General features: G+C 37.1%; 3 protein-coding genes across 3 annotated transcripts; 1 reads left to right on the top strand and 2 right to left on the bottom strand.

The window, feature by feature from the left end:
* The first annotated feature begins 76,699 nt into the window (after positions 1–76,699).
* Positions 76,700–97,695, top strand: LOC104214790 (MAP3K epsilon protein kinase 1-like). The gene is made up of 24 exons (XM_009764536.2): positions 76,700–77,063; positions 78,114–78,248; positions 80,324–80,344; positions 80,500–80,573; positions 80,661–80,751; positions 80,833–80,916; positions 81,465–81,566; positions 83,316–83,447; positions 83,620–83,691; positions 84,160–84,263; positions 84,613–84,703; positions 84,778–85,167; positions 85,978–86,304; positions 86,407–86,451; positions 89,012–89,191; positions 89,304–89,387; positions 89,889–89,980; positions 90,062–90,145; positions 92,487–93,283; positions 93,454–93,842; positions 93,950–94,084; positions 95,221–95,627; positions 96,430–96,544; positions 97,192–97,695. The coding sequence occupies exons 1-24, from the start codon at positions 77,004–77,006 to the stop codon at positions 97,366–97,368; spliced, it is 4,188 nt and encodes a 1,395-aa protein (XP_009762838.1). The 5' UTR covers positions 76,700–77,003; the 3' UTR covers positions 97,369–97,695.
* A 723-nt stretch (positions 97,696–98,418) lies between these two features.
* LOC104214871 (eukaryotic initiation factor 4A-3) lies at positions 98,419–106,142 on the bottom strand. Its single transcript, XM_009764619.2, has 8 exons — positions 105,711–106,142; positions 103,214–103,454; positions 103,016–103,096; positions 102,250–102,357; positions 101,999–102,118; positions 101,021–101,188; positions 99,579–99,665; positions 98,419–98,776 (listed from the first exon to the last, which is right to left on the bottom strand). Exons 1-8 carry the CDS (start codon positions 106,019–106,021, stop codon positions 98,663–98,665), a joined length of 1,230 nt encoding a protein of 409 aa, XP_009762921.1. The 5' UTR covers positions 106,022–106,142; the 3' UTR covers positions 98,419–98,662.
* A 5,721-nt stretch (positions 106,143–111,863) lies between these two features.
* Positions 111,864–115,160, bottom strand: LOC104214946 (DNA-directed RNA polymerases II, IV and V subunit 6A-like). The gene is given in 7 exon segments (XM_070171558.1): positions 111,864–112,173; positions 112,262–112,329; positions 112,477–112,528; positions 112,618–112,724; positions 112,727–112,792; positions 112,889–112,922; positions 115,065–115,160. Coding segments are annotated over 7 exon segments (429 nt in total). The 5' UTR covers positions 115,097–115,160; the 3' UTR covers positions 111,864–112,103.
* Positions 115,161–144,179: the final 29,019 nt, after the last annotated feature.

Genomic DNA, 144,179 nt, shown 5'->3' with positions numbered 1-144,179 from the left:
GGTCCAATTGGGTTTCAGACTGGGTCAATTAGGGGGGGTCAATTTGGCTATGACTGAAATAAAAATGGGCCAGAAATTTAAATATCCAGTTTTTTCCTTTTTATTTTATAAAAAATAGTAAAATAATTTTGAAAGTAAATTAAGAGTACTGGATCAGTTAATAATATATAAATATTGATTTAAAAATGTTGGAACCAATTTTATAATTATAAAAATGCTATTAAATCTTAAAGTAGGCTAGAATTGCAATTATATGCAATTTAGCTTTAAAAATACCAAATAAATTTGTAAAAATATGTAAAAATTAAATTAACTATATTTTGGTATAAATATGGTAAATAAAACAAATTATCCACCAAAATGATAATTTTGGGAATAATTATTGGTTTTTATACTGTTGAAATGAGCAATAAATTGATTTTAAAAATCTTTAAAAATTGGAAAAAAATACTAAAATACTTGGGCATGCTTATATATGCGTACATATATTATTTTGAAAGTATTTTGTATATGTGAAAAATATACAGGGAAAAATTGGGTATCAACAGCTGCCCCTCTTTACCCGAGAAGGATGAAAGAGTTGTCAGGTAAAGATATGATGGTCAATTTTGACCGAACGAGATGGTTTGAAGAATTTAACTATGCTCTGGTTCCTGAGCTTTTAGGTATCCCTGGTCTTATAGGAATCGGGTCATATGTAGTTCAGTATCCATCGGCGGAATATGCTGACGGAGGTTTTACAAGAACGGACGCGGTATTCAGGTCAGTAAGGATAGTTAAGGTCTAATCCGGGCTGCGGGAACTGGAGCGGGATCGCTCCTGCTGAGACGATCGTTAATAGCCGGTTTACCTGCAAATGAGCAATATGAACATATATTGTGCATAATTTTAAACGTGATGCAAGTTCCGTTGGACCATGAATGTTGTCTTTGGACGGTTAAGATGATGTGCTCAGACCATGATGTCCTGGGCCATGAAGTGTATAATAAAGGATTCGCAGGCCATGAAATGATGCTCTCGGGCTATGAAGATGATGCCTCCGAGCTATGATGCCTTTGAATAATGATATGCAAAAGATAAAATGGGGTCCTCAGGCCATGGCATGGCGTTCTCGGGCTATGAAAATAGCGCCTCCGAATAATGATGCCTTCGGACAATTTGGCGATCTTTCAGCCCATGAGATGCAGAAGGAGGTGATCTTTCAGCCAATGCAAAAAATGTAAATGCGATGGCGGTATTTCAGCCGATGCAAGATGTAAACAGAAAGTGGCGATATTTCAGCCATGCAAAAATGTAAACGAGGTGGCGGTATTTCAGTCGATGCAAGATAGAAAGTGGCAATATTTCAGCCATGCAAGATGTAGATGAAGGTGGCGATCTTTCAGCCATGCGAGACATAAATAAAGTGGCGATATTTCAGCCATGCAGGTAGAGACAGGGCTTAGTCTCGAAAGGCAGAATGGTAACCTTATGCGATGCAGCGAAATGCAGATGGAGGTAGAGCTTAACCTCGGAAGGCAGAATGGTAGCCTTATGGAATGCGGAGAATGCAGATGGAGACAGAGCTTAGTCTCGGAAGGCAGAATGGTAGCCTTATGCAATGCGGCAAAATGCAGATGGAGGTAGAGCTTAACCTCGGAAGGCAGAATGGTAGCCTCATGCAATGCAGGAAATGCAGATGGAGGTGGAGCTTAACCTCTGAAGGCAGAATGGTAGCCTTATGCAATGCAAAGAATGCAGATGGAGACAAAGTTTAGTCTCTGAAGGTAGAATGGTAGCCTTATGCATTGCAAAGAATGCAGATGGAGACAGAGCTTAGTCTCGGAAGTCAGAATGGTAGCCTTATGCAAGAAATAAAAGGTAGGTGGCAGTAGATTTTTCTTAGCTGATATCTGATTTCAATATTGTGGTTGTTGGGGATATTGTGTGCGTATAGCAACTATGAGTAGGTGACGGTTCTGATAGTTGTATTCCTGATCAATATGAGTGTATAGTATATTCGAAGATTTTCCAACTCAGGTGCCTGCATCCAAAGAAAAATCGTGAGTTTTGTAAAGGGGAAAGGTTAATTCGTATCCCCGCTGACTTTGCTTGACATGCTCGGCTCTGTTTCGGTGATACTGTGCATATCATTGGGGTAGCATTGCTAAACAAAGCAATTTTGGTAACAGACATGCATGATTTAGTAAAAGCATAATATAAGTACATAATTAAGAATAATTTTCTTTAGATGAACCGATGACTGCGACGTGGTTCAAAATATTGCAACTTCACTTGGTCCGAAATTTTGAGGGTTCTCTTCAAAATTCTGCCCCAGTTTACTGGGCGGCTGCTCCTGACGGCTGTTAATGATAAATGGCTGGAATCGACTTCGGAATTTTGAGGGTCCTCCTCAAAATTCTGCCTCAGTTTCCAATAGTGGGGAAAATGGAAATTTTATTGAATTGTGACTGAACCCATAGGGATACCTACGTATCCCCTCTTAAATGGGAACCAGGTCAGGCGTAGTTCAAATTACATCATAAAAGAAAGCATAAAGGTTACACATAGTATCGTTTGACTGCATATGAGTTGATCGCCTTTGGCCAAACTTCTCCATCCATTTTTGCAAGTATGAGGGCTCCTCCTGTCAGAACCCGGTGAACCATGTACGGACCCTGCTAGTTGGGAGAGAATTTCCCTTTGGCTTCCTCTTGATGCGGAAAAATTTTCTTTAACACCAGTTGCCTCGATGGAAATTGTCTCGGCTTGACTCTTTTGTTGAAGGCTCTAGACATTCTGTTCTGATAGAGCTGACCGTGGCAAACTGTATTCATTCTCCTTCCATCTATAAAAGCTAGTTGCTCGTAACGACTCTTCACCCATTCTGCGTCGTCGGGCTCTGCTTCCTGTATGATCCTTAAGGAAGGAATTTCTACCTAAGCGGGTATGACTGCTTCTGTACCATATACCAACATGTAGGGAGTTGCCCCAGTTGATGTGTGGACTATGGTACGGTATCCCAATAAAGCAAATGAGAGCTTCTCATGCCACTGCTTATGCTTCTCTATCATTTTCCTTAGTATCTTCTTGATATTCTTGTTGGCAGCTTCTACAGCTCTGTTCATCTGAGGTCTATAAGTTGTAGAATTCTTGTGTTTGATCTTGAAGGCTTCACACGTGGATTTCATCAAATCATTGTTGAGGTTGGAACCATTATCAGTAATGGTTGATTTTGGGATCCCGAATCGACAAATGATGCGGTCACGGACAAAGTCTGCCACAATTTTCTTAGTCACTGCTTTGTATGATGCTACTTCAACCCATTTGGTGAAATAATCAATTGCCACTAGAATGAACTTGTTCCCGTTTGATGCAGTGGGCTCGATAGGTCCGATGACATCCATTCCCCAAGCGGCGAACGACCACGGCGAGCTTGTTGCATTAAGCTCATTTGGGGGCACATTTATCATGTTTGCATGTATCTGACAGCGATGGCACTTTCGGACATACTGGACGTAGTCTGTTTCCATAGTCATCCAAAAATAACCAGCCCGGAGTATCTTTTTGGCTAAGACAAAACCGTTCATATGTGGACCGCAGGACCCAGCATGGATTTCCTCTAGTAGCCTGGATGCTTCCCTTGCGTCGACATACCTTAATAATCCCAAATCAGGAGTCCTCCTATATAGGATTCCTCCGATGTGGAAGAAATTGTTAGATAACCTCTGAAGTGTGCGCTTCTGAGTGGTGTTGGCAAGCTTTAGGTATTCTCCTTTTGCCAGGTATTCCTTAATATCATGAAACCAAGGTTTTCCGTCCTCTTCTTCCTCAACATGAGCACAGTAGGCTGGTTGATCATGAATCTTCACCGGAATAGGATCGATGAAGTTCTTATCTGGATGTTGTATCATAGAGGATAGGGTAGGCAATGCATCGGCAAACTCATTCTGGACTATGGGAACATGCTGGAATTCTGTCTTTGTGAATCTCTTTCTCAACTCCTGTACATGATACAGATAAGGGAGTATCTTGGAGTTCTTGGTTGCCAGTTCTTCTCGGACCTGATGTATAAGCAAGTCTAAATCCCAGATTACTAGCAACTCTTGGATGTTCATGTCAATGGCCATCTTGAGTCCCAAGATGCAGGCTTTGTACTCGGTCATGTTGTTGGTGCACGGGAACCTGAGTTTGGCAGACACCGGATAATGCTGACCGGTTTCTGATACTAGAACTGCTCCTATGCCAACTTCTTTGAAATTTGCTGCTCTGTCGAAAAACATTCTCCAACCATCATAGGATTCTGCAATGTCTTCTCCTATGAAGGATACCTCCTCATCAGGAAAATATGTCTGTAAGTATTCGTATTCTCCGTCCATGGGATTCTCGGCAAGATGATCTGCCAAAGCCTGTCCCTTGATCGCTTTCTGAGTCACGTAGACAATGTCGATTTCACTCAGCAGAATTTGTCACTTGGATAGCTTGCCAGTGGGCATGGGCATCTGAAAGATGTATTTCAACAGATCCATCTTTGATATGAGATACGTAATATAGGCATGGAAATAGTGCCTTAACGTCTGAGCTACCCAAGTCAGAGCACAACAGGTGCATTCCAACAGAGAATATCGGGCCTCGTATGGGGTAAACTTCTTGCTGAGATAATAGATGGCCTGCTCCTTCCTTCCCGTTTCATCATGTTGTCCCAGAACACAACTGAATGCTCTATCCAATACTGCAAGGTAGAGCAATAAAGGTCTGCCCGGCTCGGGCGGGACCAAGACTGGCGGTGTGGACAGGTACTCCTTGATTCTGTCGAAGGCTTTTTAACAGTCATCAGTTCATTTGGCAGTTGCGTCCTTCTTCAACATCTTAAAGATTGGCTCACAGATGATAGTAGATTGAGCTATGAACCGGCTGATGTAGTTGAGTCTTCCCAAGAAACTCATTACGTCCTTCTTGTTCTTTGGTGGTGGCAACTCTTGAATGGCTTTGACCTTTGACGAATCCAGTTCTATTCCTCGGCGACTCACAATGAACCCAAGTAGTTTTCCGGTAGGAACCCCGAATGCACATTTTGTGGGATTCAGCTTCAAATTGTACCTTATTAGTCTATTGAAGAACTTCCTCAAATCTTTCATGTGATCAGTGGCTTTCTTGGACTTGATGATGATGTCATCTACATATACCTCGATCTCCTTGTGTATAATATCATGGAAAATGGTAGTCATGGCCCTCATATAGGTGGCCCCAGCATTCTTTAATCCAAACGGCATCATCTTGTAACAATACATTCCCCACGGTGTAATGAAGGTCATTTTCTCAGCATCTTCTTCATCCATCCAGATCTGAGATACCCAGCAAAACAATCAACAAACGACTGCAGCTTGTGCTTGGCGTAGTTGTTAATTAGAATGTGTATGTTTGGCAAGGGGAAGTTGTCTTTGGGACTGGCCCAGTTGAGGTCCCGTAGTCTACACAGACTCTAACCTTCCCGTCTTTCTTTGGTACTGGCACGATATTGGCTAACCATGTTGGATACTCTACTACTCTGAGAACCTTAGCTTTGACTTCCTTTGTGACTTCTTCCTTGATTTTCAAACTCATGTCAGGCTTGAACTTCCTAAGCTTCTGCTTTACCGGTGGGCATGTCGGATCAGTTGGCAGCTTGTGCACCACAATAGATATACTCAAACTAGTCATGTCGTCACACGACCAGGCGAATATGTCCTCATATTCCTTCAGAAATTCTATGTATTCTTCCTTTTTTGCCGGTGACAAATGAACGATGATCCGAGTTTCTTTGATATTTTCTGCATCTCTCAGGTTAACAATCTCGGTCTCGTCCAGGTTGGACTTAGGTTTGTTCTCAAAATCCTCAACCTCTTTAACAACCTCTTCTGGTATATCATCTTCCTTTGAGTTCGTTTGTCGCGTTGTCTCGTTACATGTCACAGTCGTTGGTTCATCAAGATAAGTAATAGTAATACTGTAAATAAAGTAAATGAGAGAAAGTAATAAGAGTAAGATTCATAAGAAAAAATCGAAATGCTTTGAAAAATTCCATAACTGTTTTGAACATTGAAGATCTTATTGCGAAATTAAAAGGCAAAAGGAAAGTCAACTAGTAAAAAATGAAAAAATAGTGCATGATGCTTGTTCAGCCTTACTACCCCGAGGCTTTTCGGGCTCTGGTGGTTCTGATGGACCAATTGTTGAGGCGCGCTCCTCGGCTCACAGCTTGTATGGAAGGGCCTTCCTCCCCCTCCTCCTCGAAAATAACACAGCAATCCATGTCATCCTCTTCCACAAACAAATCCCTTATCGCTGCCAGTCCTTCCTCTTCTTTTGACCCTTATATAACATTAGCTGGCTGGAAAATCTGCTCTAAGCGAGGTATCAGGTGCTCTAGTGGATAATAAGGCCCGCGCCATGGTGGCGACCATTCATTGAACTCTTTCCAGGTGTACTCGTATCCCAGACCGAAGGTGGTACCCTGTTTCTTCAGCTTGACAGGCTCAGCGATCCCTTGTAGGTTCTTGCCAAGTCCTTTGCCTGGCTCATATCTGCACGAGTTCAATATGCTTTCAATTTTGTTGTCCCACTATTTATCTTTGTCAACGGAGTTGACTCGCTCGATGTGGTGATAGGTTTCTCCGCCTATCTTCCTTCTTCTTCCGATCGCTGGGATAATCTGGCGACCGTATATGGGATTGCTACCATCGGTGCGAATGATCACCTCTTGGTGATTCCACTCAAATTTCACTGCCTGATGTAGGGTTGATGTTATAGCTCCAGCGGCATAAATCCATGGTCATCCCAAGAGCAAGTTGTAAGATGCTGGCAAGTCTATTACTTGAAAGTCGACATCAAACCAAGTAGGCCCTATTTGTAAACACAGGCTAATTTCCCCAATAGTGGACCTTTTGGAACCGTTGAAGGCTTTGACGTTAATGGCCCCATCTTTGATCTCATGCATCCATTTCCCTAATGTTCTGAGTGTTACCAGCGGACAAATATTGAGGCTGGATCCTCCATCGATCAGGACCCTAGTGATAAAATAATTCTCGCATTGCACGGTGATGTGCAACACCTTGTTGTGGCTCAGCCCTTCTGGTGGCAACTTATCTTCATGAAAAGTGATTTTGTGACTCTCCAATACCTGTCCCACCATATTTGCCATTTCTCCTCTGGTGATGTTGCTTGGTATATACGCCTCACTCAGCACCTTCAATAAGGCATTCTTATGTGTGTCAGAGCTTTGTAGCAGAGCTAAGATAGAGATATGGCCTGGCGTTTTGTTCAACTGATTAATGACTGAATACTCTTTGGCCTGTATCTTCCTCTAGAGGTCGTCGGGCCCAGCTTCAGTGATGGCTAGCCGTCTAGATGCCTGCTTACTCGACTCAGCCAAGTGTATTGGAGTATAAACCCTATCGGTCCTTGTCATACCCTGTGTCGCAACTACTTCTCCGAACTTGGTTTTCCCTTTCCTTCTTGCCTCGGCTGTGTAATCCCATGGTATGGCTTTTATGTGGAACGGTGTTATGGCTGTCATTGCTACCGGAATGGGCACCCTTGCTTTGGAAGGTAATACAGCAACCTCAAATGGTACAGGTGCCTTTAGGGACCCAAACTCGACCTCAATTGGTGTTAGCGTCTTTGTAGAGGCTGGTGCTTCAAACTCAAGTGGTATAGACATATTCACCTCGGCGTCCCCAGAAGGTTAAATCTGGACCACAATCGGGTTAAGGGTGACTGTTGATTTCTTTGGCTCGTTAGAGCCTTGTTGGTAGCATGCAAAGCTTCAAGGTTTGTGACCATGCCACTTTTGATACCTTCCTCGATCCTCTCCCACAGCTTGATGATATCGGAAAATTTCTGGCTTTCAATCAGCATCAACCTTTCGTAGTACTGTGGGTCTTGAGCTCGGACGAAAATCCTGTTCATTTGTTCTTATTCTAAAGCCGGTCTGACCTTAGCAGCCTCTGATATCCATCGAGTGGCATACTCGCGGAAAGTTTCTGTGGGTTTCTTCTTTAGGTTCTGTATGTAGAACACATATGGCACATTCTCCGTGTTGAACCTGAACATTTCCATAAAATCGGACGCCATACTTACCCAATTTGACCACTTCTTCGGGTCTTGGATAATGTACCAAGACAGAGCATCTCCTTTCAGACTTCTCATAAAAAGCTTCATGCAAATCTTTTCATCCTTCCCTACTCCAACCAGCTTGTCGCAGTATGTTCTTAAATGGACTCTAGGATCCCCTGTACCATCAAACATTTCGAACTTAGGAGGTTTGTACCCCTCGGGCAGTTCGACATCTGGTTGTATGCAGGGGTCTTCGTAGTTCAATCCCTCGATTCCCTTGCTTCCTTCAAAACCCTGAACTCGGCTAGTCAACTTCTTGAGTTCTGCGGCCAGGTTCCTGATAAGGGCATCTTTATCATCAAACTCGAGTGTGCTCGAGATAGGTTAGGTGGAGGGTAGCATGGTTTCCACATAGATGGGGGTGTTGTGGTGAGGGTGGAGATGATCATTTGCGGAGTTCAGTGGTTCAGGGATGAGTAGCGGGGTGTTGTTGGAAGTGTGTCAAGTGTCACAGTGGTGATAGGGAGCGGGATGGTTTTTTGGTTTTGGGATGTTTTGTGGAGGTGTGGGGTTTTGAGTGTTAGGAAAGTTGACATCTGGGGTGGTGAGGGAAAATGACAAGCTTGCCAAATTCTGGACTTGATCAAGTTCCTCCTGAAATTTCAGCAGTTTCTGCTCGATTTGGGATGCACCTTCTTTGGAGATATGAGTACCCTGAGTGATTTCTACCTGTTCAACCAAGTTTTCCTTACTGATGTTGCTCAAATCTTCCATTTTTTCCTTGTTCCTGTTTCTGACGGGACTAGGGGGAGGAGTGGGAGGAGGGCCCTTGGATCTTGTGGAGTATGATGACAATGCCAGAGTGCACGAACTAACCTTTGGGGAGGGGAATAAACAAAAGTAAAAACAAAAAGGTAGCAAGTTAGTGCAGACTATAAGGAAAAGATGTTGCGATATTTAAACACATAGTGAGAGAATATAAACCGCGTCCTAATTTGGGAGCCTTGTTGTGCCCAAGGTAGGCCTAGCGACAAGTTGATTTGGAGAACTTATAATGCTAAATGCCTCATTTTATTGATAAAAATAAGACGAGCCCTAAAAAACGACACGAAAATAGCAGAAGATAAAATGCCACTACTGGCTGTTGGCCTTATTACATTTCATAAAGTAAAAGAAAACTCCTATCTATTTGGTCCTAGAAGGACCTTCCTCAGGTTGAATGCTCTCATTAATCAAATCTTCCAGCTCGCGTAGGTTCACCAGTAGAAATGCCTTTGTCATGTGTTCTCCTTCATTTCCTTCAGTGTTCTAGCAGTCGGTGACTCTCTTCCTCACTTTCCCTTCCAATTCCAGCAGACTGTACTCCAGATATTCCAACTTTTCGCTAGCTTTGGCGGCCCTCTCTTTCCACTCGTTGATTTGGTCATTTGATGGAAGACTCCTCCACCAGTCCAGCAAGAGTGAGGGTGTGATAACCATACCGAAGTTGGGGACCTCGTGCCTCATGTTTCTGCAAGACAAAAGGGTTAGGCCCTTACCCCCGCCGGACTCAACTATTTAACTATCAATAATTGGCATAAGCAACATTTAGTTCTCCAAATAAATGCACAAAATGTGGTAATGTCCGTTTGGGTTCCAAGGAAACCTAGTGGACTTTGGACAAGGCTATCTTAAAGAGTCATTATGTGGACAACATAACTGACTCAGCTAGGTTTTGATAGTGATGCATGCACAATTAAACATAGTAGGGTTTTTGTGGGGTATTAGACTAGTACCCTTGAGCGGACAACTCAAGAGGTAAAGGCACGGAACCGTCAACTACACCGTTGATCGACTGGTTTTACCGCAAATACGCCTTTGCCAAATTTAGGGGGTAATAATATCGGAAGGGCGCAACCAATCATTATAAGCGTTGCTATGGTATTTTGTTTGGCACGAGTGGATATGATATTGAATATGCAGTTACAATAATTAAATAAATTGTCATGTATTTGCATATTCATAAGGTAATAATTACAATAATTGCTCAAAATTACAATAGTATTAAAGGAAAGCGGTAAAAGAAAGCATTAAGAGAAGTAAAGAGAAGAAACGAAGAGCCAAGTCAGTTTTCAAAGTAGGAGAGCAAAATAAATACTTAAAGGCATTAAAGATATTCAAAGAATCATAAAGTCACAAATAGCATGAAATGTTAAAAGCCTTAAAGAAATCCCCAGCAGAGTCATCACGCTGTCGCGCCCCCTTTTTCTCGCGAAATCAGGTTTATGACATTTGGGAGGACAGCTCATTCCCTTTTGTGAATTGGGTTTTTTATTTGAAGAGTCGCCACCTAATGATTAAGTGCATTAGGACACTAGGAAGAATTTGTTTAGAAAAACCAGAGTTTGGGCAAGGGCTAGAAATTATCTCGAGGGGAAGGTGTTAGGCACCCCTCAAGATCCACTAGTGTGGTTCCCGGCCATGCTACAATTGTGACTTAAGTACAAACAATAAATAAGAAATTAAGGGTTTCAAATATGAGGGGTTGTCACGTTGTGATTGCAAATAAGTTAAAGTTTGAAGAAACAAGGAAGTTGAAATTTGAGAAAAAGGAGTTTGAAATTTTGAAAGTAATAAAATAAACAAGTAAAGGGAAAGGGGGTCCTAGGTTTATAAATAATATGGATCACATCAATGCAATACCTGGTAATCACTCCTCAAAAGAGGGGTAACACGTGGTATTAGCGCACCGGTCATCATATCCATATCTACCCTTTCCCACCCCGTTGAGGTATTTAAACGCGGAATGGTTTCATTACTTATTACATGCTAGTACCTGGCCCAATCCTATCAGTCCCGGAGGCATTTGGGACTACTAGTCCTAAAGGGAAGGGAGATTTGGGTTTTGTATGGTTTAAAAGGATAAAATTCTAAAGCGACAAACAAAAACACATAAGGCAGATATGGGAAACATATAACAATTTAAGAGGCTCAGAAGGGCCTCCTCACTTAAAGACAAATTGTTTAGCATGTCTTGCAGATACTAGTTATGGTCCGAATTAAACTTAAACGTTAAGGAGGCAGACTGGTCTATTACACATTTCAGATAAGAAACCGGAATCAGACCTACCTGCTGGTTGGAATTAACAGAGTCTGATTCAATTAGCTAATTTTACCTTATAGCTTACCTAAGTGAAACCTACAGGCATGACATCTAATAATGCAGAAGTGTACTGATTTTACAAGAATAAGGCCTGTTGATTATAGAAAACATAAGTTCTGCAGACATTGAGTAACGTTACTACTGATTTTGGACTTGTAAACAATTCAGATCAGTTGGTTACTCCTATAAACATGCTTTCTACGCGTTATTGAGTTAACATTTACGAAAATGCAGAAATCCTATAGGGTTGGTGTTTAAACGCTGATTTTTATTATTTAAGCCTATAAATGTGTTTGCCTAGTGATAGATGCATATGAAGAATTTAGGAAACTCTATAGACATGTTCTCTATGTGATAGGAAGAAATGCAGAAACCTATAGACATGGTATCTATGTATGAAATGCAGAAGCTATAGACATGGTATCTATGTATGAAATGCAGAGGCTATAGACATGGTATCTACGTATGAAATGCAGAACCTATAGACAGGATTTCTATATGAAATACAGAACCTGTAGGCATGGTTTCTATATGAAAACGTAGAAGTGTAGGACTTGAAAACATGATTTCTATATGTAAAATGTAGAAGTGAAAACAGGACATGATTGCAGCAGTAAATATCTATGAACATGATATCTACCTTTATGCATGTGTGAGTGACCTTCCCTTTTTCACTAAAACCCCATAAGTTATTACAAATTATTATAGCCCAGAATGAATAAAGAAAAGTAAAATAAAATTACATCAGAAAGCTAAAAATCCCAACCAAGGAGAGCCTGATTCAGACTTCTGTCTGAAGCATGAAGTAAACCAACTCCAAAGATCAAATTTCCAAAACCTTTCTCCTATTCGGGATGTGTCAAAGTTCCCTATGTGTCTCAAGTTGACTCCGAGAGTGCTTACACCCAAATATATTGCAGGATTGGATTATAGTGCAGTATGGAAGGGCCAGCCCTCAAATGTCCAAGTTCAGAGGGAGCTCAAGGTCCCAAAGCAAGGCTCATAGGAGGGGGCAGAACTTAGAATCTAAGAGAGAGTGCAAGTGTATAGAGGGGATTTTGGGGGAAGCCAAGACAAGATGGTGGTCATACCCAGCAATTGGAAGTGTTGGCACACCCCAACCAGCCTATTAGCCACATTGTTTGGGAGTTAGGATCCATTAAAGGATCAAGTCCAGACATGAGAAACAATTTGGATGCTGCCATGCTTTGAACTTTAACTCAAACACATAGAAGGGAATAAGGGTATGGGGAATTCACACAACAACAGATGCAAAGGGACAGCATATTCAATACAGAACATAAAAAGCAAAGTAGACATGATTGTTGAAACTGTAAAGCAAACACATAGGAATGAAGCTGAAAGTTAAACTAGAACATACCAGTTTCAGGGAAATAAGAAGAGAAGAGCAGTAGTAAAGCCAAATTGCAAACACAGCTAGAAGATTTCAGAAGAGAGTAGAGTGTTGAATTGAGAATGTAGGAGTATTGAAATTGAAAGTGTTCAACAAGTGTTGTCAGAGTATTGAACTCAAGGTCTTAAAGAGTATTGAATTAGAAGTGTGTAAAAGTGCAGAAGGGTCGTGCCCTTTATAGTGCAGAAAGCAAGTAAGAAAAGGTAAGAAAATAGTTTCGAAATCAATCACATAAGGTCTCCCTTCAATTAAAGGATTCTGATTTCAAATGGGCAAGATAATTAAAGAAAGAGTTTGATCAAAATCTTTGTCAAAGTAACACAAGAAGGGTAAATACATAGAAGTGATTTAAGGCAAAAGTCCAGTGGTACATGGTTTGTGCAAATAAGGAAAGGAGATCACTCAACAGCCAGTGAAATCAAAATTATAGGCTTTGTTCGAATGAACCAAGTCAGGAAAAATGAGGAAAGGGTTTTACTTAAGGAAATTCAGTAACAATCAATCAAACCTTATTAAGAGGAATTCTGAATCAATCACAAGTTGACAAAACCTTTTGAAGGCAAAATTCCTCCTATATAAAGCATAATATATATCGAACAAGAAAGAACTATCATGCGAAAAAGCCTAGTATAGAACAGTTTCGGGTCATAACAAAGAGGCTCAAATCCAGTACATAGACTCAAAATGAGTTTGAGAGTGTCCAGGGTCCCAAATAGAACCCTAGTCCAAAACACAAGATCAAACTCACCAAAAAAAACCCAAATCCCAGGGTTTTCAACTCGAGTCAGATACAGAGAAGAGAAGAAAAATAACTGAAACAGGCTCAGAGGTCTCTTTCAGGGATTCATGTGAAAACAAACAGATAAAATAGTAGGTTCAAGGCAAATAGAATGAAGAACTGATTTAAAGCATAAAGAACATGTTTTACCTTGGAACTTAGACAAGTTTCAGAAGAGAAACGAGATAGTATAGCACTTAAGAGAATAGTAGAGGAAACATGTTTAACAAAGAACTCAAACAAATCGAGATGAAGACAAATAAAGACCTAAAAGCTTAGAAGAAAATACGGTAAAGGAACATAGGGGTAAACGAACACATAAGATAAACATGTGAAAGTATGATATAGAAACCAGTAGAAGAAAGAATGGAGCACAATAGAAGGACATGCAAAATAAGGCAAACATAAGAACACAGGAGAAGGACATGCGAGGTAGACAAGAGAACATAAAAACATAACATAGACAAATTCACACAAAGAGAAGAAGAAGAGGAGTCAGAAAACATTTTAAAACCTTTTTAGAGACCCTAAATCGAAGAGAAGTAATTTTTGAAAGAAAATTAGGGAATACGTTTAAGAACTCAAGTAGAGCACAAACATAGCATAGATATAAGAAAACAACCAAATAAAAACCTTGAATAGCTTAGGGTTTTAGAGAAACTCTAGAAATGAGAAAGGCTTGGAAGAAGGTCCAATCTTGAGTCACAGTGGTCAGAAATAGGCTTCTGATGCATACATATGTTATTTTGAAAGTATTTTGTATATATAAAATATATACAGGGAAAAAATTGGGTATCAACACATGGTAAATTTATTCAGCTATTGGTTGGCTTCTAGAACAACTCTGGGCACGTTCGAGGACGAACGTGTGTATAAGTGGGGGAGGATGTAACGATCCGACCGGTTATTTTGAGCTTTTGCACTTTGATAGCCAATTCTCGGGCATGACTTGCCCCGTGTGATGTATTATGACTGATGTAGATCGTTGGTTTTGGTTTTCCGGAAAATCGGAATGAATTTGAAAGAACAATCTCAGATGGAAACTTTGAATTTGAAAGGTGTGACCAAGAGTTGACTTATTTATATATGAGCTCATAATGGAATTTTCATGATCTGGTTAGCTTCGTTGGGTGATTTATGACTTAGGAGTGTGATCAGAATTGGTTTTGGAGGTCCGGTGTAAAATTAGGCTTGAATTGGCGAAGTTAGTATTTTGGCGATTTTCGGTTGATAGGCAAGATTTTGATCCGAGGGTCGGAATGGAATTACGAGAGTTGTTGTAGCTTCGTTATGTCATTTGTGATGTGTGTGAAAAGTTTCAAGTCATTCGAAGGTGGTATGGCTAGGTTTTTGATTGAAAGTGTATTTTGGAAGTTTTAGAAAAATTAGGCTTGAATTCGATGTGAATTGGTGGATTTGGTGTTGTTTGAGGTATTTTGATGATTGGAACAAGTTTAAACGAGGTTTTAGGATGTGTTTGTGACTTTGGTTGAGGTCCCGGGGGGCCTCGGGTGAGTTTCGGATGGTCAATCGGACCATTTTGGAGTTTGGGAAATTGCAGAAAATACAGGTTCAGTGTTGCTGAGATTTATCTTTTCGCATTCGCGAGGGGGTCATCGCGTTCATGAAGAAGGAATTGTGGAAGGCCAGGTTTAAGCCTTCGCATTCGCGAGTGGAGCTTCTCATTCACGGAGGGTTGGCAGGTTGGGCATCGCATTCGCGAGAGGGTACTCGTGATCGCGTAGTGTAATTTGAGATCAAGGCCTTTTTGTTCATCGCGTTCGTGTAAGGGGTTCGCGTTCGCGAAGGTATAGGAGGAAGAAGCATCACGTTCACAATGGGTGAGTCACGTTTGCGAAGAGGAAAAGTTGGTCAATGCGAAGTTGTGCTTCGTGAACGCGAGAGGTTGACCGCGTTCGCGAAGTAGGGGGAACAAACCTGGGCAGAAAGTTTTTAAGTTATTTCATCCGCAATCTTGGGGCTCATTTACCCCATTGTTGATCATTTTGAGAGCTTCTTGGTGGAGATTAAAGAGGGATTCAAAGGGAATCGATTGGAGGTAAGATTTTTGAACTTAAAACTCGTTTCTATTGTGAAATCTACCTAGAAATTCATGGAAACTTAAGTTAAAAGTGGAAGAACTAGGGCTTGGGATTTTGAATCTTTGATTGGGGAATTGGAGGACCATTTGGGGTCGGATTTGAGAACTTTTGATATGTATGAACTCGTGGGAGGATAAAAACCCGTTGATGTGAAAATTTCTGAGTTTTGAGAAATGGGTCCAGGGCTCGGGTTTTGCTAATTTTGGAATTTTTGATTGTTTTCGCTTGGGCTTTTCTCCCTTAGCATATTGTGATGTATTTGTTCTGATTGTGGATATATTCGACGCGCGTGGAGGTCAATTTGAGGGGCAAAGGCGTCACGAGCTAGGGATTTCGCCGGTTCGGGGTGAGTAATGATTGTAAATAATGTCCTGAGGGTTTGAAACCCCGGATTGCACATCGTAGTGCTATATTGAGGTGAGACATGCGTTTGATGATGAGCGTGGGGTCGTTTACTATTGGGGATTGTGACTTGGTCCGTTCCGATTGATGATTTTACCGCGTATTTGACTGAAACTTGTTTGTTATCATCATGATTTGGGCTTATTGCCATATTTGGGCTTCGTGCTAACTATTTGAACCCTCCGGGGAATTTTATCACTGTTTTGACTTATTATTTGAACTCAGTCCTGTTGGTATCTACTGTTTTACAAACTCAGCCACTTTTATTCATATTTGAAACTTAAATGATATTTCTAAATGATGTTTTGGGCTAAGAACTACTGTTTTGCTAATGCCCGAGGGGCTTGTGATGATTTTCGGACTGAGTAAGGCCGAGGGCCATATGTGAGGATATGCTAAGTGATATGAGGTCGAGGGCCTGGATACTTTTATGCGCCACGAGGTGGCTTGATATAGCGCTTGGGCCGTAAGGGGCCCCTCCGGAGTCTGCACCCTCACAGTGAGTGCGGGTACCTATCATGATCTGAGAGTGAGCCCGAGGGGCTGATATTGTTCTGAGAGTAAACCCGAGGGGCTGATATTGTTCTGAGAGTGAGCCCGAGGGGCTGGTACTGTTCTGAGAGATTGCCCGAGGGGCAAACCTTTACGTGTTCATCTTTCATATTTACTTGTCATTTTACCTGTTATACTGTGGTATCTGTGCCCGAGGGGCGGATTTTCTGTGCTTATCTGCACTAACGGTTTTGCATTCATTTGCGTAACTGTTAAAAAGTCATTTTCAGAAAAGTTTTAAACTGAGCTAAGATGTTTCTAAAGATTTCACATCTTCATTGTTTTTTCTCAAAGGGTTATACGCTGCTTCTATAAAGCATATTGATTTGCTTTGCGTGATTTCTTACTGCTCAGTTGTTATTTACCTTTATTACTCACTGAGTTAGAGTACTCACTTTACTCCCTGCACCTTGTGTTCAGATGCAGGTATTTATACACCCGGTAGCGGGTTTTGGCTGATCGGAGGCAGGGTTATCGGAGTTTAGCGAGGTGGCTGTCAGCGTTTGCAGCATTGCTTTTCTCCCTTTTTGTTCATCAGTCCTGTTTTATATATTTCAAACCTTGTAGTTGTATTTAAATTCTAATAGATGCTCGTGACTTGTGATACCCCAGTATCGGGTTGTGTTTTGGGTTGTTTTCCGCACATTATAAAAATCATTTGCTTAGTTTGTGGTTATCTATTCATACTTAAACTGTTTATTAATATTTAACTATTTTGAAAGGTGAAATGGGTTAGTTGGCTGGCCATGTCTTCACGAGAGGCACCATCACGACCGGATCGGGGTTTGGGTCGTGACAGTCTCGTTGTGTAGTATTACTTATGTAGATTCATGTGTTGTACAAGGTTTCCCTTTCTGGTTCAGTTTGGAATTTATTGATTGTAAAGGTTTGCGTAGTTTGAATTATTAATTTGACTGTTCACATTAAGTTTTTGGTACTGATATGGTGGGATTGGGTTGCATGCTGCAATAGGTGAAATAACGGTGGATTGATATGGTGAATTTGTATTGATACGGTGGGATCGGGTTGCACGCCGCAACAAGTGGAATAAGGGTGGATTGATACAATGAAATAAGGGTGAATTATGATACTAATATTATTATATGGTGGGATATGGTTGTGCGCCGCAACATACATACATTATTTCTATTTGTTGAGTTGTGTTGGTTTTCAGTATTCTCGTTTGAAATGCTAAGGATTGGTAATTCTGGACGACGCTGGCTTACTTCTTAAAGGTGTAGTTATTATTTTCAGTTGACTATTTTATCATGTTTCGTATTTCCATTTTCTGTCGTTATTATATACTGCATACAGGTTGTAGTGTAGGTGACATGTCGCCTCGTCACTTACAGAGTACATTGGGTCGGTTGTACTCATACTATACTCTGCACTTCTTGTGCAGATTTTGGAGTCGGTCCCAGTAGTAGTTATCAGTGAGTCCGGATTGGACAGCATACAGAGACTTGAGGTACACGACACAAACCAACAAAATGAAAAGGAACCGTTAATCCATGGAATTAACTCCTCTATTATCACTACTAATAATAATATTACTTGCATAGAAGAAGATGTCCTAGAATACATGTCCTACAAGAACTTCTTGGTTGAACAATTGCCCAATAAAAACCAATACGTGCCTAGCACTATTACTACCCCAAATCCCTTTAAAATCTCATCTCCCACAAGCAACCAAAGCATGCAAATAGATTCAATCATTACCAACCTACCTATTTTTACTACTCAAACCCTTTCCCCTTCCACCAACTTATCCCCTAAGGTTAATATAAATCACTACTCCGGTAATAATAATGCCAAGAATATCCATATCCCAAAGTAGAAGATTCCGACTAGTTCAAATTCTAAGGCACCAAGGAGCACACACAATGGCCAATCCACCATCAAACTTGAACAATCAAACAGGAAACCAACAATCTTCTTCATTTAACCACCACTACCTCAAGACCACCAACCACTGTCATGGATAGAGCAAGCTCTAATGGCCCATGCAATTTCATTCAATATGATCTTGGATGGCCAGGAGACAGTAATCATTCTGCAAAACTCACACTTCTTGGACCAACTAGTATCCGAGGGGATGCATATGGCCATGATCAACTACCTCAACTATGTTTGGTTGAACAACATTCTCCATCCTCTAGCCCCTACAATGAATGCAAATCAAGCCCAAACAATGAGGAACCAATGGAACCTACCTCCACACTTCAATCCTCTACAGCCACAGAACATGACAATCGACCTACCTTCCCACCAGAGGAGATATCAAACCTAAACCCAATCTTCATGCCTTGGGAAACATCTCCTCACCATGCCCAGAACCAAGCCTATGCACTACCACTAGTAACAATGCACCACCTCAAGTACACAATCCCAATGTAATAGAACGAGAAGGCCATCAAGTGGGGAATGCAGAAGAGATGAATTTGCTAAGATCAGAGGAAATAATAGAATTTTCAAGCCTAAACGAAGTAAAGGTATATCTCTTCAGGAAAATGCAAGAGAAGAGATACATTCCCAGTTACCCACCGGCTCTTTACAAATGCTCAATGGATATCATGCCACCACAAGATCCAACAGTGGGGATCCATGCAATGATGTTTGTTCCTTCACTGAGGAGGAACCCAATACTCCATGCAAGAACAGAAAATGGCTCAATCAACAACAATGCACCGATAATGTATCGACCAACTAATATAATTATCAGAAACATACGAGGTGGTAACAATGATAACTTTTGTGTAAATTTTAAGAAAATGGTTGATACTCATAAACCATGCATGGTGGCACTGTTGGAAACTCATATGGAAATTCATATGTCTTTCTTAAATGACTTTGCACTTTCTGAAATGATTGAGGTCCCAACTGAGGGACAAGCTAGTGGAATGGTTATCTTGTGGGATTCTAGTATTGTGAAGGCATACAACTTTGTCAGGAGGAACCAAGAAATCCACGCTACTGTCGAGGTAATCCCTACTCAACTTACTTGTCTATTTTCCTCTATCTATGCTAGTATTAAACTAGAAAAAAGATTCATAATAATTATAAGGTTCCATGGCTATTAGGAGGCGACTTTAATGACACTTGTAATGTGAAGGATAAATTTGGTGGGAACCCCATCAATCCTAGACATAATAACTCATTATGAAATAGTATTAATAATTGTAACCTTATGGATTTAGGATACAAGAGATGCAAATATACATGGTCTAATAATATAAAAAAATATAGAGGTTTAATTATGGAAAGGCTTGATAGAATTTTTGTTAATAATGATTGGTTGTCTTTATTTCCTAAGGCACTGGTTATACACCTCCCTAAGACTCATTCAGACCATAATCCCTTATTAATACAACTCACCCCAAGAAATGTTAATTATAGTGGTAAACTCTTTAGTATTTGGTATAGACACCCTGACTTTATTAATATTGTGAAGCAATGTTGGACTAGCAACAACCTTATTAGTGCATATAAAACCTTTAAAAAGATAGTTATCAAGTGGAAAATGATACATTAGGAGACATTTTCAAAAAGAAAAAAAGGTTATTAGCTCGCCTAAATGGGATTCAATCTTCTCCATCATACCAGATGAGTTTTTTCTTACAAGAATTAGAATCTCAACTACAACTTGAGTACAATAATATTCTTAAAATGGAATAAGATTTTTGGAAACTACGCTCTAGAATTTTCTGGCTTAATGATGGTGATGCCAACACACGTTTTTATCACATTATGTCCTCTAACCGTAAACATCGTAATGCTATTATGTATTTCACTAATGATAGTGGTAAATGGATTTCAGACCTTAAGTTAATCCTAGATCATACCCTCAATTACTTTCAAAACGCCTTTAAAACTTCAAAATCCATCACATAGAGAAGTACCATCCTTAAAGACCCTACAAGCCATAACACTGTAGATTTAACTAGCTTTGATATGCCCCTATCTAACAATAAAATTACTAAGACTATTTTTTTCTTTAAATCTTTTAAAGCCGCTGGTCCAGATGGTGTTCATCCCTTTTTCTATAAAAAATATTGGCACATTATTGGTGATTCTATTATTAATTATTATAATGTGTTCAAACCCGAAACCTTGCCTATTGGTACTAATAAAATCTTTATATACCTCATACCAAAATTTTCTAACGCAAACAATCTCAAAAATTTTAGGCTTATCGGTCTTTGTAATACTTCTTATAAAATTATTACCAAAATTATTGCCAATAGACTTAAGCCATTCCTCATATATCTCATTAGCCCCCTCCAATCCAGCTTCATTAAGAATATAAGAGATAGTGACAACGCTATTATTATCCAGGAAATTATGAATAATCTCCGGAGTTCTAAGAATTCAAATTTTGACATGTTTATTAAGATAGACCTGAAAAAGGCATTTGACAGACTAGAATAGTCTTTTGTCTATAGAACTTTGAGATATTTCAATATTCCTCCAAAAATAACCAAATTAATCATGCATTGTATTAGTACTGGTTCTATGGGAATCTTAGTAAATGGTTCCAGAACTAATTTCTTTAGTCCTAGTCGGGGTATTCGCCATGGGGACACTATATCTCTTTATATATTTATCCTTTGCCTTGAATTATCCTCAAAGCTGATAAATCATCAAGAAGATATATTGTGTTGGGACCCTATCAAAACGAACCATAAGGACCCCTCCTTCTCTCATGTTCTATATGCAGATAACATAACCCTAATGGGAAAGGCTAACAAAAAACTGGTCAATGCATAAAATCATGTACGAACCTTTTCTGTCAAGAATCTGGTCTTTCCATAAATTACTTAAAATCCAAAATCATTGTCTTAGAAAATTGCCCCTTAGCAATTACTTCTTATTTCACAAACCTTTTTGGAATAAGATTAAGTCGTGATTTCGAAAAATATCTTTGTTTCCCAATTCTAAATCACAATCCAAAACCTAAAGATTTTCGATTTGTATTAGACAAATTGCGTAATAGACTGTCTAACTGGAAATGTTCCTACCTAAACAAGGCTGGAAGAACAACATTGGCCACAAGTACCTTAAGCGCTATTCTTACCCATTCAATGCAATATACTTTACTCCTCGTAAAAATCCTTAAACAACATGATAAAATCCAAAGAGATTTCATTTGGGGATCTACCAACTCCTCTAGAAAATTATACCTCGTTAATTGGCGAACGATCACAAAGGATAAAGTTGAAGGTGGTCTTGGTATACACTCAGCTCCATCCAAAAGCCTCACCTGGAGACTCTTGCAAAATTCTGCTACCCCTTGGGCACAACTTATTTCTCTAAAATATGCCAGGAAAAAGTATATTCTTAAGACGTCTTTCATTTGGAAAGCTATTCTTAAAGGATGAAAAGTTTGTAATGAAGGCACATTATGGCATCCCTGCATTGGCTCCAAAATTAATATTTGGTCCTCCAAATGGATATACAACTCCAACACTCTTAGAAACTCGATATATGGTCCTCTTAGTAAGATTGACCAAAACCGTTCCATTAAAAATCTTATTAAGCAAGGCAAATGGCATGTCTATAATATTTCTTTTGAATTGCCCTCCACGATTACTAAAAATATAGATTTAACGCCTTTACCTAATAATGTCCAAAATAAAGACATTATGAGTTAGGGCCCAAATGCTAATGGATTATTTACTACTAAGTCATGTTACAAGCTCTTGAATTCTAATAGCACTCCGAACACCATCTTCACCTAGATTTGGTACCTCTACTGCGCCAACAAAATCAAATATTTCCTTTGGCAATGCATGCATAACTGTATTCCTTGTCGAGCCTTGTTAGCACGAATTGACATTAATATCGATGACACCTGCACGGTTTGTAAAGAAAATGTGGAAGATATCCAACATATTTTTATATACTGCTCAGCTACTATGCGCTTCTGGAACAATATGGGAATCCCTACTCAGCCTATCGAGAATAATACTCACTAGCTGATCAACCTAAAAGACAAATTCATTCAGAATAGTAACCACTCACCAATCTACAAGTTGGAAAATCATTTTTCCTTTCTCTTTGGAACATTTGGAAAAATATGAATAATAACAACTTCAAAATCTTATACTTTGATCTTTATACCCCAAAAGTTATTCAACAAGCATGGAAATATAAATTCTTTACTGAAAAAATCCCTTTCAAAGTTCATAAGATCAAGATAAGATTAAGTGGGAAAAACCACTGGCTAGTACAGTGAAACTAAACATAGATGGTGCTTTCTCAATAACCAAATTGAAAGTAGGACTAGGTGGAGTATTCAGAAATAGTAATGGAGACTAAATCGTTAGATTTCAAAAATCATGCCATGTAGTATCAGCCATGCAAGCTGAACTACTAGCTTTACAAGAAGGTTTAAAGATTGCAAAAGATATGAATTTTCCCAAAATAGAGATTGAAACAGACTCAACGGAAATAATTAATCTCTTATATAAAAACAACCAAATTTTATCTAACACTATATTTAAATGCAGGTTGTTAATGCACCAACTGAAGCTCCCAACTTTAAGACATAACTTCAGAGAAGGAAATGAAGCAGCGCACCTCCTGTCTATGGAAGTTGTTAAAGACTTTATTCCAACTAAATATTTTTACCATGGTTGTCCTCCCATTTTTTGTTGATCTTCAATTAAACAGGGACAAGCAAGGAATTTGTAATAGTACTAAGTATCTTTCTTCTACTGTTTGTAATAGCCTTGCTAAGTTGGGAAATGGTAATGTCCTCAGGGACTATGTAATTTTTTGTTTAGCAATATAATCTCTGTATTTCCTTTAAAAAAAGATAACTAATAAGCGATCAAATGGAGATCACTTAGACAATAATAAATAATACATGAGCAATTTTTAAATAACGCATTAACTAATTTTGCCTGGTAAAAACACACTATCAAATAGAATGAAAAAGAAAGTATAAATATAAGAGGCAGAAAGAAAATTTTACAACTTTTTGCGTCTCTGTGAAACATTTATCATATTTCACATTCGTTTAGAAATATTTTCTTTGAAGTCTCTTTTCTTTACCCTTACATTCGTTCTCTTCTGACATAAGAAATGAATTCCACCATTCTTCTACCTCTTCTTATCTTAAAGTAGTGGAACCAAAAGAAGAAAGTAATGTTTGTTTTTTATAAGGATTCAAATGAAATAATCTGATTGTTTTTTTATGAATGTCTTTAAAATTAGAATAAGTAATTAACTATCGTATGTAATTAGATTCAAGCTAAGAGTACAAGAAAAGCACTTAATTTGCCTGAATGATGCAGCAATTATGTTTGCTTCTAAAAGAAAAAATTCATATTATATATCTTTTACCTGATTGTTTTTGGTAAATTTACTTTGCCCGTAACTTGTATTTCATTTCATTTTCTTTATGTCCATTAACTTGATACTTTTTCATAATTAAATAAGAAAAAAAGAAGATAATTTCAATGATTGATGAAGTAGTAAAAATAAATAACAAATAAAAAATAAAGTTTATATGAAGAAATTCAAACATCGTGTCAGTAATCATCATACTATACTAAAAGTATGAACACCCTAAGTTAGATGTTGATTTATAAATTTACCCATCAAAAGCTAACTGACAGTTTTGCCCTTCAATCAATCCTACTCCTATACAAATTTTTGTACGAAAATGTAACTTACATTCCAATAAATAAAAAGGGTGAAGATATTGAAAAATTGTAGCAGTTAATCACAATGATAATGGTGGTTAGACTCTTCAATTACCTGTCGTTACTGTGCTCTTCAAAAATCAAAATAGAATTTTAAATTAGTTATAAAGACACTTGAACAAGTATTTATCAAGTGCAAGTTATCTGAAATTATAAGCAAATGAAGAGACTATCGTTACTATCTCACCTTTAGTTGAATGAGCAGTAATTACCAAGAGGCAAGAGTCATATTCGTGCTCTTTCTTTGTATGTTGTTATGTACATACTATTATGCTTAATTTACCGATATATAGTGAAGAATCTTGAGATATATACTTATTCAAGTTTTGGATATACAAAGAAATCTAACAAATAGCGGTTCATATTCTTCACAATTTTAGATCCTTTATACACCAATATCAACTTTCGGGGTACTCTTTACTCTTTTCTCTCACTTTATATTTTGATGTCTTTATCTGTATATTGTTAGAAATTACCGTGTCTTCTAGAGACTTCTAGTGTGGCCCACATATAAGGTAATAAATTATTTACCTTGTCCCCCAAAGAAAATAATATATCAGATAATATTCTGTAGTTATGCATATATGGTAGTATCTTTGATGGAAAGAAATTACCATATATTAAAAGTCCCTAGGGTAATTATAACTTATGGAGAAGTCCCTGTCACACCTCCTTTTTCACCCGCGCCACCGCAAAGGGGCGCAGAGGGAGTTTTTCCAATTAAAGGACAATCGAAATGGGATTTATTATTTAATTCAGAGTCGCCACTTGGGAGATTTATGGTGTCCCAAGTCACCGGTTGAATCCTGAATCGAGGAAAAGATTAACTCTGTTTAACAGTATGCGCACCAGAAATCCGGATAAGGAATTCTGTTAATATGGGAGAAGGTGTTAGGCATTCCCGAGTTCTGTGGTTCTAGCACGGTCGCTCAACTGTCATATTCGGCTTAATTATCTGATTATTACACAATTATGAACCTATGTGCAAATTTTAACTGTTTACCGCTTTTGTTATTATTTATTCAAATAATTGCAACGTCGTGAGAATGCATCTCGAATTGCGCCACATAAATGTACCCGCAATTTTCGATACGTTCCAACTTCGTTGAGATTTGGATTTGGGTCACATAAATGTGCACCCGAGTTTAGGAAGATAACATTATTAAATACGCGCCTAAAGACTAACGCGTTGTTATTTTGAGAAAAGTCGTAAAGTTCGCTATGCGGCCTGTCTCAAAATCTAAGCATTTGAAATAAATGTCCGTTGAGGGCCCCGCAGTTTGTGTATTCTTGTTTGTCGAGGCTCATCTCATTCATTTTTTTTTAAAGGAATTTGCAACGTCATGGAAATGCATCTCGAACCACGTCACAATCAATGTACCCGTGATTAGCGACACATTTCGACTTCGTTGAGATTTGAATTTGGGTCACATAAATGTGCACCCGAGTTTAAGAAAGTAAATTATTAAAAGTACGCGCCTAACAGTGACTAACGCGTTATTACTTTGGGAAAAAAGGCCGTGAAATTCGCTAAACATGCCGATCCCGAGTTCTAAGTAATTAATATATATACAATCGTGAGGTCCCCGCAATCGGTGAGTTTTACTAGGCGAGGCTCATCTCGTTTATTTTGAAAAGACAATCCTAAAGTGACTACATTTTTTTCTATTCTTATTTATCTTTAAAAGAAAAAAAATCCTACTCAATCAACTTAATTCACAAAGTCCGGTACAATACAATTTGTTATAACTGGGGTTCATGGGCGCATGAATTCAAATCATTCAATAGTCCGTGTAAGGAATCAATACAAACGCCAGCTTGGGCCCAAATGTGAGCCCAATTAAACAACGGCTGAGGGCAGGGCCCCAAGTCAAAACATCAGTTACATGAATAAAACGCGAATATTACTCCTACTCATTCTACTGTTCGTTATTTACATATAGGAAGTGGCTTATATCATGCATCAAGTCCAATTGGGTTTAACACTACCTTTACTAAAGTTCAATCCGGGCAACCAGTACCCTTAATTTGAATTACATGTTCCTGCTTCAAAACTAGTGAGACATTACCAATTGTTTTGAAAAATCTGTGATTACTTAACAGCAAAACAACACAATCAGAAATGCTAAAATCATAATTGACGCCTACGACTGGTGTTATCTAACAATGTTAGTCACATTTACAATCTTCTCTTCTTTTCAATTGATGCAGTGATAGCTGAATTATCAAATGGTGTGAAAGCTAAATACTCAGAACTAATAGAACCTAATCTAACAACTATAGCTTCTGATTGGTTTTAACAGTCCATTAAGCTCGTTCCTAACTTCACAGATGCACACATGTAGTAGTATAACTATGTTTTTTAACAACAGGAGAAAACTCATACAACTTAATTTCAGTCCAACTATTATAGACTAACAGGGATCTATATCCTCAGTAGAATTTAAACACACAACTCAAAAGAGGTTAAATCATAAACAAGCTTCGCTTCTTCATATAGCATTATTTCTGCACATTTTTCAGCCTACAGTCATTTGAAGGATGCAATAGTGTACCTGGTATTGACAATACAAGAAGAGGAAGAAGAGGGTCAGCAGCAGCAGTAGTAGCAAACAGAAGTTGCAACAGCAGTGCAGCAACAAATAACCAGCAGCTATAAACCTCCCCAAGTATAGAGCAGAAGTAAAAGGAAGAAAGTTCTAGCTATTTCAGATCCTAAATGAGGCAATGAAAATAGTAGCTATTCTTTTTCAGGTCCCCCAAGCTCTCCAAAAATCAAATCTCTTTCTTCAGTCCTAATTCTCCTCTCTTATACAGACCTGCCCCCTCTTTTTAACTTAACTACCCGACCCCCTTCCCCACTAAAAATCTGCATTTTTCCACTTAAAACCCACTAAGGAAAGCTTTTTCCTTATTTTCAGCCCCCCATTCCCTCTTGTTCCCCATTACCATATTAATTTAAAGACATTAATATCCCACTAACAAAACACTAACATTAAAATATTATTCAAAATGTTCCATTCCCAAATCACCCCTGAAACCCCTTTAATATTATTGCCCCAATACAATCCATTCATCTGCATTAATACCTTTAACTCTAAAAAAAATTCAAACTAACAATTATCTAAAACTAATTCTGATTAACAGCTATAACCAACTTACTGACAACTAGATGACTAAGGTTGAATTCCAATTGAAACAAATGAACTGAATTTAAATCACAGCACGGAACTCAACAGAATCATTAAAACTAAAACTGAAATTAAATCAAAATCAATCATGAATGCAGGGATTCTAAGTGTCCACATATCAGCACACACAACAACCATTTGACGAACTTATTGGTCTACAAACAAGAACGAATTAATCGACGAAAACTAATTACTGACTGCCAACAACAATTGACAGCAATCACTCAGAAATAGACAATCAGGCAATTCAAGCAGCATTGACAAGAACCGGGATTTACAATAAGACTTAACTAATCGACGAAACTTATTTGAATCGATTACACAACCTATATTTATTCACAACAACGAGCAGAAACAAATTCGACCAAATAAAAGGGTCTGAGGGAGAAGAACAGAACAATTGACAAAAATTAACAAAATTAATATAACAATACTAGACAAATAAACAGACGTTTAAAACATCAAAAATAGAATAAAAGGAAAGGAGGAAAAATACCTTAAACGGAACAGAGAACAGACGGACTTGAATCGACTCGGATTTGAACTTTTTGAGGTCAAACGGACCTTAATCGAGCGTTCTCAACTGAGAACACTTCGACTAAGGTCAATTAAACACCCAAATCCCCTTAAACTTCGGACAGAAACCAGTTTTGGTTTTCTAGGGTTCTTACGTTTTGATTTGGGGTTCGAGTGTTTCTAGCCAGATTCGAACCAAACCAACGGTGGTTTGGTCATGAGGGGGGTCAAGGGGTGCCAAGGTGTGAGTTCAGGGCAGATTGGGGTAGGTCCAGGTTTTGCTCGAATCTTCAAATGAAGATTCGAGACATTTGAGGATGATTCGAAACAAACGAGTATTGGATCTGTGTTGAGGGTGGTTAAGAGGTTTAGGGGTGTTATTTTGGTGGTCATCGGAGCCGGCGCCGCTGGGTTTACGGTGAAGGGATGGGGTGGCAGCTATTAGGGTTCCTCGTCTCTGAAAGAGACGAGGTTTGGGAGAGAATGAGAGGGAGGGCTTGGTTTGGGGGCGGGGTTCGTTTGGACCCCTTATATACGTACGTGGGGATTGGATCCAAGTCGTTCGATCTGATGAGATCAACGGCCTGGATTGATCATTTAAGTGCAACGACATCGCTTCGTTTACCCTTGAGACCGGATCGGTCTTGGATGGGAACGGGTCGGGTGACGGAGGAGTTGATCTGGACCGTTGATCAAGTGAGATCAACGACCCAGATTGAGAGTGACAAAAACGATGTCATTCGGATTAGTCGCAGGTGGACTGGATTTGGGGCGGGTATGGGCTGGTTTTTGGCCAGGTTTGGCTGTAAGGATTTGGGCTTGGCCAAATTGGCCCAACTAAATTTTCCTCTTCTTATTTTTTTTTTCAATTTTTCTTTCAACAATAAAACTAAAAATCCTAATTAAAATATAAAATTGGCAATTAACTAAAAATATTGACACTTAATAATAACTATCACACGAAATTAAACATCAGTAACGATAAAAATCACACAATTCGGACATTAAATGCAAAAGATGCAAAGTACATATTTTTTTGTGATTTTCCCATTTTGTAAAACAAATTTGTTAATTCCTAAATTGTAAAATTAAATCCTAAATGCACATGCAACACATATTTTTTGTATTTTTCTTAATTAAAGAAGAAATAAACATGCACAGACAAAAATACAAATAAATCACAAACAACACCAAACCATTTTATTTTGAATTTTTGGGAGTAGTTCTCATAGGGCAAAAATCACGTGCTCACAGTCCCTAGGGCTAAAGTATTTGCCTAAGAGTCCCTTGCCTACCTATAAATACACATGTGACTCTATCAGTCTGGTATCCTACGATAGGCACAGGCTAGAAGGCTCTCTAGGTTTTCTGCTAAAGGTTTCAAAGACGATTCCCTTCAACGCTTGAACAACAATGGCTGAAGGTATGTTTCTTAATTAATTTCTGCTGCGTTGGCTCTGTGTTTGTATTCAAATGTCAACATGTGGTATTAGAGCCTATCTTTAGCCGGTTGTTCAGTATTTTAAAATGACTCATATTTGATTTGGAGTTGTGATCTAAAATCGTATAATAAAAAGGAATTGATAAACTCATTAACAAGAAGCTTCGACAGTGCCCTTATGTTCGGTTATGAATTCTATATTAATTTTTTATTTGACCTTTGTATTGATACTACTGTGTCATGGACAATTTGAATGTGATTGTTTGAATTCTATGAAACACTTGGTCGAATATGAAGTAACGAATCCTACCGTGTCAGTTCTGGATCTCGAATTGTTCAATGTATTTGATGTGATTCTAGAATAACTTTAGACAATCTATCTTTGGTAATAGATTTTGTTAGTTTATGGTTCCAAAAGAATTCTCCATGTTATTCAGCAGTTAATTGGCAATAAATGGGTCTTCTAGCAAAACTAATTGTCAATAGATGTTTAAATTGATTAATATAGTTCAAGACTTTGTGAAATATTTGTATGCAATAATAGTACTATTGATTTCCAATATTTGTATGCAATAATAGTACTATTGATTTCCTTTCTCTCACTTAAAGCTTTTATAAAGTAATTATCTTCATCTGGTATCATCTCCGTTCATAACACCATCTTTGTATATGCAATTATGATCTATAATTGAATTATGATTAAAAGCTACTGTATTGCAAGAAATTGCAACTATTTGTTTTACTTCCGTTGAAATTGTTCTTATAATATCAAGATTAACTATAAGAGTTAATTTTTTTTACGGGCTATAGAAGATTGGTTCCCATTTAATCTGTGTGCCTATTTTGATTTGAAATCAATCAATATTCTATATATTTTGATTGTTTGAACAAATCATTGTAAGATGTCATTACAAATTTTCTTTTGTATTATGTATTTAGGAGTAGCCACATCATCTTGAGTACTTGATATAAAAGAAATTAAGTTGTTTAATCACATAAAGTTTAGTGATTAAAATTAATATTATAATGACATCTATTTTGTTCGATTATCTTATTAAAATGTTAAACCCGACCCTACAGGGAGGTAACCATTTTGGTGAGATTAATTGGAATGAGATAGTAAACCTACAAGTTGAAATTTATCTTATGCCCACAGGTACAGATTAATTTCTATGTGTCTTGGTTTACTAGCCTAATAAAGTAAAGTAATCTCTATGCATGGGTTGCAACCTCTGCCCACAGGAAGGTCTAGAATTTACTAGGAATCGGTATTTTACGCGATTCACCTTGATGGACTGTACTTCATAGCTTATGCATGTTTATCCTTGTTTTGTAGTCTTTACCACTTTTCCTACCACTATTTTTAATGAGAATGCTCGAATTTCAATGCTTTCTGGTGACAATTATGCTGGATGGAAGGAGAAAGTCCTTCTCACTTTAGGGTGCTCGTATCTAGATCTGGCACTCCGTGTGGATGAACCACTTATTCCCACGGAATCAAGTACGCCAGCTGCTAAGGCTAATTATGAGCGGTGGAAGTGATCTAATCGCTTAAGTTTAATGCTCATAAAATCTCAGATAAGCAAAAGCATTAGGAGTTCTATCCCTAATAGTGATAAGGTCAAAGCTTACATGAAGGCAATTGATGAACAATTCGTAAGCTCTGACAAGGCATTGGCCAGCACCCTTATGAAGAGGCTCTCAAGTATGACTTTTGACAGAAGTCGTACAGTGCGTGAGCACATTATGGAGATGAGAGAAATTGTTTCTAAACTCAAGTCCCTTGAGGTGGATATGTTTGAACCATTTCTTGTGCATTTTTATTCTCAACTCCCTTCTTGCGGAATATGGTCCGTTCAAGATTTCTTACAACACACATAAGGATAAATGGTCAATCAATGAACTTTTGACCATGTGTGTTCAAGAAGAAGAGAGGTTGAAGCATGAGATACCTAAAAGTGTTAATATGGTGACTCATGGTAAGAGAAATACAAAGAAGGGCAAAAGTGTTCCCATGAAGAAGAAAAGCACCTTCGACAAAGATACTTGCCGTTTCTGTAAGAAGAAGGGACACTAGAAGAAGGATTGCCTGAAATACAAGAAATGGCTTGAGAAGAAAGGTAATTTTACCTTGGTATGTTATGAATCTAATTTTACTAAAGTTTCTGATAATACATGGTGGATTGATTATGGTGCTACAATTCACATTGCTAAAATCATGCATGGCTTTCTAACTCAAAGGAAGCCGATAGGAAGTGAACAATACGTCTATTCTGGCAATAGGACACATTCATGTGTGGAAGGCGTGGGGACTTATAGGCTCATTTTGAAGGATGGTTTTCACTTAGATTTAGAAAATACTTTTTATGTTCCAGAATATTCTAGAAGTTTAATTTCTCTTTCAATACTATCGATTAGCGGATATGATTTGAATTTTCATTATCCTTCTATGAAACTTTTGAAAAATAATAAAGTTATTGGTTTTGGAAATTTATATAAACTTGAGCTAGACCCCACATTTGAATGCAATGTTTTAACTTTGCATGATAAAGAAATTGGCACTAAGCGATGTATTATCAATGAGAACTCATCTAGTCTTTGGCACAAGAGATTGGGGCACATCTCTATTGATAAAGTCAAAAGGTTGGTTAATCATGGAGTTCTAAAAGCTCTTGATTTTTCTGACTTTGGGACTTATGTGGACTACATAAAGTGTAATCAGACCAACAAATCAACTAAAGGTGCCAAAAGGAGTTCTCAATTACTTGAGATCATACATACAGACATATGTGGACCTTTTCCTACCCCTTGCTTGAATAGCGAGAGATGTTTTATCTCATTTATTGATGACTATTCAAGATACATGTATCTCTATTTTCTGTTTAACAAATCAGAAGCACTTGATGCTTTTAAAGTTTACAAAACAGAAGTAGAGAAACAAACTGGTGCTCAGATCAAAATTGTAAGATCTGATAGGGGTGGAGAATATTATGGTAGGTACACATATAAGGGACAAGTTAAGGATCCATTTGCTGAGTTCCTCGAAAGTGAAGGTATAATTGCTCAATATAGCATGCCAGGAACACCACAACAAAATGGTGTGGCAGAAAGAAGGAACCGGACATTAATGGACATAGTAAGAAGCATGATTAGCAGATTAAGTTTACCTTTATCCTTATGGAGTGAAGCCTTAAAAATCGTTGTGTATATTTTAAATAGGGTTCCATCCAAGGTTGTCCCCAAGACACCATTTGAGTTATGGAAAGGATTGAAACCTAGTTTAAACCATTTACACATTTGGGGATGTCCAACTGAAGTGAGGGTTTATAACCCACAACTGAAGAAGTTGGATGAAAGAACAATAAGCAGTTATTTTATAGGCTATGCGGTTAACTCTAAGGGATTTAGGTTTTATTGTCCTTCTCATTCTCCTAAAATTGTTGAAGCTAGAAACGCTAAATTTCTTGAAGAGCATGAAGAGAGTGGGAGTGGTTTGACTCAAAGGGTGGAATTGAAAGAAATAAGGGAACCACCTGTAGTACCTTTATATATTGGGAACTTGAATGTTGCTCAGAAAAATTCTCATGAATTATCTGAACAACAACAAGTTCAAGAGACACCACCACTTGAGGAGCCACATGAAGATCAACCCGCTTTACCTTAACCCACTGAAGAAGTGTCTGAACCAGTGGGACTGAGAAAATCCTCAAGAATTCAAAAATTAGCAATTTCTAGCGACTATATTGTATATCTCCAAGAGTCTGATTATGATATTGGACTAAAAGATGATCCATGCTCGTTTTTACAATCCATGAGTGGATAAAACTCCACACTTTGGTATGATGCCATGAAAGAAGAGTTATAATCTATGGCTAAAAATAAAGTCTGGGATCTCGTCGAATTACCAAAGGGATCCTCTACCATAGGTTCCAAGTGGGTCTTTAAAACTAAAAGAGACTCATCTGGTAATATCGAATGATATAAATCCAGACTTGTAGCCAAGGGTTTTACTCAAAGGGAAGACGTTGATTACCATGAAACCTTCTCTCCAGTATCACAGAAGGATTCATTGAGAATAATCATGGCATTAGTAGCTCATTTTGATTTAGAGTTACATCAAATGAATGTGAAAACAACTTTCCTGAATGGAGATCTTAAAGAGGAGGTATACATGCGTCAGCCTGAAGAATTTTGTGATAAGGATAAAAGTCACCTTGTTTGCAAGTTGAATAAATCCATTTATGGGCTAAAACAGGCTTCCCGCCAATGGTATATTAAATTTCATAATGTTGTTTCTTCATTTGGATTTACGGAGAATATCATTGATCAGTGTATATACCTTAAGATAAGTGGGAGCAAATATATTTTTCTAGTCCTATATGTGGATGATATTTTACTTGCAAGTAGTGACTTGGGATTGTTGCACGAGACTAAATAATTCCTTATCCAGAATTTTGAGATGAAGGATATGGGTGAAGCCTCTTATGTCATTAGCATAGAGATTCACAGAGACAGATCCCAAAAATTACTTGGACTGTCTCAAAAGGCCTACATTGAAAGAATTCTGGAAAGATTAGGGATGAAGAATTGTCCACCTATAACAGCACCCATAATTAAAGGTGACAAATTCTCATTGAATCAATGTCCACAAAATACATTTGAAAAGGAGCAAATGAAAGACATTCCCTATGCTTCGCTTGTTGGGAGCCTTATGTATACACAGGTCTGTACTAGACCTGATATTGCTTTTGCGGTAGGAATGCTTGGCAGATATCAAAGTAACCCTAGTCTTGACCATTGGAAAGTTGGTAAAAGGGTCTTGAGATATTTGCAAGGAACCAAGGATTTTAAGCTCACATACAAATATTCTGACTCATTAGAGGTGATTGGATATTCAGACTCTGATCTGGGTGGATGCAAAGACACTGTTAAATCTACTTCAGGATAAATTTTCCTTCTTGCTGGAGGTGTTGTGTCTTGGAGAAGTGTCAAGAAGACCATTGTTACAACATCCACAATGGAAGCTGAATTTATATCATGCTATGAAGCTACATCACATGCGTTATGGTTGAAAAACTTTATTTACGGCCTTAGGATTGTCGATTCCATTTCAAGGCCATTGAGAATCTTTTGTGACAATTCAGTTGCAGTATTCTTTTCTAAGAATAATAAAAGTGGCAGCCGAAGCAAGCACATCGACATAAAGTACTTGATGGTTAAAGACTACATGAAGAAGAAAGATGTGAATTTTGAGCATATTAGTACTACTTTGATGATTGCTGATCCTATGACTAAAGGTCTGCCGGCAAATATTTTCAAGGATCATGTAACCAATATGGGGCTTAGTAGCTCAATTTAGTCTTGTTTTGCTCTCTAATAGTTTGTCTAGACATTATGTTTATTTTGATATACATGACAGTGCACACTTTTGGTTTTTCATGTATGATCATTGGATCAATAAAGTTGGACTCTGAATGACATATATTAAGTTCATTCATAAAGTTGTTAGACACTTTGTTAGAATATATTGTGCATTGTAATACATGGAAGGAAGTGTTTGTCTAAAAGCATGACTGTCATGATTTGTGTAATAATATATTCTAGTTAAAGTTATTATTGCATAACTTTTAGTTGAGTGATAAAGTTTGTGGCCATATTATATGTTTATCTCTAATAAATAATTATCTGATTTTAATATGTGGTCCAAGTGGGAGAATGTTAGAAATTACCGTCTCTTCTAGAGACTTCTAGTGTGGCCCACATATTGTTGTGCCCCCTTTTTCCTCGTGGAGTTCGGATTTGTGACATTTGGGAGGACAACTCGTTCCTTTTCGGGAATTGGGTTTGAATTGAAGAGTCGCCACCTAATGATTAAAGTGCATTAGGACACTAGGAGGGGTTTATTTTGAGTAACCAGAGATTGGATAAGGGCTTGAAATTATCCCAAGGGGAAGGTGTTAGGCACCCCTTAGGATCCACTAGTGTGGTTCCCGGCCAAACTATTGTTGTGACTTAAGTGCAAATAACACATAGGCAAATAAAAGCTTCAAATAAGAGGGGATTTTCACGTAATGGTTACAAATAAACAAAAGTAAGAAAAAGGAACTAAAAGAGTTGATTTTCTTAAAAGAAATGGTTTAAAAAGATTTAAAAGAAACAAAGAAAACAAAGAAAATGGGGGGTCCTAGGTTTATTAATAATATGGATCACCCCACACAACATCCGGTAATCACTCCTCAGTGAGGGGCTACATGTGATGTTATCGTGTGGTCATCATATCCATATCTACCCTTTCCCACCCCGTTGAGGTATTAAAGCGCAGAATGGTCTCGCTTACTTATTGCATGCTATTACCCGTCCCCATTTTATCAGCCCCGGAGGCATTTGGGACTACTAATCCTAAAGAGAGGAGGTATTGGGCTTATTTGTGGTTTCAAAAGGTAAAATGCTAAGGCGACAATCAAAACACGTATGGCAAGTATAAGGAAGCATATAAACAAATGAAAAAGCTCAAACTGACCTCCTTAAATAAAAAAACATATAGTTTAGCATGTCTTACACATACTGATTGGGTCTGATTAAACTTAAAAGTTGGGGCAGACTAATTTATTGCATATTTCAGATAAGAAGCCTGAATCAGGCCTGCCTGTTGGTTGTAGTTAATAAAATCTTATTCAGTTTATAAACTGTCCTATGGCTTGCTTAAGTGTTAGACGAAACCTATAAGCATGATATCTACTGATTTCAGAAAAGGTGAAGTATACTAATTTTAGAAAAGGTTGTCAGTTATTTAGGAAAGACGAGTTTTGACAAAAGATCATAAATTCTGTAGACATTAGACATTGTTGTTACTGGTTTTAGACTTATAAGCGAGTGAAACGTTTTAGACTTAGTTGATAGTTCCTATAGGCATGCTTTCTATGCGTTGCTGATTTTAAAAAAAAAACTTTTGGACATAATAAGAATGCAGAAACCCTATAGTCATGACATCTAATTGTAGTTGATTTTCAGAACCTATAGATATGTTCTCTACATGCATATGCAGAAGTCCTGATATCTACATGAAAGTACAGGGTCCCTATAGTCATGGTATTTAAATGAGAATGCTGAAGTTCCTATAGACATGGTAACTAAATGAGAATGCAGAAAATCTTATAGACATGGCGACTAAATGAGAATGCAGAAATCTTATAGGCATGGTAGCTATATAAAAAATGCAGAAATCTTATAGACATGGTAGCTATATGAAAAAAATGCAGAAACCTTATAGGCGTGGTAGCTATATGAAAAATGCATAAATCTTATAGGCAAGTTATCTACCCTTTTTTTACATGCATAGTTACCCTTCCCTTTTCACTAACCATCCCCAAAAGTTATTACAAGTTATTATAGTCCAAATAAAATAAAGAAAAATACATCAGAAATTGAAAATTACAACCAAGGAGAGCCTGATTCAGACTTCATGTCTGAAGTATGAAGTAGACCAACTCCAAAGATCATGTTTCAAAGCCTTTCTCCCACTTGGGTGTGTCAGAGTTCCCTAAGAGTTTCATAAGAACTCTGGGCATTGCTTACACCCAAATGTATCACCATATTAAGCCAAAGTGCAGTGTGGAAGGACAAGCCCTCAGGTGTCCAAGTTCAGAGGGAACTCAAGGTCCCAAGGCAAGGCTCACAAGAAGAGGGCAGAACTTAGGAACTAAGAGAGAGTGTAAGTGCAGAATTATGAAAAGAGGAAAGGGAAAAGGAAACAACATACATGGGGATATAGGGAATGGGGAGTTGCAAGAGGTAAAAAGCAGGTTAGTGGGCATAACCCAACAATGGGAGATGCCGGCACACCCATAAGTCTACTGGAACACATTATTTAGAGGTTAGGATCCCTTAAGGGATCAAGTTCAATCCATAGACAATAACTTGTATATTACCATGTCTTAAATTGTAACTCAAAGAACATAAAGGGAAATAGGGAATAGGGATTCATAGCAGAAACAAGCAAAAGGGAATCAACATGCTAGTTTAAGTATTTAACTCTGCGGAAATAGTAAAGTAGACGTAGATGCAGAAAGCTGTAAGTAAACACATTGTGGGGATGCTAAAATTTGAAATTAGAACATACCAGTTTCAAAAAAACAAGTAGAAAAATGCAGTAGTCTGGTAAAACCTCAGTGCAAACTAGAAGAGAGAGTTCTATTATGTGAGTAAGTGTTCAGAAGAGATTGTGAATTGTGTCGTCTGTAGTGTGTGTTTGTGAAAAGGGTCGTGCCCTTTATAGTGTAAAAATCAAGTAGAAATAAGGTAAGAAATAATTGAAGAGCTGATTGTCAATCAATTACACAAGACTCCCTTTAGTTAAGGGATTCAGATTCAAATGGGTATAAACCAATTAAGGAAAGAAATTAATCAACCACTTTGTGCAAAGAAGGCAATTAGGGGTGAATACATAAAATTTGTTTAAGGATAGGGTTTTTGAAATACACGGTTTGTACAAATAAGGTAAGAAGATCAATTAACAACCAGTAAATCAAAAGAGTTTGAGATTTTGCATGAATGAACCGAGTCAAAAGATGGGAAGGGTTTTTTTTAACTTAAGGGAAATCAGCAAACAATGGAAAGGGAATCAATTAGACCCATATTTAGAGGGAAGTAGGAACTAATCACAAATTCAAAAGCTACTTTAAAGGGAAGTCTATCATATATAAGGAGCATACGAACATGTTAAGCGTGAAGGAGGACTGTAGTGTCATTGTAAAGTCAGTAGAAAATCCAGTATAGAAAAGTTTAGCAAAAGGTCAGAGTTATATGAAAGCAAGGAATGGGTCTGAAAGAGTTAGGGGTTTTGAAATAAACCCTAAGTTCAATCAAATCACATAATCAGCTTGGCGGAACCCCCAAATTCTATGATTTCCACATTGAATCAAGTACAGAGATGAGAAGGCAAGTAGTTGAAACAGGCTCAAACGTTTCAGAGTTAAAACCTCTTGCATGCTTCTTTCATCAACAGAAACTCATGAGAAAAGCATGATAACAAAGTAACATGCGGAACACAGTAGAAGCATTCAAAATAAAAACACTGATAGGAACAGTAAAAGAAATATGCTAAAGAGATTTTTCAGAAGAAACTTAAACAGGGCTTAATAGAAGGAAAATAAGGAAACTTAAGAACTTAGCAGGAAAATACAGTAGGAGAAACATGCTGGAATATAGTAGAAGACAAAAAATATAAGAACACAGTAGAAAAGCATATGAGAGCATAGTATGGAAAACATGGTAGAAGAACATACAAGCATGGAGTATATAAAACTCAGTAAAAGAACATACAAGAACGGAGTGTAAAAACTCAGTAGAAGAACATACAAGGTAGAAGAAAACATAAGAACACAGTAGAGGCAAATAAACACATAAGACAAAGGAGAGAAAGTCAGAGAAACACTTAAACATTTTCAGAAAAACCTAGATCGGAAAAGAAGCGGTTTGAAAGTAATTTTTGAAAGAAAAGTTAGGGAAATCATTTGAAAACTAAAGAAGAGCACAGATACACAACGAATGTAAGGAAATTGGAGAAAACCTCAAAGGTTTAGGGTTTCAAAAGAACCCTAGAAGTGAGATAGGCTTTGAGAGGTCACCGATCTAAGTCGGAGAGGTTGGAATCAGGCTCAAACCAACATGGTACGCCGGAGTAAAGCCGGAGATGGCCATGGAACCTTGAATCGACAGAGGTCTGGGTGCAAACCTTCAAGGTCAGTCCTCCAATCTTCAGGTATCAGGCGCGTGGGAGCAAGAGAAAGTGAGTATAAGACTCTCATAGCCTGAGAAACCATGGATTCCTGTGGGTTTCAAGGTGGAGGTAGTGGTAAGAGGAGGTTAGGGTTTGGGAATGTTCGAGAGAGTTTGAAAGTTCAGAGGTGGATGGTAGGTGAGAAATGAGAAGGTTAGGGTGGTCGTTTGGGTTAAAAAAGGTAAGAGTGAATAGGGGTTGTTGATCTCAAAGATCAACGGCCAGGATGAGAGGGGTTTGGGTCGGGTAGGATTTAATCGGGTCAGGGGCGGGTTTAAATTAAAATTGGGTTGGGGAATTGAGATTGGGAATTGGGTTCATTTGGGGCTCAAATAAGGCTAAAATTGAAATAAACGGGGCTAACATTTGAATAGCCATTTTTCCCTTATTTATTTTATAAAAATAGTAAAATAATTTTTGGAAATAAATTAAAGGTACTAAAATGATTAATAATACGTAATTATCAAATTAAAAATACTGGAGTCAATTTTATAATTATAAACATAATTAAATCTTAAAATAGGCTAAAATTGCAATTATATGCAATTTAACTTTAAAATGCTAAATAAATCCGTAAAAAATGTGCAAAAAATTAAATTAGCTATATTTTTGTATAAATATGAGAATTCAATAAAATAGTTACCAAAAATGATAATTTGGGAAATAATTATTGGTTGTTTTTTTATAAAATAAGGTGATAAATTGATTTCAAAATCTTTTAAAAATTGGAAAAATAATAAAACACTTGGTCATGCTTATACATGCATACATCTGCTATTTTGAAAGTATTTTGCATATGAAAAATATATAGGGAAAAAATTGGGTATCAACAACTGCCCCTCTTTACCCAGGAAGGATGAAAGAGTTATCGGGTAAAGATATGATGGCCAATTTTGACCGAACGGAATGGTTTGAAGAATTTGACCGAGATCTAGCTCCTGATTTGGCTACATATCCCTGATCTTACAGGAATCAGGCCATATGTAGTCCAGGATCCGTCGGCGGAATATGCCGATAGAGATTTTCCAAGACGGACGCGATGTTTGGGTTGGGCTAAATGGTTAAAGTCTAATAGGGTTGCGGGAACTGGAGCGGGATTTCTCCTGCTGAGATGGTCGTTGCTCGCTGGTTTACCTGCAAATGAACTATATGTTGTGCGGAAATTTAAACATGATGCAAGTTACCGTCGGATCATGAATTGTTGTCTTTGGACGGTTAGGATGACGTCCTGGGCCATCAAGCGTATGATAAGGATTTGCAGGCCATGAAATGGTTCTCTCGGGCTATGAGAATGATGCCTCCGAACTATGATGCCTTTGAATAATGATATGCAAAAGATAAGATGGGTCCTCAGGCCATGGCATGGCGTTCTCGGGCTATAAAAATGGTGCCTCCGAACAATGACGCCTTCAGATGATTTGGCGATCTTTCAGCCTATGAGGTGCAGTAGTGGCAATCTTTCAGCCAGTGCAAATGTAAATAAGGTGGCGATCTTTCATCCAATGCAAATGTAAATAAGGTGGCGATCTTTTAGCCATGCAAGATATAAATAAAGTGGCGATCTTTCAGCCGATGCAAGCTATGAATGCAGTGGCGATCTTTCAGCCGATGCAAGATGTAAATAAAATGGCGATCTTTTAGCCATGCAAGATGGAGGTAGAGTTTAACCTCGGAAGGCAGAATGGTAGCCTTATGCAATGTAGATATGCAGATGGAGGTAGAGCTTAACCTTAGAAGGCAAAATGGCAGCCTTATGCAATGCAGATGGAGGTAGAGCTTAACCTCGGAAGGCACAATGGTAGCCTTATGAAATGCAGAGAATGCAGATGGAGGTAGAGCTTAACCTCGGAAGGCAGAATGGTAGCCTTATGCAATACAGAGAATGCAGATGGAGGTAGAACTTAACCTTGGAAGGCAGAATGGTAGCCTTATGCAATGCAGAGAATGCAGATGGAGGTAGAGCTTAACCTCGGAAGGCAGAATGGTAGCCTTATGCAGGAAGTAAAAATGGCAAATGGCAATAGAGTTTTCTTAGCTGATAGCTTGATAGCTGATCGCGATGTTGTGGCTGCTGGGGATATTGTGTGTGGATAGCAACTGTGAATGGGTGCAATGGCTCTGAGAGTTGTATTCCTGAACTTTGTGAGTGAGCGTATAGCATATTTGATGATTTTGCAACTCAAGTGCCTTCATCCAAAGAAAAATCGTGAGTTTGTAAAGGGGGAAAGGTTAGTTCGTATCTCCGCTGGCTTTGCTTGACCTGCTCGGCTTTGATCTGGTGATATTGTACATATCATTGGGGTAGCGTTGCTAAAAAGAGCGATTTCAGAAATACACATACGTGATTTTAGAAAAATATAAATGCATAATTAAGGATAATTTTCTTTAGATGAACCAATGACTGCGACGTGGTCTAAGACATTGCATCCTTTCTTGTTACAGAATTTTAAGGGTCCTCCTCAAAATTCTGCCCCGGTTTACTGGATTACTGCTTCTGACAGCTGCTCGCGGCGAATGGCTGAAATCACTTCGGAATTTTGAGGGTCCTCCTCAAAATTCTACCCCAGTTTCCAATAGCGGGGGAAATGAAAATTTTATTGAATTGTGACCAAACCCAAAAGGCTGCCTACGTATCCCCTCTTAAATGGGAATCAAGTCAGGCGTAGTTCAAATTACATCATAAAAGAAAGCATAAAGGTGACACATAGTATCGCTTGACTGCGTCTGAATTGATCGGCTTTGGCCAGACTTCTCCGTCTATTTCTGCAAGTGTGAGGGCTCCTCCTGTTAGAACCCGGTGAACCATGTACGGACCCTGCCAGTTGGGAGAGAATTTCTTTTTGGCTTCATCTTGATGCGGAAAAATTTTCTTTAACACCAGCTGCCATGGTGTGAATTGTCTTGGCTTGACTCTTTTGTTGAAGGCTCTGGACATTCTATTCTGATAGAGCTGACCGTGGCAAACTGCATTCATTCTCTTTCCATCTATAAGATCTAATTGCTCGTAACGACTCTTCACCCATTCTGCGTCGTCGAGCTCTACTTCCTGTATGATCCTTAAGGAAGGAATTTCTACCTCAGCGGGAATGACTGCCTCTGTACCATAGACCAACATATAGGGGGTTGCTCTTGTCGATGTGTGGACTGTGGTGCGGTATCCTAGTAAAGCAAACGATAGCTTCTCATGCCACTGCTTATGCTTCTCTATCATTTTCCTTAGTATCTTCTTGATATTCTTGTTGGCAGCCTCTACGGCTCCGTTCATCTGAGGTCTGTAAGCTGTAGAATTCTTGTGTTTGATTTTGAAGGTTTTACACACGGATTTCATCAAATCACTGTTGATGTTGGAGCCATTATCAGTAATGATTGACTCTAGAATCCCGAACCGACATATGATACGGTCGCGGACGAAATCCGCCATGACTTTCTTAGTCACTGCCCTGTAAGATGCTGCTTCAACCCATTTGGTGAAATAATCAATTGCTACTAGGATAAACCTGTGTCCGTTTGATGCGGCGGGTTCGATTGGTCCGATAACATCCATTCCCCAAGCGGCGAACGGCCACGGCGAGCTTGTTGCATTAAGCTTATTTAGAGGCACCTTTATCATGTCTGCATGTATCTGGCAGCGGTGGCACTTTCGAACATACTGGATGCAGTCTGTTTCCATAGTTATCCAAAAGTAACCAGCTCGGAGTATTTTCTTTGCTAAAACAAAGCCATTCATATGTGGACCGCAGGTCCCTGCATGAATTTCCTCTAATAGTTTGGATGTTTCATTTGCGTCGACACACCTTAGCAATCCTAAGTCAGGAGTCCTCCTATATAGGATTCCTCCGCTGTGAAAGAAATTGTTGGACAACCTCCGAAGTGTGCGTTTCTGAGTAGGATCTGCAAGTTCTGGGTATTCTCCTTTCGTCAAATATTCCTTGATATTATGAAACCAAGGCTTTCCGTCTGCTTCTTCCTCAATATGAGCACATTAAGCGGGCTGATCATAGATCTTTACCGGAATGGGATCAATGAAATTTTTGTCTAGATGTTGTATCATGGATGATAGGGTAGCCAGTGCATCGACGAATTCATTCTGGACCTTGGGAACATGCTGGAATTTTGTCTTTGTGAACCTCTTTCTCAACTCCTGTACATGATGCAGATAGGGGAGTATCTTGGCGTTCTTGGTCGCCCATTCTTCTCTGACCTGATGTATAAGCAAGTCTGAATCCCCAATTACTAACAACTCTTGGATGTTCATGTCAATGGACATTTTGAGCCCTAAGATACAGGCTTCGTACTTGGCCATGTTGTTGGTGCACGGGAACCTGAGCTTGGCAGATACTGGATAATGCTGACCGGTTTCTTATACTAGGACCGCTCCTATGCCAACTCCTTTGAAATTTGTTTCTCCATTGAAAAATATTCTCCAACCATCATAGGATTATGCAATGTCTTCTCCTATGAATGATACCTCTTCATCAGGAAAATATGTTTTCAGGGGTTCGTATTCTCCGTCCACAGGATTTTCAGCAAGGTGATCTGCTAGTGCATGTCCTTTGATTGTTTTCTAAGTTACGTAGACAATGTCAAATTCACTTAACAGGATTTTCCACTTGGCCAGCTTACCAGTGGGCATGAGCTTCTGAAAGATGTACTTCAAGGGATCCATTCTTGATATGAGATATGTAGTATAGGCATAGAAGTAGTGCCTCAACTTCTGAGCTACCCAAGTCAAAGCACAACAGGTGCGCTCTAACAGAGAATACTGAGCCTCGTACAGGGTGAACTTCTTACTAAGGTAATAGATGGACTGCTCCTTCCTTCCTGTTTCATCACGCTTCCCAGAACACAACCGAACGCTCCATCCAATACTGCAAGGTAGAGTAATAGAGGTTTACCCGGCTCAGGCGGAACTAAGATTGGTGGTGTTGATAGGTATTCCTTGATTTTGTCGAAAACTTTTTGGCAATCATCAGTCCATGTGGTAGCGGCGTCCTTCTTCAACATCTTAAAGACCGGCTCATAGATGACCGTAGATTGTGCTATGAATCGGCTGATGTAGTTAAGTCTTCCCAAGAAGCTCATTACGTCCTTCTTGTTCTTTGGCGGTGGCAGTTCTTGAATAGCTTTGACCTTAGATGGATCCAGTTCTATCCCTCGGCGACTCACAGTGAACCCAAGTAGTTTTCCGGCAGAAACCCCAAATGCACATTTTGCGGGATTCAGTTTCAGGTTGTATCTTCTCAGTCTATTGAAGAACTTCCTCAAATCTTCCATGTGGTTAGTGGCTTTCTTGGACTTTATGATGACATCATCTACATACACCTCAATCTACTTATGTATTATATCATGGAAGATTGTAGTCATGGCCCTCATGTAGGTGGCCCCTGCATTCTTTAACCCGAATGGCATCATCTTGTAGCAGTACATCCCCCAGGGCGTAATGAAAGCCATTTTCTCAGCATCTTCTTCGTCCATCCAGATCTGATGATATCCAGCGAAGCAATCTACAAATGAATGCAACTCATGCTTGGCGCAATTGTCGATCAGGATGTGTATGTTCGGCAAGGGGAAGTCGTCCTTTGGACTGGCCCGATTGAGATCCCGGTAGTAGATAGACTCTGACCTTCCCATCCTTTTTCAGCACCGGCACAATATTGGCTAACCACGTCGAATATTCTACTACCCTGAGGACCTTAGCTTTGACCTGCTTAGCGACTCATTCCTTGATTTTCAGACCATATCGGGTTTAAACTTTCTGAGATTCTGTTTTATCGGTGGATATGTCGGATCAGTTGGCAGTGTATGGGCTACAATAGATGTGCTCAAACCATTCATGTCATCATATGACCAGGCGAATATGTCCTCATAGTCCTTCAAAAATTCTATGTATTCCTCCTTTTTCTGACGGTAACAAATGAACGTTGATCCGAGTTTCTTTGATATTTTCTGCATCTCCTAGGTTAACAATCTCGGTCTCATCCAGGTTGGACTTAGGTCTGTTCTCAAAATTTTCAACCTCTTTAACAATCTCATCTGGTATATCATCTTCCTTTGAATCTATGTCCGTTTGTTTTGTTGTCTCGTTGCACGTCACAGCCATTGGTTCATCAAGATAGGTAATAGTAATGTTGTATAAGTAAAGTAATGAGAGAAAATAATAAGAGTAAGATTTGTAAGGAAACCGAAATGCTTTGATAAATTTCATAACTGTTTTGACATTGGAAGATCTTATTGCGAAAATTTCAAAAATGCGAAAGGAAAATCAACTAGTAAAAATAAAAGATAGTGCATGATGCTTTGTTCAGCCTTGCTACCCCGAGGCTTTCTGAGCTCTGGTAGTTCTGATGACCCAATTGTTGAGGCATGCTCCTCGGTTTATGGCCTGTATGGAAGGGCCTTCCTCCCCCTCCTCCTCGAAAATGACATAACAATCCATGTCATCTTCTTCTAGGAACAAATTCTTCACTATTGCCAGTGTTTCCTCTTCTTTCGACCCATAGATAACATCGGCCGGCTAGAAAGTCTACTCCAAATGTGGTATTGGCTGCTCCAGCAGGTAGTATGGGTCGTGCCATGGTGGCGACCAGTTGTTGAATTCCTTCCAAGTATACTTGTATCCCAGACCGAAAGTGGTGCCATGTTTCTTCAGTTTGATCGACTTGGCAATTCCTTGGAGGTTCTTGCCAAGTCCCTTGTCAGGCTCATATCCGCTCCAGTTCAATATACATTCAATTTTTTTGTCCCACCATTTGTCTTTGTCAACGGCGTTGACTCGCTCAATGTGGTGATCGGTTTCCCCGTTTATCTTTATCCTTCCTCCAATCGTTGGGATGGTTTGGCAACTGTATATGGGATTGCTACCGTCACCGTGAATGATCACCTCTTGGTGGTTCCACTCAAATTTCACTGCCTAATGTAGTGTTGACACTACGGCCCTAGCGGCATAAATCCACGGCCGTCCCAACAGCAAATTGTAAGATGTCGGCACGTCTATAACTTGAAAATCAACATCGAACCAAGTAGGCCCCATTTGCAAACAAATGCCGATTTCCCAAATGGTGGATCTTTGGGAATCGTCGAAAGCTTTAACGTTGATGGCCCAGTCCTTGATCTCATACAAACCTTTTCCCGATGTTCTGAGTGTTACCAACGGACAAATATTAAGGCTGGACCCTCCATCAATCAGGACCCTAGTGATAAATGATATTCGCATTATACGGTGATATGCAACGCTTTGTTGTGACTCAACCCTTCTGGTGGCAGCTCATCTTCATGAAAAGTGATCTTGTGACTTCCAATACCTACCCTACTGTCACACCTCCTTCTTCCGCCCCCGCGAGGGGTGAAAGGAGTTTTTCCAATTAAAGGACAATCGAAACAGGATTTATTTATTTATTTCAGAGTCACCACTTGGAAGATTTAGGGTGTCCCAAGTCACCAATTTTAATCCCGAATCGAGGAAAAGAATGACTCTGTATTACAGTCCGCGAACCAGAAATCCGGATAAGGAATTCTGCTAACCCGGGAGAAGGTATTAGGCATTCCCGAATTCCTGTGAACATCTCTTCTTGTTCAGTATTTTTGACTGGCTTGCCAATTTCTGTTGGGAGGTCAAAATGGGGAGTGAATGAATGGATTTCGGAAGCTTTGAAAGTGGGCTCCGGGGGGTAGTATTGATTATCCTGGGCCTGGAATATTGGCTCACTAGGAGATTTGTGGAATGTAGCTGGGGGAGGTGCCACGAAGACAGGAGTTACTGGTGGAGGAGGGTATGGAATTGTTTTAGGAGGTGGAGACTGCGGTGTATGAGAGGTGGTACCTCGGTAATGTTGGTAGATGGGGAAACTCGGGGATAGTTCAGTGGCAGGACTATCCTGAGTTTGGGCTAGTGATGGGGTGGAGGCAGGGTTAGCTGGGTAAGATGGGGGCGATTGCCCTGTGGACCAGGCCCGATACATCTCAGCCATTTGTTGCTTAAGTTTAAGCATCTCTTCTTTCATTTTACCGACGTCCATCTTCTCTATCTCAATACCTGTGTCGACATCCGGGATAGACATGCTTTCGGGTATCAGTCCTTTTGATCTGGTGTGATAATGATAATATGCTAGTATACTCCTAGAAAAACTAACTGCTTGAGTTCTGAAAATGAACAAACTTGTTAGTTTTGAGAGTTTAACACATATATAATTACACGTAGAGATGCAATGTTCCTAGACAAATAACCCTTTTCTATTATGCATTTGCTCGGCTGCTTGTGTCATTCCAGCTTTTCTTGATCTTTCTTTTTATTGTCACTCACTCTTTATTTTATTCCTTTTTGTGATTGTGGTCGAATCTTAAGAGATTGCCTACGTATCATGCCCCCGCATGAATCAGACCTTGCGTAGTTCGGACGTAAAGCAATTGTCAACACTCTTATTTATTCTTGAAATAATACAAAGATGGACATTACATTTGGAAAACATTATAAAAAAAATGGTTTAAAACTCGACACAAACCCAAATCAAACAAAAGACATAACTCTTAACAGTTGTGAACATGCTCCATTCCCCACTTTTGTTTTTTAATCATTGGATCATCTGCTCACGGTGGGGCTTGACCCGGATGACCTCCCAGCGTACGATACATTCTTTCTAACTCCATTGCCAGATGACGGGCAAAAATAGGTGCATGCTCTATAAACCTTTCATGATCCATCCATTGGCAGTTCACATAACTTTGAGAGGTGTAAACCGCCAAATCATGGATTTGTGCCCTGAAATCTTGGAGACGTTGGTCTTGGTTCTGCGGTTGCTGTTGGCGAGTGGTGGCTATATCTCTTATATGGTCTTCGCGATCTAGGGCTGACTCTAATTGAGCTCAGAGTCTGGCCTGATCGACTCTTGCCTATGCTCTTTCTCTGTCGATGTCCGCGTGCTGATGTTCCCTATTGTACCTTCTCGCTTCTTCCAATTGTGCATGGAGTTGGGCTTCTGAATGTATCCAACGGTTTTTCTCTTTCTTGAATTGTGCCCTGTCTTCTTCGGCTTGCATTACTTGGCGTTCCTTTTTAGACTTGGCCTCCTCGTTTAATTGTATGATTCTTTCTTTAGCTTGGCCTAGCGCCTTTTCGGTTTTTGCCAAAATGGAATCATAATCTTGCATTTTTTCCAAAAGATTGGCGATGGTTTTTTGATCTTTCCAACTTCTCATTGGTGTTTCAGAAGCTTTCTTCATTTTTTGAAATTGAGCGTGAAGATTTTTATTTTCACAAGCCAGACTCTTCTTTTCACCTTCTGCTTCTTGTGCTTGTAAGTCTTTCTCCAAATTGAGGTTCCTCAGATTTTCCTTTAAGGCATGAATAGTTGCTTTGTATCCTTTTTCCTTTTCTCCCCAAATCAATCGTTCTTGGATTTTATCGTTAAAAGTTTGAACATGGGGTTTTTTTATAGGCCTTCTTAGATCGGGTTCTGGTGCATCATCCACTCGGGATCGTTTCTCAAACCACCTTGCATATCCTGGATTTATCTCGCCCTTTGTAGTGTCTGGAACTTGAGTATCATCTTTCAAGTATCGACATCCGTTCCACATTTGCTGAATTAAAGCCTCGGGAAGAGTGGCTTCGGGGTGTAACTAGATTACTTGGATACTCAAATCTTCATCATCTGGCACCACTTGGTATCTCCCTAGTTGTCTTAGAACTCTCTGTGGCCCATATGGCTGGACGCTTCTCAATCCCAATAGCAGCAAATAACTATTCAAGGTTGACATGTGTATCACTTCCCTTACCGGGAGCCATCCCAAAGTCCACTCAATTTGACTTGCCGTTAAAGATCTTAGATGAGATACCCAGGCTTCCACCCCTTCTGGAGACTTATAATCTTTTATTCTTTCTTCATAACTCTCGATGAAATTATCATTGCTTGGACCATACTGCATGAACTTGGGGTAATGTTGGAGATGTTCAATCATCCACATTTGCAACAGAATTTTGCACCCTTCGAAGACCTTTGCCCCTGATTTACATAAAGTCAACGCCCGATAAATGTCTGAGAGAATGATCGGGGCAAGGGTGTGATTTTCCTTGGTAGTAAGGACTTGTATGACTTTTGCTGTGCGAATATCAATTGTTCGTTCTTTGTTTGGGAAGACCATGATTCCCAGAAAAGCCACCATGAAAGCGAAGCGACGGTGAATCTGCCAGGTGTCTTTGTTCTGTTTGTTAGTAAGGCCCTTCTCATGAATTTCAAATCCGTCTGGCTTTCCGAACCTTGAATATAGGAAGTTGAAAGAACAACACCCGTTGACAACATTGCTTTTTCTGATTTGATTACTGATGTTCAGGAGCCCAAAGAATCGATGCACTGAGGGAGCTTTTGGGAATATAAGACTTTGGTTTCTTAAATCTCCGTCAAAACCGGCATATCCAGCTATCTCTTCTAATGTAGGAGTAAGCTCGAAATCAGAGAAGCGAAAGACATTGTGAACAGGGTCCCAAAAAGTTACTAACGCCGCAATCAAATCATCACGCGGTTTGACTTTCATAATATCTGTGAGAGTTCCCAAATGCTTAATGACCCATTTCTGACCATCTTCTCCTAACTCATGCCACCACATCTGAAGCCGAAATAGAAACTCATCTGCATTTGCGAATGGTGGGTTTTGGGTGGTGCTCATTTTGTATCTGCGATTAATTTTAACAAAATCAAGACTCATTTGGAAAACAGACACTCATAAAAAAATCATTTTTTTTATTCAACACTTCTTTCTTTTCGAAATTTGAAACTATTTTGGGAATTTTCTAAAACAACCCATTTTATTTCTCGGCTCTCATAATGATTTTTTTTTCAATTAAGTTGGTCAACATGCAAATCCGAGGCAAATGAATGCATAAGTAGCAAGTAGGATGCATCAGGATGGTCTTTTCACTTCGGGTTCACCTGTCCTAGACAGACCCAACCCCTGTGTTGAGTCTCCAAGGTCAAATGTACATGATGCAAATAGACGTTCCTACTAGGGATCCGGTACGAGGCTGAGTTATTCTAAGTGAAAAACCTGAGGCAGATTGTTCTAGACCTGGCTTACCCAAACGGACAGTTTGAGCCGAAATGGGGGCAACGTACCGGGAGCACGAAAGTCTACCCGGCCTAGTTACTTGTCCCAACTTCGTCTTATTTGGTATGACCTTTAACAGAAAGGTGGGTCACGCGCACGTGTGCACCATAAATTCAGAAGACTCAGAAAGAAGGAGGGTTTCGTAGCAGTTTTATGTACATAATTCAGATAATATTAAAGCGGTAAAAAGCAACATTTAGCACATTAAGCATGAACATGTAAAAATCAGATAATAAATAAAGCCAACTATAATAGTTATTTTAAGCTCGAATTCTTGAACCCTGAACCAGAGATTCTGGGTTCGGTCCCCGGCAGAGTTGCCAGAGCTGTCACACCTCCTTCTTCCGCCCCCGCGAGGGGTGAAAGAAGTTTTTCCAATTAAAGGACAATCGAAATAGGATTTATTTATTTATTTCAAAGTCGCCACTTGGAAGATTTAGGGTGTCCCAAGTCACCAATTTTAATCCCGAATCGAGGAAAAGAATGACTCTGTATTACAGTCTGCGAACCAGAAATCCGGATAAGGAATTTTGTTAACCCGGGAGAAGGTATTAGGCATTCCCGAATTCCGTGGTTTTAGTACGGTCGCTCAACTGTCATATTTGGCTCATTTATTTGATTTTTTAATTAAGAACTTATATGCACACTTAGCTTTTAAAACCGCTTTTATCATTATTCTCCTTATTATTTTATACAAGATTGCAACGTTGTGAAAACGCATCTCGAACCACGCCACAACCAGTGCACACGTGATTTGTTGACGCATTTTGACTTCGTCAAGATCGTGATTTGGGTTACATAAATGCACGCCCGTATTTAAGAAAATAACCTTATTAAATATGCGCCAAAATACTACGCATTATGATACTATTAGGTAGGACTGTGAAATTTACTAAATCGCCCATCTCGGAATCTAGGTATTTTATTATTATTTTTTTAAAAAAAATAAATAAGATTGGAGGACTGCAAATTTTGAATTGTTTTTATTTATTTATTTTTTAGCGAAATTCTCCCTTATTTTATGAATACCCTTTAATGACTACATTTTTTATTATTACTAAGTTTGTCTATAATTATAAAATCAATCTCTACATACTTAAAAGTAACATATTAATGACTAGTTTAAAACAAATATTAACGGAAAGAAATATTACCAAAATTATAATTATAAATACAACATGGAATTGTCAAAATAAAAACAATTATCCCATAGTCGGATTAAAAAAATCATATTGTTAGATGACTTGAGCTTATTGAAATTAATTATTTATAAATACTGAAAATTGGAGAAAATCTTGATTACTAAACCATATTTCTAAAATTTAAATAATTTAACCTTAACTAACCTTGTTTTAATTCAAATCATGTCCTAATACTTGATTCGCAAAATTAATTCATGTTTTAACTGAATTTAACTACATGATTCTGATTAACTTATCGTTGACGAAAAACCTTATGAATAAGGAACTTAGTTAATTTTTGCCAAACTGATTCAATAACGCCATTTTTACGTTATTTCTTCTATTTTTTGTTATTAAACAGTTTTAATTAATAATCAAGCTTAAATATATTTCCTAATAATCTGGTTAAGGCGTTATTTAATATGTCGCTATAATATGCCTAGTTATGCCAAATGACAGTGATTTACAGAATAATAATACATGAATAACCTAAATACAATACAAAAAATTAAATTAAACTAAATTAAAAATTTAACACTCCATTCTTCATTTCAGCTTACAAAATGCCAAAATTACAGTTGTGTACCTGATATTGTCAATATAAGAAGAAGAAAGTCAGCAACGTAATACGTAACACAGCAACAGCAACAATAACCAGCAATAACCAGTCAACGAAAACCCCAGTGAAAGATTTGAAAATTCAAAATAAAATCTAGGAATGCCGAAAATAACGGACAGAAACCAAGGGAAATTTTCAGATTTGAAAGGCTAATTAATGTTCAACCCTTTATTTCTAAACCTGTACATCAGAATATTTATCAGGTGTGTACTACTCTCTCTTCTAATTTCCAACTCTTTTTTTTCTTGTATATTTTTTCTTTCTTTTCTTTTCTTGAAAGTTTCAATGTTTTTCGGAATAAATATTCAGCTTTTTTTTTCCTCTCTCTATATCTGTCTGTCTGTTCAAAATCTGATTCAAGATTTTTATTTATATCTCCTCCCAAAACCCTTTAATCAATTTAATAAATCAACCACTTTCTCCTACCAAACTCATTATCTTCCCACTCATCCCCATTCCATTAAACAAATATATCAACCCCACCCCATTATATCTTGTCCCCCATGCTTATCATAAACAATTACCATATTCCCCTCCACTACATTTTGTCTTGTCCCCCATTTATATTAAACAACTATATCACCCACACCCCATTACATTTTGTCTCCCATGCTTAATTACTTTAATATTATCTTAATTTTAATGGAAAAAACATTCAAAATAAATAATTATTCAAAAATTAAATTCCAAAAATACCCCTCTGCCCTTACCGAAATTACCAAACTACCCCTGAACGTACTGCAAATTACCAAACTACCCCCATCAGCTATAAACACTTCACTTAATCAATTTCAACCAAAATATAGCAAATATGGCCAATTTCTAACAATGTTCATCAACAAATTCAAACTAAATGATGAACAACAAAGAAACAACTAAAATTATCTTGATTGAACAACATCTTTAACAACAAACAAACCTACTTTCAGATTCAACACCAACAAACATGTATATTCAGATTTCTAAATTCAATAATCATTTGAACTTAAAATTAAATCTAACAACATTACAACCAACAATTTCTATATTAAAACTAAACAAGATCATGAAGCAAGCTGAAGAAATAATCATAAATGATAAACAATAAACAAGAAATCAAACTATACAAATTTCGGATTCAAAATCAAACAAACAAAGTATGAACATGAATGAAAAGATTCAACAACAATAACAAACTTTATTCAAACTTCGAATTAAACTTAAACAAAACAAATAAACATATTCAGATTACTAATCTTCAAATAATCAATTAATCTTTCTTAAATTAAATCCAACCAAAATTATAACAAAGATATATGATCCAAAAATTAAAACCAAAACATAACTTCACATTAAATTACTAAATTAAAAACGAACTTCAAACAAAATGAACACAAATTAAATCTATATTTAAACAACAAACAACGGATTCAAGCGATTTAAACTAAATCTAACAATATTGAACTTAAACTAACAATTCCCTTTTTTTACAAAATAAATAAAATTAACATGAAATAGAATGAAAAACAATTAATTAAATTTTCATTTGAATCTGAGAACTAAACCAACAAAACACATGAACAAACTAAAAATAATAACAAAACGATGAACAACGAACAAAATAAGAATCAAACATTTAACGATTTTAACTTCGAGAAATATAAAAACGAAATATGGACAAAAAATAAAACTCAAAAACCAACTAACCGGAAATGAAACGACGAACAACGACCGATCAACGATGAACTCGTACAGACTGGGCTGAAGCAGCAGCGATGGGGTTTGTTTGGCTGCAACGAAGAAGAAAGCAGAAGCAACTACGTGAGCAGCAGCAGCAGCACGGCGCGGCAGCAGCAGTGGCGTAGAGCTGAGGAAGAAGGCAGCAGTCGCGCAGCGGCGCAGCAACGGCAGTTGAAGCAGCTCGACGCAGCACCAGCATGGTGAAGTGAAGCAGCAGCACGAAGAGAAGAGACGCAGCAACAGTTGCTCGGCAACGTCGTAATGTAGCAGCAAACGCAGCCATGGGTGGTCGGAGAAGATGGAGTTCGTTGGAGTTGCTGGTCGTCGACTGTGGAGCTGGACGTCGACGAAAAACTGGTGGTCGTCTGGCTGTGTCGACAACGAGGAACGCAGCAGCAGTGGTGGAGCGACGTTTGGTCGGGAAAGATAAAGCAAAAGCAATGTCCGCCATGGACGAGCTTGATGAAGAAGATGAGACAGCAGCCATGGCTGCTCGGAGGCGATGACGAGGTGTGTATGTGTGTGCGTGGTGAAGGCGTGAGGACGGGCAGCCATGGATGGGGTGTTTGGGATTTATTGAGAAGAAGAAGAGAAGGTGGGGGGGCGGATGGTTAGCTTTTAGGGTTTTTTTTTGTTTTGTTTTGTGTTATTTTATGAAATGTAAGATAATAGGGGTGTTGGGTTATGGACTGGGTCGACCCGGTTAGTTCAATATTGTTAGATTTAGTTTAAATCGCTTGAATCCGTTGTTTGTTGTTTAAATATAGATTTAATTTGTGTTCATTTTGTTTGAAGTTCGTTTTTAATTTAGTAATTTAATGTGAAGTTATGTTTTGGTTTTAATTTTTGGATCATATATCTTTGTTATAATTTTGGTTGGATTTAATTTAAGAAAGATGAATTGATTATTTGAAGATTAGTAATCTGAATATGTTTATTTGTTTTGTTTAAGTTTAATTCGAAGTTTGAATAAAGTTTGTTATTGTTGTTGAATCTTTTCATTCATCTTCATACTTTGTTTGTTTGATCTTGAATCCGAAATTTGTATAGTTTGATTTCTTGTTTATTGTTTATCATTTATGATTATTTCTTCAGCTTGCTTCATGATCTTGTTTAGTTTTAATATAGAAATTGTTGGTTGTAATGTTGTTAGATTTAATTTTAAGTTCAAATGATTATTGAATTTAGAAATCTGAATATACATGTTTGTTGGTGTTGAATCTGAAAGTAGGTTTGTTTGTTGTTAAAGATGTTGTTCAATCAAGATAATTTTAGTTGTTTCTTTGTTGTTCATCATTTAGTTTGAATTTGTTGATGAACATTGTTAGAAATTGGCCATATTTGCTATATTTTGGTTGAAATTGATTAAGTGAAGTGTTTATAGCTGATGGGGGTAGTTTGGTAATTTGCAGTACATTCAGGGGTAGTTTGGTAATTTCGGTAAGGGCAGAGGGGTATTTTTGGAATTTAATTTCTGAATAATTATTTATTTTGAATGTTCTTTCCATTAAAATTAAGATAATATTAAAGTAATTAAGCATGGGGGACAAAATGTAATGGGGTGTGGGTGACATAGTTGTTTAATATAAATGGGGGACAAGACAAAATGTAGTGAAGGGGAATATGGTAATTGTTTATGATAAGTATGGGGGACAAGATATAATGGGGTGGGTTGATATATTTGTTTAATGGAATGGGGTTGAGTGAGAAGATAATGGGTTTGGTAGGAGAAAGTGGTTTATTTATTAAATTGATTAAAGGGTTTTGGGAGGGGATATAAATAAAAATCTTGAATCAGATTTTGAACAGACAGACAGATAGAGAGAGGAAAAGAAAAAGTTGAATATTTATTCCGAAAAATATTGAAACTTTCAAGAAAAGAAAAGAAAGAAAAAATATACAAGAAAAAAAAGAGTTGGAAATTAGAAGAGAGAGTAGTACACACCTGATAAATATTCTGATATACAGGTTTAGAAATAAAGGGTTGAACATTAATTAGCCTTTCAAATCTGAAAATTTCCCTTGGTTTCTGTCCGTTATTTTCGGCATTCCTGGATTTTATTTTGAATTTTACAAAATAAATAAAATTAACATGAAATAAACTGAAAAACAATTAATTAAATTTTCATTTGAATCTGAGAACTAAACCAACAAAACACATGAACAAACTAAAAATAATAACAAAACGATGAACAACGAACAAAATAAGAATCAAACATTTAACGATTTTAACTTCGAGAAATATAAAAACGAAATATGGACAAAAAATAAAACTCAAAAACCAACTAACCGGAAATGAAACGACGAACAACGACCGATCGACGATGAACTCGTACGGACTGGACTGAAGCAGCAACGATGGGGTTTGTTTGGCTGCAACGAAGAAGAAAGCAGAAGCAGCTACGTAAGCAGCAGCAGCACGACGCGACAGCGGCAGTGGCGCATAGCTGAGGAAGAAGGCAGCAGTCGCGCAGCGGGCGCAGCAACGGCAGCTCGACGCAGCACCGGCATGGTGAAGTGAAGCAGCAGCACGAAGAGAAGAGACGCAGCAACAACTGCTCGGCAACGCCGTAATGCAGCAGCAAACGCAGCCATGGGTGGTCGGAGAAGATGGAGTTCGTTGGAGCTGCTGGTCGTCGACTGTGGAGCTGGACGTCGACGAAAAACTGGTGGTCGTCCAGCTGTGTCAACGACGAGGAACGCAGCAGCAGTGGTGGAGCGACGTTTGGTCGGGGAAGATAAAGCAAAAGCAATGTCCGCCATGGACGAGCTTGATGAAGAAGATGAGACAGCAGCCATGGCTGCTCGGAGACGACGACGAGGTGTGTATGTGTGTGCGTGGTGAAGGCGTGAGGAAGGGCAGCCATGGATGGGTTGTTTGGGATTTTTTGAGAAGAAGAGAAGGTGGGGGGGGGGGGCGGATGGTTAGTTTTTAGGTTTTTTTTTTGTGTGTGTGTGTTGTTTTATGAAATGTAAGATAATAGGGGTGTTGGGTTATGGACTGGGTCGACCCGGTTTAAAATGGATCGGGTCATGGGGAAGGTTGGGCATTTGTTTGGGCCTGGGTTGAAATTTTGAAGAAGTGGCCCAATCCGACTTTCTTTATATTTTTTGCTCTCTTTTCTTCTTTTATTTTTTCTAAAACTAAATTCTAAAACTCCTTAAATTATTATTAAGAACTAAATTAAGTTATAAAAGTGCAAATTAACTCCCAATAACAATTAACACATAATTAAGTATTAATTAAGCATAAAATTGTACATTTGGACATTAAATGCTAAAAATGCAAAAGATGCCTATTTTTGTAATTTTTAAATTTTTGTAAAACAAACTTAATTACTAACAATTATAGGATTAAATCCTAAATGCAAATGCGACATATTTTTTGTATTTTTTATTAATTTAACAAATAAACATGCACAGACAAAAATAAAAATACTTATACAAACATACCACAAAATACAAAAATTGTATACAAAGGAAAATTGTTTTATTTTGAATTTTTTGGGAGTGATTCTCATATAGGACAAAAATCACGTGCTCGCAGCTGCCCCTCTTTGTCCGAAAACACGAAGGGTTTTCGTGCAAAGATAAAGTGAGCGAATACGAGCGATTTTTGCCCGTTCGAGTACTCCGTGTGAAGCATTTTTTGAAAGATTTGACCGAACCTTTGCTTCAGAGGTTTCCTACATATCCTGGGCTAAACAGGAATTAGGTCAATATAGTTTGGGAAGATTTGGTAGCTGGGATTACCATGGGACTGCAATATTACTGCTGTTGCATGCTACTTTTACTGTTTGCTGACCTCCTTATTACACCATGCTTACAAAAATAAGAAGCTAGACTAAGCTAGAAATTACAGAATCTTATCTGTCTTCCCCTTGCTCTGGTTGCCTTGCTTTTTGTCGGCTTGTGTTTCCTCTGGTGCCTTTCTACCAAGATTTTTGGCCCTTTGCTTTTCTGAATACCAGTTTTCATCATTTTGTTCGGTCCGCTGGGGACATGGCTTTCTTCATTAAGCTTTTGGCGGTTCCTCTGGGGATACGATTCTCTTTATCAGATTTGTTATGCTGGGCATGATTCAATGTTCACACGCCACTTCTTTCAAGACGCGTCTTTTCTTCATTTTGACTCATGCGCTTGAATTTGTGCTGGGACCTCTTGTCGCCACCTTCTGCCTTCCGGTGCTGGGATTTTTATTGTTTCCTACTGGGGATTCTTGTTGTAACCTTCTGCCTTCCGATGGGGTTACTGACTTCAAAATCTCTCTTCAGGCGGGCTCCTGACTTCAGTAACAACTTTAAAATAAAAATGTCATTCCTTTCTTTAGGCTGGCGAAATTTCAACAACTTTTTAAAAATCAAACGTCATTCCTCTCTTCAGGCGGTCTCCTGACTTCAGTAACAACCTTAAAATAAAAATGTCATTCCTTTCTTTAGGCTGGCTCCTGACTTCAACAATCCTTAAAAATAACACCTCCATTCTCCAGGCGGGCTCCTGACTTCAACCAGTAATATCTAAAATAAATTGTCATTCTGTTCTTCAGGGGGGCTCCTGACCTCGATTACTTTGAAAATTAGTCACCATTCCATTCTTCAGGGGGCTCCTGACCTTGATTACTTCGATTGTCCTTCCTTGTTTTCCAGGTGGACGCCAAATTGATGATATTTCAACTGTTCTTCCTTGTTCTCCAGGTGGACGCCTGATTGATGATACTTCCATTGCTCTTCCTTGTTCTCCAGGTGGACGCCTGATTTGTAACACTTCCATTGCTCTTCCTTGTTCTCCAGGTGGACGCCTGACTGCTAATACTTCCATTGCTCTTCCTTGTTCTCCAGGTGGACGCCTGATTTCTAACACTTCCATTGCTCTTCCTTGTTCTCCAGGTGGACGCCTGACTGCTAATACTTCCATCGCTCTTCCTTGTTCTCCAGGTGGACGCCTGATTTCTAACACTTCCATTGTTCTTCCTTGTTCTCCAGGTGGACGCCTGATTTCTAACACTTCAACTGTTCTTCCTTGTTTTCCAGGTGGACGCCTGACTTCTAATACTTCTATTGCTCTTCCTTGTTCTCCAGGTGGACGCCTGACTGCTAACACTTCCATTACTCTTCCTTGTGTTCCAGGTGGACGCCTGATTTCTAACACTTCCATTGCTCTTCCTTGTTCTCCAGGTGGACGCCTAACTGCTAATACTTCCATCGCTCTTCCTTGTTCTCCAGGTGGATTCCTGATTTCTAACACTTCCATTGTTCTTCCTTGTTCTCCAGGTGGACGCCTGATTTCTAACACTTCAACTGTTCTTCCTTGTTTTCCAGGTGGACGCCTAACTTCTCCCCTCATCGGGTGTTTCCTGAAACAAATATTGTTTTTGCCCCTGTTTCAACTCAAATAAAATTTTGTTAGTTTAAGGCATGGTGGTTAGTTGTGGCATTCTTGCTGAGGGTGGGGTTTCTCTTTGTCCTGTTTTACTGCCTTGGAGTGGTTGAAAAGACTGTTTTGTCCTCGTAATTGATCCTTAATCGTAGGATCCCCAACTATTGTTTTCACTTCAAACCCTTTCAATCGTAATCATATGTCTCTCCTGACATTACTGAACCACTTTTCTGATTCAACTTTTCTCACACCCATATCCTATTCTCATCCTATTACTTCCCGCCTATCATGGCCGTATTTTGCATTGTGCAATCTTGAATCTTGGTAGTATACCTTGACATTCCTTTTTATTTGTTTGGAACGAAACTTACCTTAAAAGCTTTAGAAGAGTAAGATTATTAGTGACGAAACATGACGATTTCGACAATTAAGAATGAAAAGAAAAATCCAAATTTGGATGACTGTTGGAGATAGGAATAAGGAACTTATCTGATTGGAGTTACTGGCACCAATGATCAGGGTATGCATTTTGGATTAATCAGCCCAGTCTATTTAACCAATCTCCTTTTCAATCCTTCCAAAACTTCCACAAACCAATTTTACTTCTTGCCGCCTTACGGACCTTGTTTGACTTGCAGTGTTTTAAAGAGTTTTTACTGACAAACCTTCCTCATTTATTTATTTCTTAATTCCTTTTCGCCTTATGGTGCCTGTGAAGGTTTTCACCAATAAGACTCTCTCATTTTACTTTCTCTCAGCTTCCGTCGTCTCATGGTGCCCGTGCGGGTTTTCACCTATAAGACTCTCATTTTCATCGTTTTTCTTGTTTGGACCAGAGTGTTACGAACCATCTCCATTTGCTTGACTCGGCATTTTTCTAAGATTGATCGAAAGGTCTTTTGGTATGTGGTTGGAATGAAAGGGTATCAAAAGTTGAACAATTTTGATATGGGTTTAAAATTACAACTCTTGGAATCATTTTTCTTATTGCCAATACAATTCCTGCCCCGGTTTCTTGATTGGGGGTCTCTTGATGTTTCATTTTATGCATATTATGCACCCTATGATCGAGCCATGAGGCGCCTACGTATCCTATTTGAGGAATCAGGTCAAACGTAGTTCACTTCTATAATTTTCTTTTCTCTTTTTTTTTATTAATGATTCCAAAAGAGGGTAGGAAAGAAACAAAATATGGCTCAAAAGGGGGAACAAAGGATACAGTGTTTGGATAGCAGAATAAATTGCCTTTGTCATTCCAATCTTCGAAATAATGCCAAATACAAACATTCAATAATTATACCAAAGAAAAATCATGCATAATATCTCTTTACCGCATCAGAATTGATAGTCATGTCTATGCATTTTCCTTCAATATCTGTTAAACATAATGCACCATTGGACAATACTCTGGTAACGATGAACAGTCCTCGCCAATTTGGGGGGAGGGTTGGGCATTTGTTTGGACCTGGGTTGAAATTTTAAAGAAGTGGCCCAATCCGACTTTCTTTATATTTTTGCTCTCTTTTCTTCTTTTATTTTTTCTAAAACTCCTTAAATTATTATTAAGAACTAAATTAAGTTATAAAAGTGCAAATCCTGGATTTTCGGCGACTCTGGATTTTATTTTGAATTTTCAAATCTGTCACTGGGGTTTTCGTTGACTGGTTATTGCTGGTTATTGTTGTTGTTGCTGTGTTACGTATTACGTTGCTGACTTTCTTCTTCTTATATTGACAATATCAGGTATACAACTGTAATTTTGGCATTTTGTAAGCTGAAATGAAGAATGGAGTGTTAAATTTCTAATTTAGTTTTAATTTTTTTATTGTATTTAGATTATTCATGAATTATTATTCTGTAAATTACTGTCATTTGGTATAACTAGACATGTTGCAGCGATATATTAAATAACGCCTTAACCGGATTATTAGGTAATATATTTAAGCCTGATTACTAATAAAAACTGTCCAATAATTAAAATAGAAGAAATAACGTAAAAATGGCTTTATTAAATCAGTTTGGCAAAAATTGATTAAGTTCCTTATTCATAAGGGTTTTAGTATTGTCAACGTTAAGTTAATCGGAATCATGTAGTTAAATTCAGTTAAAACATGAATTAATTTTGCGAATCAAGTATTAGGACAGGATTTGAATTAAAACAAGGTTAGTTAAGGTTAAATTATTTAAATTTTAGAAATATGGTTTAGTAATCAAGATTTTCTCCAATTTTCAGTATTTGTAAATAATTAATTTCAATAAGCTCAAGTCATCTAACAATATGATTTTTTTAATCCGACTATGGGATAATTGTTTTTATTTTGACAATTCCATGTTGTATTTATAATTATAATTTTGGTAATATTACTTTCCATTAATATTTGTTTTAAACTAGTCATTAATATGTTACTTTTAAGTATGTAGAGATTGATTTTATAATTATAGACAAACTTAGTAATAATAAAAAATGTAGTCATTAAAGGGTATTCATAAAATAAGGGATGATTTCGCTAAAAAATAAATAAATAAAAACAATTCAAAATTTGCAGTCCTCCAATCTTATTTATTTATTTTTTTTAAAAAAAAATAATAAAATACCTAGATTCTGAGATGGGCGATTTAGTAAATTTTACAGTCCTACCTAATAGTATCATAACGCGTAGTATTTTGGCGCATATTTAATAAGGTTATTTTCTTAAATACGGGCGTGCATTTATGTAACCCAAATCACGATCTTGACGAAGTCAAAATGCGTCAACAAATCACGTGTGCACTGGTTGTGGTGTGGTTACCCAGCTAACCCTGCCTCCACCCCATCACTAGCCCAAACTCAGGATAGTCCTGCCACTGAACTATCCCCAAGTTTCCCCATCTACCAACATTACCGAGGTACCACCTCTCATACACCGCAGTCTCCACCTCCTAAAACAATTTCATACCCTCCTCCACCAGTAACTCCTGTCTTCGTGGCACCTCCCCCAGCTACATTCCACAAATCTCCTAGTGAGCCAATATTCCAGGCCCAGGATAATCAATACTACCCCCCGGAGCCCACTTTCAAAGCTTTTGAAATCCATTCATTCACTCCCCATTTTGACCTCCCAACAGAAATTGGCAAGCCAGTCAAAAATACTGAACAAGAAGAGATGTTCAGGAAGGTCAAAAGCTTAGAACAATCGTTCCGAGACATGCGAGGGTTAGGACGTCAGGTCAGTGTAGCCTACAAGGACTTATGTTTGTTCCCAAATGTACAATTACCAGTTGGTTTCAAGATGCCCAAATTTGACCTATACAACGGGCACGGCGATCCAGTAGCCCACTTAAGGGGTTTCTGCAGCAAGATGCGAGGAGCTGGGGGAAGAGACGAATTATTAATGGCTTACTTCAGTCAAAGTTTGAGCGGATCAGCTTTGGAGTGGTATACCCGCCAGGACCATGGGAGATGGTACACCTGGGATGACCTGGTACATGCATTTGCTTATCACTTCCAATACAATCTGGAAATTATCCCAGACCGACTATCCTTGACAAAATTTGAGAAAAAGCACAATGAAAGTTTTAGAGAGTATGGTTTTCGGCGGAGGGAACAGGCAGTAAGGGTGGATCCTCCTATAAAGGAAAGTGAAATGGTAGACTACTTCCTACAAGCCTTGGAGCCAACTTACTATGCCCATTTGGTTTCAGCGATAGGAAAATCATTCAACGAAGTAGTGAAGATGGGAGGTATGGTGGAAGAAGGCCTCAAGACGAATAAAATCATGAGTTATTCGGCTATTAAGGCAACTACTCAAGCTATTCAAGGCGGAGTAGGAGGGATTGGAAAGAAGAAAAGGGAGGAGGCGGCAATGGTTGATTCAGGAACTTGGTCGGGATCCAGAGGTTCACCTCATTACTACAATCAACATCGACCCCACCAAATCAACTTATCACCACAATTCACCCCAACACTACTATCACCCGTCAGAACCTCATTTTTCCGTTAGCCATGTGCAAGCATACAATCAGTCACCTGCCCACGCTCATTGGCATGCTCCTGTCATACCAAGTACCTACCCTTATCTGCGGACCTATCCCGGACCAGGTTTCAGGTCTAATCAAGCATTCAGGGGTGAAAGGGGGCAGAAAAAGAAAACCTTCACTCCACTGGGAGAATCCTACACTAGTCTATTCCACAGGCTAAGACAGCTAGATATGCTAAGGCCAATACAATCCAAGCTGCCCAATCCTCCTCCAAAGAATCTGGACTACACCGTTAGCTGTGAGTATTGTTCTGGTACACCAGGCCATGATACAGAAAAATGCTGGCATTTAAAAAATGCAATACAAGAGCTGATTGATACTAATAAAATTGAAGTTCAAACCCCCGAAGCTCCCAATATCAACAGAAATCCAATGCCAGCCCATCAGGAGGCCAATATGATAGAGATAGTGCGGGCTGATGGGGAAACAAAGAAGCCGTCACAAACTGTCATGATGATTAGGTCTCATGAAGCCAAGCCAGATGAGCAGTTAGCAGAGGAGAAGTAGGTACCTAAGTAGAACAAAAATGGTGATGAGCCATCTGTGGTAGTGGAGAAGGGATCTTCGAGCAAAGTTGCTACGAAGCAGGTAGGATCAAAAGTGATTGTACTAGGGGTAGGCGAATGGATCAGTTGAGGCAGCCAACAAAAACATAAAGAAGATACTTCGGAAAATGGTAGAAAGTTCAAGATAATGGCACGAAAAATTACCATTTGCATTGTTGGGATATCGCACTACTGTTCGCACTTCGGTAGGAGCAACTCCTTATTTGTTGGTATATGGCACTGAGGCGGTAATTCCTGCCAAAGTTGAAATTCCTTCTCTTCGAATCGTCGCCGAAGCTAAGATTGATGATGATGAATGGGTCAAAACCCGTTTGGAACAGTTAAACTTGATTGATGAAAAACGATTGGCAGTAGTATGTCATGGCCAATTGTATCAAAGAAGAATAGCAAGAGCATACAACAAAAAGGTGTGTCCCCGAAAATTTGAAGTGGGTCAACATGTGTTGAAACGTATTATTCCACATCAGGTTGAAGCAAAGGGCAAGTTTGCCCAGTAATATTTAAGCATAAAATTGTACATTTGTACATTAAATGCTAAAAATGCAAAAGATGCCTATTGTTGTAATTTTTTAATTTTTGTAAAACAAACTTAATTACTAACAATTGTAGGATTAAATCCTAAATGCAAATGCGACATATTTTTTGTATTTTTTATTAATTTAACAAATAAACATGCACAGACAAAAATAAAAATACTTATACAAACATACCACAAAATACAAAAATTGTATACAAAGGAAAATTGTTTTATTTTGAATTTTTTGGGAGTGATTCTCATATAGGGCAAAAATCACGTGCTCACACCTACCATGTTTGCCATTTCTCCTCCGGTGATGTTGCTTGGTACATATGCCTCACTCAGCACCTTCAACAAGGCATTCTTATGTACGTCGGAACTTTGCAGCAAAGCTAGGATAAAAATTTGTGCCGGTGTTTTGTTCAGCTAATCAATAACTGAGTATTCCTTGGCTTGTATCTTTCTCCAGAGATCATCGGGCCCAATTTTAGTGATGGTCGGCCGACCAGAGGCCTACTTACTTGAACTCAGCTAAATGCTCCGGAGTATAAACCCTGCCGGTTCTTGTCATACCCTGTGCTGCAACTGTTTTCCTGAATTTAGCTTTCCCTATCCTTCTCGCCTCGGCTGTGTAATCCCAAGGTATGGAATTTGTATAGAACGGTGTTACAGCTGACATCGCCATTGGGATCGGTGTGCACATCTCTACTCCTAACGGAGCATGTGCTTTGGGAGGTAAAATTGCAACTTCAAATTGTGGAGGTGCATTTGCTGGAGTCACGAATTCGACCTCGATTGGTGTTGGTGTCTTTTCAGTTGCTTCGAACTCAAGTTGCACAGACATGTTTACCTCAGTGTCCCTAGAAGGCCGAGTCTGGACTACAATCAGATTAAGGGTGACTATTGGCTTTTTTGGTTCGTCACCTTCTGTGATTAAACCGATCGATCCTTTGGGATTCCAATCATCCTCTATTTCAATCATGTGAACACCTCCACCTTTATGGTCCGGCAAAGGGTTGTTGCAGACGTTCGGAGTAGGCTCCTTTTCTACAATGATCTTGTTATCAATCAAAGTCTAGATCTTGTCTCTCATAGAGCGACATTCATCAATGGTATGCCCTTTATGCCGAAATGGATGCATAAGATTTATTTGGATTGACCTATTGAGAAGGGTTTTCAGGGTTTATAGTAGGGATATAGGTGACATAACCAGCAGCTTTGAGCCTTTCGTACAGTTGGTCAATCGGTTCAGCAATGGTGGTATACTGTTTGGGGCGTCTGCGGTCAAAATTTAGTCGAGGTCTAGGAAAGTTTTGGCGTATGGGAGGTGATTGATAGTGGGATGGCTGAGCATTGTAGGCTTGGTAGACATGTGCAGGTTGGGAATATCTGGGTGAAGTAGGTTGATATGTGGGAGGTAGGGGTGATTGGTAAGTAGGTGGTGGAGTTTGGTAAAAGGGTGAGGGTGTTTGGTAATTCGGGGCAGGCTGATATGTGAGTGGAGGTATCGGATAAGCTTGGTATTTGATAGAGGATTTGGCTCTTTGTGCAACTATTACGGCACCTACGTCCCTTTTCTTGGACGTATCACTAGACTGTAAAGCCTTATTGGTAGATTTCAAAGCTTCAAAGTTTGTAACCATACCACTTTTGATGCCTTCCTTGATCCTTTCCCCTAGCTTGATGATGTCGGAAAATTTCTAGCTCTCAATCAACATCAGCCTTTCATAGTACTACGGGTCTTGAGCCCTGACGAAAAACTTGTTCATTTGTTCTTCTTCTAAAGCTGGTCTGACCTTAGCAGCTTATGATCTCCAGCGAGTGGCATACTTGCGGAATGTTTCTGTGGGCTTCTTCTTTAAGTTCTAAATGTAGAACACATCTGGTGTATTTTCTGTGTTGAACCTGAACCTGTCCATAAAGTCAGATGCTATACTCACCCAGTTCGACCATTTCTTCAGGTCTTGGCTAATGTACCAAGACAGAGCATCTGCCTTCAAACTCCTCATGAAAAGCTTCATGCGAATCCTTTTGTCCTTCCCTACTCCGACCAGCTTGTTGCAGTATGTTCTCAAGTGGACTCTCGGATCCCTTATACCATCAAACATTTCGAACTTAGGAGGTTTGTACCCCTTGGGCAGTTCGACATCCGGTTGTATGCAAATATCTTCGTAGTTCAACCCTTCAATCCCCTTACTTCCTTCGACACCCTAAATTCGACTAGTCAATTTCTTGAGTCCGCAGCCAGGTTCTTGATGAGTGAGTCTTTATCATCAGACTCGGGTGTGCTTGAGACAGGTTGGGTAGAGTGTGGCATGATTTCCACATAGATGGGGGTGTTATGGTGGAAATGGTCATTTGTGGAATTTAGAGGTTCTAGGATGAGCAGCAGAGTATTGCTGGATATGTGGCATGTATTGCAGTGGTGGTGAGGAGCGAGATGATTTTATGGTTTTGGGATGTTTTGTGGAGGCGTGGGGTTCTGAGCGTTTGGAAAATTGATATCCGTAGTGGTGAGGGAAAATGACAAGTTTGCCAGATTCCGGACTTGATCAAGTTCCTCCTGAAATTTCAACAGTTTCTACTCAAGTTGGGACGTGCTTTCTTTGGAGACTTGAGCACCATGAGTGACTTCTACCCGTTCAGTTGAGTTTTTCTTTCTGGTGTTGCTCAAATCTTCCATCTTTCCTTTGTTTCTGCTTCTGATAGGACTAGGAGGAGGAGTGGGTGGAGGGCCCTTTGATCTTGTGAAATATGATGATAATGCCAGAGTGCACGAACTAACCTTTGGGGAGGGGAGTAAATAAACAAAAAGTAAAAACAAAAAAGGTAACAAGTCAGTGGGGATTATAAGAAAGTGTTACGATATTTAAACACATAGTGCAAGAATGTAAATCGTGTCCTAATTTAGGAGCCTCGTTGTGCCCGAGGTAGGCCTAGCGACAAATTGATTTGGAGAACTTAGAATGCTAAATGCCTCATTTTATTGATAAAAAGTGGACGAATCCCAAAACGACACTAAATAACAAGGAATAAAATATCACTAGTGGCCATTGGCCTTATTATATTTCATAAAGCAAAAGAAAACTCCTATCTATTTGGTCACTGAAGGACCTTCCCCAGACTCGACATCTTTGGCTCCATCGAACAACTTTACCAGCTCGTGAAGTTCCAGCAGCAGGTAGGCTCTAGTCAGGTGTCCACCCTCGTTTCCTTCAGCATTCTGGCAGTCCTCGATCCTCTTGAAAAACTTCCTTTCCAGCTCCACTAAACCTTATTCCAAGTATCCTGATCGCTTATTGGCACTAATAGTCATGTCTTTCCACTCTTAAATCAGTTTTTGGTGGGCTTCTTGAATCTCGTGGTGCTCGCTTTCACATTCCTAAATCCTCTTGCGCAGTTGGTTGTATTTGACATGTGCTTCAGCCCTTTCATCGATGATTCTGTGACCTCGAACAAACCCGGGTTGGCCCAGACCATTGTGATTATCCTCCAGGCAACCTGAATAGTATGGGGTGCAACCAGCATGGTATCTGTCTAGTTCGATAATATCTCTTCCCATGATGATCTTGCAATGCCACATATGCTGAGCTTGGCACTTATAGGGACTATCATCAGCTTGGAAGGCAGCCCGAAAGTGACTCATCTTGTCGACCCTTGGTATAACCTGCTTCCTACCAGCCTGTCTCATAACTCAGAGAGGGACATAAGGGTAGGTTCCTCTCAAACCGATCAGTATCAGAAATGGTGCGTCCTTGGATCGGGCGATGAACTCTTCAGTAGGGAACCACTCGAACATCCATTGTATTTGATCCTCAGTTAGATTTTCAAACAGCTACACCCACCCTTTGGCATCTTCTGGCTGAGCAAACATGTTGGGCATGTAGTTCATTCGCCTTGGTTGATGGAAAGCTATGTGATCGTCCTAGTTTCTACGCTGAATCTCTTGCCGATTTTCACCCCTTTGAAGATGCTCCTTGAGCCAGAGCTGGAGTAGCAAGTTGCAGCCCTCGAAGTGTTGGGCTCCTTGTTGACCCTTTTCCAAGACTCGGTATATCTCTGCGATGATCATGGACACTATGCTAAATGGTTGTCCACCAATTCCCTCCATTAAAGTTTTGGTGACCATGGCTAGCCTGGTGTGGATCCTTGCTTTCTTCATTGGAAACACTATCATTCCCAAGAAGCAGAACATGAAGACAAAGACCTTTTGGTGAATATGCCCCAACGATGTCAGGGCGAACTCATCCGGATAAGTACGGTAGGATTTGTTATGACCATACCTCTCGTACAAATAATCAAAGGGAATGTAGGACTCCTTCAAACATGTCAAGTCTGGATTCTTCTTTAGGCCCATCATTTTGAGAAAACCTCTACCCTTGCGATTTTTCGGCATTAACAAACCCGGGGTCTCTACCAGCCAATCATCCTATTTCCTCTAGCAGGGGTGTCATCTCAACCTCTCCGAAGCGAAACACAGGCCTATCACAATCCCAGAACAAAGTAACAACTTCTATGATTTTGTTGTTGGGTTGGACCTCCAGGAGGGAAGGTAGATTACCTAGGTATTTCCAGACAAGAGTCTGATCACTGGAATGAAGATCCTCCCACCAGCTTAGCAACCTTGGGTGGATGTTTATGACCATGCCGAATCTGGGGACTTCGTGCCTCATGTTTTTACAAGACAAAAGGGTTAGGCCCTTACCCCACCAGACTCGACTATTAAATACCAATAATTGGTATAAAAGCATTTAGTTCTCCAAATAAATGTACAAAATGTGATAGTGTCCATTTGGATTTTTGGGAAACCTAGTGGACTTTGGACAAGGCTATCTTATAGAGTCATTATGCGGACAACATAACTGACTCGGCCAGGTTTGACCATGATGCATGAACACTTTAAACAGAGTAAGGTTTCTACGGGATTTTAGACAGGTACCCTTGAGCGGACAACTCAAGAGGGAAAGGCACGGAATCGTCGACTACACTGTTAATCGATTGGTTTTACCGCAAATACCCTTTTACCGGATTTAAAGGGTGATAATATCGAAAAAGCGCAACCACTAATTATAAGCATTGTTATGGTATTTTGTTGGGCACGAGTGGAATATGATATTAAAAATATGCTTATGCAATAATTAAAATAAGTTGTCACATATTTGCATGTTCAAAGTAATAATTTAAAACAGTAATAAAGGATGCAGTAAAGGAAAGCAGTGAAAGAAACAAGGGAAAGAAACAAAAGGCAAGTTAGTTTTTGCAGTAGAAGAGGGAATTAAATGCTTAAAGGTATTAAACAAATAAAGCACATAAGAAATGTAAAGTCACAGTAATAGCTTGAAATGGTAAAAGCCTAAAAGTCTTCCCCAGCAGAGTTGCCACACTGTCGAGCCCCTTTTTCCTCGCGGAGTCCGAGTTTGTGACATTTGGGAGGACAACTCGTTCCCTTTCGGGAATTGGGTTTGAATTGAAGAGTCGCCACCTAATGATGAAAGTGCATTAGGACACTAGGAGGGGTTTGTTTTGAGTAACCAGAGATTGGGTAAGGGCTTGAAATTATCCCAAGGGGAAGGTGTTAGGCACCCCTCAGGATCTACTAGTATGGTTCCCGACCAAACTATTGTTGTGACTTAAGTGCAAATAACACATAGGCAAATAAAAGCTTCAAATAAGAGGGAATTTTCACGTAATGGTTACAAATAAACAAAAGTAAGAAAAAGGAACTAAAAGAGTTGATTTTCTTAAAAGAAATGGTTTAAAAAGATTTAAAAGAAACAAAGAAAACAAAAGGAAAGGGGGGTCCTAGGTTTATTAATAATATGAATCACCCCACACAACATCCGGTAATCACTCCTCAGTGAGGGCTACACGTGATGTTATCGCGTGGTCATCATATCCATATCTAGACTTTCCCACCCCGTTGAGGTATTAAGCGTAGAATGGTCTCGCTTACTTATTGCATGTTATTACCCGTCCCCATTTTATCAGCCCCGAAGGCATTTGGGACTACTAATCCTAAAGAGATGAGGTATTGGGCTTATTTGTGGTTTCAAAAGGTAAAATGCTAATGCGACAATCAAAACACGTATGGCAAGTATGAGGAAGCATATAAACAAATGAAAAGGCTCAAACAGACCTCCTTAAATCAAAGAAAAGCATATAGTTTAGCATGTCTTACACGTACTGATTAGGGTCTGATTAAACTTAAAAGTTGGGGCAGACTGATTTATTGCATATTTCAGATAAGAAGCCCGAATCAGGCCTGCCTGTTGGTTGTAGTTAATAAAATCTGATTCAGTTTATAAACTGTCCTATGGCTTGCCTAAGTGTTAGACGAAAACCTATAGGCATGATATCTACTGATTTCAGAAAAGGTGAAGTATACTGATTTTAGAAAAGGTTGTCAGTTATTTAGGAAAGACGAGTTTTGACAAAAGATCATAAATTCTGTAGACATTAGACATTGTTGTTACTGGTTTTAGACTTATAAGCGAGTGAAACGTTTCAGACTTGGTTGATAGTTCCTATAGACATGCTTTCTATGTGTTGCTGATTTTAAAAAAAACTTTTGGACATAATAAGAATGCAGAAACCCTATAGGCATGACATCTAATTGTAGTTGATTTTCATAACCTATATACATGTTCTCTATATGCATATGCAGAAGTAACGATATCTACATGAAAGTGCAGGGTCCCTATAGTCATGGTATCTAAATGAGAATGTTGAAGTTCCTATAGACGTGGTAACTAAATGAGAATGCATAAAATCTTATAGACATGGCGACTAAATGAGAATGCAGAAATTTTATAGGCATGATAGCTATATGAAAAATGCAGAAATCTTATAGTCATGGTAGCTATATGAAAAAAATGCAGAAACTTTATAGGCATGGTAGCTATATGAAAAATACAGGAATCTTATAGGCAAGTTATCTACCTTTTTTTACATGCATGGTTACCCTTCCCTTTTCACTAACCATCCCCAAAAGTTATTACAATCCAAATAAAATAAAGAAAAATACATCAGAAATTGAAAATTACAACCAAGGAGAGCCCTGATTCAGACTTCCTGTCTGAAGTATGAAGTAAACCAACTCCAAAGATCATGTTTCAAAGCCTTTCTCCCACTTGGGTGTGTCAGAGTTCCCTAAGAGTTTCATAAGAACTCCGGGCAGTGCTTACACCCAAATATATCACCATATTAAGCCAAAGTGCAGTGTGGAAGGGTCAGCCCTCAGGTGTCCAAGTTTAGAGGGAACTCAAGGTCCCAAGGCAAGGCTCACAAGAAAGGGGCAGAACTTAGGAACTAAGAGAGAGTGTAAGTGCAGAATTCTGAAAGGGGGAAAGGGAAAAGGAAATAACACACATGGGGATATAGGGAATGGGGAGTTACAAGAGGTAAAAAGCAGGCTAGTGGGCATAACCCAACAATGGGAGATGTTGGCACACCCATAAGCCTACTGGAACACATTGTTTAGAGGTTAAGATCCCCTAAGGGATCAAGTTCAATCCATAGACAATAACTTGTATATTGCCATGTCTTAAACTGTAACTCAAAGCACATAAAGGGAAATAGGGAATATGGATTCATAGCAGAAACAAACAAAAGGGAATCAACATGCTAGTTTAAGTATTTAACTCTGCAAAAGTAGTAAAGTAGACATAGATGCAGAAAGCTATAAGTAAACACATTGTGGGGATGCTAAAATTTGAAATTAGGACATACCAGTTTCAAAGAAACAAGTAGAAAAATGCAGTAGTCTGGTAAAACCTCACTGCAGACAAGAAGAGAGTTCTATTATATGAGTAAGAGTTCGGGAGAGATTGTGAATTGTGTCGTTTGCAGTGTGTGTTTGTGAAAAGGGTCGTGCCCTTTATAGTGTAAAAACCAAGTAGAAATAAGGTAAGAAATAATTGAAGAGATGATTGTCAATCAATTACACAAGACTCCCTTTAGTTAAGGGATTCAGATTCAAACGGGTATAAACCAATTAAGGAAAGAAATTAATCAACCACTTTGTGCAAAGTAGGCAATTAGGGGTGAATACATAAAGTTATTTAAGGACAGGGTTTTTGAAATACAAGGTTTGTGCGAATAAGGTAAGAAAATCAATTACCAATCAGTAAATCAAAAGAGTCTGAGATTTTTCATGAATGAACCGAGTCAAATGATGGGAAAGTTTTTTTTTAACTTAAGGGAAATCAGCAAACAATGGAAAGGGAATCAATTAGACCCATATTCAGAGGGAAGTAGGAACTAATCACAAATTCAAAAGCTACTTTAAAGGGAAGTCTATCATATATAAGGAGCATACGAACATGTTAAGCATGAAGGAAGACTGTAGTGTCATTGTAAAGTCAGTAGAAAATCTAGTATAGAAAAGTTTAGCAAAAGGTCAGAGTCATATGAAAGCAAGGAATGGGTCTGAAAGAGTTAGGGATTTTGAAATAAACCCTAAGTTCAATCAAATCACATAATCAGCTTGGCGGAACCCCCAAATTCTATGGTTTCTACATTGAATCAAGTACAGAGATGAGAAGGCAAGTAGTTGAAACAGGCTCAGAGGTTTCAGAGTTGAAACCTCTTGCATGCTTCTTTCATCAACAGAAACTCACTAGAAAAACATGATAACAAAGTAACATGCAGAACACAGTAGAAGCATTCAAAAAAACATTGATAGGAACAGTAAAAGAAACATGCTTAAGAGATTTTTCAGAAGAAACTTAAACAGGGCTTAATAGAAGGAAAATAAGGAAACTTAAGAACTTAGCAGGAAAATACAGTAGGAGAAACATGCTGGAATATAGTAGAAGACAAAAAATATAAGAACACAGTAGAAAAGCATATGAGAGCATAGTATGGAAAACATGGTAAACGAACATACAAGCATGAAGTATATAAGACTCAGTAAAAGAACATACAAGAACTGAGTGTAAAAACTCAGTAGAAGAACATACCAGAACGGAGTGTAAAAACTCAGTAGAAGAACATACAAGGTAGAAGAAAACATAAGAACATAGTAGAGGCAAATAAACACAAAAGACAAAGGAGAGAAAGTCAGAGAAACACTTAAACATTTTCAAAAAACCCTAGATCGAAAATGAAGCGGTTTTGAAAGTAATTTTTGAAAGAAAAGTTAGGGAAATCATTTGAAAACTCAAGGAGAGCATAGATACACAACAGATCTAAGGAAATCGGAGAAAACCTCGAAGGGTTAGGGTTTCAAAAGAACCCTAGAAGTGAGATAGGCTTTGAGAGGTCACCGATCTGAGTCGGAGAGGTTGGAATCAGGCTCAAACCAACATGGTACGCTGGAGTAAAGCCGGAGATGACCGTGGAACCTTGAATCGACAAAGGTCTGGGTGCAAACCTTCGAGGTCAGGCCTCGAATCTTCAGGTATTAGGCGCGTGAGAGCAAGAGAAAGTGAGTATAAGACTCCCATAGCCTGAGAAGCCATGGATTCCGGTGGGTTTCAAGGTGGAGGTGGTGGTAAGAGGCGGTTAGGGTTTGGGAATGTTCGAGAGAGTTTGAGAGAGTTTAAGAGTTCAGAGGCGGATGGTAGGTGAGAAATGAGAAGGTTAGGGTGGTCGTTTGGGTTAAAAAAGGTAAGAGTGAATAGGGGCCATTGATCTCAGAGATCAACGGCCAGGATGAGAGGGGTCTGGGTCGGGTAGGATTTAATCGGGTCAGGGGCAGGTTTAAATTAAAATTGGGTTGGGGAATTGATATTGGGAATTGGGTTCATTTGGGGCTCAAATAAGGCTAAAATTGAAATAAATGGGGCTAACATTTAAATAGCCATTTTTCCCTTGTTTATTTTATAAAAATAGTAAAATAATTTTTGGAAATAAATTCAAGGTACTAAAATAATTAATAATACGTAATTATCAAATTAAAAATACTGGAGTCAATTTTATAATTATAAACACAATTAAATCTTAAAATAGGCTAAAATTGCAATTATATGCAATTTAACTTTAAAATGCTAAATAAATCTGTAAAAAATGTGCAAAAATTAACTTAGCCATATTTTGGTATAAATATGAAAATTCAATAAAGGAGTTACCAAAAATGATAATCTGGAAAATAATTATTGGGTTTTCCTGATAAAATAAGGCGATAAATTGATTTCAAAATCTTTTAAAAATTGGAAAAATAATAAAACACTTGGTCATGCTTATACATGCATACGTATGCTATTTTGAAAGTATTTTACATATGAAAAATATATAGGAAAAAAATTAGGTATCAACACATATAAGGTAATAAATTATTTACCTTGTCTCTCAAAGGAAATAATATATCAGATAATATTCTGTAGTTATGCATATATGGTAGTTTCTTTGATGGAAAGAAATTACCATATATTAAGAGTCCCTGAGGTAATTATAGTTTATGGAGAAGTCCCTAGGGCTAAAGTATTTGCCTAAGAGTCCCTAGCCTACCTATAAATACGCATGTGACTCCATCAGTCTGGTATCCTACGATAGGCACAAGCTAGAAGACTCTCTACGTTTTCTGCTAAAGGTTTCAAAGACGGTTCCCTGAGACGCTTGAACAACAATGACTGAAGGTACGTTTCTTAGTTAATTTCCGCTGCGTTGGCTCTGTGTTTGCATTCGAATGTCAGCATATATATGAAACTTGTGGTGAACTCTCATTGTGCTATGGAGTAGAATCTAATTAACTGATGTTGGTCTCAATTTTATGGGAGGTTCTCATGGGTATATGTAAATTATGTATTTTGTAAATTGATTTATGCGGTTGAATTTGCTTGAGTTGTCATGGGTTGGTCTTTTATTTTAATTGTACCATTCATTGATGGGATTTGGGGGCACAGGCGCACAGTAAATAATTCATATTTTTATGAAACAAATCCATTCAAATATTAATATATAAAAAGTCTGATTACCACTTTTATCAGATGGTATACTTTGTATTTTCAGTGAATTGAGAATTTACTAATTTCATCGTCTAATTTGTTGCCAAATTAGCAATAAATATTATTCCATTAGCAATTTTCTTGATCAGGTGTTAATATCTTTTGGTAGTTTACTAACTCTTTCAGGTGATAATTTGAAGATATGAAAACAAGGTTGAAATTATGGGTTGTGGCTTGTATTATCAAGTTGTATATTTAGAAGAGAAACGAAAAGGGAATGTGAAAACAAGAAAGATAACGAGGGATAAGGGGTCATTTTCTTTTTATATCATGCTATGGAGCAAATACTAACACAATTATGTTTTGGCTGACAATGAATTGGGGCTGCGATAGCTAAAGAGCCAACATGCTTCTTTGCCTTGAGAGTTGGCACATACACTCTCCAGCAAGTCCATCAACCCTTCGTATGGATAAGTTTTAGGCAAGAAATTGTTGGAGAGTGTTATTAAGGTACTAGAACCTTATATTATTTTGAAATTGAATTTTTTTCCCTTTGAATTTTATTTTATTCCTCAATCACATGTTTTGATAATGTTTATAGTTTTTTTCAAAAAAAAAAATTGAACCTATTGATACGGAATACACGTGCAACGCACGTAATCAGAACTAGTATGTAATATAACAAAGAGAAATTGCTAATAAAATAAAAATTTATACAGTTCAAAAATCACGTAAACTTTTTATTTTAATCCAAACCTAATATCTCCTCTTTCCCTCTCTCTCTCTACACCCCCACATGTCCCCACACACAAGAAAGCACGCACATGACGAGCTTTTAAAAGGTTACTCGATAATTTTAGGATAAAGTTCTTAACTATTATAAACAATTGAAGCATGTATGAGCTCGATATCTAACATTTTTGGTAATCTTCGAATATAAAAAATAATTATGTCGGCCGTTAAATGTAAAAATAACAAAAATAATTATGCTAGACAAACTAACTAAACAGATAGAAGTACATTCTTATCTTCTTCTAATCTAGTATCGAAATCAGTATCTTACACTCGGAGGTTCAGATCTTCTAAATTTGTATAAGAATAGAAAGAGATTGGAGGAGTGGTTTGCCTTCCCTATATAAATCGAGAAGTGCAGTTTTCGAAACTCGAGCAAGTGATATTGAAACAAAAAAAGAATGATAAAATGAAAGGATTGAATTAGAGCATTTTTTAATATACAAGCCATTTTTTGTGTGACGGTAGTACTCGACCAGTTTGTGTGTTTAAATAGATGGGAAGAATTACCTAATATTTTTATTTTTGTTAGAGCCTCACGATTATCTTTCTACTTCATTGGTTGTTACGCCACACTCTTGAATGTGCTTAGTGAAAAATTACACTTTTTGATCAAATAACTATTTAGAGCTCCTTCTAAGGCTCGTTGGAAAATTCGTCATCGTCGAAGGACTTAAAATTGGAATAAAGCTATAACTAACTAAAAACATCAATTTTCCCTAATTAAAAAGAAATAATATAAATAAAATTCCATAAAGGGAAAAATTCAAAATTTCCAACCGAGACATAACTGTCCTCCAAAATCCAAAGACTAATATTTATAGTGTCTATCGAGTTGTACTTTTTACCAGTCATCGCCGGTCATTTGAACAAACGTACCAATTCATTTTCGGCCCATTCGGGCCTTCCAAAGCCCGGCTCAAAACCTTTCCCTTTCTTCTTTACGCAGGGCCCGTCGGAGCTCTTCAATTCTCAAACTTCCGATCGATTCACCGCCGCCGGAGATCTTATCTTTCTATTTCCTTTGAATTCATGAAGCAATTATAGAACTTCGAGAATCCATTCCCTCATTCATTGAAAAAACGCATTTGAGGGGGTGGGTGGGGGAAGAAAGGAGAAGAGATTAATTCGAACAGAAATGTCTAGGCAAATGGCAAATGCTGCGTTCCACAAATCCAAAACCCTCGATAACAAATATGTAATGATTTATTCACCTTATGTATTTGACATACATAGGAGAATTTAGTGCTAGTAGTTATATACATAAACATTTTAATTTGTGTTCATATGTATATGTTTACCTCTGTCTCTATTTTTCAGGTTTTTCTTATACAGAGAACTTCTAATATTGTTTATCATTTGTATTTGCATAATATTGGCATGAGATTGCGTATGTTGGCATGAGATGAGTTTAAATAGAGTGACATGGTCAGTGAAGATCCGTATAGTCGGCCTCAACTTGTTTGTGACCAAATCATAATTGTTGTTGTTGTTGTTGTTATTCATTTAGTTGCTATATCTCGAGTACTAGTATAAAGGGCAGTCCGGTGCACAAAACATCCCTTACTTACGCATGGTTCGGGAAAGGGCCGCACCCCAAGGGGCGTGATGTAGACAACCTAACCTAATGCAAGCATTAGTGGCTGCCTCCACGACTCGAACACGTAACGTATAGTTAACACGGAGATAACTTTACCGTTGCTCCAAGACTCCTCTTCATTTCGAGTACTAGTATGCTCTGAAGAAACGCAAACTAGAATTAAAGTTTCAATCTTGTTAAGCTTCCTTGCATTTTCTAATTAAGTGAGATTATGCTACACAACCAGCGGAGGCAAAGAACACTAGCTGATTCTTCTCATCTGTCTAAGCTAAGGTGGGAGAGTTTACCCGATACTTGTGTTGGTGGGAGTAGCAGGTGCTCAGTGAGATAGTAGAAGTGCGTGCAAACTGGTTGGACACCACTGTCATCAAACAACAAAAGATGAGATTATGTGTTGAAATATTTAGTGGTATGGATTATTAGGGGAAAATTTTGTTGTTTTTTGTCTCGGGCATGTCAGGGTTTTGGAATTTTTCTGCTGAGCTATTAAAAATTTTGAAGGTGTAAACAATGTAGTATATATCTTAGTATAATATATGTGTTCTATGTTTGTCTACATTTGAGTTCAAAGCAAATTTTGTTGCTCTTTTCGGAATTGAGGCATAGCTGTTCGATTGACTGATTGATAATTGTCTTTGTGGATTGAAGATGCTTGGAGATGAGATTGGGAAGGGAGCTTATGGTCGAGTCTATAAAGGTCTGGATTTGGAAAATGGAGACTTTGTTGCAATTAAGCAAGTCTCTTTAGAGAATATTGCTCAGGAGGATCTCAACATCATTATGGTACATCGTCACTTCTTAGCTAATTGTTTACTAAAGAGAAAAAACATAGAAGTCCTGATTTTTACCAACTTCGTGTGTTGCCACATGTACATTGTGTCTGCAAATATGCATCTATGGGAATCAATTTGCTCAGTTTTCTTGATAACCCAGCTTTTGCTACTTATATCCTTTGATATAAAGTTGGAACTACATCCAGTTGTATAAATATTTACAACCAGGATTACTGTTAGTAGTTAGTACTATAATTATTTTGTTGGGGCTCCTGTCTTTCTTCGTGTTACTGCAAGCGCGCACCCATAGTCTGGGAAATGTGTTCCTTAATCCAGCTGGCTTGGAAGAAGATTATGTCTGTTTTATACTAAGACAAACACAACAATGGCTATGTGGTTGTTGATCTAAACCGTAATTTCGAACCTTGAAATAGATTTAATCCTCTTGACAGTACTTTAACAATTGTACTTGTGTATTTCTTTCATTGATGGATCGATGTTAGGATGACTACCTTTTCTTTTCTGAACGATGATTGCTTGCAAGTGCAGATGGACTTGGTTAGTGTTGAGCTTCCTTTTCCTTACTCTGGCACCACTCCCAGCCCCCAAGCCTGTTGGCCGCTCTAATCAATTGGCAACTCGGTTCTGATGATTTTTTCTAGTTGTTATTGCTACCAATTCCCACATCTGATTCCTTGATATGGTTCCTATTGGTCCCGTAAAAGATTTCCTGCTGTTGCGGTGACAATTGCAGCAGCTGATTTCCTAATTCAGATTCAGTTGGCGCGATTCACTTCTCCCTCCTGGATGTAAATTATGCCACTCTTGCTTTGTTAATGCCGGCACTTCCTGAAACAGATCCCTAAACTCCTCTTTGTGTTGGAATTGCCCATAGTGATTGGTTGTGGAACCAATTTGTCAGGTCTCCCGGTTAGGGGTCGAATCACAGGGATATTTTCTTCTCCTGTTCTCCAACCTTATTGTTCCTGGCTTCTGCCTCTTGAAGAGACTATGAGGAATGGCAATGAAACTCACATTTACTTTACAATAATATTATTTAAATAGATAAATTATTTTTATATTTATTATGAATCATCCTAATTAAGTTTTCAATTTTATTTAATTAAATGTAGAAGACAAAATCGCAAAGTACATCAGGATTTTTAATCAATATAAATATTGTTAAACCAAAGTAATAGTAGTGGACATGTTAGAACCCGGTTGAGCCCTATGTTAAAGCATTTATTTCTTCATCAGAAGTAATAATAGTCCACATCTTATATAACTTCTTAATTTTGGTACATATAGTTTGAGAAACAAATGGTTAAATTGATAAGAGGTAATATGGTAAATATGGAGTTTCCTAAATATATTTTTGTCCTGAAAAAAATTACTTTTTCTACTTTTCCTTTTACTTTTAAGGACAAATTACAAAATTCTACTTCTTCCTGTACTAGAAGAACTGCTTGTGCCAATACGTAGAATTGCTTATTATTTTTTGTAAGATGATTAATACTTTTAACCACCCAAAACGATTTTTTTTTTTTTGAAAAAATAAGTACTTTAAAATTTTCAGAAGTTTGGCCAAACTGGCTATTAAACCTTTGTATTGTTTGATAGAAATAATGCTTGACTATTTCCTCCGAACATTCTCTTAAGTAGATGTCACATAGGAAAAATAGGAAAGCTAAAGTTAAGGATTAAAATTAAAATATTCTTTCATAGTGAAAATACTTAGAAAAATAGAATCTCTTATTAGAAACAAAATTACTAGTTAATGACTCTTACTATACTGAAAATGCTTGCCAAAATAGAATTTCTTACCTGAAACGAAGTTACTATAATGAAATATTTGCCAAAAATAGGATCTCCTAATTAGCGTTGGTCTTCCTTATTCCAAGCCATATGTCTCCAGTATGTTTTTCCGACAAATCATCCATAACATTTGGTAGTGTTAAATTAATGTATGATAATTACTGATATGTGCATGGTGTCATTTGATGAATTGTATTATTTACTTAATGTGACTTACGAGTTGTTCTTTTCTTTGGATGCTATACTTGGTCGGATGCATTAATGTCACAGCAAGAGATTGATTTGCTTAAGGTAAAGATCTCTTACCTCTTTTGGCCCTCATCATAGCATTCCCCAACCCTCCCAAGGAGGAGAAAGAAACAAAAGGAAAATAGAATGCACCTGAAGGTATACTTTTCAGTAAGGACAATTAAACCTGTGTGATCATATTTTCTTTTGTTCTCCAGAATTTGAACCACAAAAACATTGTGAAGTATCTTGGATCCTTAAAGACAAAGACTCATCTTTTCATAATTCTTGAGTGAGTGAGCTTGAAACATATTTTCATATTTTTTTGCTTTATTTCTGAAAGAGACTAACTAATTGAAATTCTGATACTTCTTTAAAGGTATGTAGAGAATGGTTCACTTGCCAACATTGTCAAGCCAAACAAATTTGGGCCTTTTCCAGAATCTTTGGTTGCTGTTTACATCTCTCAGGTTTCATATTGAGTGCCAAGTTAGGTGTCTCTCAGATTAGTTGTGGAAGTTTCAGTTTTTGATGGCTCTGTTCTATCGTAGGTATTGGAAGGGTTGGTTTATCTACATGAGCAAGGTGTAATTCATAGGGATATCAAGGGCGCAAATATATTGACAACTAAAGAGGTTTTTAATCGCACCCCCTTTTCTAATTTTGCTACATTCATGCAGGGAAATTCCTACTCTCTTTATTCCATTTTTTGTGGCTTTATTACTATTTGGGTAGTCAGAGAAAGGTTTTGTTGTTTCTTTGACCACAATTTTCTTATTTTTTTGAATAAATATTTCGATTTATTAACTATAGGGACTAGTAGTTCTTTTTACGTAGTTCCACAATACGAAATTTCTTACTTAAAAAACTCAAAGAATCTATATCCGAATTCAGACTGAAAATTAAGTAGTTTGACCCTCATATTCCGAACCCCACCACATAAAATGAGATGACTGGAGTAATTAGTTATTTTCTCATTGTGCTATTATCTGATTTCTTTTGTCCCTTGTTTAGGAGAAAGAAGTTTAATGAGTTCTATAACTGCATGGCTAATTACTTGCATTTCCAATCTCATTGTTACCATCCATTCTCATTTGGATTATAAAATCAGCTCAAGTAAACTTTTGCTGACGTGTGTGTTTGCCTTTCCTAATTTTTTTTTCTTGATAATTTTTGTTTGCAGGGTTTGGTGAAACTTGCTGATTTTGGCGTAGCAACAAAATTGACAGAGGCAGATGTTAATACACACTCAGTTGTTGGAACACCATATTGGATGGCACCTGAGGTGTTTAAAACTTATTTTGCGTGGTGTCTATATTTGGATTGGCATTTTGTTTTTCTTTCTTGCCTGTTATTCACCTCTGAAAGGGTCGAGAACTTTCTTTGAATTAGTTATCGACTAGCTGTTGCTTAGCTGAGATTTCTATCTTGTATATTTACTCATGCACATGGTGTTCCTTAGAAGGAAATCAAGTACAACTAAAAGTTTTGAGTATCTTAGCTTGACTTATTTTACCGTTGTAAGAAGCCACCTTTTAAAAGGCATAATTCAGCATGTCAATGTGATGTGTTGAAAGTAGACTTCTCTTTTGAAATGGTAAGTTTTTACTCATAGACATCACTGAGAATGTGCTGGAATTGAAATGGCATTTACTCATAAACAGTACTAAGAGGGATTGCATAAGAAATCGCAGAAGACTTGGAATACCATTCCTCAAGCCATTTGGTGGACTGTTTGGCTTAAAAGAAATAGAATAATTTTTGAAGGCAGCAGGAGAAACATACATAGCCTTAAACAAAGATGTATATGTTTGCAAGCTTTTTGGTTCAACCTGCTTATTGTACATGATGAAGTTGGATTTCTAGATACAATAGAGGAACTGCACATTTTGTAATTATGACTTTTAGCACTGGCTTTCTGCAAGTATTTATAAATCTTCGATCACTTTTTAAAAAAAAAGGACTCTGCTGGAATTATGTACGTTGCGCCAAAAGTATGAAGACAAAAGTATAGCCCTGTCTAAATGTATAGGGATTCTAGGAGCTGTAGAATAGATTCAGCTTCATTTGCCAGTTCCATTCTACACCAACAGTAAAACAAAAAGTTCCGCTGCCCTTTATCCTCTGGACGTGATTGTGCTCATCTTCAATCTCATCTTCAAAGCATCTCAAGTTCCTTTCTTTCCAAACAGTCCACCAGATTCAAGCTGGTGTAGTGTTCCACCATGTTATCTTTCTTCTCTCTGAACCTGCCCTGATCCAGCTTTTCAATAAATCAGCAGTGTTGTTTGGCATGGGCCATTTGACTCCCAGGAAGTTCCAAAATAATTAAAAAATCTGAAAGCAGACTTTCTTCTTCTGGAAAAGAATGCTAAACCACCCAAAAAGCAAATAGTTTGAATGGACAGTTCACTGGTTAGAAAAGGGAAGAAAATGGGATTTGTTGAAATATTCTGCTGGTTATATTAGTGATAGTATTGGGGAGAGGTGATCAGGCAGGATATGGCGCGACTTAGGGTTACTGAGGACATGGCCCTAAACAGGGAATTATGGAGATCGAGCATTAAGGTTGTAGGTTAGGGAAAATTGTGATTTCTTTTTACAGCGCACTAGAGTGAGACTAGCCAGTTAGGAATTAGTCTTAGGATGCTATTGATCAGCTACTGATGATGGGCTTTATCTGCTGTTTATTAGTATACCTTACATCTTTCTCGTATTTCTTATATCTCTTATATTGCTGTTATTTTGTTATTTTATGGTATTTATGTTATGTTATGGATTTTATGGTATTGTATGTTATTTTATTATGAGTCTATTGATAGTACTAATATAGTGTCTCTTGTTGCCTTCTTGAGCCGAGGGTCTCCTGGAAACAGCCTCTCTGCCCCTCGGGGTAGAGGTAAGGTCTGCGTACATATTACCCTCCCCAGACCCCACTTGTGGGATTACACTGGGTTGTTGTTGTTGTTGTATATTAGTGATAGTAGAAACTTGCACCTAGAAGATCTATCCTTAATGCTTTCTGGTGTTTCAGGTGATTGAAATGTCGGGAGTATGTGCTGCATCTGACATCTGGAGTGTTGGCTGTACAGTTATAGAACTTCTTACTTGTGTACCTCCGTACTATGATCTTCAGCCCATGCCTGCTCTCTTTCGGATTGTACAGGTGAGTTTTAGTTATGCTATGTCTTTTTGTCTTTACGTATGAGGAAGACGAGGATAATATTTTGAATTAAGGTAGTGGTGATATTCCTTATTCCACTAGCTTGAATCAAATGCTACCTTAAGTGCTGCTTTTACGATCTTCATCGATTTAATGGATCCTTGTGTATTTCCAGGATGATCATCCCCCAATTCCAGACAGCCTTTCTCCTGCTATCACTGATTTTCTGCGTCAGTGTTTTAAGAAGGTAATAGAATATATTAATCCTGCATCAATTAAGTCTTGGTACTTGATATTTACTAGTTTATTGGCTTAATGAGGCAAAAGGGAGACTGCTGTGCGTTTGGATTGGGAAAATATGAGAAGTTACAGGTGACATGACCTAAGTTGTCTACTCTCACATTTATAATGCTCAAAGGATGATGATAGTCTGATGTTGGACGTGGATCTAATAGAACTACAAGTTCACCGGCCTCTATATAATTGGCATTTTTAAAGTAATGGAGTTCTATAATATTGTCAGAATTTGGAGAATCTTCAACTACATTTTCTGACTTTAATGTAGTTACAGAAATCCATCCAAACATTTTGTTAAATGGAAACTTGAAGCTTTAGATACCTTGGAGATTGATAATTTTTATGATTTTGTCTTCTCGCTAGTTTATCCTTTGACTGCTCCAATAGATTTTGGTAACTATAGATTAGCGTGTTTCAGGATGCTAGACAAAGGCCTGATGCTAAGACACTACTTTCACATCCATGGATACAAAACTCAAGGCGTGCTTTGCAGTCCTCACTCCGTCATAGTGGGACGCTAAGGTAGATTTTGTAATATACTCTTTAGTTTTTCTTTGATAATTGAGAAATCTCCGAGGGTCAGTGGCACACAGTTCGAGACACAGTGGATAATGGGCCCGCCCCTCTACACTTTACACTTAAATGCCAGGTTCTTATCTTATCTGTGTTAGGGTTCGAACCCATAACTTGTGTTCAATCCACACATCAGGGGTTGTGATCGGGCCACTAGACCAAGCCTCGGGGATTGTAAAACACTCCTAGTCATCATTAGTCTAGTACTTTTCCTCTGGGGTTCCCCCTAGATATCCGTTCTATGACGGTATAGTTTTTTGATCCACACCATATTTTTCTTGCATTTGTTATCTTTTAGAAATATAGAAGAAGATGGATCGGCTGATACAGATGCATCGAATGAAGATGATAAGGGTGCTGCTGGAAGCTCTTTTTCGGACAAAGCAAAAGTATTTTTCTTTGGAGTTTCTTTAATATGATGAAAATATCAATTAAGTAATATAGTGATACTCTCCGAATCCAGGAATCTTGTTCAGTGTTGGCATCACCTGAAGTCTCGGAGATTAGCAAGTCAGAAGAGTTTGATGGCTCAACTAGTAGTCACTTAGAAGGAAGAACTGATAATAATGAAGATCAATTTACGTCAGATCAAGTTCCAACTTTAGCAATCCATGAGAAGTCTCCTATTCAAAGCTGTGCTGATGGATTGGCTGTGAATAATGAATCAACGCTTCAAAGTTCAACAGACTTGGTTGAGCCTGAGAAAGTTCTTGCAAACGGTGAGCTTGAATCTAGTCAATCCAAGGGTGGAAATAATGTAGGTAAGAAGGTTGAAGAAAAAGGACGTGGCATTAATGCTTATTCTGAATCATCCAGTTCTGGACAAAAGAACCCAGATCATAGTCCTAGAAAGGTAAAGTTTATGCTTATAATTCTTATTGTTGATTTCTTAATGTCATTGCCAAAGAAATCACTACAGGATTCCTAATGTATTTTGCTTGAAATGTACTTTTGATGAGGTGTTCTTTTTTGCATCTATTGAATGCATATCAATAAATTCACTTCTTTGAGGAAAAATGTAAAGGATATGCTTATAATTCCTATTTTCTTTTTGCTGCTTGCTGAACAAGATCCTTCTTTTTCAATGTTAGAAAATTAGTAAACAAGTCTTTAGTATTTAGCTGTCATAAGCTGGAGATGGTAACTTTTACACCTCTTGTGTTGTAGGTTTAATCCAATTATGACCTTTTCTTTTGTTGTATGTTATCTATGCAAATGGGATGATTTTGATGTCAGTTATCAAGTCTAATTGGTGGAACCGTGTTGGTGTGACTAACTTCATCACTAATCCAGGTTTTTCGTGTTATGAATAGTAGTTTATCGGAAGGAAGAGGTTGGTAAGTCCATGTCCTGCCTGAGCTCAGAGTTCTAATTTAGAAAAAGAATATCTATCTCTGGTTTCGGGGTATTCACTTGTTTTTGTTTCTATAATTTCATCCATGTTATGTACGTTCATCTCACGCTGGTTACTATTAGTGGATTGATTTTTATTTATTTTTTGCAAGATCATCTCTGATCTATTTTGAAGCTCAACTCTGCTTGTGTTTCTTTGCTCCTTTATGTCTTTTGCGCTGCATCAAACGTTACTCAATGTTCTTGTGTCGTCTATTTAGCTGCTTGTTATTTTATGCTGAATCATATTCGTATCTGAAAATTTGTGAAGGCTGTGAAGACATCAGTAGTTCCGCGAGGAAATGAACTGAGTAGATTTAGTGACCCCCCTGGTGATGCTTCGTTGGATGACCTGTTTCATCCATTGGAGAAGAACCTGGAGAATCGCGCCGCTGAAGTTTCTCTTTCTTCATCATCTTCACAAATTGCTCAAAGCAATGCGGTTTCCGAAACTGGAAAGAATGATTTGGCAACAAAGTTGAGGGCCACAATTGCTAAGAAACAAATGGAGAGTGAATCAGGACCAGCAAATGGTGGTGATTTACTCAGCATCATGATGGGTGTGTTGAAGGAGGATGTAATAGACATGGATGGTTTAGTATGTGTGCTTATTCTTTTTGCTTGGTTTATGCATATTCTTTATACCCGACTGTCTTTCTCCTTTCATTATCTTAATTCCTTATTTTTTGGATGCTTTCAGGGCTTTGATGATAAATTGCCGACAGAAAATCTTTTTCACCTTCAGGTACTTGTAGACATGTTTTCTTGACTTATTTGTGTGTGGACGCCTTGACCTTTGTCTTTTTGAAAAGTTAAGGTAAATTTGTAAATGATTCAGCACAAAGACAGTGCTGTTTTAGCTGTACAATATCAGCACGGAAACACCAATTAGCAAAAGACAGCATCAGCTATTAGTGATTCTAAAATCTGTAGCACTATTTCAGCCTCATTTACATATTCCAGTCTACAGCAAAAGCAAAAAGAAAATATACAGTTTGCCGTTATCTTGTGAATGGAGTTGACACTATCTTTAAAGCATCTTCTATTTCTCTTGTTCCATATAGTCCACCATATGCAAGCAGGTATAGTATCCCACCAAAGAAGCTTCATCTTCCTAGCTCCCTTTCTGTCCATCTCCTCAAAAGGTCAGCTGTTGTCCTTGGCATAGCCCACTGCAGCCCAATCATATTCATATACAAATGCCATAATCGTGCAGTAACATGACAATGCAAAAGCAAATGACAGGTACTCTCTGCTTGACTTTCACAGAGAACACATTTCCTAGTTAGGACGCCCCCTCTTTTGCAGATTCGCATGTGTGAAACGAGCTTCATTGCTCACTATCCATGTGAAGCAAGCAACCCTTGATTGGAGCTTTGGACCTCCAAATTTGTTTCCATAGCCAACAACAACAGCAACAACCCAGTATAATCCCACTAGTGGGGTCTGGGGAGGGTAGTGTGTACGCAAACCTTACCCCTACCCTGGGGTAGAGAGACTGTTTCCAAATAGACCCTCGGCATCCTTCCCTCCAAATTTGTTTCCATAGCCAAGGCTTCGTTAAATAGTCCCACCTTTATCAGATCCTTCATCCTTGTAGCAAGAAAAGAACTCACAGAGAACACTCCTTTGCTGCTGGGCCTCCATGTAATGCTATCTTTTGTTTCTAATAGCTTCAGATTCATGCTCAACAGATTAATAAATTGAGCAGTCCTCGTTACCTCCCAATCATTAAAATTCCTTCTGAAGTTTATGCTCCAAAACCCCATTGATTCTGTAATCAGGTAGTGATGAAGTTTTGTTTACTGCTAAGGGAAACAAATCAGAGAATAAGTTCATCAAAGGGCCATTACCAGCCCAATCATCCATCCAAATGGCAATGCTTCTACCATTGCCAACTTTAAATACAATTTTGGCGATGGCCATCCAAACAGAAACTTCAAAGGGTGTTAGAAGGGTGTTCTAACATACTGGAACACCATTATCCGTCAACACCATACTTGTTTCTAATTACACTCACCCACAGTGAGTCCATCTCTTCATTAAACCTCCAAAGTTACTTCATTTACAAGCATCTTTTATGTTGTCTGAGATCTTTAATGCCCAACCATCTTCTTTCTTGTTTTTTGTTAGTCTTCCATTTCACCAAGTTGAAGGTTCTCCTCTCCTTGTTGCGTTGCCACAGGAAACTCCTTCCAAGCTTATCGATTCTTTTCTCAATCTTGACAGGCAAACAGAACAAAGAGACATCACATATGTAGGAAGAGAGTCAAAAACACTATTTAAAAAATGGTTTTAATGCCTCTACATCATTCAAGTAATATTTTGTCCTCAAACTCTTTGACAGCATTGTACTGTAAAACAGTTGATAAAATCTTATTGGAGTACTGATACCATAAAAATCTGGCATGTTATTTATGAGCTGATTCTGAAGCAATAATTATACAATCTCTTCCCTTTTGTCTCTTCTGAAAGCCAAATTGAGAACCCATCTGCTTGATAGATTCCTTGGTTGCTACCGTTTTTATATGTTTTTCTTTGACGAAGAAAATCAACTGTTAAGATTATGGAGGTTTATAAAAAAAATTTAAAAAAAACTTTTTCTTTATTAAAAATGGAGGTTTATAAGTATATTTTCAACACAGCAAAATATCCTTTCTTTAGCAGCGCTGTGCCAATTGTTTCATTTTCCATCTCACCGGGGTCTCTTTGTTAGATGCACAAGGATTGCAAATAAAGTTTTCTTTGGTTGCTAATGTTTTAGGTTTGACAAATCAGTACCAGGCACAATCTACATTAGAGCATACATATAACACTTTTCTTCCACATTCTTGAAAATTATGGTTTCTGATTTGCTAATGTATAGAGTTTCGTCTCATTTCCTTCTTTTGCAATGAATGAATCATCTTGGGAGATTGTCTTTCTTTCCAATTGAAAAAAGAATATTTACGTTGCTGGAAGGTTTTATCGGGAAGTTTTCAAAATTGTGTTCAAATTAAATTTTAAAGAATAAAACCAAAGCAACGATAACAGGGGAAGAGAAGGGAGGGGGTATGGGGAGCTTGCGCTCAAAAGAGAGTGCAGCCAGTAGCCTGTAATAGGGATTTTTAGCTTGTGCAAGAGAAGTATAAGATAATTTTCCTCGTGTTTAATCCTGTAATCTCTAGTTTATATACCTTTTCTATATGCTTTATTTGCATTGACCGTTACATAAGTTCTATCTCCGTTAAGTGATATATGAATTTCTAGACAAGATAAACGAAAAACCTGACTCACGGATATTTTGGAACTTATCATATTGGCAGGCTGTAGAATTCAGCAAGTTGGTATCATCTTTAAGAACAGATGAATCAGAAGATGTTATTGTATCAGCTTGTCAGAAGTTAATAGCATTCTTTCATCAACGGCCAGACCAGAAGCTTGTCTTTGTCACCCAGCATGGTTTGCTTCCTCTAATGGAGTTACTTGAGGTTCCCAAAACTCGTGTATGTCTTTATGGTGTGATCGCATTAGTCCTTCAGTCTCTATGCACATTCAACAAGCTGTAGCAGATTTATTTCCGGTTAATCCGTGGACTAATGTGCTTTCATTTTTCAGGTCATCTGTTCAGTGCTGCAAGTACTAAACCTGATTGTTCAAGATAACACGGATTCCCAAGAAAATGCTTGTCTCGTTGGCCTTGTAAGTGTTACTAGCATTTATTCTTCTGATTGTACTTTGAATATTTGTAAATAAATGTTTTTTGTTAAGAAATGGGGGAAACCCCGTATACAAGCCATATACCATAAAATAGAGAACCTACACCAAAACATGGTTCTCTACAACATAAACCCAATCTTCTAAACTAAAAGGAAGCTCATGGGTACACCAAAAAGAAACTAGAAACAAAAGAAATTTGTAAGTAAATTTTAATAATTCTGAAAAGTAAAGACTGCAAGTTTTATTGATACTGGGGCTAAACCATTTTTCTCAACTTGTATTTATGTTAAAGGTAACACGTATTCCCAATAAAATGCTTGTCTTGCTGGCCTTGTAAGTGTTACTTACAGTTAAACTTCTGGTTCTACTTTAAATATTGATAAAATAAATGTTTAGTAATTCTAAAAGTAAATGCTGCAAACAATAGTTTTCTTGATACTGGGGCGTAACTTTCTCAACTTGTATTGTTTAATTGTCTTGTAGATCCCTGTCGTAATGAGTTTTGCCGCCCCCGATCGTCCTCGAGAAATTCGTATGGAAGCAGCTTGCTTCTTTCAGCAGCTTTGTCAGTCGAGGTATAGAGATTATGGCTCTGGGTTTTTGTGTTGATGACATGAAAAGTTGCACACCTTAACTGATGATTGCTTTGTTTACAGTTCCTTGACGTTGCAAATGTTTATTGCAAACCGTGGAATACCTGTTCTTGTGGGCTTTTTAGAAGCTGATTATGCCAAATATAGGTTTGTCTTCTATATCTTTTGATTAGAGCATTTCATTTACTGACGAGATGTCGTAGCTCTCATGTGTTCTTCACTTCAAATATTTGACTTTAAATGAATGTAGTTTCTCTTGTACAATTATTTTGGTCTGCAAGAGGGCAATTTAATGCATATATTGGAACTTTGCTTATTGTGGAGTGTGGAAATCTACATTTCGATTTTGTTCATTGTTGAAAGAGAATTTTGTTAATTACAAATGAGTTTGGTGTTAATCGAAGTGTTAAAGCATTTAACTGCAGATATAATTGTGTTGGAGATTTTAGTAATTCACCTTCAAGAATTGCAAAATTGCTTCTGAGGCTACAGAAAACTATTTATTTTTAAAAGAAAGAAATTCTTTAAGAAGTGTCATGACCTGGATATTTTCAATCAGGGACCGAGATAGTAGGTAGTTGAAAAAGACCTGAGTTCAGATAGCAGCGTCACCCTGATTTAAGTGTGGTTGGCATTTAATATAGTGACTCCAATAACTAGTCCTATTTCAATTTTGTCTATGGGTGGACGTGATTCAACAGGGTAAGAGCGTTTGCAATGTTCTTGAAGTATGACAGATCATACAATTGTTTGATGAGATATCGATAACCAGTGTGATCTCTGAGAGTGACCTTGCTACTTTTGGGGAAATATTAGGCTCCAGACAGACTTGGTAAAATTTATTTGGGGGGGGGGGGGCGTTGGAATGTGTGATTAGGTTTCTACCAACCACTCACCTGGACATTTTACAATTTGAAGCAAATATAGAGAAAAGTCAGTTTGAGATGTGGTTCAAACACATAGAGAAACAATTGGCATCATGAACAGACATCTGTCTTTTGGAGGTTTTATCACCAGAACCCATCTTTCTAGTAATCGCCACTAAAAATATAGCTTAACTACTGTTAGTAATGTCTTTTGGAGGTTTGTCAAACAAGTGACAAACAGTTTGACTTCATGTGGTTAATGCTGATTAATACTGTGGTTAGTAACATCTTTACCTATTTTTTGTTAATGTACCCTTTCTGGTGTAAGTGGAAAAGTATTTAGACATGCATGGGAGGTTTCATGAATAATGCAGCTACTACCTTCTCAAGGTCTTGAAAACCTAAGACAATAATCTGATGCTTTACTATGGTTGGGAGAAAATAACGGAAAGTTCACACCGAAACCTTTCTATTCCCGTTGGTAATGAAAGCAGAAGAAGGTATCTGCAATCTATGTGGATATATGTGGAAAGCAAAGCTCCTCTCAAAGTTGCTGTCCTTAGCTTGACAGCAGCACATGAGGCTGTTTGCCCAATGGACCGTCTGCAGAAGATATGGAAAGTACTTTGCAGCATCTGTTACCTTATCTGAGGAAGAAGTTGAATCTGTAGACCATTTCTTCGTGCATTGTAAAAGGAATACAGATGCTTGTAGTATGTTCCTGCTACTAGTCGGGGTTGAATTGGTGATACAACATTCTGTCTTTGAGCTCCTACCAGTATGGAGTGTAAGATAGAATGATTTTATTTATTTTTGGGACATTTGGAAGGAAAGAAACTAGAGGTGTTTCAAAGGAGATAAAGTCGACCATGCACAAGCAGAAAGCCAAATGTTTTAGAAAACTTTTGCAATCAATTAGAAAGAAATGATTTAGGAAGCTTTATGAAACTTTTTGGCAAAGTTGAAAATGTAACTGCAGTTCGCGTAGTTTTATAGCATTGACTCAGAGCATCATACTGGTATTACCAATTACTTATAAAAAAAGACAAAAAAGAAAAAGGTATGCTCCAGAGTAAGAAACTTCACCACTGGTTTCGTATCCTACTATCCTCAGAATCAAAAGAATATCAGATTGTTTGCAGGTTCATGTTGGACCCCAGAAATCAAGGATATCTTGCTGATGTTGCCCTTCGATTTCCTTTGATGGAGCATCTCGTAGGTTCTCAATGCTCTCGGATGATAGGGCTGCAAAAGAAACCGAGTCAGTCAGTCCAAAAGCATGAAGAATATCAATCAACTAAATGAGACTTTTGCCTTTACCTAAACCTCACATCTTATATCTTACAAAGACACTAGAACTTTTATGAATTTGGCGATCCAAATGTTGATAGGATGGGAATGCTATAAATAATGGATAATCTCTATGAAGCCCATGCTATCTTCTCCTTTTCCACTTTGCCTTTTTTCTTTCTCTTTAGCTTTTCTTTAGTTTAGAACTTTTGATAGAAAACAGGAAGACCTAAATACCTAGGCGTGATTAATTAGCATCTTAATATCATGACCTAAATTAACTGTTATGCAAATAATATTTTCTAAAGTCTCCCCTCCCAAAATGCATGCAGGGAAATGGTTCACATGGCTATAGATGGCATGTGGCAGGTGTTTAAGCTTCAGCGATCTACTCCGAGAAATGATTTTTGCCGCATAGCTGCTAAAAACGGAATTCTGCTCAGGCTCATCAACACTCTCTACAGCTTGAATGAAGCGGCTCGTTTAGCTTCTGCATCTGGTGGAGGTGGGTTCCCTCCTGATGGATTGGCTCCCCGACCACGGTCTGGGCCACTTGACCCTGGCAATTCTTCATTTATGCAGACTGAAATGCCCCCTTATGGAACTGATCAGCCAGATATGCTTAAGATTAAGAATGGAGAGCGTGTTTTGCCAGCTGGAATGCAGGAACCTTCACGTACTTCAGCTTCACATTCACCAGATTCTCCATTTTTTCGACAGGATTTTGAGAGGCCTCGGTCAAGTAATGCTACAGTGGAAGCTTCAGGTCCATCAAGATTGCCAGATGGAACATCTGTTTCTAGAGATCGAGAAAGCCTAGACAGATACAAAAATGATCTCTCTCGAGCTGAGATTGACTTTAGGCAGCAAAGAGGTGGCAATACAAGTAGAATATCAACTGACAGGGCATCATATGGATTTCCTGCTTCAACAGCTACTCTGCAAGAGAATGTACGGCCCCTTCTTAGTTTGTTGGAGAAGGAACCCCCATCTCGCCATTTTTCGGGTCAGCTTGAATATGTTCACAATCTTCCTGGACTGGAGAAGCATGAGAGCATACTCCCTCTTCTGCATGCATCTAATGAAAAGAAAACAAATGGCTTGGACTTTTTGATGGCTGAATTTGCAGGTAATGACTCAGCTGCTTGTTTCACTTGTTTTTAAATTGCAAACTTCCCTGCCTCCTATTGGAATTTGATAAGAATTGAAGTGTTTGTAATACTCCTTTTTTACAAGGCATTGTCTTTTGATTACCATCCAGCAGACTCTTATTTTCATCTTCTCTAAATGGCTGAACAGAGGTTTCTGGACGTGGAAGGGAAAATACTAACTTGGAATCATTGCCTAGAAGTCCACATAAAGCTGCCACTAAGAAAGTTGGAGGGGCAGCTTCTAATGATGGAATTGCTTCAACTTCTGGACTTGCATCACAGACTGCGTCAGGTGTATTGTCCGGCTCTGGAGTGTTAAATGCTAGACCAGGAAGTGCAGCATCATCTGGAATACTTTCACACATGGTGTCGCCCTGGAATGCTGATGTTGCTAGGGAATACTTGGAAAAGGTAGCAGACCTTCTGCTTGAGTTTGCTGCAGCAGACACAACTGTAAAATCCTTCATGTGCAGCCAAAGTTTGCTCAGCCGTCTTTTTCAGATGTTTAATAAGATAGAGCCCCCTATTCTTCTTAAGGTACTTCTTTTCTAGTAAAAATTTCTGCCCTGCAATGCTTTTTATTATTATTATTATCACACAACTATGCTCATGACGGTTCCTTTTTTTCCTTTTTTTTTTTGCAGCTATTGAAATGCATTAATCACCTTTCAACAGACCCACACTGCTTAGAACATCTCCAGAGAGCAGATGCAATCAAGTATTTGATACCCAATCTTGATCTCAAAGAGGGTCCTCTTGTGTCCCAAATACATCATGAGGTAATTTAAGCATTTAATTCATCGGTTAACCAGAGAGCATGGTGATGCATATGTTTTTACAACGAAACCAAATTACGAATTGGATGCATCATTCATGTACATGGTAAATTAGGATTTGGAGTACTAAGTTTATTGTTTTGCAGTTCACTGCTCTTTACTTCTATGATCCTTAGCAAAATATTGTGCTCACTCAGTGAAACATAAACAACAAAACTAGAACTCTGTATTATCTCAATATTTTTTCCTATAATCTTTGTGAAAATTCTCTTTGATCCATAAAATGCCTATTCTGTAATTAAGGTTTGTTACGAAGTGCGAATAATTCAATTTGAGAAGCTTATTTGTATAAATTTCACTCTTTGTTTAGTCTATGTTTGCAATTGAGGATGTGAACTCTGTTATTTGGTTTTTTCTTGAAGAGAGACCATGTTATACGCCTGGCCTTGTCACTTCTTGTTATCATTTGGTTGGAGATTGTCTGCTTATGGTTCGTCAGTTGTAAATGGCTGTTCTGATGGAACTTCGAGCGCTCTGATCTCTTATAACAGAACAAAATCGTTTAGTGGAAGTGCAGGGTTTTGAGAGTTTCTGCAGATTGCACTAGCAGTTTTTTTTTTTTTACAACTTTTTAGTTTTGATATTGTGTCTTGCCTTAGTCCTTGGAATATAATAAACTATCAACAAAATAACACTCCAATCCCAAACTAATCGGGTTAGCAACATTAAACCTCTGTATAGTCCACTCTATTTGGTCCTCTTACATTTCAATGCCAGTAAGTAACCTGTCTTTTAATGCAAATTATGTCTCTAAAACTAAATTCTCTCTAAATCTCCCACTTATTCATACGGAAACCTAATGTTAGTGTAACAAGAAGAAGTAAATTACCCCAATGGTGGTTCTTGTATAATATCGAATATGACGGTGCCTTGATTCTTTATTTGCCTTGACAACCCCCCCCCAAACCCCCCGCGGTCAATTGCCAATGATATAGGTATATTCTTAGCATTTTTTTCTTTTTTAATAACTAATTAAAGCTTACACATTCACTGTAAGGTGACTGCTCAGCATATATTCCTAGTTGTGATATCTGAAGTCTATGCTCATGGACTTTTTCTTGCTTTTTTCCTTGCTGCAGGTTCTCCATGCATTGTTCAACCTCTGCAAGATCAATAAGAGAAGACAGGAGCAAGCTGCGGAAAATGGAATTATTCCACACTTGATGCATTTTATCATGACCAGTTCTCCATTGAAACAATATGCATTACCTCTTCTATGTGATATGGCTCATGCGTCACGTAATTCAAGAGAGCAACTTCGTGCTCATGGTGGACTTGATGTATACCTGAGCTTACTTGAAGATGAACTCTGGTCTGTCACAGCATTAGATTCCATTGCTGTTTGTTTGGCACATGACAACGAAAGCAGGAAAGTGGAACAAGCTTTGCTCAAAAAGGATGCTATACAGAAAATGGTCAAGTTCTTTGAATGCTGTCCAGAACAGCATTTTCTGCACATACTGGAGCCTTTCTTGAAAATTATCACGTATGTCACTTTTCGAGTTTTCACTTTGCCTGTTTGCTGCTTGCATATGTTCAGTGGCGGAGCCAGAATTTCCCTCGGGGGAGTCAAAATATAAATAAGTAAGCATATGAAAAAATTAAGAGGAGTCAACACATAGTATATATGCATAAAAATATAATATTCAACCTACCTACGCGGTATAATTTCCTGACGAAGGGGTGTCAATTGACTCCCCTTGCCAATGAGTGGCTCCGCCACTGCATATGTTGCGTGTTTGTGTTTTTTAAACTTGCGTTAATGAATCTGCCTACAATTGAATGACTTCTGGAAACATGGTTGCTTGGAACAAAAGCAAAAATAGTGGCAAGTTTGACCATTTTGGCTTGACAATAGTTTAGCTGGCAAGATGCACCTATCAAAAGAGAAGGAAAATAGTGCTGCTGCCTAGATACATTTATCCAGATCCTGGTAGATGGACTCTTATGTAGTAGAGCTGATACATCTAATATCATTTCATAGCTTATTTGGCTGTGAGGCTGTTTTTGATTAGTTAGTCTCTAAATGGATTCTATCCTACTAGATGAGCAATACTCTTAATGCCTCTTTTTGCCCTTTCTCAACATTGTAACGCTAGTTTGAATTCCTAATTGTCTTTTTTCATATGATATGAGTAATTAATAAGCCCATACAGTATAACAGAGGTTGTCCACTCTAGTCCTGCATACTGAATTTGCATTGCTGACCTTTTCTCTTTATACTAGTTTTTCATGGAATTTAATTATGAGTTTATTCTTCTGTTGATCTCTGGTTAATTTTGATGCAGGAAATCATCTCGAATAAATACAACTCTCGCTGTCAATGGATTAACACCATTGCTTGTCTCTAGGCTTGACCACCGAGATGCTATAGCTCGACTGAATTTGCTCAAGTTGATAAAGGTGTGAAATTATTGCTTTTGAGTGGTTCTATTATGGTATTTGTTCTAGAGTGTCTAAGTGGACGGAATGATCTCCACTGGTTCCCGATTAGAAACTTTCTGGTCACTGATTCTGCCTCTCATGATCAGTTCTATTTTACAGAGGGGGACTATGTTGCAATAGCAACAAGTGACATATGATATACTTGATGAAACTTCCACCTATTCACTCTCAGTCCTATTCCCTGTGACTGGGAAACCTCCTTCAGATGACATGATATTGTCCTCTCAAGATTCAATTTTCAAAAATTCTGTGTTGAATCCTGTGTAGCCATTTTTTTTTTGAATTGGTAACTATTGTATATATTAAAAACATCAGTACACCCTATGCACTGAAAACCAGATTTACATGGAGAGGATTTGTTTTTGGTGCAAACAGATTTACATAGAAGATACATTGACAATCATAGACATACTAGGATCTTGCTAGGTCTCGAATTAGAACATCTACTTTTTACCTCACACACATTTCCTGTTTACTCTATGTAACTTAAAAGTCGTATCACTATGGGGCTAATTAGATACTCTTTCTGTTAACTGTCACTGCCTGAATGATAGTGTTAGGTAAAGCACTTGCTAATGAATTGCTCAAAAATGTTTTGATGCCAGGCTGTGTATGAGCACCATCCCCGACCAAAGCAACTTATTGTGGAGAATGATCTACCTCAAAAGCTTCAGAATTTGATTGAAGAGCGCAGAGATGGACAGAGTTCTGGTGGCCAAGTTTTGGTGAAACAGATGGCGACTTCTCTGCTTAAAGCACTCCACATAAACACAGTTTTGTAAATTACCAGTTGGCCACCTCTCTGCTAATTGTCTTGCAAGCTGTATATTTTCTTGGTTTCATGTCTGTAATTAGTCCTTTTTCTTAGTTTGCATTATTGGTTGTGCTTCGGGTGTTTTTTAAGCCCTCAGTTCTCCTTCCAATGTAATTATATCCCGAGTGTCTAAAAAACGAGATGCTTATATCGAGTTTGTGAGCCTGTCTGATTCTTTTCTTTCTGAGCTATTGACTAATGCAAGTAGTTTTATTTGGTACAATAACATAAAGTACTCTCCTCTCTGTATTTTCTAAATAAATACTGAAGATATTAGATAGGGGGAGTTGGTCAATCTTTGAGATGAATCATCTGAGGGGTCAAAGTTGCATTCATTTCTTTCTTTCTTTCTTGAAGCTGATACATTTACTTAATGGTTTCCTGTTTCCGAATCCTTTGAAAAAGTTACACAAACGTGTAGCTACAGAGGGATGAAGCAAAAGAGGAGAGGGATTGAGGACTTCAAATTTTCTTTTTCACTAGGGTTAACAGTGACATAAGAATTTAGGAAAAAGCACCGCCTACACAAACCTTCATTTAACCATGGTTTAGCTTATTAACTTAATCATGTTGATATAGTTTGATGTAAATATCAAGTAACTCACAAGGTGGACTAAGAAACTTGGACTTGCTCGTCATATCAGTAGAGGGACGACAAGACGAGCAATGTCTCTTCGAGAGGAACACTGTAGCGATATTAATCTCGATAGATCACCCATAAATCGCGAGATATACAGGCAAAAATTAATGCTTTCGAATTGCCAATAACATAGACCTCGAACAAACAGAGATGCTGACCCCAGGAGTTCTAATTTTACTAAGTGCCTGAGTGCTCCGCTAATACGAGGGCAGCTTGTGACTTTGAAATACAGCTACTTGGATCGACAAAAATGTTACAAACTTTTCAGCCCATAGGTATGGGTTGAAATAGAAGGGAATTATACACATCATCACCACATTCAGGATAAGTTTCAGATAATTGTACATCTTAACAGACGAAACTAACACCACATGCAAATTCAGCAAAGCTCTTCAGACAAATTTATCAAGCCTATGTTAAAACAGATCATCCAGTCATCCAGAATTACACTTCGCAACAAAATATGACGCACAAGAAAGCCAATATGTCTCACAGTACCAATAAATAGAACATCCACCAATTTCTCGCCATCAAAAACTTATCCTTGGTACAAACCACTCAGAAGGCAAACCAATGCAGCCACACCAGAGACATATTCAGAAGGATTGGAAGCTCCAGCCTTTCATATCAAATCAGCAACGTTCATGGGCATTTCATCAATCTGGGTACTGTAGTACTGCTCTATGTCTCTCAGAATTTTAATGTCATCACTCTTCACAAAATTTATGGCAACACCCTGCACCCCATGAAGGAAAAACAATTCACAAGTCATATCACATGAATGAATATTAAAGTAGTTCTTTTCGGAGCGATTTGAGAAAAGGAAGCAAATGTCTAAAAGGTTCCCAAGCAAATAAATGATTCCGTAAGTTCTCTAACGTTTGGGACGATGGGAACGCGCAATGAAGCCACAACATTCCGGAAGGTATATTAAAATTTAAAGCAAGTACAATAAGTTAGCTATTGTAAAATAAGTATATGTCTCTGCACTACTGAGTGGATGATCAATAGCTGAGCAAATGAAGCAGTTGTCAAGAGTGCTGTGGAATTTCTTTAGATTAAACTTCCTTCAGCAAAGGGCACTGCAAGAGATAGCTTGGAGTACGAGGCCTTTGTTACACCACTTTTCAGTAAGTGGTCTTGGCCCGCAAAATAAAAACATCTAAGGAGCTGTCCTCTTTTAGCTCTGTGGAAGCAGTTGTCAGAGCGCTCTTTTGAAGTTCTAAAGGGCATTGCAAGGGATTGTTTGGAGTATGAGGCATTTGGCATCCCACTCCCGTTAGTAGGTCTTTGGCTGTAAAACAAATATATCTATGGAGACGTGCTTGTTTAGTTGTAATCTTGTATTGAATAGTTATATTCATCTGCTAAATGCTACACATTGTACTAGAAATTTCTACAAGCTTTTCGTAGTCATATGATGAGCTTAAGTTGCAGCACATGGGAACAATTATCAGGCATAGTGAGCAAGAAAAACAGAAGACAACGTGAAGGTGATTAAAAAAAGGATTAATTTATGAGGAAGACAAGAAATATACCTTTCGACCAAAACGACCAGAGCGACCAATGCGATGAATGTACAGCTCTCTATTGTTTGGAAGGTCATAATTAATCACCAGAGACACCTGAAATAGAAATAGTAAGCAAAGCATGAAGGATAATACAGCAATACCTTTATAAACAAGGACGGTATAGCAGAAAGATTCTCCTAGATGTAGCAGCCTAAAGAGGCGAACAAACAAGGATACTCAGACGAGAATGTGTTTGCCACTGTAGGTCCGAATATCAAGTATGAACTAAGTCAACATTCTAGCTATTGGCATTTGTAAATCATTTGTCACTTCATTCTTATCCTTGATAGGGATACCATCAGGTATGCCGAAATGCATTTTCTGTAAAATAGCTTCTTGATTGTACACAAGCCTATCAAATATCACAAAATGTATTTGCACATAAGTAAATAGCTGCTTAATCATGGGCTATCATATCTTTTGTTAACCTTCGCTAAAAGAATGTAAAATCATATCCAGAATCAACAGCAGTAATTATTGCATTAAAAGCTACTCCTATATATATCCAGAATCAATTCCACCAACTATTGCATTAAAACCAATATATATATATATATATATATATATATATATATCCAGAATCAATTCCAGTATAGCTATTGCCTTAGAAGCCTAAGTCAAACACTGCAATCTATCAAGAGATTCTGAATCTACTTCTAAACTCTGCCTCCCTGATCCACACCACCAAAGAAATTTCGAGATGGGTATGAGCGAAATCTTTCATATCCCAGATCAACTCCAGCATAACTATTGCAATAAAAGCCCAAGTCGAACACTTTTACAATCTATCAAGAGATTATGAATTATCTATATTCTCCCTCCTCTATCCACAGCACTGAAGAAATCTCGAGATGGGGAAGAGGGAAATGTTTCCTGAATCAGGAGTGAGTAGGATGTCCGCAGAGAGAAGGTATACTCCTCTTCACTGATTCTTCTCGATCCTTTGAAACCTTTTTCTCATCTATATTAATTGACTTTTGCCGCAAGGTAAGAAATGAAATTATACATTCCAAATGAACCGAGTAATATTAACTGAAATGTTTACAAAGGAAAAACCTAGAAAACAAAAAATGCAAGCACCAGATCAGTCCCTGTAATAGTCTATCATTGTATCCTTAAGGTAACAAACAATCTCCATCACTAAAAAGTACAGTATCTAGAGCTTTTGTACTTGATCATAATGGACACGTTCCAACTTCCAGAACAAACTCTACAGGCAAAAACAACCTAATCTTTACATAGATCTCAACGACAAGTACAGTCTTGGGGATTGCTTAGGTAAACTTGGATTACCAAGACTGTCAAAATTAGTAATAGTAGCTTACAACCAATTAAAAATTTGATATCACAAATTAAAGAACTGAATTAGGGCATGGAGGCTGTGTAACAGAAAAGGACATAGAGCTTGCCTGTTGAACATCCAATCCCCTTGCCCAAACATCTGTGGTGATTAGAACACGAGTCGTGCCACCTCGGAACTCTGCCATAATAGCATCTCTCTCCTTCTGTGGCATATCTCCATGCATAGATGATACTGTAAAATTATTTTCACGCATCTTGCTAGTCAGCCAATCAACCTGTCACATTAATCGCACTTCATTTAGAAAGGCATAGTACAAAAACAAATGCACCTATTTGCGGAAAAAGAAAGAAGAGATTCTTGACATTCCCTCAAGCATGTAAGAATTTAAATAGTTTTTTCGACTAAATAAAAAATGGGAAAAAAGGTGATTCCCGTTCCTATAACACAATTACAGGTAAACCTTTGCCATATTCACAATTTCCTAATATTGACATTCTTAAAACTCCCTCTCAAGTTGGAGTATACATACTGTATGCTCCTAACTTGCCGCAAATGTACTCGATTTTGGAGCCACAGGTTGACTTTCAAAGTATTGCTGGCTAATCATTCGAGTTGACAAAACCTGTCAAATGACCCCGATTCAATCTTTTGCCGAACGAAATGGCACTCTACTTATATATGCTTTGTTTTTTCATGGAATATTAGATCTGATGCAATGTGCATTACAGCCTCATTGTCAAAAACTTATTTCATTAGTCCATCTCCAACATACATTAAAGTACAATGATTTCTTTTGGCTTCTCCACTGATTAATACAGAGAACACAATTCACTGAAATGGACGCTCAACATATATCGGAATGATTTCAAACGCTATCCAATTACTCACATACAAAACATAAATCTATCCTGAATGAGAACCACAACCCCCACCCCAAAAAAAAAAATCAATCAAACCCCTAAAAGCTCCTAATAATCCAGCATCTCTTAGTTAATGCAATAGTCCCACTATAATTCACTTGACTTGTCAAAAAGGAACCCAATGTGATTCACTTGGGAGCAAAATAAACAGGTGACAATGTTACCTTTCGTTTTGTGTTGCAGAAAATAACAGCCTGGGTGATGGTGAGTGTATCATAAAGATCACAAAGTGTATCAAATTTCCACTCTTCTTTCTCAACCGCGACAAAGAACTGTTTGATGCCCTGCAACAACACAAAACAAAAACCAACATGAGGAAAACAAATTCAAGTTGAAAGTTAGTACGTCAGTATCATTGTGACAGTGCATTTGCATTTCCTGTATGTGGGCATGTGTGCGAACAATCATCACTTGCCTCTAAAGTCAACTCATCACGTTTTACAAGAATCCGAACAGGATCTGTCATAAATTTGCTTGTTATCTCCAGAATTTCATTTGGAAGAGTGGCAGAAATCAGTACAACCTGCAAAGTTAATATACATATGTCAAGCGATAATATACTTATCTATCCCCCAGTCCAAAAGAAAAAAAGAGACGGATACACACACATGTAAGTACATAAAAGCACAGTGGGAGAATCTAATGAAAATTTTCAGTTCCATTTTTTAGTTGGCGAGAGGGCACAGACCGTCTCTTCCTCTATACAACAAAGTATCATACATAACAAACAACAAAGAGGACTCTACCAAGAAAGTGGAACACCCAGACAATTTTCATTCCCGTTTCTTTCCCTCAAAGCAAGGAAAACATGCAAAGCAAACTGGATTCTTGATTTTCTAAACTACTGAATCACAGAGTTAAAAACAGAAACAGCAAATCAAAATGTAAAGAATACAAAGTAAACCTCTAGACATCACATAGACACCAACAGCATGCATGAGAATCGCATTCAAGCAACACTATCAACAGATAATGATCAATGAGGGATCAATAAGGAGCTGCACAATCAATAGGATTCAGTGGTGGGCAGCCACATGCCAAAATTAACAGCGTAAAGACAGTTCTAGATGAAGATTTGTAATATCTTGATCAACTTGAATAATAAACGTTTGTAGAAATAATCAAACCCAATAAGCAAGAACGAAAGTCTTTGTATGCGTTTAGAGAAACAGACAACTCACCTGAAGCTCCGGTGGAAGATATCTGTAAACATCATATATCTGATCCTTAAAACCACGGCTCAACATCTCATCAGATTCGTCCTAACAAACATCAGAAGCAGAGTAAGACCTCAATAAATTTAATGGAGAAGTAATCAGACAAAAAAGAGTTCAGCAAGCAAATGAAAATATGAGGTCAGAAGAAAGCCATAAACTTACAAGAATCAATAATTTTATACCCCTAGTTCGTAAAGTTCTCCTTTTAATCATGTCACAGACTCTTCCAGGAGTTCCAGAGACTACTTGTACTCCATGCTCTAGTTTTCTGATATCTTCACCTACGCTTTTGCCTCCAATACATGCATGTGCCTGAACGTTAATGTAATCTCCAATAGCCAAAATCACCTTTTCTGTTTGAGCTGCGAGCTCCCGCGTAGGCGACAAAATTAATGCTTGTACCCTAAGGAAATACATGGCAGTTCACCCAAAATTGTTAGACTTCATTAAAGAGCAAACTGCATATAAATTCATAATCTTTTTTTATACCGGAAAAAATTGAATATAAATTCATAACTTTTTTTACAAGGTAAAGATTATACAAACTCATAACTTTATAAGTGGCCAAAAGGAAATAACTACTTTTAGTTCAATAGCCCCATTTCCTTACTATTTTTGCTTCACTTGATCAAATAATTTAGAAATCCAGGAGCAAAGGCAATCATCTAATTCTGAATTATACCAGAAAGCAAAATCACCTTACTGGTCATATGTTGTTATAACTAAACACGTCAATAATATCTGCATTTCGATAAACTGAAAAGTCATAGGAACGAAAATATAAACATCTCACCATCACAAATCATAATTTCTTATAAACAAATAGCATGTGGCTTTAGGATTTTAAGGAGGTGGGAGAGGAGTACTCTTTTTGAAGCAACAGGTGTAAACCTAGATAATGAGTCTAATTTCAAAATTTCAAATACAAATAGATATAATCTATATATGTAGACCTAAATCACGTGAGAGAGGTATCAAAAACATCTACAACTTCTCAAAATTCATGTGAACTAAGCGAACAATAGAGCACAATGGAGAAATACTCATACAAGTAACAATATCTAGTTGAAATAAGGATTTAGCCATTATTTCTAGACTTACATTCTAAGTTGCTCCGACACGGCAGTTTAGGTGCCGCACCCGTGTCGACACAACACTAGTATGGATAAATTTGAAGATAACATACCTTATCTAGGAAATCAATCATTTACTTATCTACAACTTGAGAATAAAAAGAAATTCACACTTTATAAATTATACGTAAGTATTCCACAAAATGTCTCATAATTTAGAGATATTCTTAGATTTTTAATTTTTAAAATTATTTTTAGCCGGATCCACGCACCTGTATCCATATTAGGATCCGTATCCACGAATTTTAGAATTTACATCTCGGAGGATCTGACCTCTAGATCCGCACCCCATGTCCGAACAACTTAGCTTACACTATGTCCGGGCTTGCTAGGAATTTTTTTTGATTTAGTACCTAACTTTTTTGGGACTGAGGTGTAGATGCTTTGTGCACCGGGCTGTACTTTTATCGCTGACCCCAACTTGTTTGGGACTGAGGACTATTTTTTGTTTAGACATAGAATCTATAATTTTAAAGAACCCCCAAAATGTCTTAAAAGACAAATCATTAAGTATTGGAGCAAAACAATCCCAAAATAGAACGGTGTGATTAGTGAGGATTCATATAGCAAACTACAACTACTTTTGTATTGAGTCATAGTTGTTGCATTGGAGCAAAAAATCCCAAAATAGAACTACATGATTCGTGAGGATTCAAATAGCAAATTACAACAACTTTTAGGATTGACACATAGTTGTTGTATTGGAGCGAAACAAGACCAAATTTCATATTGCCAACTCCACATCTCCACCTAGTTCTAGAATGAGGCAATTATTATTGTTGTTGATGGTTTAGTAATAATATAAAATGTTCTTTTTATAACCGAGGGCCAATGGGGCATGGTTTGAAACTCAATGGGTAGCGGGCCAGTCCCTCGACCACTAACCCATTATGCACATAAATATCAAGCTTTGTATGGGGAGTTTGAATCCTTGACGGGCGCCTAATCCACACATCGAGTTGCGTTCTAACCACTAGACCAAAACCCTCGGGGCCAATAGCCCACAATGCTCTTTGATATTAATCCTACAAAATAAGATAATTTCCCCTTTATTCGGGCATAGAAATAGGTAATCTAAAATATATAGTCAGAACTTGAGTTTGATAGGGAGCCTAATGCTGCAGTCAAAGTGGACTTATTATGAAGAGATTCCTTGCATATCAGCAAGTGCATCCTCAGCGCCTGCTACTTGAACAATATTTATGTGCAAACATTATCTTACCTTATAGAAAAAAAAAAAAACACCCAATGTCAATACCCTCATATTCACGGCAGGTAGTCCCGCTTTTTGGAGGAACATGCTCCCTACCAAAAGGAACTCCATTCTCACCACAACTCCGTTACGGATGGACGGATACTGACCACCCACCACAACTATCATCAACTACTACTAAACCTAAATCCCAAACTAGCTGAGGTATATCCATCTTATTACATGCTTCATTCAAATTGAACCTTCCATTAAAAAAAATATTTTTTTAAACTATACCCTAGTGAGGAAAAAGTAAGGGAATGATAACACATACTCGGAAGATTTGGTATCCACAATTTGGCAAACGGTGAGTGCAATCATGGAGGTTTTACCGGTACCGGATTGGGCCTGAGCGATGACATCACGACCCGATATAATAGGCAGCACAGCCCGTTGTTGAATGGCGGACGGCTTTTCAAATCCGTATTGATAAACACCTCTAAGAAGTTCATCTTTAATGCCCATCTCAGCGAAACTAGCTATGGGCTCCACGCCCTTTGATGTCTCGAAGACTAATCTGTCTTCCTCCATCGGCGGCCGCCTCCTGTTCGCCGGAATAACAGAGCCAGTCGCCGCCCCATCCATGGTGTTTGATGAAATGCTTTAGAGAGAACAGAACGTGTATCACCGTGTTGAAATAGAGAGAGAGGGAGACGGAGAAGCCCTAATAATTAGGGTGTGAATTGATATTTGACAAGCCCGACCCGAATTGAGCTCTTCTCTTTAACTATTGATTATTTATAAATTATATTTATATTTATTAGTTACGCTATCTCAATGAAAAAAAGAATTAGGTTGATGAATGATATTAAATAATAGTTTCCTGCTTATTATCTCTTCTTCCTTTTCTGTTTGAACCTACGATAATTTGACTTGGCTTTAATAGGGAAATTAAATATTAAATTTTCGGTTCTTTTTTCCCTTTTAAACCAATGACAATCATGTTTGTTTGAGATATATTAATTTAAAAAGGAGTTTCTCACTTATACTTTTCTTCTTTTCCCTTTTTTGCCGTACACAATTTTGAATTGTGTAAAAATAAATTTTATTTGTATTTACAATTTTGTCCAACTTAAAATGCACTTACGAAGAATAAAAAGGGAAACGATATTTTACTAAGGGGCATTGTGTTTTTAATATAGTATAGATAGATATATAAATATAGATATAATTATAGGTATAGATATAGATATAGATAGATATGTACATAAGAAAATAGTTCAAAATAACTAAATTTCACTATAAATGCTTTCCAACTGATAATATCCTGATTTAACTTTGTATAACTATCAAGAAATTGAGAATAACACATATTTCATAGTAAATAAGATATGATGTTACTTAATTTAATCAAAATATAAGAGAGAAAATATTATATTAAGAAAAAGAAACGTGAATCGTCATGCTATTTTGGACAAAAATGTGTTCCCTTCCGTTTTAAAGTAATGTCCATCTTTCTTTTACTTGTCATCAAATAAACTCTTTAAATGAAATTTATTTTATGTTTGTTTTAGTCTTTAAGTTTCAAATTGATACGGCACTTGAGAATAAGAGTGAAAAGTTCTACTATTTGGTAAGAGACATCTAAGTCAAAAGCGTGCTTTAGTATTGAATTACAATTATTGGTTAAATATTTGATGTTGAAGTAATAAATTCTAAAAGGAAATAAATTATATAACTAAACTCTTACTCGATTTCAAAATTTTAATTGTATAAGTTTGCACATAGTTCGAATATAGAAAAACTTAATCAATAAACTTTAATTAGTTTTGTAATCCTAAATATTAGGAAAATAATTATGACTATTCCTAAATATTAGAGAAATAATTTAATTAATATTCCCAAATATTAGGTTATATATTAAAAGACTATTTTGTCCAGGGTGAACTCTATTTTAAAAGGGTAAAAAAGGCGAACGACATTTCGCTAAGGGCCTTCGTGTTTTTAATATAAATATAGATAGATAGATAGATTTATTTATCTATATCTATACTATATTAAAAGCACGAATGCCCTTAGCGAAATGTCGTTCGCCTTTTTTACCCTCTAAAAATAGAATTTACATTAGACAAAAAAGTCGTTTAGTTATTTTTCTAATATTTAGGACTTTTAAACCAACTATAATTTTAGTATTGAATCTATTTCCTTATTTAAATTATGTAAGAATCCTAAATATTTAAGAATTTGAAATCAACTAAATTTTTCCATATTAAACTTTTACTTATTCCAACTATAACCAACTATGCACAAACACGCTTTGGCTTAAGTATTCTCATACCAAATAGAAAATTTTCACTATTTCTTCCGTTTCCATTTGAAATGCTTGGACTAAAATAAATTAAAAGATAAATTAAAATTAAAGAAATTATTTAATAACCAATAAAAGAAAGGTAGACATTACTTTTCAATGGAAAGGAACATATTTTACTCCATAATAGTATGAAGGTTTACGTTTATTTTTTTAAAGTTAATAATCAAGTAACATGATGTCTTATTTATTGAATCCAAACAAACGATATATTATTTTTAATTGTTAATGATTATGTAAAGTCAATCAAGATATTATCACAGTTTGAAGACGTGCATACGAAAATTGTTTTCAACTGTTTTCTTACTTATCTGTTAATTAAAATTAAGAAAATAATTTAAGAGGAAGAAGTTTAGCATTTTGATACCAAATATTCAAATGTGATAAAATATTAGAATAATTGCGGTAATTTTTTTCTAATATCTCTACCTTTCAAATCAATAAAAATTTATTCATTATGTCTTGTCTTACTCAAACTATGCAGGATATTATAATATTTAAATTTTCAAAGTCAATTAAAAGTTTATCTTACTAAATTATTCTCTTTAATTTGTAACAATAAATTCGTGACAAATATCGGTATCAACATTACGATTCTAACAACGCCAATTCACGTTACAAAAGAGAACATCAATTTTCTTTTTAATTAAGTAAGATTCAATCAGTTGAACTCAAGTGCAATGTCAGTGTATAATATTACTAACAAATAATTTTAATTAATTAACTGTAATTTTATATCATAACTCAATAAAATATCTTAAAATATGTATACAAATAAAAATAAATATTTTAAACACTATTGTAATGATTATAAACTTTTACACCTTTTGAGAATTATATTACACTACAAAATACTTCGTGTTAAATAAAATAGTAATCAACGTTAATTCTCTACCTTAATTTTTTTTGACAATCATTGTTTTCTTTCAAGATAAAACTTAGTTAGATACAGACAGTACCCATCCAATTGATTTTTTTGGTACGATAACTAAATCTAATAATATATCTCATTGTTTTCCGTATTTTTCAATTTGAGTTTCACTAGAAATAAGATGAAATTCATACTATTAGGTATTTAAACTAACATAATTAATTTTTAAGAGTATGGTTGTTGCATAATATTTGAATACAAGTCGACATATTATTCAACTACTAAAGCAAATGCATAACTCATATATGTTGAAGTTATGATAAGACATTAAAATACTCTTACATGACATAATTTTTTTTTATTACGTCGGGTAAATATGACAATATTCATTATTATTAAGAGCTTGTGCTTTTTTAAAAATTTATTTTATAATTTAGTCACATAGTTTAACAATATTTGTGTGATTTTAAAATTCATTTTACATTGGACGAAAATAGTAATATTATTGTTTTCCTAATATATAGGATTCTAAAATCCTACAATTTTAGTTATTAAATCTTTCCTTGTTTGAATTATGTAAGAATTTCTAATATTTAGGAACTTGTATGTGAATCTATCTTATATAAATTGGCAAAAATATATTAACCCACAAAACCGTTTATTTAATGCAAAAGCATTATAACAATGAACCACAAGAATTTTTTAAAATTTATATCTAAATAATAAGGTTTAAACTTTAAAGCATATCGGCCACCTTTACATGGTAATATATTTATTCCGACCTTGACATGGTAATGGAATTCACCATTTTCTACTTTGAAACAGTCTTTAAGCACAATTTCACGATTTTTAAAAAATAAATTATTAAACAACGTAATCTAGATCTCTTCAATTACAGTTCAATATTTTTCTTCCATCAATATAATATCTGATTAAATTAACATATTAAGTTATGTACGAGTCGAAATTGTTATATTTATCTAACATTTTCTTCCAGAATTAACTTAAGAATATACAATTTTTCAAAAAAAAAAAAATCTTAAATGTTTAATGATTATACTTTCTTGCTTAAACTTTAAAAGAAGCATGATAACTTGTGAAATTAAAATAATTGCATTATAACTGGAATCAATTTTAAGTTGTATATTTACGAAGATTATTGAACACTTACATAATAGTTTTTTTTCTTCTTATTGAATAATTAAATAGGATAAATAATTACCATTTAAGGAACTTAATTATACTTTTTATTTTATAACTAAATTTCAAGTTTTAATGTAATATTTTTATATTCTTATAAAAATAAATTTTATTTGAACAGTGTTGAAACTTTTAGCATTCACAATACTTTAAATAATTAAATTTTAGTTACCTTATATAATTATTTTCATATTTGAACGACACATAATTGTAATCCCTTTCATGTTACAATTAAATATCGAAAACTTGGGATGAGCTAATATTAAGAATTTGAATCAACAAAAAATAAATTAGTTCTTTTAATATCAAGGCCAAATAGTTAAGTCAAAAAATCCAATTCAATTATTTGTTAAATTCATCGTATAATTAAAATTATCTTTCAAGTTAGACAAAACTCTTAGGATTCGTAAATTTGTTTGCATAAGAATAGTATTTGGGATGAAAAAATAAAAATAAGATAGAAAAATTAACGTGGAAAATTTTATAGATAAGCCTTTTCAACTAAAACTATATATATTTTAAGGAGTATAAAATAATTTTTATTTTATAATACAAACATACTATATTTAATAGTAAAACATAATTTTCTAAAAGATCTTATATTCACTGGTTTAGATACAGGCGCAAAACACGTACGGTAAGATTAGTTTATTTAAGTATCACTAAGTATAATTAATTGACAACTAGGTAATAGCTTGGAGTAGATGATAAAGATATTAGTAATCATTTGGTTTAAGTCGGTAACAGATTGTGCTATGCTTTTCCGAATCATCTCATAATGAATAATATTATTCTGTGAATAATAACGTAAGAAATTCTATAATAAATAATATAATACACGTTTTGTGTTTTAAAATCAAACTTTTACATTTCTTATACTAAAAAGTCCTACATAAATAATAGCTTGAATAATATGTTTATTTTACTAAGGTGTTAAATGTTTTATTTTTTCAAAAAGAAGTTATATATAAAAGTATACAATAGCAAACTCAGTGTATTTCACACGTGGGTCAGGATAGTGTCTACGCAGACTTTATCTCTACCCTTAAGAAGATAGAGAAGTTTGCATCGGCTCAAAGAAGTTATATTTATATTAAAAAATATATTACTAAAAACAAATTAAAATTCTAAGTAAAACATTGCTATGTATTTACTTTAAAAAATTTAAGAGGATAAATATTTAGGAACCAATTTTGGCAAACTTCATTTTACTGTTGTTGTTACTCCTCCATAATATTTTCGAGTCTAAAGTTAGAGCCTAACTTCTAGAAACGGAGCTAAAGTGCTAGCTACGAGTTCGGCAAAATTCAAATCCTTGGCCACAATAATGTATTTATATTAAGAAGTTCACGTAGTTATGTATAAATAACTACTCAATAATTAACAAGAAGAAGTCTATTAACATCTGTATGAGGTCTGAATGTACTAAGGTCTAAGGTCTAAAATTTCAAACTTCATACCTGAAGGTCTGAAGTTTAAATCTAAAAAGTTCAATATTGAGAATTGAGACGATTAAACTTTAAAAACCTTGTATACTTGATTGTCATTCAAATAACGGTCCTAAAAGGCTAAAAAATGGTTATTTGTGCACTTCACCCAATCTTATGGCAGGATTGTCTCTACTTATACGGCCACAATCAGAAAACCTCTTTCTTCTTTTTCCATTTACCTTTCCCAAGAGTTTTTATTTTCTTGAGTGTGACGGTCAATTGCGTGAAAAACACAATATAGTGCGGCAACTGAAAGAAGGTATAAATTATACCGATGTTAATTACCCCACCCTCTATGAGGTATAAGATATTCCGGTGTTATCTGGTTTGTTACCAAACAGAGTATTAAGGTGGTATTAAATTTTTATACCACCCCTATATCTTCTTATACCTTATGCCAAACGACCCCCAACAGTTTTTTACCTATTTATTTCATGCGGTCACTATTCATGTGCAGGGTAAGTGTGTTTTGATTTGTAACTTAACTAAAAAGTAATTTAAGCAGTAAAGATAAAACAGTAACAAGCAAGAACAGCCAGCAGGAGTAAGCACATGTGCTTTCCTTAGAAAATCAATGGCAGAATACCATTTTAAGATACCAACTAAAAGCCAGAGTCTATTAAACACTATGATGTGAAAACCAAGACCAGTAGTAAGATCTTCAGGGAGCACCAAGCATTTATCTACATCAATAGTTCTTCACAGAGCACAACTAGCTAGTTTGGGATTTCATAGAGAATAAGTTGATCGACCGAATAGTTCTTCATGAGGGCAGTTCAGACAGCATGTAAACATGTTTCAAGCTCCTCCGACTTGTCTCTTCCATGTATCCTCAACGATCAATTCATCAACTCCCCAATCCTCATAACTGGTACAAACAAAAGCAAAATAATCTATTTTAGTAAAGGAACAATGAGTAATGAGAGGACAACAGAACATAACAAAGGAAGTCTTGCCTTCCATCAGGCAGATATCGACGAATTGTGAAGGGTATCTTCTTTTCTCGGAGCTCTTTCATTGCAATCTATTAAAGATGCACATAAAGAAGATTTACTCAACATTATACAAACTTTACAAGACAGACTCTTGTTTTGCCATGACTTCAGATATAATTTTTCTTGATATGTCACTGAGAGCAGGTAAAATAACAAAAATTAAAGGACAGTCTCACCTCAAGCGGATCAGTTTCACCCTCCAACTCAACCATAACAGGAGCATTCATGCTGCATGAGCACAAAAAGAACTCTCAAGTTATGAAAACCCCAATTTTTCAAACTACAAAATGGCTAATTGGGGAGTAAAAGGCAAGGACCTGATCTGGAGCGCTCGAGTACCCAGGATTCTTGCAAGTTCATATTTTGTCATATACTTGGAAGTTTTCCGAGGTCGTTCCACAGGCTCCTGCTCTGGTTTTCCTCACCTTCACCCAAAAGGGGGTCTGGCACTTCCTCATTGTTGACATTATCTTCTTCGACCTCTGCTCCTTCCTGACAATGAAACCCAATAATGTGTGATAGTTAGTACTGTTTACGCAACACGAATTACATTCCAATACTGAGGAGCATGAAATGAAATTATCTTACATCAGGCTCGGGCTCTATGGGCTCATCCTCGTATCTGCATCAATGTACACAGTTAAATGCATAATATAGAAGAGACCAAATGACTTTTCCCAGGTCCAGCATAATTCATCTCCACAATAACCAAATAAGCAAGGGACGACAAGAAGAAACCAGTAAGATAATGCTTAACCATAAAAGATAGTAATTTTTTGTAGAGCTAACAAGATCAAAACAACACTGATGCATAAGTTAAGTGTCATCCCACCAATGTGATGCGCATAGCATAATCCCCATAATTTGTAAATTCATGGTTCCATGAGATGCGCATATGCATACAGAAGGTTTAAGAAACTTTAGCAGTTAACTCCATTTTTAACTCCTTTAGCCAATTGCACTCCACGACTTCATCTTGATCCGCACTTAACACCCCCCCCCCCCACTCCCCTCCAACCCACCCAAAAAAACCTCTAAAACTCAGTTCACACCCAAGAAGTTAAAGTTTTGAATTTTGGCATATTCAAGCATGTGATTAGCTATAAATCATATTTCAAGCAGTGTCAGGAAGCCCCTACAAAATCAAAAGCCCCACGGCCAAACACCCCCACAGCTGCCCCTCTGTTCTCAGTCCACCACTAGTGAATGTTATCCGACTGCAGCTAGCTAACCAACACAGAATCATTTAAACACCACAATAAAGCCCCAATATTTCTAAGAGACACAGTAATCACTTTGAGCCAAAGGGATGATCCATAAAAGGCACCATCTAGCCAGAAATACAGTAACTTCCTCAGTGCTAGGACCACTATAGAGCACCCCTATCTACCTTATCCTAAAGGTCCTTCACTAAGACTGTTTCCATGCAGCATAAGCATTTCCAACTCAAAAAGAAAGAAATAAAAGGCTCAGAGGAAAAATAAAGAAGTTCTCAGCTGTTTATATGAGCCCCAACAAGCTTTGGCCTAACGGTAAGAGTACAGCTTGTGGTTAGGCGCACATCATGGGTTTCGAGCCCTACCGTAGCCAGAAGCTTGGTATTTAAGTGGAGAAGGGCAGGCCCATTATCCACTGAGTTTCAAACTATGCACCACTAGCCCTCAGTATTTCTCGGTTATAAAAAAAAAAACTAGTTATATGAATTTTGCTATTCAAACTAAAGGCCCAAAAAGTTTTTTAATTAACCGAGAAATCCACTTTTTCTAGCTTCAAACTCGTAACGTGCGCCTACCAAAGTACCAAATATCCACGTTGTACAAGGATCAAAAGGTTTAAAATCATAATAATAACTTCTCCCTCATCCTTAAACAGAGGTCTCGATAGCGACCCTTAGGCAGGGGCAGATCTGCCTTAGCCCAAGTGGTGTCACGTAACACCGCTTCGTCGAAAATCTTTACTAATTATTTATAATTCAAATGAAAAAACAAGAAAAACGGTAAAATTAAATAAGTGACACTACTTGTCACAAAGAAGCGTCTAGCTTATCTGGTCAAGCCTAAAAATTTCTGTGCAGGGCCATGAGTTCGAACCTGTGTAGCCTCATTCTACGTTTTAATACTTTTGTACTACTTGACTAGCAGATACATTTTTTGAATTGGAGGGGTGCTACTTGTTTTCCTGATTGTTTTTTAAATATGATATTATTATTATAGTTCTTTTATTTGTTCATGTCTAAAATGGTATGGAGTCGCTTTTGCTAGGGAGCGCTTTACCCGGACTTCCTGCACGAACCCAGATTAGTTGGGCCCAAAAGCAGGTACCATACGCCAGGTGGAAAACCCAAATAAAAAAGCTTCTCCTTTGAGAGTCCCGAGTCTCTCAACTCCAAAAAGATGACTTTTTTCATAATTAAATATGAACCCTGATTCATAAACCTTAAATACACCCTAATACACGAACTCATAAAACTTAACGCTAAGCTCTACACAGATGACAATTGTATAACCAAATAAAATACAAAGAAAAATAATTCAGTAAAACAACTACTACAACGTGAGTGTCAATATCCTGTTTCCTTTCATTTAAACCCGTTTCATTCAAATACTCAACAATTTCGGGTTCTCTAACACCAAAAACTAAATCAGGGAAAGAAAGAGCTAATCTTTTTGGGAAAAAAAAAGTACATACTCGTAAAAAAGAGTATTAACACATAAACCAAGTAAAAAATTCAATTACGGAAGATGGAAAAATAAATTGTACGAACCCTCCGTCCATATCATAATCCTCGTCAGCCATTTACGCGTCCGATTGAGAGCTCTAACTTCCCTTCAAAGTTGAAGCGACAGAGGTGGCAAGAGCAAGAGGAAGCAAAATATGGAGTCTCTTTAAAAATATAGAAGAAAAACCGAACTTTCCAGAGGTTCTCCTCTACAAGTGGATGTACAAAATTGCCCTTGTAGCTAAAATCTTCGCAATATTTGAACCAGTAAATTATATTCTTTTTGGGGAAAAAATAATCTTCACTATTCTAATATCTATTTTACCAGATAATTAAAGTAATCCTTGAAAAGAAAAATTCTTTCTAATGCTAGAAAATCAAAACGATGTGCAAAAAAACGAAAACCAACTAATGTAATAACTATCGAAGGTCTTGTCCAAATGTAATTCATAACTTAGTGAAATAATTACGTTTCGTATCATCTGTTTGTTCATAGACTGGTGTAATAATTATGTTTTTCGTGCGCATTGTCTATCCATCTTCACGAATTGGGCGACAGGCTCCTAATCACTTGAAGTTGTGGGCCCATAAAATATAATCTAACAAACAATAGTCATGGTTTCGCCATAACCGTTTGTCATTTTGACGTTTTAAGGTCATGATGATTTTTAATTTTTCATGTGTTAATATTCACGTCATTTTCATAAATTCGGGGACAGACTCCTAATCGCATGAATTGTGGGCCCATCAAAAACAACCAAACGAATAATAGTCATAATTTAGCCATGATTGTTCATTTTTTTTGGGCGTTTTAGGGCCATAAAACAAGAATTTAGGGCGATTTTTAATTTTTCGTGTGCTAATGTCCACGTCATTTTTATGAATTCGGACAACGAATCTTGAATCACCTAAAATTTTGTGGGCATGTGCATGCTCTTAATATTGGAAAATTAATTAGACAAGACCTTTAAAATCGATAATCACGCGCCTTAATTTGCACAAAACCTTTTGTATTCCGTCATAATTGGTTTGCTTTTTAGGTAAATCTATATGAAAATTATTCATAACTAGTGAATTTTTCCGTGTTTTACGCGGTTTAATAAGATAACTTTTGAAATGATATTTTTTATTTAGTTGCGAGTAGGACACCGGTGATCTCTACATTCACCTATGTAATTTCGAAATCTGCTTTCAAGCAGCTCCGTTTTCTAAGGGAGAGTGGACTAAAAAAAGGAGAAGCGTCATGCGTCATGCTTTTGTAGACCAGCTAGTATACATTAAAGAAAGTGGCTTCCTCAATTAAACTAGCTTCCTCATCTTCTCTTCCCCCCAACAACTTCACTCCGGAGGAATCGCATATTCTTAAGCGAGAAGATCAGACTCTTATTATTGAATTTCCATTGTTTGCACGTAATAGCTCATTCTCTTTACGTAGAAATGACATGGGATAGCTCTTTAAATAGAAAATAGAAATTTCGGTCAAAGCTTATTTTTAGAAGTATTCGGGCTACTATTAATCAAATAAAGGAATATTTTTGCAATGAGGAAGGAAAATTAGAAAAAGAAGTAGCAGAGTAAACAATGTAAAGTAATGTAAATAAGTATATTCCAGTAATAATCAATGTGTCCATACAAATGTTATTTCTCTCCCTTTATAGCTATTTCTAAGTACAACATTTCTTCTCTCTCATAATCGAGTCATAATGAGCAATTAATGACATTAATAAAATATTATAATTGACAATCGTAACTGTTCCATGAAGATTTTGTAATGTTTCCAATTATTCATGCTCATTAATTAAAGGTAAACGAATTTGTATTTTTTGCTGTCTTGGTTCATTCCGTCGGTATCTCTTCAAATTATGAAGAGACCCGAGCGAACGTTTCTTCTTGTCTCTTAGACGCCTTGCTCGTACCTATTAAGACTCGCATCTCTTTAAATACTCTCCTCCAGCTGTCACTTTCCTAATGATCCACGTGTCTGGCTACGTCAGCCACATAATTAATTCCAAGTGTAATATTAATTTTCTCCAATACAATAGCCATTTTTAATATGGTATTTAATTTTTATCCAATATTTTTAATGCTGGACAAAAATAGCCACTACTCCATTAAAATTGATAGGAAAAGACATTTTTACCCTTTCTTCATGAGTGCTGTGTAGATATTAAGGACATGGTATCCTTTACATTTACACTATACACATGAAGTTAAGGATGCCTTGTCCTTAACATTCACACTGCACATATGAAGTTAAGGACACGACATGACACTTTGTCCTTAATGTTTACACATCATTCATAAAGTTAAGGACGCAATATCCTTAATATTTACACAACACTCATAAAGTTAAGGACATTTACACTGCACACATCAAGTTAAGGAAACTGTGTCTACATTTCAATTGCACATATGAAGTTAAGGACACGAGGTCCTAAAGTTTAACAATAGAAGGTGCAAATACAAGTTAAGGACATTATGTCCTTAATATTTACACTACACACATGAAGTTACGGACGTCACATCCTTAACATTTACACTGTACATATAAAGTTAAGGACATGATAGGACACTTTGTCCTTAATATTTACACAAAATTCATGAAGTTTATAAGGACACCATGTCACACAGCACCCATGTCTAGCACGTGGGTGTTTTCTTCCGGGTGGATAAAAATTTATTAAGTACTGGCTAAAGAGTAAATACATTTTAAACAGTGGCTAAAGAGTAAAGACATTTCTGGTTAGTGGCTAACTATGCACTTCCTCCTTTATTTACGGTACTTAAATAGGAAATTTTATAAAATAAGATTTTCAATCAAATTTAGCTTAAGAGATATATAATCGCGAGTGACCATACACAGAGAAGCATGATACACTCTTCCTTTCAAATCAGTAAAAGGAAAACCTTTAGCTATCAATGGCTTATTTTAAGAAATTGTTTGAGACAATCTCTTCAAAACTTTGTCGAAATTCCTATAACACGTGCAAAGAATTTGAGACCCTCCTTAAGGTTCCTTTTTTGTCATCCTACTATGTGGATTCACATACAAATCATTTCAGCTATTTGAGATAAGGAAAATAATCATATTTTCTCAAGTTATCAATTGTCTTGAACAACTATATAATCATACATCCTCAATTATTTTTTAGTTGTTGGAAAAAATGAAAAAATAACAAAAACTTAATGTGAATTGCGTACAATCTATATATATATATATTACTTTTCTATTTATTTTTGGCCCCTTTTCTACCCTTAATGTGGTTTTCTTATTTTAATTTTATCTTTTTTCGGTGTTATTTCAACTTTATTAAAGTATTATTCTGTTTTATTATTGTTTGATCCACTTTCTCTTGAGGAGTATAACTAGTTAGTCCCTCTGGATTGGGTTGAATTCTTTCTGTGAATTTTAATACTTCCTCATATAATGGATCTAGTTCTAGTTGTAAATCACTCATGAAAGAGCGATTTCTTTTATTGTGTCTATCTTTTCTTTTAAGGTACTTATCTCACTTTTTAATACTTCTACTTGATGTGTTATTTTTTCTACTAATCTAGTTGTTTGTATTTCTAATTCTTTAGGTTTTTCAGTAATAGTTTTAATTAATTTTTCTATTTCATTTTTCGTAGGTATTTTTTCTAGATTAAACTTATTGTTCAGAAATTGTATTTTTCTGTCTATTTCTAGTCTATGTGATTTTAGGAAATCCAAATTTTGTTCTAATTTTTCTAGAGTCTTTCTTTGTTTAGTTTGTAATGCTTCCACTAGTTCTAGTGTTCTTATTATGTTTTTATTATGTTCTTGGGTTTTTTCTCCAAAGTTGATTATTAAATCTACTAAGGTATTGTATTTTTTATCTTCGGTATGTAATATATGTTCTCCACTACTAAAATTGCACTTTATTGTCGTATTATCTTTTAATATTCTATACTTCTTTTCTGGGTATATTTTTAAATCTAAATATTCTAGGTTCTTTAATTTATCTATTTTGTTCAACCTAATGGCATCCAAATTTTTCGTTTCTTAAAGAATTTTATTCTTTGATTTTCTAAATATATTTCTCATTCTATATATTGTATTTTCTACTCTAAAGCTGATATGATTTCTGAACTAATACTAGGTTTTACTGTATAACTCAGTTCTCTATTTATTTTTAGATCTGATTCTTCTATTTGTTTAGCTAATTCTAAAGTTGATATTAATAGAGTCTTAGTCTTTCGTAGTATTTTCTTTAATTCTTTTTTTCTCAGTATATTTCTATTTAAAATCCAATAGTTACAAGCTATTTCTTTAGCTAAAGGATGTTGTCTTAACATATATGTTACCCTAATGGGATATGTTTTATCTTATTTCTGATGGTTCGGATATAATCCTTTTCTTGTTGTATTTCAATATTAGTTCTTTCTATTTCAAAAAGAAGGAAATTTTGAAAATCTTCAGTATTTAAAATATCTAGTTCTGATTTTTCAAAGAAACTCTTTTGTGATTCTAATGTTTCTCTATATTATATGTTATTTCTAATGCTCTCAAGACTAATATATATTAGGTGGTGATGGTAACTTATGTATTTAGCAAAAATAAGTTGTTTCATAAACTTTTTGGTCCGAAAATCTTCTTGCTCTGGTACCAATATAAGAGGGGGTTGGATAAATATTGGATAAATAAAAAGGGGGGTTGACTAAAAATTAAAGTCTTAAAAATGGTAGTCTCTGTCTTTAATAGGGTTAAAATCTTCTTCTTAGATGGTATAAATGATATGATTGATGGTATGATAATATTAACAATATCAGATGCAGTTGTTTTCTATATATATCTGAACAGATACTACTACTGTGTTGTATGTATATAAAATGTACGGCCAAATCTACTATCGAATAAAATCCGATTTCTATGTCTAATATAAATTCTTCTAAACTTTGGGTAAGGCTCCTAGCAAAACTTTTTGGATGAGTATAATTATTATGATTAATGGACATTAACAATAAAATTATTTTTTTGCGATTAAACTCTTATGTTGTGAAAATCCTACTCGGTATTCTCTCTCTCTTATTCTATAGACTTGTATAGTTACAATATTATCCAAATTATGAACTGAGATTACAACAAATATATATATAGAAAAGTAAAACCCAAAAATAACTAAGAAGGGTATAAGTGTTTAACCGTGGCCGGGGTGAGGTTAAAGAAATAAGAGTTAAGAAAAGAGTTAAAATCTTTAAAAGATTGGGAAGAAGAGATGAGCAGAGTGAATTAAAAAAAGGGTAGAAAAGGGGTAATCTCAGTTCATAATTTGGATAATATTGTAACTATACAAGTCTATAGAATAAGAGAGAGAGAGAGAGAGTACCGAGTAGGATTTTCACAAATAAGAGTTTAATCGCAAAAAATAATTTTATTGTTAATGTCCATTAATCGTAATAATTATACCCATCCAGAAAGTTTTGCTAGGAGTCCTACCCAAAGTTTAGAAGAATTTATATTAGACATAGAAACCGGATTTTATTCGATAGTAGATTTGGTCGTATATTTTATATACCTACAATACAATGGTGTATCTGGTCATATATATATATATATAGAAAACAACTGCATCTGATATTGTTAATATTATCATACCATCAATCATATCATCTATACCATATAAGAAGAAGATTTTAACCTTATTAAAGACATAGACTGCTATTTTTAAGACTTTAATTTTTAGCCAACCCCCCTTTTTATTTATCCAATATTTATCCAACCTATATATATATAATACAAAATGAGTTGACACCTCTCTTTGGCCAAGGATCCTATTTATCTATTTTCTCTTTTTTTGGATTTTTCTCATTCTTTCCCAATTTCATACTCTTTTATGCTTTCAATGTTGTATTAGAGGAGTCTAAAGCCATTTTTATTCTCTAATTAAATTTTCCTAATTAATATACCTCCACTTTTTCTCTTCTTCTACAGAGGTTACATTTTGTATGGAAAAGGCATTGAAATATTTAAAGACCCTACTTTGTCATCGTTACATTTCAAGGTGTACATGTTGTTTTCACTTTCTTTTTCTTTGTTCATCTTCTTCCATTTCAATCTTTGTTTGGATTTAGTATTTTACATCTCAGTGCATCATTCTTGCCTATGTCCACATTTGACTTGGTTCATTAGCATAAGAGATGTTAATAAATTACGAGAGATTTTTTTAGGTGGTAGTTCTATCGAACTTAGAGCTATATTGTTGGACAAGAAATTATATTTACATAATATTCTCATGTTGAGTTTAAACTGTCCCATTTTCTGTGGTTGTGAATAGAAAAGTTTGCAGCAAAAGAGAATCAATATGATTAGCATTTTTCGTATTTGTACTAATTATTTTACTATTTCTTTAATTACAGATACACCATAAAACTTCAGGTTAAAAACATGAGGACAAGAAGGAAGTCTGGATCAGGATATTAAGCAAATTTCATTACTCTTAATATGGTATTGTGAAAGGTTTAGTTAATGATTATAAGGCCATGTAAAATTTTGCATGATGTCTTTTATTTCTCTTGCAACTCTTTCTTTTCAGAATTTATTTATAATTACAAGTAAAGGTTCATATGATTGTATGAAAGTTCTCAGCAAAAAGCAGACTTGCAATGAGAAATTGATGCAAGTGTTGCTGCAGGCTTCAGTAGTTTCTTTACTATTTTGCTTGCTCTTTTAAGGATTTTCAAATGAGATCGGGTATTTTTTTCTCATTTTTGGATATTTCCCCCCCTTTAATGTAGATGCACAGCCAACAAAACCTTTTTCTTTAGCCACCGGAACCATAGAGAGGAAAAACTCATTTTATATGAACATAGGATATTAATTATTCACAAAATTTTTATATGGACATAGAATACAAATTATTCACAGATATTAGTTATGCATAGGATACAAATTATTCACAAATGTAATTCCTGTAGAATCTACATCTCCTCACTTTCTCATGTATAGCCCTTTAATTTGTTTTTCAAAGAGACCGGTGGTTGGACTTTCAGTTTAAGCTCTTGTGGATTCCTTTTTCCTGACCATCCATTTTTTATGAAGTCATATATTGAATTTATAGGAGAACTTTCAATAAAAAAGAACATTTTTTTTAATTTTGCACAATTTGGAATAATTTGATGATATTGAGGGTAAAAAGACATAATACTATACCGTATGAGTGATTGGTTATGGGATGTTACGAAAATGATAAGAAAAATGAAGTCGAGTATGGACTTTTTTTATTGAAAATAAATGGGTAGAAAAGTATGAAAGTTGGAAAAGAGGAAAATACAATAGGAAAAACGTTAAAATAGAAATAATGGGGAGGAAAGAAATTCATTTGATTTTCATAGATTTGTGATATTTTCCCTCCCTTTAATTCACCTTTCTTATTTTTGCTTCTTGATTTTAAACATGGAGAAAATTATGAAAATAATAAAATTTAACTCTATAATGAAAAGGAAAAAGTTAAATACTTATATACATGTAAAATTTATACATTACCCACATAGAGATCAATTTTAATTGAAATTTATTTATTCACATATATGGTTTTTAAGAAAAAATTAGCTTCACCTATACTATTATACAAAAATCAAAAATTGAGAAAAACACAAATTAAGTGTTAATCTAATTTATTTGAATTGAAAATAGTATTTCAAATGTTTAAATTATAAAATATTTGTATTACTCCAATACTATTTAAAATTTAATATTAAATCTATTAAGGTCTTTTATTACCGCGCGAAGCGCGGTCAAATTCACTAGTTATTCCTAAAGTCTAAGATATACATGGTATTTTTATGCCAATCAAAAGGTAATATTATTGCATCTGAATATATGCAGTACACTACACGCATGCTGTGAGAAATAGTATTCTACCCAAGATACTCTCAACGTGAGATTGTCTATTATATATAGAGAGTACAATGTATCTAATCAACAAGGACTCTACCTAGAGTACAAGGTTATGTAAACAAGGACTCTTTATAATACAAAGTGTAAGACTAAATGAATTCTACCTATTCTATATGTGCTAATACACCCCCTCAATCTGAACTGGTGGGAGTAACAGACAGATTGTTCGGAAGAAAACAAAATTGAGATGAATGCAAGCCCTTCGTAAAGATATCTGCTAACTGCAAATGTGTTGGAACATATTGAACTATAAGATCTCCTTGTGCAACCTTATCACGAACAAAATGAAAATCAACATCAATATGTTTCGAGCGATCATGAAAAACTGGATTACGGGTCATGTAAGTTGAACTGATGTTGTCACACAATACACGAATTGGTTCATGAAGAAAGATACCAAGCTCACAAAGAATGTGACGAATCCAACAAGTCTCAGCAACAGTGTATGCAATAGCCCGGTACTCGGTCTCTGTAGATGATTTTGGAAGTGTTGGTTGCTTCTTTGCACTCTAAGAGATAAGATTAGATCCTAAAAACACAGCAAACTTGAAGTAGAACGGCGACTATCTGGACAACCAGCCCAATCAGCATCCGAGTAGGCAATAACCATGGAAGTCGGAGATAGGGCATGCAAAGTTAGATCATAAGTCAGAGTACCCTGCAAGTACCTAAAAATACGCTTGACACAATGCATGTGAGTGGTACGGGGAGCATGCATAAATTGAGAGACAACATTTACAGCATAGGCAATATCCGGACGAGTCATAGTCAAATATTGAAGAGCACCTGCCATGCTCCTATATTCACTAGGATCTGAAAGTAACTCACCATCCATTAGAGAAACAGAAGTGCGAGAAGCAATGAGAGTACGAACTGGTTTGCATGTGTGCATATGAAATTTAAGTAACAAATCAGAAATGTAATTTTGCTAAGACGAGTGAAGACCATGAGATGTACGAACTGCTTGAATACCAAAAAAAATGGAGATTGCCTAAGTCCTTCATAGCAAACTGATGGGATAGACGAGAAATAAATTGATCAAGAAGACCATTATGACTACCTGCGAGAATGATATCATCAACAGAGAGTAATATAATAAGGACATGAGAAGAAGAGCGATAAATAAACATCAAACTATCAGATTTGCTACAAGCAAAACCATGAGAAATAAGAAATGCACTGAAGCGATGAAACCAAGAAGGTTCATGTTCATGGATATTAGCACTCAAAGAAAATTGTTTCTTTGGCTTAGAAATACCAGACTTAGATCGTGTTTGCATTGGATGTCGCGAAGGGGTTGATGGCGAAGTTGAGGAATTAGTAATAGGTAATGAGGTAGACAAGGATGGCGAAGAACCTACATATAATGACTCACTAAGGCTAGGTACAAGTGAAATAGGCTCTACAGGAGAGATCTGACAACTTGTGGAATCTATAGTTCTAGAGGATAAAGTTTGAGATACATGAGAAGTGTTATGTAATGATGGAACATCAGTAGACACAGAAGATTCAAGTTGAGGTGGTAGAATCCTACGATTTAGAGGCGACATGACAACAAGAGGATCAGAATTAGAGGATGAAAGGGAGACAACAATAGGAGAACTAGACAACTCAGAATATGAAAAAATTAGTTTATGAAATATAACATGTCGACTGACATATACACGACCAGATTTTGGATCTAAACAACGATATCCACATAGCCAAGGAAGACACATCTAACTGAACGAGGTGTAAACTTATGAGAAACTCGAGCAGACAAATTGGGAAAGCAATCACAACCAAAAACTCGGAGAAAGTTGTAATCTGAAATTCTATGAAAAAGTTTCTCAAAGGGAGAAAGGCCATGTAAAATAGGCGTAGATAACTTGTTAATGGTAAAACAGCATAAAAGGCTGCATCAACCCAAAATTGAAATAGGAGAGTAGCATCTTTTATAATTGTGCGTACCATTTCAATAATGTGTCGATGTTTCCATTCAGCAACCCCATTTTGTTGAGGAGTGTCCGGACACGACTTACGAAAAGAAATGCCAGAATTAGTAAAATGTGAAAGCATGGCCTTATTGTCAAACTCGCCTCCTCCATCACTTTGAAAATATTTTATCTTAGTGTTAAACAAATTTTCCACCAGCTTTTGAAAGACACAAAAATGAGTAAAAATTTCTGATTTATTTTTCATTGGATAAAGCCATGTAAATCGAGAAAAATCATCAACAAAAATAACATAATATTAAAAGCCCAAATTGGATAAAATGGGTGATTGCCAAACATCTGAGTGGATAATATCAAAAGGAAAAGAACTACAATGTTCCACTTGATTGAATGATAAACGATGAGACTTTCCTAGACGACAAGAGACATATTTATTAGTAAACGAAATTGACAAACTAATAGAATTATTGTTTTTAAGCGTAGCTAAAACACGAGCCCACTATGTCCCAAGCGACGATGCCATGTATCACCAGACTGACGAAAAACAACATAAGCTTGAGGAGAAGAAGACCTGGACCAAGGAGATAAATGATATAAATCGTCCTCACTGGAAGCTTGAAGGAGAGTTTGACTAGAGGCTTTGTCCTTAACAATAACAGAAGATGAGTCAAAATTATAGCATAATTATTATCCTTACATAATCTTTTGACAGATAGTAAATTATGGCGGAGATGGGGAACATGAAATATGGATTTCAAATGAAGGGGACGAGATAGAGTGAGCAACTGAGCATAGCCAATATTTTCAATTTTAAGCAAAGATCCATCCCCAACCAAGACATGATCAGAACCATTGTAAGCAGATTTATGCATAAAATTACCTTCAAATGGAATTATGTTAGTGGAAGCAGCTGAGTCTAAATACCAAGTAGCATCGTTTGTTTCACCAACCGACATAGCAGCGAAAGACTTAGGCAGATCGTTAGCAACAAATTCATGGTTAAAATGATTATTACACTGAAGAGCAGAATGACCAGGATTTCCACAAATTTGACAAACAGTTGGAGAAGGTGGAGGACTTAAAACTCCAATGGACGATGAAGGTGCACTAACAGATGGTGAAATATAAAGGACAGTTGGAGCACTACCAATACCTGACGATGATTGTCCAGGGAAACCATTACGAGTAAAAGTGTTGCCAGAAGATGCCTAATGTTGTTGACCCCAACTAAAGGAGCCTCGACCTCTACTGCCACGGCCTTGACCCCTAGATGTGAAAGAACGACCCCTGCCACGACCTCTTGGAGAAGCAGATTGAATACCCGAGATATTTGAGTGATTTGAGATTACATTTTGAGCAGCAAATGCTTATGAGTGACAACTGTATCTATATCCTTGAAACGCTTCAACTATTCTTCATGGAGTAGAAGCTTTGTTCTGAGTTCTTCAAGCGACAATGAACTAGGAACGTGCATAATAATCCCAACAGTGTCATATTCCTTGCCCAATCCAAGAAGCACATGATCAATAAAATCTTGAGAAGAGATAGGAGAATTTATTGCTGCAAGATAGTCATGATGTTTTAAGCGTCAATACCATACAAGAGGGTGGTGATTTATGTGGTACCCAATTTTTGCTATAGAACAACCTGGTTCTTCTAGGTGTTCTAACTACTACTATTTGCAGAATAATATGTACATAAAATAAAGAACACAGAGATTTTACGTGGAAAACACCTAGCTCAAACGGTGAAAAAACCATGACCTAATACTCAGTAGGATTTTCCCAAACTTCCACTAAAATCACTGAGCCAAAACAGCATTTACAAAAACTCTTTGTAAACCTAAGGATTAACTCTAATCCCGTTGTGGCACACAACCTCAACTGTTGCGATAACTTCAAGTTAGCTATACTTGAACAATCTAGGTACTTAATACAATTGCTTCTATAAAAGCTGAAAGGTACATCTTTAAACTACATACTACAATTGAACTAGAGTAAAAGATTGACACAATGGAACTGGTTCTTCTATCTCGTTCAAGTAGCTTCAGCAGTGCACACTCAAATCACACATAAATTACTTGCAAAATCGCCTTGCGTTTTGCTCTCAATTTAGTTTCACTTCTGCGTATGTGCAATACCTGTAAAAGAGAACAGTCACTGTCATTTAATAGGTTAGTAATCAGAGTTTGATCGGGACTCAATTGCTAAACTTCTATCATAGAAGAGTTCGTGATGATCTCAAACTCTAACATTATCTTTATCCTAGATCGTGTTCTCTTCATATAAGGAAACTTTCTCCCCTTATCTAATATACAACCTTTTCGATCAGATCAGAAGATATTGCTGCTTGATCAGTAGGACTTATCACGTGCATCCCACATGCATAGATTGATCATGACTGTGCTTCACAAGATGGACATGGTCCATGACTGAGTTCATTTGTCATTCTTCAAAACTTCACTTGTTCTTGGGCCAACAAATTCCCCCTTTTTGATGATGACAAACTTTGTGCTTTTTACTGATTTGAATCTTGTAAGAACTCAGGTGAACCATCAATACTAAACTTAGAAAATTCACTTATCATTAAGGACCAGGTTAATTAGGTTATAAATATCACTTATTTTCAGAATGTGTAAAGCACAATATCTCTTCCCCCTTTTGGCATCATCGAAAAGTTCCATACGAAGTGTGATACCCAGATTTTAATAAGTACCCATGGCCACATGGGAAACTGCAAGTGCAATCATGGTGCAATCATCAGTAATCAAACAAACATATTTAAACTATCAAGGACAGATTAATCATTGAACAAGAGAACAAGTTCAGGAGACAGAAGCTAGGAATCCTAAGGCTTGGAGGAACTGGAGGGTTGGGTTTGAGTTTGGAGAAGATTCAACATGTTCTGAAGAATTCCATCATTTTTTTTCCTTTTCTTTGGTAAGCTCAGTTGTGAGACCATATCTCTCAGTTTCCACTTCAACCACACGAGCCTTGAGCCTAGCAATTTCAGCATCCTTGGCTGCACATTCCTGAACTAGAGTCCTAACTTTGTTGTTGATGGGGGTCTTCTAGGATGAACCGAGTTTAATGGGGATGGAATTGACTAAATAGTCACAGGCAAGAAGAGTTTTGATGCCAAAGTGTTCCTTGCTCGAAGCCATTTCCCATTTCTTTAGAGGTACATTTAGCCTGTCCAGAAGTGTGGTAAGAATGAAGCCATATGGAGTAGCATGAGCTTTGGAGCCATTTATGACCCTATCTAGCAGTTTGATAATGAAGGCAAACCAGTTGATTTGCTTTCCTCTCTCCAGGCACTCTATAAGAACCAGATCCATGTAGTTAGTAGTGTGCCTTCTCTCATGTCTGTGCAATAAGCACTTGTTGACAAATTCAAACACAACCTTGTGCTCAAGCCTTATTTCACTTTTCTGCACAGCCCTGGCTTCAGTCACCTCTTCTGAATCACAAAACCTCTTGGTGATTTCAAGGGCAGTAGGGAGGGAGTCTAGGCATGACCACCTTTGCTTTTTGTAGTCATCAAACACTTCAGAGGGTATGTCCAAGATCTCTCCCAATTTCTCTGCATCAAACTACACTTGAACTCCTTTCACCAGGCTACTAATGACTTCATCCTTAATAGCAGTATTGGCCATGAATTCAATCAGCTCATTTCTTGCTAGCCTACCATCCATCTGAAGGACCATGTCCTTCCATCCCTGAGCAGCTAAAGCATCTACCAATCTCATCATTCCTGGTTCCACCAGGTCCTTCAACAGTCTACCCTTTAGAATCTTTCTTCTGCCAAAAATGGCAAGCTTGTCCTGTTCCTTCTCAGAATCATTTTCTTCTTCTTCTCCACTCCAGTCATCATCATCAGAAACTTTTGATTGTTTGGTTTTCACTGCAGATCTTGTCCTTTTGGCTAGTGTGGGTTCAGCAGCTACATGCACAGAGGAAGACTTCTTGGAAGAGGTCTTGGGCTTTTTAGGCTTGTGTGTAGGAACCTCCACTGTTGTACCCCTTTCTTGATGGACTAGTTCCATCTCCTCTTCCTCAACAGCCTCTGATGATTCTGCAATCTTTTCCTTTCCTTTATCCTTTTTTCTTTTTCTTACTTTCTTCTAAGGCCTTTTGTAGATCAACTTCAATCCGTTTCACCTTGCTTCTTGTGGCTCTACCCCTTGGTAATGAGGAGGCAGTAGGTGTTGGATATGAAGACTTTCTTTTCTTGGAAGGCTTAGGAACATTTGGAGCTTTTGTTGTGGGAGTTTTGCGTTTCTTTGGGTCATATCTTGCCCCAACCTTTTTCAGTAGATCAGCTAGGGTCTCTTCAGTGGATGAAACAGGTTCATCTCTCCTTGTGCTCAAATGAACCAACCCCTCAGTAGCTTCTCCAGAACTACTTCCCCCTGACTTCATGCCACTCTCTTCTACCCTTTCATGTTCAACCCCACAGATGGCAGGCACTATAATTTTCCCAATTCCCCTCTCTTCACCACATGCACCCTCTTTCTCATTTTCTTTTTCAAAATTCTTTTTACCTCCACTCCTACGTTTCTCAGTCACTTCAACATCTCTAATTGGTCCAACCAGAACAAATCTAGTCTTTAGGTTTTCAATCACAGATGAACTTACGTCAGAAGGATATTCTTGAATCTTTTCAGAGTTAGAAGACCCATGTCCTTCACCCTCAGTTGCGGATTGATAGGATTTAGACTTAGAGATGGAGTCAGAATTTGGAACTTGGCTTTTTTTCACTTGGCTTGCTTTCAACCTTTCATTTAAAGCCTTCCTCAGAGCCCCAGATGCTACAATCTTTCGAGAAAGCATTTTCACCCTTCGTAGTCTAGGTTTTGGGGATACACTGGGTGGAGTAGATGAGGATGAATTTGAGGGAGATGGTGGTGGAGAAGTTCCAGAATTTTCTTGTGGGTTAGACATGATTGTTAGTTTCTTGAGAGAATCTGGGAATTTTGGAGAAGAATGCAAGTGAAAGTGAAGAAGAGTTTTTAACGGTTTGGAGTTATGATGAAGGCTGTAGAAAAGATGTGTATTTAAAGGAATAACACATTTAATAAGTAACGGCAGCCTATTTGGCTTCCCTAGATATTAGGCAAAAATTATGATTTAGAGTTCTAGGTGGACGGAACTGGTTCAATGCTAACAGATAGAATTTTCTAGGAATTTGACAAATATAGGACTTCTGCTCATGATTGAATTATTAATCTTTCTAATTGCGCAAAGTATAGAAAACATATCTGAGCTTTCATATGAACCCATACTGATGAACCAGGTTCTTCATTTAGAACTCTCTTGAACATGCCTCAAATGCCATAATAGAGAAAATTTTGTAAGAGATCAGTGAGTCATATAAACACATGTCACAGGAGTATACTAATTAAAGTATGAAGCTGAGTAAGAATTAATCTAGATATTTACAGAAGTTCAGAATTCCTAGCCAATTTTTTTTTCATATTTTTTTTTCATTGTGCATTCTGAGCTGGACCTATTAGGTGATCTTAATCATCCCTGTCACACCTCCTTTTTCGCCTGCGCCCGCAAAGGAAAGGGACGTAAAGGGAGTTTTTCCAATTAAAGGACAATCGAAACGAGATTTTATTTAAAGATTCAGAGTCGCCACTTGAGAGATTTGTGGTGTCCCAAGTCACCGGTTGAATCCCGAATCGAGGAAAAGAATGATTCTGTTTAACAGTATGCGCACCAGAAATCCGGATAAGGAATTCTGTTAACCCGGGAGAAGGTGTTAGGCATTCCTGAGTTCCGTGGTTCTAGCATGGTCGCTCAACTGTCATATTCGGCTTATTTATCTGATTTTTAATACATGTTGAATCTATGTGCAAATTTTAACTGTGTACCGCTTTTATTATTATTATTTTTACCGAGAATTGCAACATCGTGAAAATACATCTCGAACCACGTCACATCAATGCACCCGTGGTTATTGACACATTTCAACTCTGTTGAGATTTGAATTTGGGTCACATAAATGTGCACCCGAGTTTAAGAAGATAACATTATTAAATACGCGCCTAAAGCGACTAGCGTATCATAATTTTGGGTAGGGCCGTGAAATTTTGCTAAACGGTCCATCCCGAAGTCTAAGTAATTTTACCAACACGTATAGAGGGCCCCACAGCTTGTGTATTTTTGTTTGTCGAGGCTCGTCTCATTCATTATTTTTTAAAAGGAATTTGCAACGTCGTGGAAATGCATCTTGAACCACGTCATAATCAATGTACCCGTGATTAGCGACACATTTCGACTTCGTTGAGATTTGAATTTGGGTCACATAAATGTGCACCCGAGTTTAAGAGAGTAAATTATTTAAAGCGCGCCGGAAGTGATTTGCGCGTTGTTATCTTTTGGGGAAGGCCGTGAAATTGGATAAACGGCCCGTCCCTAAGTCTAAGTATTTTAAAACAAATATTTATTGAGGGCCCCACAATTTTGTATTTTTTATGCGGCGAGGCTCATCTCATTTTTATTCAAGGATATCCTAAAGCGACTATGATTTCCTATTTATTGGTCTCTAAGAATAAAGAAAAATCCTAATCAATTAGCATTAATAGTTCGGGCTTCAAATTCAAATCCGGGTCCAAACAAAAAGGAAACACCTTCTAGTTTGAACCCGCTACCTAACTTAAGATCCGCCGCCTGCCGTTGTAAATATTAACAAACCAGCTACCATTTCGATCCAGTTCAACTTTAGCTTTATTATATGAATTGGATTATTGGAGTTAATCTATGTGGAATACAAAGCCATTTTTTTTTCTTTTACGGTTTTTTTTAAAAATACATCAATGCTTAAAACTGACATCGAGCTAACATTAATCGCTAACATTCGAGAACTAACATTAGTTACTAACATTATTTACATTGCTATTTAAAATGATGTTATTTACTCAAGTGAACTCGCGATTTCAGAATTAGACCTATTTAACCAACATGCTGATTTCCATAAACTATTTGAACCTGTTTTGTGACATAAACTTTTTGAAACTGTTTCACGACTACTGAACAAAAGAATTAAATACAGTATATTTCATAACTAGTAATCACCAACTAAGATTAATTACAATTGATGTTTCATGTTTGTAGAAATAGATTCAATCAGTCCAGTTTATGCATTTCAAAATCATTCCAATACATACTATGAAATTTCAAGTAAACTACTGCTTATACATCAAATTAAACACAAAGAAATAGTTATTTTCAGAAATCCATTCCAACAACTTTTTACTTCCTTTCCTTTAAATTTGAGAGCTGTAGAACATGTACCTGGATAATGAAAATACAAGAAGATGAAGGAGCAGTCAGCAACAATAGTAACACAGCAAAATACAGCAGCAGAAAGCCCAACACAGTAGCTTCAACACCTCAATCCAGAAATCCCAGCAACACGGAGAAAACTAGTAAAAATGGAGAAGAAAAATAGTCCGAAAATCTCTCTTTGTTTTCTCTTTCTAGCTTTGAACTCTCTCTGGTGTTCTTCCACTCTCAATATTTCAGAAAATTTGGTTCTATCTTTTTTACTCTCTCCAAAATGAATTCTGTCCCTGTATATCCAGAGTGTATATCAAGTGTATACCGCTCTCTCCGCTCCCTCTTTTTTTTTCTCTCTATCTATTTTTTACTCTTTTTTGAACCCTCTTCTTCCTTAATTTTCTCTTCTATTTATAGCAAAATTTTCGAAATTTTCAGATTTGTTTTATTATTATTTTATTTTCTTTTAATTAAAAGAAATCCCACTTACAAATTGTTTTTATTTTTTTAGAAAAAGAAATCCCACCTTTATTTACTTTTATTTTTAAAATTCCAACTTTAATAACTTTTATCTTATTTAAAATCCCACTTTTTATTTTTTTAAAAGAGAATCTCACTTTATTTAACTTTTCTTTAAAAAAACAAACCACTTTCTCTTTCTTTTTCTTTTAAAAATGCTACTTTCAATTGCTTTAAATTTTTTAAATTTTCAGATACCTTTATATTTATTTTTTAATTTCAACCTTCTTTTACATTTTATTTTTTTAAAATTTCCACAAAACTTTTTATTTTTATTAATTTTCTACATTCTTTTACTTTTTTTAAAAGAGAATTCCACCTATTTTTACTTTTATATTTTTTTTATTCAATATTTCCCTTTTTCTTATTTTTTAAATCATTCCCGAAATTATTATTTAAAAAAAAAATATTTTCGAATTTTTTTTATATAAAAAAAACAAAAAATAAAAAAAAATATTAATATTGATAATTCACCTTTTAATTTTTTTTGGTATTTTTATCCTATAATAAAAAGTGTAATAAAACTAAAATAATAGTAGGTTAAAACCCCCCTAAAATATTTACATAAAAGAAGTGATAAAAAAATTAAATGTTGTTAAAAATTAGGTGTTCACCGCTGCCCCTCTTTGCTCGAAAACACGAAGAGCTTTCAGACAAAGATAAAGTGAACAATGCGACTAATTTTTTATCATATAGTTATTCGAAGGAGGAAGAAAATAAAAAAGGAAAGGCGCAACCGAATCCTGGTTTTGGACAGCCTACATATCCCTGGTTATAAGGGAATCAGATCGCGTCTAGTTCAGAAAGTTTTGGTAGCTGGGACTACCATGAGACTGCGATGTTGTTGTTACTGCTGTTGCATGCTATTACCACTGCTTTTCGATCTCCTTATTACACCATTGCTAGAAAGAAAACAAGAAGTTATACTAAGCTATGATCTATGAATTACAAAGATTTATTCTCGAGCTTGGTAATGTGACTGTTGTTGCCTTGTTGCTTTGTGTTCCTCTGGTATTTTTTTACTTCTAGTTCGACTTGTGGTCTTCCTTCTGATTTATGTTGGGGATTTTTGTTGTAACCCTCTGCTTTACTGACTTAACTTCAATGTATTCCTCTGTTATATGGGCGGGCTCCCAACTTCAAAACTTGAAATGTAAAGACTAAAATGTATTGCTCTGTTGTATGGGCGGGCTCCCAACTTCTGGACTTGAAATGTAAAGACTGAAATGTATTGCTCTGTTGTATGGGCGGGCTCCCAACTTCTGGACTTGAAATGTAAAGACTGAAATGTATTCGTGGGCTCCCAACTTCCAGACTTGAAATGTAAAGACTAAAATGTATTCCTCTATTATATGGGCGGGCTCCCAACCTCCGGACTTGAAATGTAAAGACTAAAATATATTCCTCTGTTATATGGGCGGGCTCCCAACCTCCGGACTTGAAATGTAAAGACTGAAATGTATTCCTCTATTATATGGGCGGGCTCCCAACTTCCAGACTTGAAATATAACAACTGAAATGTATTCCTCTGTTATATGGGCGGGCTCCTAACTTCAAAACTTGAAATGTAAAGACTGAAATGTATTCCTCTGTTATATGGGCGGGCTCCCAACTTCAAAACTTGAAATGTAAAGACTGAAATGTATTCCTCTGTTATATGGGCGGGCTCCCAACTTCCAGACTTAAAATATAACAACTTAAATGTATTCCTCTGTTATATGGGCGGGCTCCCAACTTCAAAACTTGAAATGTAAAGACTGAAATGTATTCCTCTGTTATATGGGCGGGCTCCCAACTTCAAAACTTGAAATATAACAACCTCCATTCTACAGGCGGGCTCCTGACTCCTTTAACTTGAATCATCTTTTTTCAACTGCTTCCCTCAAAACTGGTGTCTTATTCCTCTGAAAACTATTGGGGACAACTCCGGTATTTTATTCATAACTATGTTATTTTCCTTCTTCAAAGACTACTTCCTTTAAAGCTGGTGCTTTCCTTCCACTGGAATTACTTCCCCCCGACTGGTGTTTTCACTTCTCTGAAACCTGCCGGGAATAACACTGATGGGGAATTATCTTCCTTCTTTAAGACTAGTTACTTTCCTCCCTTTAACAATGGTGGGGATGATACTGACTCAAAGACCACTACCCTTAAAACTTGGGTTATTTTGCTTCTTCCAAGATTGCTTTCTTTAAAACTTGTACTCTTTCTCCCGTAAACTGCGGGGGATTCCACTTCCTTCAAAACTTGTGTTATCTTCCATCTTCCCCAAGTGGGTATCTGATTTCAAGAAAATTTTCGCAATGAGAGAAAATTTTCTGCCCCAGTTTGATAATCTTCTTTGTGGCCATGTCTTCCCGCTGTCAATAATATCTCCTTTCCCTGTTTCAAATCAAAGAGAAATTTGTTAGTTTAAAACGTGGTGAGTGGTCGTGCCACTTCTGCTGGGGATGGTTTTTCCCTTTTTCCTTTCCCTGCTTTGCTACAAACTTGCTGGGGATGATATTATTTGCTGAGGATGATACTTCTGCTAGGGATGTTTTTCTTTTCTAGACCCATTCATCATTTGGTCTTGCGACCAACTTCTTTTCACTTTATCGCCTTATCTTTGGCCTGTCCTATTCGCATTTTGCTTTGCACCATTTTTGCAACTGGTAGTAAGCTCTGAAAATCCTTTTCAAAAACAAATTGCTGGGGAGGTAAAGTATTTAAACCAAGAAATGAAAAAGTGATGATTTCAAAAAATAGAAAAACAAGAAGTCTTTCTGAACAAATGCTGGGGAAAAGGAAATAAAAGAACTTATCTGAATGATATAACCGATCCCAACGATCATGTCGTGCATTTTAGATTAATCAACCCAATCTATTTGTATCAATCAACCTTCGGACGGCCTCATGTTGCTGGGGATAAACAAACACTCAACTCTTTGCCAAATGCGGATCCTTTCCGCCAATCTTGTCTTGTCGCCTCATAGTGCCCTTCGAGGAGTTTGCACTAATAAGACTCTCTCGTTTCTCTCAACTCCCGTCGTCTTATGGTGCCTGTGAAGGTTTTCACCGAAAAGACTCTCTCGTTTTATTTCTCTCATCTTTCGTCGCCTTATGGTGCCTGTGAAGGTTTTCACCGATAAGACTCTCTCGTTTTATTTCTCTCATCTTTCGTCGCCTTATGGTGCCTGTGAAGGTTTTCACCGATAAGACTCTCTCATTTTATTTTATTTTTCAGCTGGGGATTGGAGTGCTGCCGATATGACTCTCTCTGCTGGGGATTCTTTTCAGTTATCAATTCATTTCCAGTTTATGATCCTCTTCTCTGCTGGGGATCAGAGTGTTATGCATAACTCGGCACTTCTCGGATAGTGATCGGGAGGTCTTTTTTGGACATCAATATGGGTTTTTGTGTATGGCCAAAAAGAAAAGGGGTATCAAAAGTTCAAAATAATTTTGATGGGTAAAACAGTACAACTCTTGGAATCAAACTTTCTTTCCAAAATTATAAACACAACTTGTGCCCCAGTTTTTCTTGCTTGGGGATTTTTATTTTTTGTTACACTATGACCGAGTCGTGAGGAGCCTACGTATCCTTCTTTGAGGAATCAGGTCAAACGTAGTTCCCAATTCCTTTGTTTTTTTTCTTGTGACTTTTCTTTTGTCTTTATTATCATTATTTTTTTTCTCTTCTCTTTTTATTTCATTTTTATTACTGATTCCAAAAGAGGGGTATGAAAGAATAAATAAGGCTCAAAAGAGGAAGCAAAGGTTAAAGTGTTTGGATAGAAGAAAGAATTACCTCTGTCATTTCATTCTCCGATAAATGCTAAGTACAAACAAACAACAATTACAATTACAAGAAATCATACATAATATCTCTTAACTACGTCAGAATTGATAGCCATGTCGACGCATTTCCCTTCGATATCTGTTAAACATAAAGCGCCATTGGTCTTGCTCTGTTCAGATTGCGATAATCAACACACACACTAATTTTTCCATCTTTTTTTGCACTGGCACCACATTAGCCAACCAATCAGGATATCGAGCGACCCGAATAACCTTAGCATTCAGCTGTTTGGTTACTTCTTCCTTAATCTTCACACTCATGTCGGTTTTGAACTTCCTCAATTTTGCTTGACGGGAGGAAATGCCGGGTCAGTGGGCAATTTGTGAACCACTAGATTGGTGCTTAAACCCGGCAGTTGTCGTATGACCATGCAAAATATTTTTGAATTCAATAAGTGCTTTGATTAGTTCTTCCCTTTTGGTTCAATGTGGACGCTTATCTTAGCTTCCCTGATATCATCTGCATCCCCTAGATTGACGGCTTCCGTGTCATTTGAGTAGGGCTTGGTATTTTTTTTTCAAATTGGCTCAACTCTCTGTTAATTTCTTCGAAGGCTTCATCCTCATCGTATTCCGACTCATCATCACAATCTTGTACTATAAGTTCGAAATCAGATTGATTTTTTAGACTAGGTTGAAGATCCGTCGTGCATGCCATGTCATTAGAATCAGTATAAAGAGAACTATTCAGAAGAGAAAAAGAAGAAGAAAAATTAAAACAAAATAAGGAATGAAGAAAAAAAAAGCTTTCACTTTATTAAAATACGTGATAGCAAGGTTTCACACTTTGGTGAGCACAAAAATAAATCTGGATTACAACCCTGGAATAATCCAGACAACAAGAAAGAAAATCAGAGCCCACTACCAAGACTCCCTCCAGATAGGAAGAGGAGTAGCCATTCACTTGTTGATTTTTGCTTTCAGCCCCACAAACTGTACATCCGCCTTGCTGGACCCTTCCCCCATCACCATAACTGGCTTGTCATCTACACACTACACCACTGCTTTTCCACTGGTCGGTTTTTCTTTCGAACTATTTTCACTGGCACGGATCATCATTACCGTTTGTGAGGGCTTCTTAAGATCCCCTCCCTTGTGTACTAGTTCGATCATGTGGGTCTCATGGTGCACCGGTAGCGGATTTTGATTAATGTTTGGTGCTTCTGGAGCCTGAACCTCGATCCTACTTGTATCAATAAGCTCTTGCACAATATTCTTCAACTTCCAACATTTCTCAGTATCATGTCCGGGAGCCCCCGAACAATATTCACAGCTCGCTGACGGGTCAAGATTTCTAGGAAGGGGATTTGGAAATTTGGGCTCAATAGGATTTAACAGGCCTAACTGCCTCAATTTGTGGAACAGAGTAGTATATGATTCTCCCAGCGGAGTATATTTCTGCTTTCTCTCATTCTTGAAAGCTTGATTCCCACGGAAACCTGACCCCGAAGGATTTCTATAGGCCCTCGGAGGTGGATATATGTATTGTGGATGTGGGTATGTGTTTTGTGGAGGTGGGTATGTATTTTGTGGGGGAGGTGCATGCCATTGCGGTTGAGTCGGAGGCTGGGTATATGCTTGGGCGTGATGGGCGGAAAAACGTGGCTCTGATGGTGGGTAGTAGGGTTGTGGAAGGCCATATGGCATGTGTGGGTAATTTGAGTGATGGAGTCTGGGCTGGTAGTGAGGGGGGAACCTCCGAATCTGGACCAAGTACCTGCCTCGACTGTTGCGACCTCCTCTCTCTTGTTTTTCCCGAGCGCACCTCACATGCCGCTTTGGATAGCCTGAGTTGTGTCCTCGATTGCCGAATAGCTCATTATCTTGTTGGACCTGAGTCCCTCTTCAACCATACTGCCCATTTTTATTACTTCGTTGAAAGATTTACCAACTGACGTCACCAGGTGACCGAAGTAAGTTGGCTCCAAAGTTTGTAAGAAGTAGTCCACCATTTCACCTTCCCTCATTGGTGGATCGACTCTTGCTTCTTGTTCTCTCCAACGGGATCCGAATTCCCTAAAGCTCTCTCCAAGCTTTTTCTCAAGTTTCAACAGTGTGAGACGATCAGGGACGATCTCAAGGTTATAATGGAAGTGACCTGCAAATGCTTGTGCTAGATCGTCCCAGGTATACCACCTACTAGGATCCTGCCTCGTGTACTATTCCAGTGTGGACCCGCTTAAACTTTGACCAAAATAAGCTATCAACAGCTCATCCTTTCCACCTGCCCCTCTCATCTTACTACAGAAACCTCGTAGATGTGCCATGGGATCACCATGTCCCTCATATAGATCAAACTTTGGCATCTTAAAACCTGCCGGCAACTGAACATCGGGGAAGGGACACGGATCTTTATAGGACACACTAACTTGGCTGCCCAATCCATGCACATTCCTGAAGGATTGCTCCAGGATTTTCACTTTACGAAGCACTTCGTCCTGCTCCGGATTCTTAGCCGGCCTCTCAGTTTCTGCCGGGAGCTGAAGGTGAGGGGTGTAAGTGTATGGCTCGGGTGCTTTGAAGGTGAGTTCGGGAGAATAGTACTGGTTGTCGTGAACCTGAAACACTGGTTCATCGGCTGATTTTTGCAACGTGGGGGGTGGAGGTGCCACGAAAACAGGAACAATTGGTGGAGGAGGATTTTGTTTGGGTGGTGGAGCTTGGGGATTATAGGAAGTTTCCCCCTGATAGTATTGGGAAATGGGGAAGCTTGTTGATGGACCAGTGGAAGGGTGTTCTGGAGTCCGAGCCGGTGAGAGGGTAGGAGTAGGGGGAAACATTGGTGATGTTTGTCCCCTAGCCCAGGCTAAGTGCATCCCAGCTATCTCTTGTCTCAGCCTGTCTACTTCCTCCTTCATCATTTTCATTTCCGTCTTTTCCTCCTCAACACTTTTGTCCGAACCAGACATACTCTTCGGAATGGGCCCTTTAGATCTTGTATGGTAATGGTAATCTGGCAGAACGTTCTAACGAGCTAACTGTTTCGAAATCTCTCGTATCAACAACAAACTTGTTAGCGTTAGAGTTTAACACATATTGCAATTTCACATTGGGGATGCAATGTTTCTAGGCAGTTTAACCATTTCTAATATGTCTTTTCTTTGACTGCATGCATCATTCCGACTTACTTTGTTTGTGCCTTGTTTAAGTGTTTCCGAAACTTTCTTTATCTTTTTTTTCCTTTTCCCTTTTTCTTTTTTTTTTCTTTTCTCTTTTTCTTTTTAGTGGTGGTCGAATCTTATGTGGATTGCCTACGTATCATGTCCCCGCATGAATCAGACCGGGCGTAGTTCTGCCACATAAATGCGAAAGCAAATTTTGGGAATTTTCCATTTTCTTTACTGAAACATTATAATACAAACTAGACATTTTTTTTTGGAAGGTAGAACAAACCCGAAGTAAAACCAATTATGGACTAAAAACTTACTGACACATTTTGATGCAAAAGAGAATATACTGACAGACAACAGACTCTAAAAACAAAAACACTGACTCGAACTATGAATACATTAAAGCTCCAAAAGTTGGTGCCCGCGAGGCATCGTTCGGCCTTGTTGCGGGCTTAGGTGCGAGATCCCTTTGCAGATCTTTTAAATCTTCCATAACCTGGTGGACATAAATCTTTATTGAAAACAAAAAAAAGGTTCCTTTTGCATTGTGCTCATCCTGCACATTTATTAAGGTGACTAAGCAAAAATAAAATTTATTTGACTCAACCAATTGGCTATTTTTTTTAAAAAAAAATTCACAGATTAAAAGAAAGACCCGGTTCCGAACATGGCCTTTCGGCACTTCGGGAATGAAGATTTTAAGGCTGTGAGGGTCAACCGACCAAAACTCTAAAGGATGATCAAAAGTGGCCGTTTATGCAAAGTCAGCCTTCCGGCGTCCCTTTCGGGAACATTCGGCTATTTTTGACAAGAACGGCATCACCCGACTTATTTATGACGAAAATTAAAATTTTGACATTTTTGGCTATTTTTGCAAAAGGGGAGGTTGGACCCGATGAGGGTTGCCTACGTATCTCACATCCGGTGAGAATCAAACCGGCGTAGTTCGGGCCCAACATAAACTAAACTTGTAAAAAAGACTCCTTTCTTTTTTTTTCCAAATAAATCAAACTAAAAATGACAATTTTGTTTTTCATTTTTTCAAAATTTCGACAGGGTTTTGACACTACTTGGACATTGGTTTTATTTTTCTAAAAATAAGTAGTTATCTCCCTACACTGCTATTTTTATTTTTCTCTTTTTCATAATTTTTTCAAAAATTCCCGATTTCAGAAGCCGGTCAGCATGCAGATCTGAAGCAAATAAATGTGGAAAACAAACAGGATGCAGCAGGATGGTCTTTTTCATTTCAGGTTGCTTGTCCTAGACGGACCCAACCCCTGTGTTGAGTCCCCTAAGTCAAATGCAACATAATGAAAATAAACGCTCCTACTAGGGATCCGACATGAAGTCAAGTTATTCTAGGTTCAACTTGGGTATATGTTCTAGACAGTGTACCCGAGCGACAACTCGAGTTGAGGAAGGAGCTCCTTTCCGGGAACCAAAAGGCCAGTCGGCTTAGAAACTTTCCGAGCCTATTTTATTTCAGGGTATGACGCTAACAAAATAGGGAGTCTCAACCAGTAAGCACATCCCCGGAGGTGAGAAGAGAAGGTTTCGACATAGTTTATATGTACAATTCAAATAATATCAAAGCGGTAAAAAAATATCATTGTGCACGTTTAAGCTCAATCATACGATAAAGCCAAATACAACAATTATTCTAAGCTCGAATTTCTAACCCTGAACCAGAGGTTCTGGATTTTGGTCCCCAGCAGAGTCGCCAGAGCTGTCACACCTCCTTTTTTGCCTGCGCCCGCAAAGGAAAGGGACGTATAGGGAGTTTTTCCAATTAAAGCACAATCGAAACGGGATTTTATTTAAAGATTCAGAGTCGTCACTTGGGAGATTTGTGGTGTCCCAAGTCACCGGTTGAATCGCAAATCGAGGAAAAGAATGACTCTGTTTAACAGTCTGCGCACCAAAAATCCGGATAAGGAATTCTGTTAACCTGGGAGAAGGTGTTAGGCATTCCCGAGTTTCGTGGTTCTAGCACGGTCGCTCAACTGTCATATTCGGCTTATTTATCTGATTTTTAATACATGTTGAATCTATGTGCAAATTTTAACTATGTACCGCTTTTATTATTATTATTTTTACCGAGAATTGCAACATCGTGAAAATACATCTCGAACCACGTCACATCAATGCACCCGTGGTTATTGACACATTTCAACTCTGTTGAGATTTGAATTTGGGTCACATAAATGTGCACTCGAGTTTAAGAAGATAACATTCTTAAATACGCGCCTAAAGCGACTAGCATATCATTATTTTGGGTAGGGCCGTGAAATTTTGCTAAACGGTCTATCCCGAAGTCTAAGTAATTTTACCAACACGTATAGAGGGCCCCGCAACTTGTGTATTTTTGTTTGTCGAGGCTCGTCTCATTCATTATTTTTTAAAAGGAATTTGCAACGTCGTGGAAATGCATCTTGAACCACGTCACAATCAATGTACCCTTGATTAGCGACACATTTCGACTTCGTTGAGATTTGAATTTGGGTCACATAAATGTGCACCCGAGTTTAAGAGAGTAAATTATTTAAAGCGCGCCGGAAGTGATTTGCGCGTTGTTATCTTTTGGGGAAGGCCGTGAAATTGGCTAAACGGCCCGTCCCTAAGTCTAAGTATTTTAAAACAAATATTTATTGAGGGCCCCGCAATTTTGTATTTTTTATGCGGTGAGACTCATCTCATTTTTTATTCAAGGATATCCTAAAGCGACTATGATTTCCTATTTATTGGTCTCTAAGAATAAAGAAAAATCCTAATCAATTAGCATTAATAGTTCGGGCTTCAAATTCAAATCCGGGTCCAAACAAAAAGGAAACACCTTCTAGTTTGAACCCGCTACCTAACTTAAGATCCGCCGCCTGCCATTGTAAATATTAACAAACCAACTACCATTTCGATCCAGTTCAACTTTAGCTTTATTATATGAATTGGTTTATTGGAGTTTATCTATGTGGAATACAAAGCCATTTTTTTTCTTTTACGGTTTTGTTGAAAAATGCATCAATGCTTAAAACTGACATCGAGCTAACATTAATCGCTAACATTCGAGAACTAACATTAGTTACTAACATTATTTACATTGCTATTTAAAATGATGTTATTTACTCAAGTAAACTCGTGATTTCAGAATTAGACCTATTTAACCAACATGTTGATTTCCATAAACTATTTGAACCTGTTTTGTGACATAAACTTTTTGAAACTGTTTCACGACTACTGAACAAAAGAATTAAATACAGTATATTTCATAACTAGTAATCACCAACTAAGATTAATTACAATTGATGTTCCATGTTTGTAGAAATAGATTCAATCAGTCCAGTTTATGCATTTCAAATCATTCCAATACATACTATGAAATTTCAAGTGAACTACTGCTTATACATCAAATTAAACACAAAGAAATAGTTATTTTCAGAAATCCATTCCAACAACTTTTTACTTCCTTTCCTTTAAATTTGAGAGTTGTAGAACATGTACCTGGATAATAGAAATACAAGAAGATGAAGGAGCAGTCAGCAACAATAGTAACACAGCAAAATACAGCAGCAGAAAGCCCAACACAGTAGCTTCAACACCTCAATCCAGAAATCCCAGCAACACGGAGAAAACTAGTAAAAATGGAGAAGAAAAATAGTCCGGAAATCTCTCTTTGTTTTCTCTTTCTAGCTTTGAACTCTCTCTGGTGTTCTTCCGCTCTCAATATTTCAGAAAATTTGGTTCTATCTTTTTTACTCTCTCCAAAATGAATTATGTCCCTGTATATCCAGAGTGTATACCGCTCTCTCCGCCCCCTCTTCTTTTTTTTCTCTCTATCTATTTTTCCTCTTTTTTGAACCCCCTTCTTCCTAAATTTTCTCTTCTATTTATAGCAAAATTTTCGAAATTTTCAGATTTGTTTTATTATTATTTTTTTATTTTTTAATTAAAAGAAATCCCACTTACAAATTGCTTTTATTTTTTTAGAAAAAGAAATCCCACCTTTATTTACTTTTATTTTTAAAATTCCAACTTTAATTACTTTTATCTTATTTAAAATCCCACTTTTTATTTTTTTAAAAGAGAATCTCACTTTATTTAACTTTTCTTTAAAAAAACAAACCACTTTCTTTTCCTTTTTCTTTTAAAAATGCTACTTTCATTTACTTTAAATTTTTTAAATTTTCAGATACCTTTATATTTATTTTTTAATTCCAACCTTCTTTTACTTTTTAATTTTTTAAAATTTCCACAAAACTTTTTATTTTTATTAATATTCTACATTCTTTTACTTTTTTTAAAAGAGAATTCCACCTATTTTTACCTTTATATTTTTTTATTCAATATTTCCCTTTTTCTTATTTTTTAAATCATTCCCGAAATTATTTTTTTTTTAAAAAAAATAAATATTTTTGGATTTATTTTATATAAAAAAACAAAAAATAAAAAAAATATTAATATTGATAATTCACCTTCTAATTTTTTTTGGTATTTTTATCCTATAATAAAAAGTGTAATAAAGCTAAAATAATAGTAGGTTAAAACCCCCTAAAATA

This window comes from Nicotiana sylvestris, chromosome 4 (assembly GCF_000393655.2).
Source record: "Nicotiana sylvestris chromosome 4, ASM39365v2, whole genome shotgun sequence".
Taxonomy (NCBI): Eukaryota; Viridiplantae; Streptophyta; class Magnoliopsida; order Solanales; family Solanaceae; genus Nicotiana; species Nicotiana sylvestris.
Note: the sequence above shows the minus strand (reverse complement) of the source record. Positions and strands in the feature narration are given on the sequence as shown.

What these genes read in the sequence shown, in the direction of transcription:
- LOC104214871 (XM_009764619.2), bottom strand. Translation starts at nt 106,021, where the DNA reads ATGGATGGGGCGGCGACTGGCTCTGTTATTCCGGCGAACAGGAGGCGG. An exon ending in GTGATGAGTTGACTTTAGAG is followed by an intron (nt 102,119 to 102,249) that starts GCAAGTGATGAT and finishes GTGTTGTTGCAG; the next exon opens with GGCATCAAACAGTTCTTTGT. An exon ending in GGGGATTGGATGTTCAACAG is followed by an intron (nt 99,666 to 101,020) that starts GCAAGCTCTATG and finishes TTTCTATTTCAG; the next exon opens with GTGTCTCTGGTGATTAATTA.
- LOC104214790 (XM_009764536.2), top strand. Translation starts at nt 77,004, where the DNA reads ATGTCTAGGCAAATGGCAAATGCTGCGTTCCACAAATCCAAAACCCTC. An exon ending in AGGATCTCAACATCATTATG is followed by an intron (nt 78,249 to 80,323) that starts GTACATCGTCAC and finishes TTAATGTCACAG; the next exon opens with CAAGAGATTGATTTGCTTAA. An exon ending in CATCTTTTCATAATTCTTGA is followed by an intron (nt 80,574 to 80,660) that starts GTGAGTGAGCTT and finishes ACTTCTTTAAAG; the next exon opens with GTATGTAGAGAATGGTTCAC.